The sequence below is a fragment of the Nomascus leucogenys genome, chromosome 6 (assembly GCF_006542625.1).
Source record: "Nomascus leucogenys isolate Asia chromosome 6, Asia_NLE_v1, whole genome shotgun sequence".
Classification (NCBI taxonomy): Eukaryota; Metazoa; Chordata; class Mammalia; order Primates; family Hylobatidae; genus Nomascus; species Nomascus leucogenys.
Genome location: NC_044386.1, coordinates 117,171 through 237,907, shown reverse-complemented (window position 1 = coordinate 237,907; position 120,737 = coordinate 117,171). Strand labels below are relative to the sequence as shown.

Below are 120,737 nucleotides of genomic sequence, written 5' to 3'. Positions count from 1 at the left end.
AAGATCCAGATGCAGCTGACACCCCCACTCACAGTCTCCTTTCTGCCTCTGTGCTGGGGACCCTGTTCAGGAGGTCTCCTCCCTCCAGTCGGGACTTGCCGTCCCCACTGTCATTGAACCCTCTGGCTCCCACTCACACTCCCAGCAGCTGGAGACACACCCCTTTCTCCTGGGCCACTGGTCTTCCCGGGACTCTGAACCAGAGGGGGCTAACACCTGGCAGGGATGGCAGCTGGGGCAGGACTGGAAGCCTCCGAGGACCCACCGCCAGCTCTGGGTACACCCACACTGGAGTCTGGTGCGGTGGGTCCCCAGAGCCCTACGAGCTGGACTCGGCCCCCAGTGGACGGCCACATGGCAGGTGCCCACGGCCGGCTGCAGCGCCAGGTCCCTCCCAAACAGGCCCAAGTTGGCTTCCCAGAAGTGTGGGGGCAAAGCTGCTCTTCATGGGCCTCCAGGAGTGGTGACCGTGACTGCCCCCTCCTGTCCTCTCCTGGCCACACCTTTGCCTCCCACAGGCAGGTCAGGCCAGGAGCCCCCAGGGCCCTGACCTCAGAGGCAGACAGGGGTGTGCTGACCCCTCGGGGCCAGGCCAGGACCTGGCACAGGCGCCTGCGGCTCTCTGATGGTGGCGTGGTTTCCCGGGTTCCCCATGACAGCTGTGGCTCCCAGGGAGCCACTTGGGCAGCCCTGGTCATGCCTGGCTTCCCTCTCCCACACCAGTTCCTCCTGGAGGACAGAGAAGGACCTGGGGAATTCTGTCTTTTGTTAAAAACCACCAGGGAGCTCCCTGCTGGGCACAGTCACGGTGGCGCCCGTCAGAGCTCCTGCTTCCAGGGTGCATTCCATTATTCCAAGTTCACTGTGCTGCAGTCAGCTCTCTGCCTGCCGCAGGGTGAGGGGGGAAGGTGGAGGGTGACAGGGGGAGGTGGAGGGTGATGGGGGGAGGTGGAGGTGGGGGCGGGAGGTGGACAGTGAGGGGCAAGTGCAAGGTGAGAGGGGAGTTGCAGGGTTGTGGGGGGAGGTGCAGGGTGGCTGTGGAGGGAGGTGCAGGGTTGTGGGGGAAAGTGTAGGGTTGTGGGGGGAGATGCAGGGTAGGGAGGGTGGGGAGGCACAGGCCAGCGGCCCCAGGTGAGGGTGGACGGGGTGCACCTGCGCCTCCACATCTGCACTGATGACTGAGGACCCAGAGCAGGGGGAGGGAAGGGCCCCCAGAGATGGCTGTGCCCCCATGTCCTGCTGTCCTGGGGAGAGCAGGGGGAGGGAAGGGCCCCCAGAGATGGCTGTGCCCCCATGTCCTGCTGTCCTGGGGAGAGCAGGGGGAGGGAGGGGCCCCCAGAGATGGCTGTGCCCCATGTCCTGCTGTCCTGGGGAGAGCAGGGGGAGGGAGGGCCCCAGAGATGGCTGTGCCCCAGTCCTGCTGTCTGGGGGGGGGGGGGGGGGGGGGGGGGGGGGGGGGGGGGGGGGGGGGGGGGGGGGGGGGGGGGGGGGGGGGGGGGGGGGGGGGGGGGGGGGAGGGCCCCAGAGATGGCTGTGCCCCCACATCCTGCTGTCTTGGGTCGTCGGACCAGGGGTCAAGTGATGCTGAGGGTCCCAGGTGGGTGGTCGTGGCTGCTGGCCTGGCCTGGCCTCCCTGACCCAGCCTCACCACACTGGGCCTGCGCCAGGCACCTGGTCAGCTGTCCACCCCCTCCACCCCCAAACCCAGGCTCTGAAGGGTCACAGGGCACAGCCTGCCTGACAAGGGAGAGCTGAAAGGGCGAAGGCCCATCTCTGTGGTCTTCTCTCTGCGGCTATAAATCCCATGGCTGTGTCTGGCAGGTCCTCCCGGTCAGTCAGCAGCTCCCAAGAGCTCCGTGGTGCAGCTGCACTGCCCCCACGTGGCCCAGGCTGTGTGCAGCTGCCTGGCCCTTGGGGCCTCACAGAGTGCAGTGAGGTTTGGCTCAGGGGCTTCCCTCACACAGGAAGGCATGGGCGGCCTCCCTGTAGGCGCCTCAGGATGGGGTCTGTGCTGGCAGTGTGGCTGGGCAGGGTGCACGGCAGCCCTGCTTCCCTGCGGGTTGGCACCCCCTCCACAGAGAATCCTCCACAACTCGTGAGCTTACTGCCCTCCAGGGACTCCCAGTTTTGTATCAGTGACTCCCACCAGGAGAGCAGGGGAGTCCCCCCTCCACACCTCCAGCTGCAAGAGGCTCCCCACTGCCTCCCCTTGACTCCTGGTGGCTGGGAGCTCCCTGGGACATGTCCCTCCCAACAGCCACAGCCCACCAGCCCGACAGGCTCTCTGCATCCAGGGGTTCCTTTGCCAGCAGGCCAGTCTGACACGCGTTTGTCCAGCGCGGTCTGACACGTGTTTGTCCAGCGCGCTACCCCTGCTGGTCCTCCGAGCGTGCGGTGCAGTGGCCCCACCGCCCTCCTCACTTTCTGCTAAAGAACTTCTGCTCTGGAATTTTCAGCAGCTTTTGTTCTCGTGAGTCTTCACGGTGGCCCCTCTCCAAGGCAGCCTCCCCGAGTCTGCCTGCGAACAGGAGCCCCCATGGCAGCCGTGTGCAGAGTACCTGAGTGTACCTCACACCTGTGAATCTGCCACACACCTGAGCATACTACAGACCTGTGCATCTGTCCCACACACAAGTGAGGTGCTGAGAAACACACACTTTATCTCCATCAGAGAAACATCCCATTGCTGTGAAAAGGAAACTTCATCCACAATCTGACGTTTTCTCTGTGAAAGTCTGTCTCACCTGGCCTTCGCCTGCTTTCTAGGAGTATGGAGCTAACCGCACACACACACCATTCCTTCCCCGGCAGCTGATACACAGGATGAGCACATCGGCCTCGGCATCACCTGTTGGCCCGTATCATCCATGGAGGACAAACCTTGATCATGCGTCTGGGGGCAGGTATCTCACCAGGGCTGACAGCTCCTCCAGAGTAGCAGGCTTCCCTGACCTAGGTAGGAATCCAGAGGCCAGAGAAGCTGCAGGTGTGGGGTGAGGGTTGCCCACTGCACAGGAGACAGCACGGGCAAGGGCCTGGAGATGTGGCTGGGGGGCTGCAGGGTGGCCACAGCAGCTGCCCTCAACCCAAGCACGGAGACCTCACAGGCCTAAGGCTGAAGGAGGAGTGAGGGCAGCTCCCAGGGTGGGGTGGGTGCAGCTACTGGACACTGAGTCCAGGTGCCCATGAGGCGAGGGAGAAGTCGCTGGGTGCCTGGCCGTGGAGGCCTGGGTGAGGAAGGCCTCATGAATTGGGAGCTTGGGGCCTGGACAAGGAAGTTGACCTCATGGAGTAGAGCTTGGGGTCATCTGCTGCAGAATCATGGGGGTGCCAGGGTCTAGGGAGGCACCCAGCGTGGATGGCTGAGGATCCTCACAGACTGCCCTGGGATCCCCATGACTGAGGTCATGAGGTCAGTCCCAGCCCCACACACCTTGGGTCTGACCCTGCCACACCCAGGCCTCACGTCCAGTGATGTTCTAATCCACTAACTACGGGCACCACAGATGGGAAACCCACGGTGCCAGGCCCCACCTGTGGCTAGCACAGGCCAACAGACCCCCAATTTCACCCACCAGAACCCAAATCTGAAATATGAATACCCCACCCACTTCTTCCACACAAGCTCTGGCTTCAGCAGGTTCTAGGGGAGGCCACGTGCCAGCGCGAGGGGTGGCGGTTGCAAGAGGATGTGGTGAGCGAGGCTGCAGGTGCTGCCAGGGGACACACACACCAGCCAGGACCGCGGGACAGACCCACATGGCCACAGGCCGCACAGACGGCTGTGGGCAAGGACCCCCCCCCCCGCAGCCTGGCAGGTGGTGCGACCAGCGGAGTAGCCAACTAGGAGCAGATGAGGACAGCACAGTGCAGGCCCCACGCCAACCCGGGGGCCACACGGGGCCTGGGCACCTGAGAAGGGGCCAGCACAGATCGGCGGTGTAGCCAGAGGGAGCAGCCAGACCCCCAAGCCCACATCCCTCCCCCTCCCAGCCCCAGGGAGCCTGGAGTGCCTGCTCCAGAGGGATAAGTATCCAGAGGGCCCCAGGCCAAGTGCAGGTGGGCAGTGTGGGGGGTCATCTGGAGCACAGATGCAGCCCCAGCCCCCACCCCCCACAGCACACCTGCCCAGCTTAAGAGACTGGGGGCTTTTTCCAGGAAACCCTCACCCTCAACACACCGAGCAGGGGTTTGAACAGGTCGAAGATCCCAAGAGACCAAAACGAACAGAGAAAAGTTGTGCACAACTGTGTGGAAGGAGCAGGCGTTCTGAGACCAGAGGCTGCAGCCCCAAAACCAGACGCGTCACCGTGGAAGGGAAGCTCCGGAGAATGAGGCTGGGGCTCGGGAGTGTCGACCCAGGAGAGCCCGGCACTGCACAGCGAGGCACGGAGGCGGACCGGGCAGCACTGGCAGTGCACCGAGGCGAGCAGAATGCGCCGGGTGGCCACATGCTGCAGGCCACGTGCAGAGACGGCAGGGCACAGCGTGGCTAAATCATTAGTGATGGAAATGCACAACCTGCTATACCAGATTGGATTCCTTCATCCAAATGGAGCGGTTTTATGAAATTTAACCTCCTGAACAGAGGGTGAGACAGCCCCTCTGGATTTTCACAAGCAGAGCTGTGCACACTGGGCTGGACAATGTTCCAGAAGGTGCCCAGGACCCTGGGAGGTCCCAGGCGAGCCAGTGCATCTGACACAGTGACTGTCTGAGGACCAGGGCATGGGGCCTGGTTCCTGGACCTATTTGATTTGAAAAGCTGAAGGCAGACCACACGTCTAACATTCCCTTTATTGCTTACGTCACATATTCCAATGAATACAATAAACTCCTTTTTAAAAAAGTAAGGCACATGAAAAGCCTTTTGTGTAAGTTCCATATTATTTTAAAATTCCTCTTGGCTAATAAAAGCATTTCCACTATAGAATCAGAGACATCTAGAAAAGCACATGATAGATTTTTTTGCAAGCAGAATGCCTGAAACATTACATTTACCTCATGGCACAATGAGACAGTCACCAAATCCAATGTCTGCATTAGAACGATACAGCTACTGTTACAGTTGCAAAACCATTAATCAGCTTATCCACATATGTACAGCTGGGTCCCCACGTGGCAAAATCTAAAGGAAGAGCAGCGTCTAACTGCACCTGTGCTCCATTCCCTCACAGACAGGAACTCTGGCATTTTGGCTCTTTCCATGTCGTGCTGCTCTCCACGAGAGGCCAGGGTCATACGATACTGAAGACCATGGACAGGTACTGTTCGTACGACACCTGAATCCAGCCGTCCTGATCCGTGTCGTAACGTCTGAATATATCCGTCAACCTCTGGGGAGAAAACAGGCGTTTAAATCTCGATAGTAAACGGAAGGAGCAAGGTGCACTGGGACAAAGGCATGTAGGGACCCAATTTCAGAAGCACATGTCACCTCCTGAAGGAGCCCAGCACAGGGAGGCACAGGTGGGGCTGGAGCTGTTCACACAGACAGTGGGAGTGCGAAGAACACAGGGCTGCAGGGCTGGCTCCGCTACATCCAGCCCTGACTGAGCCCGACCCCAGGCCCTGGGCCCTTCCTTCTCCCCCTGCAGACCGTCCCGTGGAAGCCCCCCACGCTCCGGTGGCTCGCCTCTGCTGCGGGGACCACCTGGGCCATGTGGAGCTCAGGACACAGCAGGGGGATGCCCAGCCAGATGGGCTTGTGACATCACGGGGGCTTCAGGTTCCTCCAGCCCAGCCCACCCCTCCCTCCAACAGCCGAGGGTCCAGGCCAGGTCAGCGGCAGAGACAGGGTGGCCACCTACACTCTCGTAACAGGGATGGTTAAGTGACACTTCTAGATGATGGACTTGGGGCAACCATAAAATACCCTGAAGATTCAGGCCAGCCTGGTGACTCTCGCCTGTGATCCCAGCACTTTGGGAGTCCAAGGCGGGAGGATCGCTTGAGCCTGAGGGTGGAGGCTGCAGTGAGCCGTGTTTGCACCACCACACTCCGGCCTGGGTGATAGAGCAAGGGTCTCTCAAAAAAGAAGAAGAAAATGTGACAAGGGAAGACACAGCAGTCCTCGCATATCAAGACCTGCAGGAATGTGGACAGGGTGTGGTGACTCTCGCCTGGGATCCCAGCTACTCAGGAGGCCAAGGCAGAAGGATCGCTTGAGCCTCGGGGTCGAGGCTGCAGTGAGCTGTTTACACCACCACATTCCAGCTGGGGTGACAGAGCGAGACTCCATCTCAAAAAAAAAAAAACCCTGGAGGAACACGCCACAGCCACCACCAGGCTCCTTGACTTGGCAGAGGCCACGGCCTCACCAAACTCCAGAGCACCGCGATGGATAATGCTATAATGCTGGCTTAGAGAGTAACGGTAATTTTCCTTTCTTTCTATTTTGGATACTTTGTGTTTTTCTAGGGTTTCTAAAAGTGTTCATGTTATTTGTTAGAAAATAATTTTCAAAAAGCCTTTATCCCTTCGGAAAAAGCAGATATATAAAAACGTTTGTGAGGGAATTTTAACTTGCGGCCTGCAGCTTTCTTTTCTTTCCCATTCCCCATCTGCCTAGTGCTCAGGGTCACTCTCCAAGGGTGAGGACAGCCTGGGAATTGGCTGTCAGGCCCTCCCCACGTGGTCTGGAGCAGGGCCTTGAGGAGGCAGCATCTCCCAGGAGGAGCTACGCTTGCTGCAGATGTGCCTTGGAAGGCGCTGGAGAGGTTGCTGTGAGGCCGCCTGTGTTACTCCAGCTACCGAAAGCTCACACAAGATCAACGTTAACTTACAGAACACAATCTCAAAGGAAGATCTGAATCCTATGGCAATTCAGACGCAGTACAAAACAAGATTTTACACTGCATCTTTTTCGCTTTTTTGTTTTTTTTTTTTTTGAGACAGGGTCTGGCTCTGTCACCCGGGCTGGAGTGCAGTGGTGTGATCTTGGCTCACTGCAACCTCCACCTCCTGGGCTCAAGTGATTCTCCTGCCTCAGCCTCCTGAGTAGCTGGGACTACAGGCATGCGAAACCAGGCCCAGACTACACCTTTTTGAAAGTGTTCAGAGAACATTGTAAAAATGTCATCCAACCTGGCAGGAACCCCGAGAGGCAGGGGCAGGAAAGGTTCCCCAGCCGTAGAGTTTTGAAGCTTCCATGTTCACAGACCTGGTTCTCCAACAAATCCCTGAAGAACAGGGACTGATGAACCCATGCCAAACGGGAGGAAACTCACTTTTACAGATCTAGCATCTTAATTATTATACAGAATAAACAATTTGGGAACGTTTTCCAAATTTCCACATTATTTCTAAAACCCCTTGCTGTTCCTCTCTCTCACTGAATTCCAAGGCCAACAAGACAGGACCTCGAGGAATCTGGTAGAGACCTGGATCACCACCTGCAAACAGCAGTCGGGGTCTGTGTGGAGCTCCCAGGCGGGTCCCCAGCCCTGCTCTCCATCGCCCCTGGGTCTCAGAGAGCCCAGCAGGACAGACACCACCAAAGAGCTTGCCTTGCAGGTAAGGGTGCATTACGAGCTCCTGCAGACACTGGTGTGCACAGGAAGAGCTCAGAGACCCCACCGAGGGCAGCCTGAGTGCCCACGGGCTCCACAGCTGACCTCACACACAGACGGCAGGACACAGTGATGACACAACAGAAAACATGCCCATTTTCTCAGAATAAAAGTTTTTGTAAAAATACACCATAGTTGGCCAGGCATGGTGGCTCATGTCTGTAATCCCAGCACTTTGGGAGGCTAAGGCGGGCAGATTACTTGAGGTCAGGAGTTTGAGATCTGCCTGGCCAACATGCCAAAATTCCGTCTTTACTAAAAATACGAAAATTAGCTGGGTGTCACCTGTAATCCCAGCTACTGGGGAGGATGAGGCAGGAGAATCGCTTGAACCTGGGAGGCAGAGGTTGGAGTGAGCCAGGATCGTGCCACTGCACTCCAGTCTGGGTGACAGAGCGAGACTCGGTCTCAAAAAAAAAAAAACAAAAAAACCCACAACACCAGAACATACGTGTAAATAACCCACCGGATACTGAAAAACCGCGTCTTGCAGATGGGCTGCTCTGTGCCACTTCCAAGGGGAGGAAAACATGTTTGTCCACACTTCCACTAACCAGCTACTTCTCCAAAGATGACACTCACTTTTATAAGCTCCAAAAACTAACTCTACATACGCCCGACTCCTTAGATTGAAGGTCAGGTGCATCAAGCTGGCAAGCAAACCCCTCCCACCACCACAACAAACCCACGTGAAGCCACTCCGTCACCTGCAGGACGATGCAGCCCTGGATGAAGTCATCGAAGGCGATCTGCCCCCGTCCCTGCCTGTCGAACTTTCGAATGAGGATGTCGTGGAACTGGTCAGAGAGCCGGTAGCCTTGAAGGGGGAAAGTCGGAGTCAGAGAGGGCTGGGAGAGACAGGAGGTATGTGCCAACGCCCACCCCTCCCGCCAAGGCCCACAGCCTCTAACACACACGATGCAAGGCTGTGTGGGAACGGAAGTGCAAATTCCCTCAAAGGCACTCAGAACTGAGACATTTCCCGAATACATTATTCTGTAATGAGCTGACATCTCCAGTGCATGGAGTGACTCCTTGAGACCATGACCCCGGAAGGAGGAGTGAGTGGGACGCTGCCATTAGTCACTCCTGTGAATTAGGACTACTCACCTCCGGGAAGCACTCACCAAACATCACCCCACAGGGCGGCCACGCTCAGTTTCGTGAACCCAGTGGAGTTACTTTCAAAGTCCTTATTGATTTTATTATGTTTATTAGCCTAGATAAGAAAATTCTGAATGATTCACTGCCCTGGGTTGTCCATCACCAGATAATGCTTTGAAAACTAAAATTTCACAGAAGGCTTCCAGTTATACAAAGTGTCAATGTCAGGAAATGGGAGTGGCTGGGGGATGTACCCCCACCTGCCATGAGGGACTGAAGGGCACACAGTGGCAAGGCGACCTCGCAAAGGTCCAAGTCACTGCAGGGCCACCAAGGGCTAGGATTCTGTTTCCAGTTCACCGAGGCTGTCCTGAAAAAGGCCTCCCACAGGGAGAGGGCTCCGAAGACGTGTGGATGCAGCAGGTGTGTTCGGGGACCCCGGAGGGCACACCCCGCCTGCCGCCTTCCCTTCCCTCCCTTGAAATCCCGCTGCCTTCGTGACTGTGGCATATCCTTACTGACTCAGGAGGCAAGATCCAGATGCTGACATATTTCTACTGGTTTTCAGTCCTGCTGGAATCTCTGCAGGGACGTGTGCACCTACTGTCTGAATCTCACAGTTAATCACCTACGCAAACAGCCATTTTATGGATCAAGAGTCAAGCACACAAACATGAACACAGTGCCTTCCAGAGTAGTCAGGGCATTCTGTCATTTAAGTTCAGGGGTCCCTAAATGTGCAACAGCAGAGTTGCCTCAGACCCTCCTTCCCTGCAAGCTGAGAAGACAGGACCTCCCATTACATTCAGAAAGAGATGGCAGAGTTGTGAACGGCTGCCACTTTTTCTGGTCCCTACTACTCCCACCTCCTCACTCCCTGCACCGGGGCTGAGCCCAGCCTGCTGAGAACAGAGCCTGGGACACGGCCACAGGGACATTGCCTGTCTGAGAGTGCACAGGGGACGGCGGCCATCACTGGTGTACACGGGGATGGTGGCCATCACTGGTGTACACGGGGGACGGCGGCCATCACTGGTGTACAGGGGGACGGCGGCCATCACTGGTGTACAGGGGGACGGCGGCCATCACTGGTGTACAGGGGGACGGCGGCCATCACTGGTGTACAGGGGGGACAGAGGTCATTACTGGTCTCCTGCCAAGGCTGAGGAAGGACAGAGGAGATGCTGACAGAGGCACAAGAACTCCAGTCTGCACAGACAACAGGAGCAACCCCACTGCCTCTGGAATTAACTTCCAGTTTCCTTGGTCATCAGTAATAGTGAAGGGAAAACAAAGGCAAAGTCAGACAGTAAAATGAGGGATGAACAAACGAACTACAAAAAGAATGTTTATCCGAGAAGGCAAAACCCAACAGCAACTGTTTGAGTTTCTGTTCATGAAAGTCAGTCCACGTGAGGCCACCAGCGTCCTCGGGCCCACCCCCGACACACCCCTTCCTTGCCAAGGTCTTTCTCCTCTTTCGGACTCTCTGAAATGCTGTGAACGAGCCAAGCAAAGCCGTGACCTCCTCAGAAATCATCTCTTCACCTCTGAGGACAAACAAGCTGCCCTCCTCAACAGGCTGAGGCTCCCTGGGGCTCCCCCAGCTCTTGGTGGCCTGGTACAGTGGCAGAGGACCACGGCGGAGGAACTGTTCTCCGCCCGACTGCCTTTGTCAGACACGCACTGCCCACCGGAGGGGAGAATCTCACTGGCTGTTTACGGCAACCTAAACCGCACGTGCTGAGTCACCTGGCCTGGTGCCGGGTGATGAGTGCTGGAATGTGAGGACGCCTTCTTCACCTTTTCACTTCAGGTCTCTGAGTGTGGCACACAGTTGATGTTAACAATAAAGGCTTAAAAAAAACGAATGGGTGGATTATGAAATCCACCACGTGGCCCCATCAGAGACATCCGGGAAGAAATCTCGCAGGCTCCACCACCCTGGTGATTCCCTCGTGCCGGCCACTGAGCCCAACTGCAGCCTCCCTGCTTCATCTGAGAGCAGAACACTTGTTCATAGGGGCCAAGACAAAAGAAGAATTTTTGCTTCTGAGGCCGACTTCCTAACAGTTATTATGGGAAATCTCTCAAAGTAATCAAAATACAAAAAGGATGACAATGCCCCTTTCCACGGAAGACATGGGAGATGGCCCTGGAGAGTAAGAACCAAACGCAGGAGGAAACTCGTTAGGGTAACCAGAGAAAACGCTGCAACGGGATACTGCACGCCAGGAAAAGCCTGGAGGTCGGGAAGGGTTCTGCTGCTGCACAACACAAGCAGGCCTGCCCACTCCGGGGCACGAGGAAGGCTGCGTGACCGGCCGTGCCTCCCGCCATAGCTAAGCACAGTTTTCTGGGAAGTCTTTGGCCAGACCAGGACGAAGAGGGCCTCAGAGACCAGGGAGCACTGTCCGCAGCAACTTCCGCTGCGCATTCTGAGGACCGATGGTCACCGCCACAGGCAAAGGAGCTCCAGGGCCTGACAAGGTTAGGAAAAGAAGATGTCCATGACACCAGAGGTCGCTTGTCTAAAAATAACTTCAGGCTGGTCCTGAAGTCCATGTGGCCCTGGCCGCACTCGGCAGCACTGGCCTCCCTGGCCCCCAGGACCGCTCTCTGTGGAGGGTGGCATCCTTCCCTCCCAGCCCTTCTGTACCTGCCCCAGGGAAGAGGAGCCGGCCAGGGTTCCCTCCAGTTTCCCCACCCAAGGGCACAGCAAGGTCAGCTGCATTCCAAGTGCCAGTTCAGAGCCATCCAGCCCAAATCCTGGCTCGCAGCTGGTCAGCTCAGAACTGCTTCTTGAGGAGACCCAGTGTCCACAGCCGGCTCTGTGGACAAGCTAGTAAGGTGATAAAGAAAAGAGAAAGAAAGGCATGCTGGAAGGAAACACGAGAGGCGACGTGCTTAGATAAGTGAGACTCCAGGTGTCTCGGAGGTACTCAGGTAGAATCGAATTTTCCTCACTGTTTCTAAGGAGCCTTTTAAGTAAATCACGGAAGCGGCTTCATAACGGGCCAGATGAGATCTGCCTAGATTAGAATCTCGGTGCAGCCACCAAGAGCCTCAGGCTGGCCCCAAACATGCCCGCTGTTCCTCTGTAAATAAAACCCGCTTCCTCTCAGATCTGAGACCAGCACGGGAAGCCCCGTGGACAGGCCCTATGGACACGCTCTGGACAGGTACTGTGAACACTCCACCCAAGGCACACCGTCACACGTGTGTGTGCACACGCGTCGAGCACACACATGCACAGAGTACGCACATGCGGAACACACTTGAGAATGAGCACGTGCTCCGCCTCTGATGCTGTTCTGAGGTGCACGGCACACGTGTGCACACACACGCCGAGCACACACACGCCAAGCACACCTGAGAATGGGCACGTGTTCTGCCTAACGCCCCTTCTGAGGCGCACAGTTTGGACCTGGTGACTGACAGCTGTTTCTCAGGTGACTGTCGCGTTTTCAACACGCTTTGATCTATCATGAAATATAAGTTGCCCTGCCCCACGGTATTTTCACAGATCCACTTTTAAATGATTTCAAAAGCCACATTCTCAGTTTTGCTCGCGACATCATTCCACTTCACAAAAGATGAACGGCTTGCATAGCCCTTATCTCATTTTGGATAAAAAACTGCATAAACGCATCCATGTCAAGGATCACCTTCCGACATGAGCAATATCAAGTATGAACCTGCATGATGTCAACAAAAACTGTACATAGCCTGGTTAGACAATCAGTTACGTTCAACAAGGTTTAAAAAACTTCAGCGGCTCCAAGGTTCCAAAATGAAACACGCTACACAAGCCAGAGTGAGTGAGTTACCAAAACCTGAGAGGGCCTGCTTCAGCTCGTTCTTATCAATCATCCCAGAGTTGTCCCGGTCGTACGTGCGGAAGACGTTCTGCCAATCCGTGATGTACTTCCACACACCCATGAACTCGGTGAAGTTCACGCCGGCCTTGTTCTCACGGTCAAACATGGCTGAGACAGAGAGGAACAAAGAGTCAAGCAGCAAAAGATCAGTCGCAGCAAACTCACTTGAGGCTTCCCACCAGACCTCAGCCCTCAGAGCCTGGCGGGGCCCCACTGCTGACCACTAACCAGGGGCTGGGCAGTGCATGCCTGTCTGTGAATGGGGTGAAATCCCTCAAAGTCTTGTCACCTTTGCCCTGGGTGGGGGTGTGGGGGATTGTCCCCGAGCCCTGGCCCCCTAAGTTCCATGAGAAGGTGCACTTGCAGCTGTGAGGCAGGCCGTGCAATGGGATGTGTGAGGAAATCCGGCCGCAGCCACGACGGAAAGAAGAGCAGAGCTTCACACTCAGCTTCCGAGGCACAGGGAAGGTAAGTGGCCCCAGCTCCCCTGGCTCCTGGGTCTCGGCCTAGAACACGAATCTAATTCCCAGAGCTGACCCTCCGACTCTCCAGGGCCCACAGCACTGGTGGAGGCTAGGAACAGCCCTGTCAGGAAAACCTGCTTTAATTAGAAACAGACCCTCGCCTATGTCCTATTTGCTTTCAGTCTAACTCCAGGTCCAGATACAAAAGAATCTACAACTACCTTTATGTGTAGTTGCAGTATGGCTAAAAAACAGAGAAAAATTCAGTGTGAATTACTGCTGCAGAGAAAACGATAAACCACGTGGTCTCTTTTCAAGAACAGAGGTTCATATAGGACTGCAATAAGACTACTCCTGGTTTGATCAGAAATGTTACAATTAAATGAAAATCCACAGGATGAAAAATCATGTGAGAAACAGCATCGATGTTTCTTCCCAACAGTCCACAACCCTGTGTGCAACCAGGAGCTGTTTTTCACATGACTGTTCCACGACGTGCACCGTTCCACGACGTGCACCGTTCCATGACGCATGCGGCGTGTGGACCAGGGGCTGTTTTTCACATGACTATTCCACGCTGTGTGCAGTGTGTGTGCACAATGCTGGCGCGTGCAGGACCCACTGCGCACCACACCCCAGCACAGAAGGACGCTGGGTGAGCTGCACCCCAGGGTAAGGGCTCCGCAGAGGAGTGGCTCCCAGGCCATTCCTCTCTGGTGGGGAGGTAGCTCCCCATGTATCAACACCTTTTCTAGCACTATAGGCTGAGCCCTGCCACTACTACGCTTCCAAGTTTTCTCTCCCTCCATCAGTGTGACGTGGTGACATATGCAGGACCAGCAGGGCGCAATCATCTGGAAAAGCCCCCAGCTACACCCGCACTAGGACTCAGACGCCTCACCACACACGGGCTCTGCAAGGAATTCAGGGAATCCTCACAAGACTAAAACACGTGCATGGACGGGAGGTGAGGGAACGAGCCCCAGGCTGCTCTGGGAAACCTCGAGACACAATGTTGTGATCCCTGTGAGGCAGAACTGAACCTGGGATTCCATATTAAAGAGGCCTGAAGGGGGCCACACCTCCCAGCAAAGGGAACCTTCCAGAAATCAAGTGGGGTGGGGATGGAAACACGACTCTCCCGAACACCTGCCTGCACCTGGAGCTGCAGCTCACACCCCAGCTACCGTCTGGGCATGGGGGTGCACGCCTGCAATCCCCACTCTTTAGGCTGAGGCAGGAGGATTGCGTGAGCCCAGGAATTCCAGACCAGGCCTGGGCAACACAGGGACACCCTGTCTCTTAAAAGAAACAAACAAAAACCCGGCTGCCTATACAGCTGGGGAGACCCTGGACCCAAAGAAATGATGCAGACCCTCACATTAAGGCTACACATGAACCCACAAAACAAACAAAAATTACAGAAACATCAAGGAAGTTGGTCACTCTGTGTGGGCTTGAGCAGGAAAAATAACTGGCCGTAGACCACCCTCCCAAGGACTCCAACGCACTGTCAAGGGCTCCACGTCACAAATGCCTAGCGCTTTTCAAAGACATGTTCTTAAAACCGAAGACAATCACGTGAAATATTTGAATAAAGGATGGAATCACAAAAATAAATAAGCAATGTCTATCAAAAACACCCTGATAAGATGTGAAAGTAACCAATAATTTAGAAATTTTAAATAGATGTCATTGTTAGAATTAGAAACTGAAAGGACAGGTTACACAGTACATTAAAAATAAACAGAATAAAGAATAGAGCAAACATGCACAGAGAGACGTGAAAAGGTACAGAGACAGGGGGAAAGGGACGAAAGGGCCCACGCTCATCTAAGTGGAATTCCAGAAGGGAGCAAAGTGATACGGACCCACAGACAAAGGAAACACAAGCGGGTACCCAAGCAGGTGGGATACAAAGCAGCCCAGGCTGGTCCGTCTGCCGATACTTACATATGATCGACCTGACAGTCACTGGATTAAAGGGAGTCCACGTGCCTGAAAACAAACAACAACAGGAGTTAAAGTAAAAGGAAAATCTTTCTGGGACACTGAGTTTCTGATCTATACCTGGAGGCCCCAGGAAAAGCAGTGGGGGCTCTAAGGTAGTGGTTTTCTGGACACTCCAGGTGACATGTCGGCTGCCACGACTCCTGGGAGGGGGCCAAAGCACTGCCTGGTGGGGTCGCACCCTGCTGTATGTGGGAGTCCTTCGTGGCCTCCCAGACCTCCAAGGCCGTCCACAGTCATCGCGGCTGGACACGCACTCTTATTTAACAGATAACCAAGAAATGGTTCTGTATCATTTTACACACGGAATTTTTCAAGGATGCAGCCACCAGCTAAGCTGAGAAGTTCTCACTTAGTTCTGTTAGAGAACTTCACGAATTCCCATTTCAGAAAATCCATCATCAAGGCCACCACTGCCTGCAGACACCTGAGTGTAGCTCAGTCGCTGTGGCATTCACACTAATTCTACCGAAAGGTGCAAGTCCCAGACCCCTTCCTTCCGTTCTCCCTCAGTAATCATCCTAAGCACGGTGAAGACATCCATCACACCACACTTCAAAAATTCCCGACAAATTACAGTCTGGGCTTTATGTGATTTTCCTTGAAACGGAACAGGAAAGCTGTACTATCCTCAGACTCATTGTTGAATCTGATACCCTTGAGTGCTCACAACCATTTATCAACTATGAGGATGAAGACTCACTGATAACCTTCACACACAAGAACCTATCTTCAGAGTGATTTGTACCTTCAGTAATTTCCATACTCACTAAAAATGAACTAAAAAAATATTTTTAATGTCAAGAGAGACCAGTGGCTCTCCTCATACCCCATCTGTATTAGACACACAGTTTTTTTTTTTTTTTTAATACACAAAAATGCCACAGTCCTGGGCAGCACACAGACAGCCCCCTGATCTCCGAGAACAATGTCAGGCTCCCGGTGTAGCACGGGCGGTGGGGTCTGCTGGCACGGTCCCTTAGGCCTCTACGTGCCATCACTCTGGGCTCATGGGGCTCCTCCTAGTGCCATGCCCACTCTCACCTGAAGTGCGTCCCCTCCTAAGACACACACACCCTCCCTCCAGCTCCTTCCTTTCCTTCTTCAGGGAGCCTTCCACAGGGGTACCACGTTCTCCCAGCCCAGAAGTTAAATCCATTTGCTCTGCCTGAGCACCTCCCAACTTCCCCTTGGGAAGATCCCACCCTCCAGCAGTTATGCAGGGAAGCTGTGCTCTTCCCACAACGGCAGGTGCACCTGAACCCACGGCACATACACACAGCAGCAGTCGACGACCCGCCCTCCAGCAGTTATGTGGGGAAGCTGTGCTCTTCCCACAAAGACAGGTGCACCTGAACCTGAGGCACACACACAGCAGCACTTGACCAGCATCTGTTAAGCTGAATAGAGTGATAATCTGCAGGAATACCTTTCTGTAGGCTTTACAGGTATCTGGAGGGAGAGTAGGCAGGCATATGTATATAGAGGTATTCAGAAAGGTCAGAATTACTAAAAACTAGTGTTACAAAAGCAAAGACAGGCTACAGAGAACCCACAAGGCAAAGAAAGAGGACAACTCTAAACACCAAAGAGCATCCCTGCCTCACCCAATTCCATCTGGTCTCCCCCATTCTTCACCGCTGTGTGCAGCAACCTAGTGTCGGCACACAAGGGTGACCTGCTCTGACCCAGTGCTGACGAGAAGCCCCAGGAGCCAAAGCCCTTGGAAGCCTCCTGGGCAATCAATCCTCTGTCTTCACGCCATGAGCTTCTTCTCCTCTGTCTTCTGCATCCGTGGCCCTGGACTGACTGTGTGGAGCTGGATGAGAGCTAAGTCCTCAAGTGAAGGCTGCACTGTAAGGTGTCCTGATCATAAGTAGAAGCTTCTCTGGGCCACCTCAGCAAATAACACGGCCAAACAAGTTTTAAACCAAAGCAACACAGGTTAAAACACAAGCAAGATGATAATGCTGCAGTACAGGCACAGAGAAGCTCAGGTGCCATCCAGACAGGTGCGCGTGGAGTGTGCCGAGATGGTGCATTCCTGAGAGCTGGGGCCCAGGAGGAACCGGACGGCCATACTGGGGTCTTCTGGAGTATTCTAAGGATTGCCCAGGAGAGCAGAGGTTGTCCCAGGATTAATCAAGGATCAGAGGGAGGCAGCCACCCCACTAGAAAGGGCCGCTGAGGGATGGACACTCCTGCTGTCTCCACTCGCCTTCCTTGCCAACCACAGCAGGGTCTGGCTTCTCCATAGAAACCGAGAGAACCATCACAAGGCCTAACGGCCGCAACAAGCTGAAACACCGTGGTGCACAGGCATTTCACGCCTCGGTTACATTAGGTGCTAGACATACCTGGGCAACCGCCTGAAAACCTAAGTAGATGTTGTGCTTGGCCCAAGGCCATGGAGTCACTTGTCACCAAATCCCAAGCCTTCCCCTGAAGCCCTGCCAAGGTGAGTTTCTGGTGAAAGCATGAAAGACTGCATGGGGGTCCCTGAGACCACCCTCCAACTTGAAAGGGTACAGAGTAAACCAGCCAAGGGAAAGGGCTGCTGGGGAAGCCAGGCACTTCCAGAGCCCCTCCCAGCGGAGCCACACAGGGTGCGCCGGATTCCTCCAGCAAGAAGCTGGGACAGCTAGTGCCGTTGTGCGGACCAGGGAGGCTCTCCTGAACCTGGGGGTCAGGGAAGTTCCAGCCATCCACAGGGAAAGCAAGTGTCTGCCATCCGTCACCTTGTTGGTCAACTACGCAGGCAGAGTAGTGCAACATGGCTCAAGTCTCTCTCATCAGTCAGAACACTGCAAGAGCTCAGTTCCCAGGAGCCAGCCAAGGGTGCCTCCTGGGAACGTGCAGGGTTTGCGCAATCCAGGCCCACTGAGTTAACTCCTTCCCACATAGGCAGATCAAATCTGCTCCATCACCAGGGGCAACAAATATCATCACCCACATCCCTGGGCCCATGTGAGAGAAGGACAGTGATGGGACACTGGACATGTACTTCACAGGGCACCGTCCTGCTTCCGAGGTCTGATTTTTCTCAGTTCTCTTTAATGTGGGATCTCCAAGAAAGCCTCAACTGTATTTGATTAAAAAAAAAAAATACCGGCCGGGTGCAGTGGCCCACGCCTGTAATCCCAGCACTTTGGGAGACCAAGGCGGGTGGATCATGAGGTCAGGAGTTCGAGACTAGCCTGACCAACATGGTGAAACCCCGTCTCTACTAAAAACACAAAAATTCCTGTAATCCCAGCACTTTGGGAGGCCAAGGCAGGTGGATCACCAGGTCAGGAGATCGAGACCATCCTAGCTAACACGGTGAAACCCTGTCTCTACTAAAAATACAAAAAATTAGCCGGGCATGGCGGTGTGCGCCTGTAGTCCCAGCTACTCAGGGGGCTGAGGCAGGAGAATGGCGTGAACCCAGGACGCAGAGCTTGCAGTGAGCCGAGATCGCGCCACTGCACTCCAGCCTGGGCAACAGAGTGAGACTCCGTCTTACAGAAAGAAAAAAAAAAAGCCTTCAAAAGAACATAAGAATTATTTCTTAAAGTCAGCTTTAAAAACGCCCCTTAAAAATACAACGTTATATTAAGGCAAACCTACTTCAGAAGCACAGAGACCTTGAAAAAAGTTAATTTCTTGTAATTCCAAGATGTTCTGGGAACGAGAAATAAGCACAGAAAATGGGCCAGGAGGATAATGGATGAAACTGATGGGCTGATCACGGTTCCAGGATGGTCTCACCATGGAGGTGACGGGGTGAGCACTGCAGTGCAGGACTGGGGGTGCCACAGGAACGGGTGCCCCAGGTAGGGCGTTGTCCAGGAAGGATGAGAAACCTGAGAACCGCTGGGGGGGAGCAGCTTGGGGGGAGCAGCTGGACAGAGCAGCTGGGGGGAACAGCTGGGTGGGAGCAGCTGGGGGGAACAGCTGGAGAGAGCAGCTGGGGGAACAGCTGGAGAGAGCAGCTGGGTGAGAACAGCTGGGTGGGAGCAGCTGGGGGGAACAGCTGGGGGGAGCAGCTGGGTGGGAGCAGCGGGGGGGGAGCAGCTGGGTGGGAGCAGCGGGGGGGGAAAAAGCTGGGTGGGAGCAGCTGGGGGGGAGCAGGGTCCACCGGCTGCAGGGGGGTGGGGAGAGGAGCCCATGAGGGCCTGAGAGCAGCGAGGCCGGGGAGGAACCCTAATCCCTCATCTGCACATGACATGGGGCCGGCCAGAGTCCCATAGAGCTTGGAACGGAGCTGGGGAGGAGCGTTTGCCAGGCCTCCCGTCCCCTCCTTCTTCCCAATGGGATTGCTCCTGAAGGAAGAAGAACCCATCGAGTCCTTGTAAATGTGCTGAGGAGAGAACCTGACACTGCCTGGTGCTCACTCCTGGGGAGCCACTATCTCAGGTGGTCCTGGTACCGTGAAGCTTCTGGGCTCAGGTCCGTGGCACCTGGAAAATGTCGTGTTTAAGTGAAATGATCTTTAAAGCCCAAGAGGAAATGTTCCAGGCATCCCTCAGAGGCCCCATGAGGCAGGAAGGACAGTGGGGCTACGAGGGCCCCCAGCTTCTCCAGCTCGACCTGTGCCTGGAAATTACTCCCTGATATCAACAGCAGAGCTGGACGCTGTGATCTGTGGGACTCTACCCTTAATGGCTTCATTTATTTACTTGGATCTAACCTTATATTTATCTATGTAAAGAAATAAATTTGTCATTTGCTAGATTCACCTGCGCTTGAGACATCTTTTTAAGAATATTTTCCTAGCCGTTAAAGAACATAAGTTAATTTTCTTTTTTCATTTCCCTATTGCTATGTGACAAAAGGTAGTATTCTATACTTTTTGTATTAAAGGACTTCAAATTACTGATGCTTTAGATGACTTCTGAAGTCTTTGCCATATTCTGAATGAAGAATGCAAGCCCCAGGTTAAAAAGATCAACAATTAAATCGCAGGTGTGTGTTCACCAGGAGGCCTGGTGTCATTTTCTTGTTGGCCGTTTGCGATTTGCTGAGAGGGAAGATCTCGTGGGGTGTTCTCACCACAGCCACAGGCCCAAGGAAGCCCCCAGGAGGTGCAGAATTCCTCAATTGCTTTGATTTGGTGATGGTTTCATGGGTGTTTGCTCAGGTTAAGTCTCACCAAAGTGCACACATTAAATGTGTGCAGCTCTTTGTGTAGCAATTATACCTCAAAAAAGCTGAAACACTTTTACACTTGAAATAATCGAAGTGACATTTTAATCTAAAGGTATACAAATCTACAGCCTACATGGCTTTTTCCATGAGAGTCTCATTTACAAGAGAAACACGATTATGAAATCGGTACCCTTTACTTTTAAAGGGTAACGGAAGAAGAATAAGGTTCTGTTAGGGCAGCACTTATACTCTCCCCCATGTTTATTCTGTGGTTAACCACATGGTAGATCTGCAGTGATTCAGGAAGATGAATTATCTTCCACACACAAAAGTTCAGTCCTCTGGCATGTACGAACCCTGGTGTGGTTTTTGCACAACGTTCTGCCTGGGATGCATGGGGGGAAGCTGTGATAACAGGATCGGGATTCATTCATGCTTCACTCATCCAGGAGGCCTGCGACTGCCCGGCACAGTGCGGGCTGAGCCTCCAGCGCCGAGCACCAGACACTCCACCCTCCTGAGGCACTTGTGCGGATGCAGGTGAGACGCCCAGACCAGGAGTGTGTGCGTGGGGGGTCGGGCACCAGAGAACTTGAGATGAGATTCAACTGTGTGGACGGGCTGTTGGCTCCCGGGCTGGGGAGGCATAAAGACGAATCCCAGGGACCCTTGCCCCGAAAAGCTGCCATGTACATTTAGTAGAAGACTGTCCATGAAAACAGACTCTCAGAAGCAAGGAGGGGCCTCGACGGGCCCCCCCGCCCATGTGCAATGCCAGGTCTTACTCTCTCTGCCCCCGAAGGGAGCGTCCTCCTCACCTTTCTGGTCCACCTTCCCTTGCCTTGTCTGCAATCGTCCACTGAATTCCTGAAGCCCCAGTCTTTTTGATGTGGACTACTTTGAGCTCAACATAAATCAATTAATGAGCAGCGTGTTTTTGCTGCTTCATCCACTCACACACTGAGACCCATTCATGTCTCCGGGGTTCCCTCACTCGCCTTGCGCTGGCTGACTCCACTGAGGGACTTCTGGGATGTCCTCATCCATCTGCAGTGAACGAGCATTTGGATCTTTTCCCACTTGGGTTTGTGCAAACAGTGACACCAGGTGCATCTGAAATACGCCACGTGCCCAGGTGCACGCGGGGCGTGTGCAGCTCCCTGACCCCTCTGTGGCGAGACAGCACTGAGGCCCAGGGTGAAGTGGGGAGGTGCGGGTGTGGGGCCAGGCTGGGGTAGGGGAGAGGACACTGGATTCTGGGCCTCGTCTGAGGGCTGAGAGGCAGGCGTCGTGGCAGATCAGATCTGGTGTTGAACTGGCCTGATTGTCCCAGAGAATTGATGTTCATGGTTTCCCTGAATAACATAGAAATGGATCCTTGTGGTCTTAAAACTTGAGAAAGTGACATTTGTCTTATTTGAGTTCCTTTCTTAGGAAACTAACCATCAGGCCTCCCGGGTAGTGTGAAGAAAGAGAGACTCACCAGATCACGGCATCTGGACAGTGAGATGCCAAACCCCTCACCCATCACGAGTGCCTGACCAGCCACCTGCCTCCTCCTGACAAACTCCTCTTCCTCACTCTCCCTAATTCCTGTTTTCCTTACACACAGTCACATTTCTTCCCTGCTATATAGTCAGGAAGATGGATTTGAAGCTGATCTCCCATCTCCTGGCCTGTAGCTTCTGATGCACGCCTTCTTCATTGGCAGTAACCATCGTCTTAGTGATTGGCTTTCTGTGTGGTGAGCAGTGGGATCTGGAACAAACCCCTGCATTCCGGGAACAGGGAGAGCAGCCTCAGCAGGCCCCCAGCCATAAGTGCAGTCATGACGACCAAGGACCCACACCAGCCCCCAAAGGTGAATGTGGACAAGAAAAAAAGGCTCCTGAGGACCCAGCCAGAATTCCTGCAACGTCACGGAGAATCATGGCCACCCGGCCCATGCCCCCTTGAAGGGCACCTGCAAGACTCATCTCATTTGTCTTTCTTTCCTGGCCGTCTTCAAATCTCCTTCACCACAACCTTGTGATCCTGAGATTCCATGAAGATGTGCATTGTTTTACTATATTGCTTTAATTTACTCTGCCGGCTATCTGGAGAAATGCAACCTCATCAGCAGAAATTATTTCCTCCCTGCCGCTTTTTAAATCTATTATTTCCTACAGCCAGGTACTGAGCCCTTCAATTGAGGTCTAAACCCTCCACTCTCTCCCTCTGGGATTACCAAGCCTGTGGTTTCAGTTCCATGCTCCCAGGTAGATTATGTCAACTCAAAGTCCAACAGGCTTATGAAATACTATTTGTGGTTTTTTTTTCCTTAATTTTAAGAGTTTTTTTAAATATGTTTTTGTTTCATGGAGGTGACACCCTTTGTCTTTGACTTGTGGGAGCCTTCCTCTTTCAGTCTGCGTGTACTGAAGCCAGTGTTTGCTGTTCAGCCTCTCAGCCACAGCAGCCCACAGTGAGGTGCAGGTGCTCACGCCATCGCCCCAGAGAGCTCCTCCATTCACCCCTCCACCCACAGCCCCTCGAAACCACCGTCCTGCTCCCCGACACGGTAGCACTGTCTTCTCCAAGATGTCATGTGGCGGCATCCTTCGGCCTGTGCCCACCGAAACTAGCTTCCTTCACCGGGCATGTGGCCTGGGAGACCTGGGGCATTTGGGTGCATCTTTCCACTGCTGGTCGGTGCCCCCTATGTGGAAGCATCTGCGTTGGTTCACGCCTTCTCCTGCCGATGGACATTTTGTTTTCTTCCAGTTATTGGCAATGAGGAATGAGGCCTAAACACTTGTGTGCAGGTGTGTGTGTGCACGTTTTTTTCTCTTGGGGGACATTTCAGGACGGGGTTGCTGGATGACGTGGTAAGGATGTGCTTAACTTCATAAGAAACTCCCGGACCACTTTCCAGCATGGTGGGACCCCTCCCATTCCCACTGTAGCTTATGAGGGTCCCAATTCCTCTGCATCATCACTAGAACCTGGGTTGGCCCATGGTTCTTGTCTGTTTTTAGCCATTTTAATAGATTTGCAGAGGTACTGTTGACTGTCATTTCTCCAGCATCTCTATGATGTTGAGCCTCTTTCTCGGACAATACGCCCTCCTTATACCTTCTTTGATGAGGCCTCCATTCAAATATTTGCCCTCTCTTTAATACTGGGGTTTTTACTTTCTTATCGTTAAGTTTTGATGGTTCTTCATATATTCTGCGTGCCAGTACGTTGTGAGATGTGTGATTCACAAATATTTTTTCTATACCATAGTTTGTATTTCATTCTCTTTAGATTTTTATATTGTTTTATAGAATTATAATTTTAAATTTATGACTAAATTTAATTTGTCCATCTTTCATGAATCATGCTTTTGGTGTCATGTCTAAGAACTTTTCGCCTAACCCCAGGCCATACAAATTTTCCCCTGTGTTTTTACCTAAGGGTTTGATAGCGTTATGTTCTCCATTTAGGCCTTTAATAAATGTTGAGTAACATTTTGTGTCAGCCATAGCCATACCTTTCTCCACCTCTCACAGTATCGTGGGCATTTGCAGCTCCCAGTGCCCTGTGCTGTTCCTGTCTTCTTGGTCTGCTCTTCCTGTGAGTTTCAGGGTATGTCTTAGTGCTGGCGCTGTCCTGGTCCATCAGGGGGTCCGGGGTCCCGTGGGCTTGTCCGTGTGGGAAGGTCGGGACTGTGATGTTGATGGGATGCCCTGTGAGTCAGGAGGAGGTGCTGATGGGGGTTTCCATGGAGGAGAGGTGTTTGGTTTTCCGGATGGGGCAGACTTGAGAGGGGACAAACTTGAGAAATGTCACCAATGAGAAGCCCAGGCAGAGCAGGTCTCGGGGCCGCCCAGCCGTGTGGGAGCCAAACGTGGATGTGTCAGTGGCCATGCCAGGAGGTAAACCCTCAACCAAGGGCCTCTGGGTGTCCAAGGCCAAGTCTTGTTCAAGAGGTGCGTTCAGCTGAGCCAACCATGGCAGAAATGCATAAGGGAGATCCCATGGTTCCTCTGTTTAAATCCCCTGCTAATCCCACCCGACTCAGAGAAGGAGCCAAGTCCTCACAGCAGCCTGCAACCCCCGCCTGACTCGGCCTCCTCTTGGCTCTGATTCTCTGTACCCTTCTATCCCTCTCTGTCTCTTCTCCCATCAGAGAGGAGATCTGGCACGTTTATCCTGGTGGATTCAAAGCCATCTTTGCCACACAGATAGTCACCGGAATGAATAGGTATAATCTACAAAGAGTCCTTTTGAAAAAGAAAAAGGCAGGCCGGGCATGGTGGCTCATGCCTGTAATCCCAGCACTTTGGGAGGCTGAGGTGGGAGAATCACCTGAGGTCAGGAGTTTCAGACCAGCCTGGACAACATGGTGAAACCCCATCTCTAGTAAAAATATAAAAATTAGCTGGGCATGGTGGCACGTGCCTGTAATCCCAGCCACTCGGGAAGCTGAGGCAGGAGAATCATTTGAACCCAGAAGGTGGAGGTTGCAGTGAGCTGAGATCGCGCCACCGCACTCCAGCCTGGGTGACAGAGTGAGACTCTGTCTCAAAAACATAATAATAGGAATAATAAAGGAAAAGTGCAAAAACTCAAACAACTTCACAGAAACTGGGCAAAAGAGCTGAACCGGCCCTCCACAGAAGAGGAAATGTGGAGGAATGGCTAATGAAAACATGAAGAGGGGCTCAGCCTAACGGGGAGATATCACGTGACACCCACCAGACGGGCAAAAATCCCACCACCCAATCCATGCCGGTGTTGGGGAGAATGGAGAGAAGCAGGAACACCAGGCACTGCTAAGAACGGTTGTGAAGTATATTTCTGTTATGCTTGTATATGAAAGAGTGTGAGTTGTGGGTTATGAGGAAAATTACAGTTCTTACCTGGGATGAAATTTTAAAACTTGAAAGCTACTGACCAGAAGAAACTTGCACTTGTGTACAAAAGAAACGCCCAAGAACGTTCCCAACAAAACACAGTCCTAAGGACCCCAACCTGGCCAAACACTCATCCACAGGAAGATGAAGACATTTCCCATGTTCCCCTCAGACGATGGGAGATCACGCAGCAATGAAATGAACCATGTCAGTGTGGGTGGGTCTCAGGGAGAGAATGGAGGAAAAAACAGACACAGAGCAGATGCTCAGAGCCACGCAGGAGAATTTCCTCACATCAAAGTTCAAAACTACAGCCGAGGCAACAGAGCAACACCCTGCCTCAAAAAGAAAACAAAGTTCAAAAACTAAATGGCACATTTTTTAGGGATGTACACACATGGTGAAAGAAACGTACTATGAAGGAAAGTGTGGGAATAATAAAGACTAAAGCAGGAAGTGATTCCCTCCGTAGGAGAAGGGAAGGGACCGGGACTCCGGCAGGGCTTCCAGGGAGCATCCAAAGTGATGTCTCTTGAGATTCTACTCCCTAAACTTGGTGGCGGTCCTCTGTGTCCAACGTGTCAATATTCTGTATACCTTACCCATACTGTACAAATGCTTTATTTCTACTCAATATTTAGAAGACAGTTATAAACAAGATGCACTAAATAGCAAGGTGGCAGATGAACATCAGGAAGGAACATCCAGGAGGTTCCATCCACGGAACCTCACCATGGATACGCTTGTGATCAAGGGCCTGGTCTCCCCTCAAGACACGGTCACAGATCTGTGACAGAGGCTACATCATCATAGAAGTGGAGGCCACACCATCATAGAAGGATCACAGAGGCCATCACAGAGGCCACACCATCATAGAAGGGGAGGCCACACCATCATAGAAGTGATCACAGAGGCCATCACAGAGGCCACACCATCATAGAAGTGGAGCAGGCCAGCCGGGACAGGGTCCTTCTGTGGCACCTGCTGCATCACCAGGCTGTGTGAACGGACTCAATTGCCAGAACTCACAGAACAGCAGTATGAGCACCAAAACCTCACAGGAAAAATGGTAAGTTCTAAGTTTCTCCATTAACAGTAACTCTCAGATTAATCTCTGTCATCCATCACTTCTCCAAGAAATAACTTTTTAGGTTGACGTGCCAGGCGCCATGTTGGAGGGTTGGTGGTAGCGGCTTGGGGAGGTGCTCCCTCTGTCGGTCTCACTCTCTCACACGCCTCCCCTGGCTCCCTTCGTTCCCCCCCCACCCCACTTGCCCTGCGTGCTGGAGTGTGTGCGAGGGAGTGGGAGGACGTCGGGGGTGGGGGGAGGCGTTCCGGTCCCCAACAGACCCGCGGAGGGAGGCGGAGGCCGTGAGGGACTCCGGGAAGCCATGGACGTCGAGGGGCTCCAGGAGGTGCTGAAAGATTTTGAGAAGAGGGGGAAAAAGAAAGCTTGTCCTGTCCTGGATCAGTTTCTTTGTCATGTAGCCAAGACTGGAGAAACAGATTCAGTGGTCCCAATTTAAAGACTATTTTATTTTCAAACAGGAGAAAGTGATGGATGATTTCAGAACTTCAGCTCCTGAGGCAAGAGGTCCTCCCAACCCTAATGTCGAATATATTCCCTTTGATGAAATGAAGGAAAGAATACTGAAAATTGTCACTGGATTTAAGGTATCCCTTTTACTATTCAGCGACTGTGTGAATTGTTAACAGGTCCAAGGAGAAACTATACAGGAACAGACAAACTTCTCAGAGGAGTCGAAAAGAATGTGATGGTTGTTAGCTGTGATTATCCTTCTTCAGAGAAAAACAATTCCAATAGTTTAAATTGAATGAATGGTGTTATGTTTCCTGGAAATACACCAAGCTATACTGAGAGGTCTAATATAAATGGGGCCTGGGACACCCAGGCCACTTAATCAACGAAAGGTTTGTCAGCCCCCAGCAGCTGGAGACCTGGCGGGGAGCTGATGTTCCAGTTTGAGGGCCATGCAGCTGGATACCCGGTGGGAAGCTGAAGTTCCAGTTTCAGGGCCGTGAAGCTGGAGACCCGGTGGGGAGCTAATATTCCAGTTTGAGGGCCATGCAGCTGGAGACCTAGAAAGGAGCTGATGCTCCAGTTTGAGGGCCGTGAAGCTGCAGACCCGGTGGGGAGCTCATGTTCAATTCTGAGGGCGTTGCAACTGGAGACTTGAGGGTAGACAATATTGCAGTTTGAGGGCCGTGCAGCTGGAGACCCGGGTGGGAACAGATGTTCCGGTTTGGGAGCGATGCAGCTGGAGGCACTGCGGGGAGCAAATGTTCCAGTTAGATGTTCCTCTCTGGGTCTCCAGGTGCACGGCCATCAAACTGGAACATCAGCTCCCCGGCCCTCAAACTGCAACTGGAATATCAGCTCAACATCAGCTCCTCTCCAGGTCTACGGCTGCAAGACCCTCAAACCGGAACATCAGTTCCTCCCCAGGTCTGCCGCTGCAAGACCCTCAAAGAGGAAAATCAGTTCCTCGCCTGGTCTGTGGCTGCAAGTCCCTCAAACCAGAACATCAGCTCCTCCCCGGGTCCACGGCTGCAAGACCCTCAAACCAGAACATCAGCTCTTCCCCGGGTCCGCGGCTGCAAGAGCCTCAAACCGGAACATCAGCTCCTCCCCAGGTCCGCGGCTGTGAGAACCTCAAACCAGAACATCAGCGCCTCCCTGGGTCCGCGGCTGCGAGACCCTCAAACCAGAACATCAGCTCCTCCCCGGGTCCGCGGCGGCAAGACACCCAAACCGGAACATCAGCTCCTCCCCAGGTCCGCGGCTGAAAGACCCCAAAAGCGGAACATCAGCTCCTCCCGGGTTTGCGGCTGGAAGACCCCGAAACCGGAACATCAGCTCCTCCCCGGGTCTGGCTGCAAGACCCAAGGAACATCAGCTCCTCCCAGGTCTGCGGCTGCAAGACCCCTATAACCGGAACAGCTCATCTCCTGGTCTGCCACTGCAAGACTCTCAAACCGAAACATCAGCTCCTCCCTGGGTCTGCGGCTGCAAGACCCCCAAACCAGAACATCAGCTCCTCCGGGGTCCGCGGCTCCAAGATCCCCAAACTGGAATATCAGCTGCTCCCCGGGTCCACGGCGGCAAGGTCCCCAAACTGGAACCTTAGCTCCTCCCTGAGTCCACAGCTGCAAGACCCCCAAATCGGAACATCACCTCCTCCCCGGGGCGCGGCTGCAAGACCCTCAAACCGGATAATCAGCTCTTCCCCTGGTCCGTGGATGCAAGACCCTCAAAACGAAACATCAGCTCCTCCCCGGGTCTGCAGCTGCAAGACCCTCAAACAGGAACATCTTCTCTTCCCCAGGTCTGCGGCTGCATGAAAACCAAACCGAAACATCAGCTCTTCCCTGGGTCTGCGGCTGCACGACCTCCAAACCGGAACATCAGCTCCTCCCCAGGTCTGCGGCTGCACGATCCCAAACTGAAACATCAGCTCCTCCGGTCTGAGCTGCAAGACCTAACGGAACATCAGCTCCCCCCGTCGCGGCTCCAACCCCAATCCGAAATCAGCTCCCCCGATCTCGCTGCCACCCCACCCACAGCCCTCCCCGGGCTGCAGCTGCACGACCCTCAAACCGGAATATGAGCTCCTCCCTGGGTCTCTGCCTGCAGGACCCTCGAACCGGAACATCATCCCCTCCCCGGGTCAGCGGCTGCACGACCCTCAAACCGGAACATCAGCTCCTTCCCGGGACTGCGGCTGCACGACTCTCAAACCGGAACATCAGCTCCTCCCCAGGTCTGCGGCTGCAAGACCCCCAAACCGGAACATCAGCTCCTCCCTGAGTCTGGGCTGCAAGACCCCCAAACAGCTCCTCCCCGGGTCTGCAGCTGCACGACCCTCAAACCGGAACATAAGCTCCTCCCCGGGTGTGTGCCTGCAAGACCCTCAAACTGGAACATCAGCCCTGCCCGGTCAGCGCTGCATGACCCTCAAACGGAACATCAGCTCCTCCCCGGGTCTGCGGCTGCAAGAACCCCAAAGCGGAACATCAGCTGCTGCCCAGATCTGTGGCTGCAAGACCCCCACACCGGAACATCAGCTCCTCCCGGGTCTGCGGCTGCAAGACCCCCAAACCGGAACATCAGCTCCCCGCCGGGTCTCCAGCTGAACGGCCCTCAAACTGGAACATCGGCTTACCACCAGATCTCCAGCTGCATGGCCCTCAAACAGGAACATCAGCTCCCCACAGGGTCTCCAGCTGCACGGCCCTCAAATTGCAACATCAGTTCCCCCCCTGGGCCTCCAGGTGCACCGCCTCAAACTGCAACATCAGCTCCCCGCTGGGTCTCCAGCAACACAGCCCTCAACCTGGAACATCAGCTCCCCCCGGGGTCTCCAGTTCCACGGCCCTCAACCTGCAACACTGGCTCCCCACCGGGTCTCCAGCTGCACGGCACTCAAACTGGAACATCAGCTCCCCACCGGGTATCCAGCTGCACGGCCCTCAAACTGGAACATCAACTCCCCGCTGAGTCTCCAGGTGCACGGTCCTCAAACTGGAATATCAGCTCAACGCCAGGTCTCCAGCTGCACAGCCCTCAAAGAGGAACATCAGCTCCCCCCCGGGTCTCCAGCTGCACGGCCCTCAAACTGCAACATCAGCTCCCCCGCGGGACTCCAGCTGCACAGCCCTCAAATTGGAACATCAGCTCCCTGCCGGGTCTCCAGCTGCAAGACCCTCAAACCGGAACATCAGCTCCCCCCCGGGTCTCCAGCTGCACAGCCCTACAACTGGAACATCGGCGCTCCTCACTTCCCAGATGGGGCGGCCGGGCAGAGGCGCTCCTCACTTCCCACACGATGGGTGGCCGGGCAGAGGCGCTCCTCACTTCCCATATGGGGCGGCGGGGCAGAGGTGCTCCTCACTTCCCAGACGATGGGTGGCCGGGCAGAGGCGCTCCTCACTTCTTCCCAGGCGGGGCGGCCGGGCAGAGGCGCTCCTCACTTCCCCCCGGGTCACCAGCTGCACAGACCTCAAACTTGAACATCAGCTCCCCGCCAGGTCATCCTGCACGGCCCTCAAACTGGAACATCAGCTCCACCCCTAGGTCTCCAGCTGCACGGCCCTCAAACTGGAAAATCAGCTACCCGGCCCTCAAACTGCAACTGGAATATCAGCTCAACATCAGGTCCTCTCCAGGTCTGCAGCTGCAAGACCCTCAAGCCAGAACATCAGCTCCTCGCCGGGTCTCCGGCTGCACGACCCTCAAAGCAGAACATCGGCTACACTCCGGGCCTGCGCTGCAACACCCTCAAACCAGAACATCAGCTCCTCGCCGGGTCTGCGGCTGCACGACCATCAAACCGGAACATCAGCTCCTCCCCGGGTCTGCAGCTGCACGACCCTCAAAGCAGAACATCAGCTACTCGCGGGTCTGCGGCTGCACCACCCTCAAACCAGAACATCAGCTCCTCCCGGGTATGCGGCTGCAGGACCCTCAAACCAGAACATCAGCCCCTCCCCGGGTCAGGGTTGCACGACACTCAAACAGAACGTCAGCTCCTTCCCGGGTCTGCAGGTGCACGACTCTCAAACTGGAACATCAGCTCCTCCCCGGGTCTGCAGCTGCAAGACCCTCAAACCAGAACATCAACTCTTCCCCGGGTCCGCGGCTGCAAACCCTCAAACAGCTCCTCACTTCCCAGATGGGGCGGCCGGGCAGAGGCGCTCCTCACTTCCCAGAAGGGGCGGCCGGGCAGAGGCGCTCCTCACTTCCCAGATGGGGCGGCCGGGCAGAGGCGCTCCTCACTTCCCAGAAGGGGCAGCCGGGCAGAGGCGCTCCTCACTTCCCAGACGATGGGTGGCCAGGCAGAGGCGCTCCTCAATTCCCAGATGGGGCGGCCGGGCAGAGGCGCTCCTCACTTCCCAGATGGGGCGGCCGGGCAGAGGCGCTCCTCACTTCCCAGACGATGGGTGCCCAGGCAGAGGCGCTCCTCACTTCCCAGACGGGGCGGCCGGGCAGAGGCGCTCCTCACTTCCCAGACGGGGCGGCCGGGCAGAGGCGCTCCTCACTTCCCAGACGATGGGTGTCCGGGCACAGGCGCTCCTCACTTCCCAGATGGGGCGGCCAGGCAGACGCGCTCCTCACTTCCCAGAAGGGGCGGCCGGGCAGAGGCGCTCCTCACTTCCCAGACGATGGGTGGCCGGGCAGAGGCGCTCCCCACTTCCCAGACGATGGGTGGCCAGGCAGAGGTGCTCCTCACTTCCCAGATGGGGCGGCCGGGCAGAGGTGCTCCTCACTTCTCAGACGATGGGTGGCCGGGCACAGGTGCTCCTCACTTCTCAGACGATGGGTGGCCAGGCAGAGGCGCTCCTCACTTCCCAGACGATAGGTGGCCGGGCAGAGGCGCTCCTCACTTCCCAGACGGGGCGGCCGGGCAGAAGCGCTACTCACTTCCCAGACGGGGCGGCCAGGCAGAGGCGCTCCTCACTTCCCAGACAGGGCGGCCGGGCAGAGGCGCTCCTCACTTCCCAGACAATGGGTGGCCGGGCAGAGACGCTCCTCACTTCTTCCCAGGCGGGGTGGCCGGGCAGAGGCGCTCCCACTTCCCAGACGATGGGTGGCCAGGCAGAGGCGCTCCTCACTTCCCAGATGGGGCGGCCGGGCAGAGGCGCTCCTCACTTCCCAGACGATGGGTGGCCGGGCAGAGGCGCTCCTCACTTCCCAGATGGGGCCGGCCGGGCAGATGCGCTCCTCACTTCCCAGACGGGGCGGCTAGGCAGAGGCGCTCCTCACTTCCCAGACGATGGGTGGCCGGGCAGAGGCGCTCACTTCCAGACGGGGCGGCTGGGCAGAGGCGCTCCTCACTTCCCAGAGGATGGGTGGCCGGGCAGAGGCGCTCCTCACTTCCCAGACGGGGTGGCCGGGCGGAGGCACTCCTCACTTCCCAGACGGGGCGGCCGGGCAGAGGCGCTTCTCAACCATCGTCTGGGAAGTGAGGAGCGCCTCCGTCCGGCCGCCGCCCTGTCTGGGAAGTGAGGGGCCCCTCGGCCCGGCCGCCCCGTCTGGGAAGTGAGGGCCCCCCCCCCCCCGTCTGGGAAGTGAGGGGCCCCTCGGCCCGGCCGCCCCGTCTGGGAAGTGAGGGGCCCCTCGGCCCGGCCGCCCCGTCTGGGAAGTGAGGGGCCCCTCGGCCCGGCCGCCCCGTCTGGGAAGTGAGGGGCCCCTCGGCCCGGCCGCCCCGTCTGGGAAGTGAGGGGCCCCTCGGCCCGGCCGCCCCGTCTGGGAAGTGAGGGGCCCCTCGGCCCGGCCGCCCCGTCTGGGAAGTGAGGGGCCCTCGGCCCGGCCGCCCCGTCTGGGAAGTGAGGGGCCCCTCGGCCCGGCCGCCCCGTCTGGGAAGTGAGGGGCGCCTCGGCCCGGCCGCCCCGTCTGGGAAGTGAGGGGCGCCTCGGCCCGGCCGCCCGTCTGGGAAGTGAGGGGCGCCTCGGCCCGGCCGCCCCGTCTGGGAAGTGAGGGGCGCCTCGGCCCGGCCGCCCCGTCTGGGAAGTGAGGGGCGCCTCCGCCGGCCGCCCCGTCTGGGAAGTGAGGGGCGCCTCGCCCGGCCGCCCCGTCTGGGAAGTGAGGGGCGCCTCCGCCCGGCCGCCCGTCTGGGAAGTGAGGGGCGCTCGCCCGGCCGCCCCGTCTGGGAAGTGAGGGGCGCCTCGGCCCGGCCGCCCCGTCTGGGAAGTGAGGGGCGCCTCGGCCCGGCCGCCCCGTCTGGGAAGTGAGGGGCGCCTCGGCCCGGCCGCCCCGTCTGGGAAGTGAGGGGCGCCTCGCCCGGCCGCCCCGTCTGGGAAGTGAGGGGCGCCTCCGCCCGCCGCCCCGTCTGGGAAGTGAGGGGCGCCTCCGCCCGGCCGCCCCGTCTGGGAAGTGAGGGGCGCCTCCGCCCGGCCGCCCCGTCTGGGAAGTGAGGGGCGCCTCGGCCCGGCCGCCCCGTCTGGGAAGTGAGGGGCGCCTCCGCCCGGCCGCCCCGTCTGGGAAGTGAGGGGCGCCTCCGCCCGGCCGCCCCGTCTGGGAAGTGAGGGGCGCCTCGCCGGCCGCCCCGTCTGGGAAGTGAGGGGCGCCTCGCCGGCCGCCCCGTCTGGGAAGTGAGGGGCGCCTCCGCCCGGCCGCCCCGTCTGGGAAGTGAGGGGCGCCTCTGCCCGGCCACCCATCGTCTGGGAAAAGTGAGGAGCGCTCTGCCCGGCCGCCCAGTCTCGGAATGAAGAGCGCCTCTGCCCGGCCCCCCGTCTGGGAAGTGAGGAGCGCCTCTGCCCGGCCGCCCCATCTGGGAAGTGAGGAGCGCCTCTGCCCGCGCCCCGTCTGGGAAGTGAGGAGCCCTCTGCCCGGCAGCCCCGTCTGGGAATTGAGGAGCGCCTCTGCCCGGCCGCCCATCGTCTGGGAAGTGAGGAGCGCCTCTGCCCGGCCGCCCATCGTCTGGGAAGTGAGGAGCGACTCTGCCCAGCCGCCCCATCTGGGAAGTGAGGAGCGCCTCTGCCCGGCCAACCATCGTCTGGGAAGAAGTGAGGAGTGCCTCTGCCCGACCGCCCCGTCTGGGAAGTGAGGAGCGCCTCTGCCCGGCCGCCCCGTCTGGGAAGTGAGGAGCGCCTCTGCCCGGCCACCCATCGTCTGGGAACTGAGAAGCGCCTCTGCCCGGCCACCCACCGTCTGGGAAGTGAGGAGCGCCTCTGCCCGGCCACCCATCTTCTGGGAAGTGAGGAGTGCCTCTGCCCGGCCACCACCCATCGTCTGGGAAGTGAGGAGCGCCTCTGCCCGGCCACCCATCGTCTGGGAAGTGAGGAGCGCCTCGGCCCAGCCGCCCTGTCTGGGAAGTGAGGAGCGCCTCTGCCCGGCCACCACCCCGTCTAAGAAGTGAGGAGCGTCTCTGCCCGGCCGCCCCGTCTGGGAAGGAGTGAGGAGCACCTCTGCCCGGCCGCCCCGTCTGGGAAGTGAGGAACGCCTCTGCCCGGCCGCCCCGTCTGGGAAGAAGTGAGGAGCGCCTCTGCCCGGCCGCCCCGTCTGGGAAGTGAGGAACGCCTCTGCCCGGCCGCCCCGTCTGGGAAGTGAGGAGCGCCTCTGCCCGGCTGCCCCGTCTGGGATGTGCGGAGTGCCTCTGCCCGACCCCCCCGTCTGGGAGGTCTACCACGGAGGCCAGAAGCGATGTGGGGGCTCGACGTGGTGGCTCAGGCCTGTAGTCCCGGCGCTCTGGGAGGCCGAGGCGGGTTGATCACTTCAGGCTAGGAGTTCGAGACCAGCCTGGCCAACATGGCGAAACATATGAAAACTACAACAGACCAACCAACCAACCCAGCGACAACAAAACAGAGTTAAAAGAGCTCTACTTGCCAGCTCCTGCATTATACATAAGTAGAATGGAAGAAAGATGAGCTAAAGATCCTGGAAAGCAGAAAATCCAATTGTTGTTCTGGATTCTAAACATTACCTGTGTGGCCTTGGATAAACTTCAATCTTTTCATATGTAAATCAAAGGAAGTTGAATTAAATTATTTCTAACCAAAAAAAAAAAAAAAAACCCTCAAACTGCAACATCAGCTCCTCCACGGGTCTGCGGCTGTAAGACCCTCCAACCGGAACATCAGCTCCTCCCTGGGTCCAAGGCTACAAGACGCCCAAACCGGAACATGAGCTCCTGCCCGCGTCCGGCTAGGACCGTCCAACCGCAACATCAGCTCCTCCACGGGTCTGCGGCTGCAAGACCCTCAAACCGGAACATCAGCTCCTCCTCGGGTCTGTAAGACCCTCAAACCCGAACATCAGCTCCTCCCTGGTCTCGGGCTGCGAGACCCTCAAAGCGGAACATCAGCTCCTCACCGGGTCTGCGGCTGCAAGGCGCCCAAAGCGGAACATCAGCTCCTCCCCGGGTCCGCGGCTGCAAGACCCCAAACACGAACATCACCTCGTCCCCGGTCCGCGGCTGCAAAACCCTCAAATCGGAACATCAGCTCCTTCCTGAGTCGCGGCTGCAAGACCCTCAAACCGGAACATCTGCTCCTCCACGGCTCCGCGGCTGCAAGACTCTGAAACCGGAACATCAGCTCCTCTCCGGGTCTGCGACTGCAAGACCCTCAAACAGGAACATCAGCTCCTCCCCGGGTCTGCGGCTGCACGACCCTCAAATTGGAACATCAGCGCCTCCCCGAGTCTGCCGCTGCACGACCCTCAGACTGGAACATCAGCTCCTCCCCTGGTCTGCGGCTGAACGACCCTGAAACTGGAACATCAGCTCTTCCCCAGGTCTGCAGCTACACGACCCTGAAACTGGAACATCAGCTCTTCCCCGGGTCTGCGTCTGCACGACCCTCAAAATGGAACATCGCTTCCACCCCGGGATTTCGGCTGCATGAACCTCAAACTGGAACACTGGCGCCTCTCAGGGTCTGCGGCTGCAAGATCCTCAAACTACAACATCGGCTCCTCCCCGGGTCCGCGGCTGCAAGACCCTCAAACCGGAACATCAGCTCCTCCCCGGGTCCGCGGCTGCACCACCCTCAAACCGGAACATCAACATCTCCCGGGTCCGCGACTGCAAGACCCCATGCCGGAATATCAGTTCTTACCCGGGTCCGCGGCTACAAGACCCTCAAACCGGAACATCAGCTCCTCCCCGGGTCTGCTGATGCACGACCCTCAAAGCAGAACATCAGCTCCTCGCCGGGTCTGTAGCTACACGACCCTCAAACTGGAATATCAGCTCCTCCCCTGGTCCGCTGCTGCAAGACCCCCAAACCGGAAAAGCAGCTCCTCCCCGGGTCTGCGGCTGCAGGACCCTCAAATTGGAAAACCAGTGCCTCCCCGGGTCTGCGGCTGCAAGACCCTCAAACCGGAACATCACCTCCTCCCCGGGTCTGCGGCCACAAGACCCTCAAACCGGAATATCAGCTCCTCCCCGTGTCTGCGCCTGCAAGACCCTGAAACCGGAACATCAGCTCCTGCCTGGGTCTGCAGCCGCAAGACCCTCAAACCGGAACATCAGCTCCTCCACAGGTCTGCGGCTGCACGACCCTCAAATTGGAACATCAGCGCCTCCCCGGGTCTCCGCTGCATGACCCTCAAACTGGAACATCAGCTCTTCCCCTGGTCTGCAGCGGAATGACCCTCAAATCGGAACATTAGCTCTTCCCCGGGTCTGCAGCTACACGACCCTCAAACTGGAACATCAGCTCCTCGCCGGGTCTGTGGTTGCAACAGCCTCAATCTGGAACATCAGCACTTCCCCAAGTCTGCGGCTACAAGACCCTCAATCCGGAACATCAGCTCCTTCCCGGGTCTGCAGCTGCAAGACCCTCAAACCGGAACATCAGCTCCTTCCCGGGTCTGCAGCTGCAAGACCCTCAAACCAGAACATCAGCTCCTCCCCAGGTCTGCGGCTGCAAGACCCTCAAACGGAACATCAGCTCCTCGCGGGTCCGCGGCGGCAAGACCCTCAAACCGGAACATCAGCTCCTCCCCGGTCGCGGCTGCACGACCCTCAAAGGAAATCAGCTCCTCCCCGGGTCTGCGGCTGCAAGACCCTCAAACCGGAACTTCAGCTCCTCCTCGGGTCCATGGCTGCACCACCCTCAAACCGGAACATCAGCTCTTACCCGGGTCTGCGGCTGCCAAGACCCCAAACCGGAACATCAGCTCCTCCCCGGGTCTGCGGCTGCAAGACCCCCAAACGGAACATCAGCTACTCCCCAGGTCTGCGGCTGCAACACCCCCAAACCGGAACATCAGCTCCTCCCCGGGTCTGCGGCTGCAATACTCCCAAATGAGAACATCAGCTCCTTCCCAGGTCTGCGGCTTCAAGACCCCCAAACGGGAACATTAGCTCCTCCCCGGGTCTGCGGCTGCACGACCCTCAAACCGGAACATCACTGCCTCCCCGGGTCTGCCACTGCACGACCCTCAAACCGGAACATCAGCTCCTCTCTGGGAATGTGGCTGCACGATCCTCAAACTGGAACATCAGCTCTTCCCCGTGTCTGCGGTTGCACGACCCTCAAACTGGATCATCAGCTCCTCTCTGGGAATGTGGCTGCACGACCCTCAAACTGGAACATCAGCTCTTCCCCGGGTCTGCGGCTACACGACCCTCAAACTGGAACATCAGCTCCTCCCCAGGTCTGCGGCTGCACGACCCTCAAACTGGAACATCAGCTCTTCCCGGGTCTGCGGCTACACGACCCTCAAACTGGAACATCAGCTCCTCCCTAGGTCTGTGGCTGCACGAACCTCAAACTGGAACATCGGCTCCTCCCGGGTTTTTGGCTGCACGAACCTCAAACTGGAACACCGGCTCCTCCCCGGGTCTGCGGCTGCAAGATCCTCAAACTACAACATCGGCTCCTCTCCGGGTCTGCGTCTGCACGACCCTCAGTCTAGAACATCGGCTCCTCCCCGGGTCTGCGGCTGCAAAACCCTCAAACAGGAACATCCGCGCCTCCACAGGTCTGCGGCTGCAAGACCCTAAAACCGGAACATCAGCTCCTCCCCGGGTCTGCGCCTGCAAGACCCTGAAACCGGAACATCAGCTCCTCCCCGGGTCTGCGCCTGCAAGACCCTGAAACCGGAACATCAGCTCCTCCACGGGTCTGCGCCTGCAAGACCCTGAAACCGGAACATCAGCTCCTCCCCGGGTCTGTGGCTGCAAGACCCTTAAACTGGAACATCAGCTCCTCCCAGGGTCTGCGGCTGCAAGACGCCCAAACCAGAACATCAGCTCCTTCCCGGGTCGCAGCTGCAAGACCCTCAAACTGGAACATCAGCTCCTCCACGGCTCCGCGGCTGCAATACTCTGAAACCGGAACATCAGCTTCTCCCCGGGTCCGCGGTTGCGGGACCCTCAAACCCGAACAACGGCTCCTCCCCGGTTCTACGGCTGCAAAGACCCTCAAACCGGAACATCAGCTCCTCCCCGGGTCTGCGGCTGCAAGATCCTCAAACCGGAACATCAGCTCCTCCCCAGGTCTTCGGCTGCAAGACCCCCAAACTAGAACATCGGCTCCTCTCCACGTCTGCAGCTGCAAGATCCTCAAACTGGAACATCAGCTCCTCACCGGGTCTCCAGCTACACGGCCCTCAATCTACAACATCAATGCCTCTCCGGGTCTGCAGCTGCAGGGACCTCACGGTAGAACATCAGCTACTCCCCGAGCTAGAACACCTCTCCCACCTGGATCTCCAGCTCCACGACCCTCACACAACAGCCACACTGGCTCCTTCATTGTCTTCAGCTCCTCAACCTAAGACATCAGCGGCAGCACCGGCTCCTCCCTGGACGTCCAGCTCAATGACTCTCAGACTTAAAAGGCAGCACCTGTTGCTCCCCAAGGCCCCATCTCCACCACCCTCAGATTTGAACAGCGGTAGCACCAGCTCCTCTCCAGGTCTTCAGCCCCACGACCCTCCCGGAACAATCCCTTCTCATGAAATTCAGCAGTCAACAAAACTGCAGCTGAAGTAAATGAATAAATGTTTTGTTTTCAAATCGGTATCTCTTTTATGTTCATGAGTTAACTTTTCTATTTTCCATTAGCCTTGCAATCTACTTACGTCCAATGTGAAACAGAAACGCACCATTTGAAATCACGTTTAAAAACTTAGTAGTATTTTTAAATAAAATCATCACACAGCTGTAGACGCGATCTTATTTCTCTCTCCCTGTGCAGAAGTCTTATGAAAATTCGAACTATGAATTTACTTTCTTGAGATTCCCAGAATACACATTAATCCCAACTGCTATTCCCCTCCTTAAAATCTTTTAACATATTCCCATCACCTGAGCATAAATGCCAGCTCCCATCCACAGCCCAAAGTGCCCGGCACGGCCCTGCCCTCTGCCCTGGTCTATGGTCTCCCCTCTGAAATGCCAGCACCATCCACAGCCCACAGTGCCCAGCACAGCCCTGCCCTCTGCTCTGGCCTAAGGTCTCTCCCCTGTGCCGTTCCCTTCCTGCCAGACAGGCCTCTGTCCGTTCCTCAAACCACACAGGCTCGGGCCCGACTCCAGGCCTTTGCCCTGCTGTGCCCTCTGCCTAGGGTGCCTTTCCCGGGCTCTGCATCCTCCTCTCAACCCGCTGAGCTCCAGCCTGCTGGTCGCCCCTCAGGTGGATGAACACACGGTGTCCTCTCGCCCCGCCGGCTTTTGCACAGGCTCTTCTCTGTGCCAGACACACACCCTCTCTATCGGGGTTTAATCTCTAAATACCATTCATCCTTGGAGTCTCCACTGAAATATCGCTCCCTGCCCACCCTCCTCACTTGGACTTAACCTTGGTTAGGTTGCCAACCCCCGTGTCCTGACGCCGGGAAGCTAGATGCTCTCCTAGCACTCGGAACTTCCCAATTGCCACATTTTGCACACCCGTGGTTACTGTGTTAGGTTGGGGCACAAGTCATCGCGCTTTTTGCCATTACTATTAATGAACTGCAGCAGCGGCTCCTCCCCATTTCTTCTTTTCTTTTTTTGCCATTCCTTTTAATGACTGCTGCACCAACCTATTAGAATCATTTATATTTATCCATCCATCGTCTGCCTGCCCCTCTAGAAAGGAAGCCCCATGAGAATAGAGCCAAATCTACTCAAATCACTCCACCTTCCCAGCACATTGTTTGTCAATAATCATTTACCAACTGACTGATAGGGAAATGCCTTCACTGTTGCTGGGATGAGGCACATGACACGCCCCTTTGAAAGTCAATTCCATGGACAGTTAGCATTTGCTCTTCACTCCTGCACCCGTGGCATGGCTGGGCTTAGGCTGATCTAGTCTGGGCTTGACTGCAGGCTAAGGATGGGAACCATGCCTGCTCCACACGCCTCTCATCCCGCAGCCAGAGCCGCCGTTCCCTGGGGCACGCGCATCTCGTGGGGAAAATCAAGAGCCTCAGAGGGCAGGCCTGGCAGTGCCCACACATTCCAGGCTTCTGCTTGTGCCGTGTCTGTGAAAATCTCACTGGCAGAAGCAAGTCACCCAGCCACGAGCAACACCTATGGGATGGATAAGTCCATCCACCCTCCCTCGGGCCCTGGCAAGGTTGTGGCTATGTCATACTCTTACGGGGGGAGTGAAAAATTGAGGCCCAACATTAAATCACCCATGGCAAGAAATGTCAGCCTCCGTCAGCACACTGGAATCATTCTTCATCAGCGGGTTTGCCTGACTTCTCTTTGCAATGCTGTCTGCAGGTTTAGGCCAATGCTATTCCTCATGGAGGACAGAGAAGCCTCAATGGGCCTCCGTCTGTTGGGAAGAGTAAGATATTAGCATGGCACAAAACCACCGCAAGCCCCAGGTGGCCCTTGCCCTGTGAGACAGGAGAGGGGCAGAGAACTGTGGGAACTCAGGAAAGCTTGCATCCCCAGCCCCTCCCGGGTCCCCAGACCCTCCCCTGCGTCCCCAGCAACCCCCCTGGTCCCCAGAACCCTCCCCTGTGTCCCCAGAACCCTCCCTGCGTTCCCAGAACCCTCCCCTGCGTCCCCAGCACCCTCCCCTGTGTCCCCAGCCCTCTCCCCTGCTTGCCCCATCTCTTTCTTCTTTTCATTTTCTTTCTTTCCTTTTGTTTTGAGACAGGGTCTGGCTCTGTCACTCAGGCTGGAGTGCAATGGCACGATCTCGGCTTACTGCAACCTTCACCTCCTGGGCTGAAGCAATTCTCCCTCCTCAGCCTCCCCAGTGGCTGGGACTACAGGTGCATGCCACCATACCCAGCTAAAATTATTTTTTTGTATTTTTTATTTTTGGTAGAGACAGGATCTGCCATGTTGCCCAGGCTGGTCTCAAATTCCTGAGCTCAAGTAATCCTCCCACCTCACCCTCCCAAAGTGCTGGGATTACAGGTGTGAGCCACCGAGTCCAACCTACTTTATTTTTCTCTACACTACTTGGAATCTTCTAATGTACTAAGGACACGTGTATTTTCTTTCTTTTTTGTCTTCCCTAGAACAGGAGATTAATGTGGGCAGGTATTTTTGTTGATCTCATTTATCACCCTAGCCCCAGTGCCTGGAACAGCGTCTGGCACATGAATGGTGTGTTCTAAATAAATATTTTTAATAGATAAATAAATGAAATATCCCACAAAAGAAAGCTACTATCTGGAACTCACCCATCAACAGAACCTAAAAGCCAAAGACCTTTAGCCTGTTTCCACCTCTGAACACACCCAACCCCGGAGGAGCCAGCAGAGGAAAAAGAGGAACAAAGGTGGGGAAGGGAGCAGGTGGTGCCCACCAAGTGAGGAACCCTGAGGCTTAGGCCGAACCTGAGCTGGAGAAGGGACTAATCTAGGAACTGGGTGTGAGATTAAAGTTTAGATTTGTCTGGCCTGGATTTTGTGACACCTAAACAAGGGTTATTCCATTCTTTTTTTTTTGAGATGGAGTCTCACTGTCCCCCAGGCTGGAGTGCAGTGGCGTGATCTCAGCTCACTGCAATCTCTGCCTCCCAGGTTCAAGTAATTCTCATGCCTCAGCCTCCCGAGTAGCTGGGATTACAGGCGCACACCACCATTCCCAGCTAATTTTGTATTTTTAGTAGAGACGGGGTTTCACCATGTTGGCCCCTTGGCTCATGCCTGTAATCCCAGCACTTTGGGAGGCTGAGGTGGACAGATCAAGAGGTCAGGAGATCGAGACCATCCTAGCTAACATGGTGAAACCCTGTCTCTACTAAAAATACAAAAAATTTCCGGGCACGGCGGCTCACGCCTGTAATCCCAGCACTTTGGGAGGCCGAGGCAGGCGGATCATGAGGTCAGGAGATCGAGACTATCCTGGCTAACACGGTGAAACCCTGTCTCTACTAAAAAGACAAAAAATTAGCCAGGCGTGGTGGCGGGCGCCTGTAGTCCCAGCTACTCGGGAGGCTGAGGCAGGAGAATGGCGTGAACCCGGGAGGCGGAGCTTGCAGTGAGCCGAGATAGCGCCACTGCACTCCAGCCTGGGCGACAGAGCAAGACTCCGTCTCAAAAAAAAAACAAAAAAACAACAACAAAAAAATTAGCTGGGCATGGTGGTGGGCGTCTGTAGTCCCAGCTACTCAGGAGGCTGAGGCAGGAGAATCGCTTGAACCCCAGATGCGGAGGTTGTAGTGAGCCAAGATCGCGCCACTGCACTCCAGCCTGGGCGATAGAGTGAGCCTCTGTCTCAAAAACAAACAAAAACCTTCAAACAAATGTAAGAATTATTATTTTTTAAAGTACAGCTTTAAAAATGCCCCTTACAAATACATCAGTGTTATATTAAGGCAAACCTACTTCAGAAGCACAAAGTTAATTTCTTATAATTCCAAGAAATATGTGAATGTTTAAAAAAAAAAAATACCCGAAAAGGGATCAAACTCAAGACAGTTTGGAACATTTTATTGCAAAAAGAAGGGCAGAGAACAGCCTTCTTCTTCATACCTGTTCACCACAGACCTCCCTGAGAGCTGTAATTTTTAGCAGCTCTCCTGTGCAAACAAGTCTCATGAAGGAATCAGTGTACGGGCCACAAATACCTTCTCAGTGCGGTTTCACCTAGAATACAAGCACTCAGAAGCACAAATTTAACTGAAGTGAGAAACCAGGCCATTTTGCAGCTTCAGTTTTTCTACCAGTAATATATTAATTTTTTGAAATAGCCTAATAATTTACTTCTACTATCAAAACAGAAGCCCAATCTGGGAGAACAATTATTATAGAAGTCAAACTAATTTCAATCACATTAGTATAGGAATTCATATTAGTATAGGCTAATAATTCATATTAGTAGAGGCAGGAGGATCACTTGAGCCTAGGAGTTTGAGACCAGCCTAGGCAAGACAGTGAGACTGCATCTCTAATTTTTTTTTTTTTTAATAAAGAAATTCAGAGAGGAGAAGGAAGCGGACTGATATGTGTCTATCCAAGGACAAATTTTGTGTGCCTGTACATACAACACAACTATGAACCTTCCTTCACGCAGCTCACAATCTAGTAGCGAGAGGGAACTACGAAAACGTGAGCCCCCACGGTGAGGAAAAAGGCGCACATCAGAGAAAAGAAAAATGCTGCGATGATCCAATGGCAGGAGCAGCGCGCATCCACTTTCTTTGTTTGAGATGGGGTTTTGCTCTGTCTCCCAGGCTGGAGTGCAGTGGCTTGATCTCAGCTCAATGCAGCCTCAACCTCCCAGGCTCAAGTGATCTTCCCATCTCAGCCTCCCAAGTAGCTGGGACTGCAGGCGTGCACCACTACACTTGTTTCGTTTTTGTAGAAACAGGCTCTCACAATGTTGCCAAGGCTGGCATCCTGAAGGGCAGGTGGGGCTTCATCCTACAGAGATGAAAGGCAGAAGACGCTCAGAGCCCAAAGCAAAGGGGTGGAGGACAAGGGCGTCTTCAGAACAGAGTGGCTCGGCTGAGACATCCAGTAGGATGCCACCAGGCAGAGGTGTGGTGGAGAAACAGGGCCACGGGGTGAATGCTCACACGTGAGGAGCAAACCACCACAGAACACGACAGAAACACGGTGTACTAAATCAGGCTTCAAATCGCAGCCCCGCAACTTGAGAGCTACCACAGGTAACCCAGAAAGGGAGCAGGGACAGCACCGCCCACTGCCTGAGGCTACGAGATGGACCAGAAACCTGTGCTTACTAACAACCTGCCTTATTCCAGAAGGAATTCAGGAAACACAAAGACACTCACAGTACAGCAAAATAAAGTAACTGTGAATCATGTTGGCTGAGGAGAAAGTGAAGAGTCTAAGACTATGTCATAAAGTTTACCTCTAAACTCTCATTACTGGCGAGCCACCAACCTGACTTTAAATTTTCTAGCAGCTAAATTGAAGAGGAAAATGTAATTGGGTAAACGGTTTATAAGATGCAAACAAAACAGAAGAGGCACCACAGTTGCTGAGAAGACGCGCAGCTCCAGCTCCAGGAGAAACAGAGTGGCCATCTCCTGGGCCTGCCCCGCAGCAGGCGTGTGAGCCCCAAAGCCAGCGTCTCTCAGGGTGAACCGTGACTATGGGCTTCATGGGGCCACATGCCTCCAGCACAAGCTGAGGAAATCTCCCAGGGCAATTCAAGAACAGGGTCTCATAGTGTCGCCCAGGCTGGTCTCAAACTCCTGGGCTCAAGCGATCCCCCTGCCTCGGCCTCCCAAAGTGTTGGGAGGTCAGGCGTGAGCCACTGCACCTGGCCCCCCACTCACATTAGAGAGGAGGACTTTGCATCCTGAAGGCGGGTGGGGCTTCATCCCACAGAGATGAAAGGCAGGGAAGCTCAGAGCCCAAGGTAAAGGGAGGTGCCTAAGAAAAGTGACTCCATTGGGGCCACGGTGAGAGGGTCCCAATACACAGCTTGGGTTAAGCCAGACACTGATTTCAAAGTATCTCAGGAATGGTGGACTCAGCACCTGTCAGGCAATTCTCTCTCTCAAGCAGGCTCCTGGTAGATATTTAGTACCAGCTGAAATCAAGATGATGTTCTGACTGACACTTGCTGATGGTTCAAGAGCTACATATGCTTTGAGGACCAGCTGAACTGGGGCAGGACTAACACCCTCTGGTGAAAATACGGGAACCCAAACACACAAGTCAGAGCAGGAGGTGTCTCCCTCCACCCCCCAAACAATAATGCTGACCTTGGATTTGGGTTAAGCGCCTAATCCCAGTGTGTGAGTGTTCAGTACGTGGAAACCATCAGCACCATCATCAGGTAATGGAAACCATCAAAGCTTTGAGCTGGCTTGTTAGCCAAGAATAGTGGTAGTGTATCAGCTACTACTAACACTCACGGCTGACAATTACTGAGCACTTGCTCTGTGCCAGGAATCACGGGAAGCACCTCGCATGCATTTCCTCAGTACTCCCTCCCAGTAACGGCGAGGACACAAAACCGGTACAGCCAGGACTGGAATCCAGGCAGGCCCCAAGCACTCCAGTGGAGCCTGCCAAGGTGGGCAGGCTATCATGCTAATGAGGTCCAGTATTTGACCACCACTCCTAGTTGAGCAAGTTTAACAGAAAACCTAAAATCTAAAAATTTGAGCAAATGCATAAAAAGCAGGCTGTTAAAATGGATCATAAATCTTGCATCACTCACTGGAAAACCACTCAAAATAAATGTCTCTAAGACATGGCCTCTGAGGAGGGCACTCTGTGTGGCTCCTATCACCCTGGTGACAAACCACTTGAACCTGGGTGGTCATCTGACCATATTTAACAGATGATGCACAGAGCCATTTGCATCCACTGTGGTCAACATTTAGGAAGTTTTAAGCTAAGATTTGCCAAATTGTAGCCTACTGGATTCCGGGTTCTCTTGACATCTCTTTCTAGTAGCCACGTCTTGCACTTCCCGAGTATAAACGAACTGAGATGCAAATAAAAAAAAGGAGGATTTAAGAATAATGAAAAGAGAAAAATCAAGAAAGCACAATCACTAGTGCAGAGATAACAAAATTTCTGAATTCCCTGAAAACAATCTATATAAATGCATGTGAAATAATACACCAGCATCCGTGGCCCACACGTCACATATTAGGAACTGATGTCAGAATATAAGGTAAACATGTTACTCTGAAAACACAAATCCTCACAAATCATTAGGCAGTAAGGCTGAATCCAGCACCCCCCACCCACAGTGCAGTGAGGCAGTGTCTAGCAGCCGTAGTGCTCCCCGCGCCCCAGTCCAGTCTCTGGCAACTTCAGATACTTCCCACTAATAAAGAGGAACCTTTCAACATTTTCACAACATCTCAAAACTGACCCCTTTTCTAGCTTAAATGGCACAGATCTGGAAAAGCAAACTATACACAGAATCAGAAAAGATGACTGCCCCTGAGGGATTACAGAAAAAGCAGCAGTCCCGTGTTCAATGAAGTAAAATGTGTCCAATGATAGTGCAGGGGAGGGGGATCAATTGAGCTGAAATTGGCAAGAACGTAACTCCAGGGAGCTCACAACACGCAAGGACCCGGATTTCCCGCTGCCTGAACGCCCAGTATTCGCACACTGATAAGAACACCTCCCCATAACTCCCCTGCCAGCACGCACCTCCAACACTCCCATCCTTTCCCCAGAAATCCAGTCCCAGTTTCTGCAGTTCCTTAACAGCCACATTCCCACACAAGTGCTGCCTGAGCTCCCCAAGCCCTCCAATCACCCCCCAGTGCCCTCGAAGGTCTATTCAGAGAAGTCACCAAGATGCAGTCACCAAGGAAATTCAAGGACCTCCAACTTACCAAAAGGCTTTCGGCTGAACAGAGCTAACCTTCCTATTCCCGTCCTAAACCTACAGCCTAGTTTTCATTTCTCAAGAAGCCTTTCCCTGTGCTCACGCACGCAGTTGTTAGCTGGCTGGGTGAGGCACTCCAAGCAGTAACAGCGGTAGCCACAAAATAAACCAGAAGCATCTCCACCATGAAGCAGTAATAATAATTTGTCCTAATGATTCCTTTGTCCTTGGAAAATCAACTTCAGAAAGAAAGTTACCCACTGTGAGCAGGGCAGGCTCGCGGCTTCTTGGTCTGGAGGCCCAGGTCCCACTGGCCCACTCACCGTTGGAGAGAGCTTGCTGAAGCTCGGTGTCCGATATCACTCCACTCCTGTCTTTATCAACCCTACAACATCAAGAAGACCAAATAAGCTGGTGATCGAAAGTTCAGGAAAAGCAAAACAAACGTCTCCTGTCAACCCTGCACCCGCTCTGGAAGGCTTCCTCCTGGAACCTCCGCCTCTCCCATCCCGCTGAGGAGTGCAGGGGAATCAAGGAAGTGCCCCAGGAGCCGACGTCCAAGTGTGGTCTTCCCCTAAGAGGTCAATCATCTTTTCTCTTTTCCCGCCTCAATCCTTCCCTTCCTTCCTCTCCTGGCTTGTCTGAATTCCCATTTGCACCAGTTTCCCTTTTCACAAACAAGAAAAGATTCCCTCAGATAACTAAGCCATTCCCTGGCCATGAGTTACTACAGTTTCGGACATTCACTCAGTGGAAAAGCGACCAGGGACAGAAGGCGCCGCCATAAAGGTCACCCGCCCCGAGCAGACGCCAGGTCGCTGCTTCTTCCCTGGCTGCTGACATTTTAACAGCGGCCCAGGCAGTCTGTTTCCGCTTTCCCCAAACAAGCACCCTGGAGACCCTCCCCCTGACGGCTCTTGAGGCGAGAAAAAGGGCCTAGCCCAGGAGCCGGTGGCCGCGACCTCGGGTCTGCAGTGGCTGCACTCTGCACCTTGGGAAGGGCCCGACGCACAGGACAGGGACCGGGCAGGAGGCAGGGGCGGCCACAGGAGACCGGGCAGGGGACGAGGGAGACCGCGGGGGACCCGGCAGGGGACGGGGGCGACCGTGTCCGTCGGTCGGGGCAGGGGTCGGGGGCGGCGGCAGGGGACGGGGGAGGCCGCGGGAGACCCGACAGGGGACGGAGGAGGCCGCGGGAGAACCGGCAGGGAACCGGGTTGGTTGGGGCAGGGGTCGGGGGCGGCCGCAGGAGTCGGGACAGGGGTCGGGGGCGGCCGCGGCGGAGGTGGGAGGTGCCCGGGCGGTGCCAGGCCGCACCTCTGGAAGACGTTCCACAGGAAGCTCTGGTCCGGCAGCGCCGCGCCCGCAGCAGGCCCAGGGCCGGCCCCGGGGCCGGGGCGGTAGGAGTAGGCGGCCATAGGCCAAGGCGCGCGGCTGGGCTGAGGCGCCTACAGCGACTGGAGACCTCTCAGGGCGACTCCGCTTCCGCCTCTGCCGTGGGCAGGGCTTGGCATTACCGCCACTTCCGGGGCCGCAGGAAATGCGTGTTCCCCGGGATGGTCACGGGGTCCCGCACGGCCAATCCCCTCGCAGCTAAGTTGCCAGGCAACGCCCCGGCGCCTGCGGGGCGGGCGGGGTCGCTGCGCCTGGAGGATGCGAGAGCTTCGGCCCAGGGCGCTTGCGCGCTGTGCCAGGAAGGCGCTTGGGGAAAATGTCCGGCGCGGCGACCTGGGACAGGAAGTGATGGAGCAGGGACTTAGTTTGCCTTTCAGTTCTTGCATAAAAAGTTTTGACGTGAATGTGATTCGCTAACAGTCGGAAACTCTGGGCGGGGCGCGGTAGCTCACACCTGTGATCCCTGCGCTTTGGGAGGCGGAGGCGGGCGGAGCTCTTGAGCCCAGCAGTTCGGACCAGCCTGGGCAGCATGGCTAGACCCCATCCCTACAAAAATTACAAAAAGTAGTCGGGCATGGTGGCGGGCTCCTGTGGTACCATCTACTCCGTGGACTGAGGCGGGAGGATCGCCTGAGCCCGGGAGGTCGAGGCCGCAGGGAGCCGAGCTCACTGCACTACAGGGGTGGACAGCGAGACTCTGCCAAAAGAAAAAAAAAAGAAAGCAAAACAGGCCGGGCGCGGTGGCTCACGCCTGTAATCCCAGCACTTTGGGAGGCCGAGGCCAGTGGATTACCTGAAGTCGGGAGTTCGAGACCAGCCTGGGCAATTTGGAGAAACCCCGTATCTACTACAAATACAAAATTAGCCGGGCGTGATGGTGCACGCCTGTAATCCCAGCTACTCGGGAGGCTGAGGCAGGAGAATTGCTTGAACCCGGGAGGCGGAGGTTGCAGTGAGCCGAGATCGGGCCATTGCACTCCAGGCCAGGGCAACAAGAGCGAAACTCCGTCTCAAAAAAAAAAAAAAAAGGCGAAACACAATTCGGGTGGGAGGGGCAGTGTTCAGCGTTCTCGGTTGTCTGTTCCGCCCCCAAAGGCTTCCCTCCTTAGGTTTAACCTGCGCCCCCGCGCTCTGCATCAGCCGCGCCCCCTACCCGTGCAGCTGGAAACACTGGGCGCCTCCCTGCCGGGCCCCTTCTCTCCCCGGTGGTGGTGCAACCCTGCCTCTCCCGAGACAGCACTGCCTTCGTGCTGGACACAGTTCTACGGTGGAGTCTGGAGTGCCTGTAGCACAAATCCCCGGAATTGGGAAGTGCCCAGCTTTGGGCCACTGTGATCCCTGGGTCTTTCCCGCGCTCGTAGTCTGGTGCCGCCTTCCACCCCAGTCCTGTGTCCTGTGCCCCGGTTCAGGATACTACAATTATTCTCATTATTTCACGGGGTTATTCCAGCTTTTCAGGTTCTTCAGTGCCTCGTTCCATGAATGCTAAATTTTGTCATCCTCATAGTTCCTAGGGTTGTCTCTGAATTTTCATCCAGTTGCCTACCAAGATGTTGAATGGACCCAGAGCCAAGGACGTGGTCTTTTATCAGTGGCACCTGAGACTTTCTTCCCTGTGGACGCAAATCCATTATTCAGCACCCTGGGCACAGCTACAGATCTGATCAGCTATCCATTCTCCAAACTATCTCATCCTCTGTCCCATTTTTCTGTCTCTGTTGCCCACAAGGCATATACCTGAGAGTTTTCAAATTCCTCAAAGAAATTTAGATATTCTGTAGCTTTGGCATTCACCTAATGTGTTAATCTACAAACCTTTTCTACAATGTGGATGTTTTTTTTCATGATGTAGTGGATTCAAGTGGTTTCTAGTGTTCTCTTCATAAAGTTGTAAACCAAAAATAAAATTCTAAGGCCCCACCCCATCTGAATGGACCCCTTCTCTGGGCCAGGGCACTCCAAATTAACCTGAAAACCATTCAGGCCACAACATGAAGTGGGGGCGGGTGGGACATGGCTGACTATGATCTCCTCCCTTTTGGAATTCAGGGAACGCCAACACAGACCTTAAGTCTAATGAGAAACACCATCTATTCTCTCTGAACCCTGCTACCCCAAGGCTTCATCTGCTGATAAAACTTTGGTCTCCACAGCCTCTTATAACTCAGACATTCCTTTCTATTGGTAATAAGTCTCAACTAATTGCCAATCAGAACATTTTTAAATCTACCTATAACCCAGAAGCCCCCACTTCGAGTTGTCCTGCCTTTCTGGACTGAACCAATATATATCTTAAATAGATTTGATTGATGCTCATGACCCTCTAAAATGCGTAAAACCAAGTTGCACCCCAGCCACCTCCTGAGGTCTGTGTCATGGGCGTGGCCACTCTATTTGGCTCAGAATAAATCTCTTCAAGTATTTCACAGAGTTTCAGTCTTTTCATTGACAAAGTATTCGTATCACTTGTTGAAGAATCCTTTCTAGAATCTTCCACAGCTCTTTGATCTGTAGTTTCTGAAGTCCATCTTTATTCTCCCTCCCATCACTGGCTCCTGTTTTGTTCTCCAGAGCTCTGAAAATACTAACAACGATGATTTTGTGACACAATTTGGAAGTCCTTCTTACAGGGAAACCTCAGCAAGAAACAGCTCAGTGCTGGACGCAGTGGCTCATGTCTATAATCCCAGTACTTTGGGAGGCTGAGGTGGGAGGATCGCTTGAGGCCAGAACTTCAAGACTAGCTTGGGCTATTTTAAAATTTTAAAAAAGGGGAAGCATCTCAGTGACTGCAGCAGGCCTCAGCCTCCACTCCCAACAGTTAGTTGGGCTCTACCAACTGTTGGCCGAGTCTCCAACCTGGACTACCACAGCCATCATCACCCATGGCACCCAGGAGTGCTCCGTGATGCTTTCCCTTTAGTTCTAGGGGTAGAAAATGCCTTCATTCAAGAGAGAACGCACTTAAGGAATGCAACCAGCTAGAATCCACCCTTTTAATATTTAAATATAATCCACCCTTATAATATTTAAATATGTGACTTTGTTTAATCCTCCCCATGCCAAGGCACCACATCCACATTTTACTGAAGAGAAAACTAGAGTTCAGAGAAGGTAACTTGCCTAAAGGCAAGCAGGCAGTAAGAGGAGATTCAAGCCCAGATCCTTTTGTGCTTTTTCTATGTCATCTCAGTGGCAGCAAGGCTGACTCTTGAAAGGGAGGTTAATTACTATGAAATTAAGGTTTAAAGAAAAAACACCCTGGCTGGGCGCGGTGGCTCACGCCTGTAATTCCAGCACTTTGGGAGGCCGAGGTGGGCGGATTGAGACCATCCTGGCTAACGTGGTGAAACCCTTTCTCTACTAAAAATCCAAAAAATTAGCTGGGCGTGGTGGCAGATGCCTGTAATCCCAGCTACTGGGGAGGCTGAGGCAGGAGAATGGCGTGAACCTGGAAGGCGGAGCTTGCAGTGAGCCGAGATCGCACCAGGCACTCCAGCCTGGGCAACAGAGCGAGACTCCATCTCAAAAAAAAAAAAAGAAAAGAAAAAGAAAAAACACCCTGCATACGTACTCATATGAATGTACAAATGGATGAGTCTGGAACAAGAGATACTGGCCTGTTACATACACAAACCATGCAGCTGCAGTCCCTGCTTCTTCTGCAACCCTGACCTCTAAGAAACCTCTGGGGCGAATCCTGTCAGCACCTGGGCCGTGCTGCTTGGGACAACACTGTCTTCACAAGTCCTCTCTACATTCTCAGAGGTGGGGGTATTGCCATTGATGGGGGGGTGCTGCCTGAGTCCCGTCACCAGGGGACAAAGCTACAGCTGAGACCACCATCTGCCAACAAAAAGAGAGATCATCTCCCACCCCTGGTTCTGCTGACCCAATCACTGGAAGCATCGAGGCACCACTATGTCCTCACCTACCTCGGATTCAATTTCCTCCTAGCCAGGTCTGTTCTAAGCTTTCCAGAAGTTGAGAAATTAACTGAAAGATAACACTTCCCTCCCTGTGTTAAGGTTAATCACATAAAGTATCCAAATACTGGGTCAGTCTTTCCTTTGGTCTCGTTTCTCTGAGCTAATTTGAAAATGCCTTTTCTGTTTTCCTTAGAATTTTTCTAAACATTTCTGGGCACTTGTGTTCCTGAGGCTTTCCACAGTGCACCCTCTTGTGCATCTGATGTCTTTGGCACATATAGGCCCTCGACAAGTATTTGTTAAATGAACAAGTATTTGTTAAATGAACGGATAACCATCCTGTCCTTTGTGTGAACAAGCATACGCAAGTGTACATTGTGTCTGTACATGTATCCAACAGCATCCGTCCGAAGCCACTTTGTTCACTTATTTTCTCAGGATGACTGATGGCTGCATCACGACATTTGCACACAGAATCTTTCCTTTTCCAGTCACTTTTCCTTTTTCCAGATTCCGGCCACAGAATTCCAGGGACAGAGCCAACCATGCCTGGCACCCCCTCCTGTCTTGGGACAACGATACTTTCTCTGGTGGCTCTGGTCTTCCTTCCAACATTCTTCTGCCAGAATTCAGTAAGGAAGACAATGACTTACCACTTTTAATTTTTTCCCCTTTTTTGCTTTTCTACCAAATACCACTTTTAACACAGGCTTTTCACTGAATAGTGGACAATCTATCAACTACGTGCTATTCAGTGTGAGGGGACATTTGCAAAGGTCTGCATCAGTGCTGGCTGATGGAACTTTCTAGTGATAGCATTGTTCCGTAGCTGCACTGTCCAGTGCGGAAGCTATTTGCCACTGTGTCTACTGCACGGGACGGCGCGGGCCTGAACGTCTTACTCACAGCGGCCACTGTCTACTGCAGGGGACGGCGCGGGCCTGAACGTCTTACTCACAGCGGCCACTGTCTACTGCAGGGGATGGCGCGGGCCTGAATATCTTACACACAGCGGCCAGTGTGTCTACCGCAGGGGATGGCACGGGCCTGAATGTCTTACACACAGCGGCCACTGTGTCTACTGCAGGGGATGGCACAGGCCTGAACGTCTTACTCACAGCGGCCACTGTCTACTGCAGGGGACGGCGCGGGCCTGAACGTCTTACTCACAGCGGCCACTGTGTCTACTGCACGGGACAGCACAGGCCTGAACGTCTTACTCACAGCGGCCACTGTCTACTGCAGGGGACGGCGCGGGCCTGAACGTCTTACTCACAGCGGCCACTGTGTCTACTGCACGGGACAGCACAGGCCTGAACGTCTTACTCACAGCGGCCACTGTCTACTGCAGGGGATGGCACGGGCCTGAATGTCTTACACACAGCGGCCACTGTGTCTACTGCAGGGGATGGCACGGGCCTGAACGTCTTACTCACAGCGGCCACTGTGTCTACTGCAGGGGATGGCACGGGCCTGAATATCTTACATACAGCGGCCACTGTCTACTGCAGGGGACGGCACGGGCCTGAACGTCTTACTCACAGCGGCCACTGTGTCTACTGCAGGGGATGGCACGGGCCTGAATATCTTACATACAGCGGCCACTGTCTACTGCAGGGGACGGCACGGGCCTGAATGTCTTACTCACAGCGGCCACTGTGTCTACTGCACGGGACAGCACAGGCCTGAACGTCTTACTCACAGCGGCCACTGTGTCTACTGCAGGGGATGGCACGGGCCTGAATATCTTACACACAGCGGCCACTGTGTCTACTGCACGGGACAGCACAGGCCTGAACGTCTTAGACACAGCGGCCACTGTCTACGCAGGGGATGGCACGGGCCTGAATATCTTACACACAGCGCCACTGTGTCTACTGCACGGGACGCCGGGCCTGAATGTCTTAGACACAGCGGCCACTGTCTACCGCAGGGGATGGCACGGGCCTGAATATCTTACACACAGCGGCCACTGTGTCTACTGCACGGGACAGCACAGGCCTGAACGTCTTACTCACAGCGGCCACTGTGTCTACTGCACGGGACAGCACAGGCCTGAACGTCTTACTCACAGCGGCCACTGTGTCTACTGCAGGGGACGGCATGGGCCTGAATATCTTACACACAGCGGCCACTGTGTCTACTGCACGGGACGGCGCGGGTCTAAATATCTTACTCACAGCTCACCTTTTTGGTGCCTTTCATCCGTGTTAGGAATTATTCACATCTTCTCTCTGGGCAATATTCTACTTTCTTTTTATATTGACCCAATTATTTTACTTGTTTGGTGTGTCCTTTCTCCTAAAACATATGGGTTCACTTTGAAACCTTGAAACCCACGTTTACAAAAACATTTGCAATATGAAACATCGGTCCATGACTCATTAGTGGAGTACCATCAACATTTACATTTCCAGACCACCCACTGCGCAGTGGTTTTCTTGGTCTCAGTACTCATGAAAATGGTCTGAAGGTTTGTTTTGGGTTCCTAAGCAGTAAACACACACACAACACTGCCTGTCAGTTATTTCTCGGAAACGAAATCAGCCCTTCTGTTGCCATCCTATCATGCTTCAGGGGTGCCTGTGCTAGTTTTTAATTCTTTGTCCTAACACTTAAATGTTTGCTCAAATGCCCATATTAATACTTCCTCTTAGTTTACAAAAGGATTTACTTTCTTACTGGTTGGGATGAAGCTGCCTGAGGTTGCCACCTGTCATTTTTCCTTCATTTATTGGACCATGTCATCCCATTACATGTCTGCCATGGAGGTTTTCAAACTGTGGTCCCTGGACATGTTAGAAATGCAAATTCTCAGGCCGAACCAGGACTGAATTGGAAGATCTGGGGTAGGGTCCCTCCAGGTGATCCTGTTACACAGGTTAGAGAACCATGGCATTAGGGGTGGCAATTTGACAATTTTTTTTTTTTTTTTTTTTTTGAGACAGAGTCTCACTCTTGTTGCCCAGGCTGGAGTGCAATGGCGCACTCTCGGCTCACTACAAACCTCTGCCTCCCGGGTTCAAGCGACTCTCCTGCCTCAGCCTCCCGAGTAACTGGGATTACAGGCACCCACCATCATGCCTGGCTGATTTTTTGTATTTTTAGAGATGGGGTTTCACTATGTTGGCCAGGCTGGGACAATTCTTAAACTGTCATTCTTTACTCACTTATTTGCAGGATTTCTTATGTAAAGAACTTTCCCTAATCAACAAGGTTTATCTGAATTGCAATTTGTAGAGAGAAGGCAAGATAGTCACTGATCGTCCTTCAAGTGTCCATTCCCAGTGTTAGGAGTTAGTGCCCTAGGTACCTCCAAGAGTGACCAATTACATGTGTTTGGTTGGTTGGTTTTGGCTTTGAAACCATCACTATGAATTCATGGTTTTCATGTATTAGAGACCAAGTCTAGGTGCTTGATGTGTCTACTGCTACTGGGACAGAGCTAGGAAATGTGTCTATGTGAAAAGAACAAGAGAGTTCACGCTTATATTTCTATTTCAAATTTAGTATATGGTTTTCCACCTTTTTCTCAGAAAAATCTTTTTTTATTTTTTGAGATGGAGTTTTGTTCCTGTTGCCCAGGCTGGAGTGCAGTGGCACAATCTCGGCTCACTGCAACTTCCGCCTCCTGATTCAAGCGATTCTCCTGCCTCAGCCTCCTGAATAGCTGGGATTACAGGCACCTGCCACCATGTCCAGCTAATTTTTGAATTTTAGTAGAGATGGGGTTTCACTATGTTGGCCAGGCTGGTCTCGAACTCCTGGCCTCAGGTGATCCGCCCGCCTCAGCCTCCCAAAGTGCTAGGATTACAGGCGTGAGCCACCACACCTGGCCAGAAAAATCTTATTTTTAGTATTAACATAATTAGTTATTAGCTTTAACTCCCACCCCACATAATTTCAAAGGATTAATTCCAATAAGACAAGTAACAAGGAGATGATGGATTGAAATTTAGGATTTAGTGGCTCTATTTGTCTTTAGACTATGGCTCACTAATTCTGCACACTTGAAGTGCTGTGTTCTAGCCATGCTCTGATGACACATGAAGTAATAGGTGGCGTGACTGTCACCAGCCTGATGTGTAGTTGGGCTGCAGAACCCCATGCTGCTGCCTAGCCCAGCCAGCCCCAGGTCACTCCTCAGACTCGAACTCGATGCTGACACCACCAGCACCTGGGACGCTGCCTAGGGGCTTTCTCTGGTGGCAGGAGCATGTCCTGGAGCAGGCCAGGGGTGCCCAGAATTGACCGTCCTGAGCCTGTGGAGCGTGGGCTGGTGAAGGAACACACCAGCTCCCTCAGTGAGCACGGGCCCAGCTGTCCACATGGGACCCGGCTCCCGGACGCCCCGTGCTGCCACCTCTTTCTTGTCTCACCTCCTGCTTCCCTTCAGCTGCTGCTCAGGGCCACCTTCCAAATTTTGGTCTCAGGGTTGGCGCCTGTAGAATGCAATCCAAGGAATTTAGATTCATTCATTTCAGATACTATTCTTTCAATTTTAGGGACTATCTTAATACAAAGATAAAAAACTAAAGTGGTTGCTGTGGAGGACAGGGGTCAGTGGTGGAAGTGAGACCGAAATAGACTTTGAAGTAATATCTAGACTTTGAAATTGTGTTTTACGTATTACCAAAGTTTTGTTTTAAGAAAAAGCAAATATATATTTGCATTATATTATATGTACTCTGCCCTTATCAATAGGCATTCCTCATTCCTCCTTCTGGTACTGAGTTCCCCACTGTACGAATTAATGTTCCTAATCCCCTACTGATGGACATTTCGATTGTTTCCAGTTTTACAAATGCCACAGTGAAGAACTTGGCTGCAAACACATTCAGGCTGTGAAAAGAACTCTGTGCCTAAAGTCCTTTCATTTTTTTGCTAGTTTTTTTGAGGCAGATTCTAGAATTGCTGAGTCAAGGGGCAAATGCCACATACTTTTGTTAGACGCTGCCAAATCCTCTTCCATGAGGCTGCAACGTTCTGCGTTCAACAGTGACATATGAGAGTCCTCGTACCCCACAGCTTCAAAAGCAAAGCACGATGGCAAACCTGCACATTTACAAATCACACAGGTGAGAAATCTTATCCTAGTTTCACCTTTGTTTTTGGTTCACATTTTTATGACCAGCTTTTTTGTGGTGCAGTGCGCAGAAGGTAACGAACTCACTCTACCCACAAGCTTCTTCCTGTGCCTTTGGAATCTGCTCCTGCCAGTCTGCAGGGAACCACGGATCTGCCTTCCGTCACGTAGGAGGCATTCTTGACACCCTCTGTACACAGCATGCGCTTTTTTATTTGGCTTCTCTTACGCAGCATAGTGACTTTCAGATTTATTCAAGCTGCTGCGTGTGCCAAGAGTCCACTCCTTCCTAGTGCTGAGGCCCCAGTCACACGAGCACAACTGTTTCCTGTGTGTGATGTGTTGTTCTCTGGCTGTGCACTGCCAAAAAAGACATCATTAAAAAAAAACTAAATATAATGTAAAACCTGCCTTGCCTTAGGAAAATTTTTCTGGCAGTGGCTCACACCTATAATCCCAATACTCTGGGAGGCTAAGGCAGGAGGACTGCTTGAGCCCAGGAGTTTGAGACCAGCCTGGGCAAGATGGTGAAACCCCATCTCTGTAAAAAATATAAAAATTAGCCAGGCATGGTGGCTCACGCCTGCAGTCTCAGCTCCTAGGGAGGCCGAGGTGGGAGGATTGCTGGAGCCCAGGAGGTGGAGGTTGCAGTGGGCCGAGATCACACCACCGCACTCCAGCCTGGGCAGCACGGCAAGACTCTGTCTCTACCAAGAAAAAAACAAAAAATTAATAGTAGGAAAAACAAAAGGTTTTTCTTACCAAAAATACACTTTAAGGAACAAATTTATCATATTAAGTTGGTGCAACAGTAATTGTGGCTTTTACCTTTGAAAGTAATGGCAAAAACCGCAATTACTTTTGCACCAACCTAATATTATTTTCTAATGACAAACTTGGAAATAATTGTCATTGTTCTCTGAAAAGAACAGCCTAAAAATAAAGCAGCAGCCGATTTACTTCTATGCCAGTTCTTTTAGTATTTGGTTAAACTGGCAGTCCCTAACCTTGTTGGCACCAGGGACTGGTTTCATGGAAGACACTTTTTCCACAGACAAGTGTGGGGATGGTTTGGAGATGAAATGGTTCCACTTCAGATCAGCAGCATTAGATTCTCATAAGCAGCGCATAACCTAGATCCTTCGCATGCGCAGTTCACAACAGGGTTCCACTCCTATGAGAATCTAATGCCACCACTGATCTGACAGGAGGCGGAGCTCACACAGTAATGATCTGACAGGGGCGGGGCTCACACAGTAATGATCTGACAGGGGGCGGAGCTCACAGTAATGATCTGACAGGGGCGGGGATCACACAGTAATGCTGACAGGGGGCGGAGCTCACACAGTAATGCTGACAGGGGGCGGAGCTCACACAGTAATGCTGACGGGGCGGAGCTCACAGTAATGCTCTGACAGGGGCGGAGCTCACACAGTAATACTCTGACAGGAGGCGGAGCTCACACAGTAATGATCTGACAGGGGGCGGAGCTCACAGTAATGCTGACAGGGGGGGAGCTCACAGTAATGCTCTGACAGGGGCGGAGCTCACACAGTAATGCTCTGACAGGGGGCGGAGCTCACACAGTAATGCTGACAGGGGGCAGAGCTCACACAGTAATGCTGACAGGGGGCGGAGCTCACACAGTAATGCTGACAGGGGGCGGAGCTCACAGTAATGCCGACAGGGGGCGGAGCTCACACAGTAATGCTGACAGGGGGCGGAGCTCACCAGTAATGCTGACAGGGGGCGGAGCTCACAGTAATGCTGACAGGGGGCGGAGCTCACACAGTAATGCTGACAGGGGGCGGAGCTCACACAGTAATGCTGACGGGGCGGAGCTCACACAGTAATGCTGACAGGGGGCGGAACTCACACAGTAATGCTGACAGGGGGCGGAGCTCACACAATGCTCTGACAGGCGGCGGAGCTCACACAGTGATGTTCTAATGGGGCGGAGCTCACACAGTAAGGCTCACTGGCCCGCAACAGGCCATGGACTGGTAACAATCTGTGGCCTGGGGAATTGGGGACCCCTGATTTGAATAATCGAGGACACACTCACCTAGTAAACCATCTGCCAAGAAAAAGGAGGAAATGTTAGTTTTCTCCATTCGCTCTCAGGCACCAACATTAATTCGAACTTAGAAATAAATTACAATAAGGCCAGGCATGGTGGTTCACACCTATAATTCCAGCACTTTGGGAGGCCAAGGAGGGAGGATCACTTGAGCCCAGGAGTTTGAGACCAGCTTAGGCAACACAGTGAGACCCTGTCCCTACAATTACAAAATAAATGAGCTGGGTGTGGTGGTGCACACCTGTAGCCCCAATTGCTCAGAAGGCTGAGTCGGGAAGATCACCTGAGCTGCCCAGGAGTTTGAGGCTGCACTGAGCTGAGACTGCACCACTGCACCGATCCTGTCTCAAAAAAAAAAAAGAAAAAGAAAAAAACTGCAACAAAATATCTGGATTTTGATGTAACAGAATACAAAGATTATTACATTCAATTTTTAGGTCAACAAACATGACTAAAGTCATAACAGTAAAATATTTTAAATGGATTTGGAAATAAAAGAAAGTTTGTTCATTTATGTTTTATTTAAGAGCTGTGCCCAGTTTTATCATCTCAGAAGAATGAGGCAAGGGACAAAGGTAAGTGCCACGCTCCCTGGCCACTGGGTTCCTGGCAAGCTCCCAGCCACTGGGTGCCAATCTCCCTTCAATGTACTCCTTCTTCCCCGGAGCGCAGAAGCGCATGAAGACAGTTATGACATGGACACATGCATGAGCTATTATACATAATTACAAAAGCTGATTCTGTCATCACCGCATCTTGTCTCATCAGTAGGAGCGAATGGCTGGGGGGACGGTGGCACAGTCAGCCTCGTTCAAAGTTTTGTCGATTACGGGTCTATATTCCAGAGTGACCTTGAAAAAGAGTCAGTGGTAAGTTAAGCACAAAAATGTACAGAAAACCATCTCTTGTGTTCCTTTTGAAACATTTTAACTATAAAAGTAGATTTACAGCATGGGAACTTAACAGTATTTGCTGCAGTATTTTCCAATAACAAATTTAAAAATGATCTACATGCACAACAGGGGACTGTAAATGACGGCAGATCTGCAGAGTGGAACAGAGCAACGAAAATGACACTGTACCAGATTCTCAGGGCTTTACAAAAATGCTCCCGTCATGAGAAGTGGGAGAACCCTTGTCTATACCAAGACACTTTAAACTATCTACTTCCAGTTTTTCTACTTCAAAGTAAATATTTATATAGGTTGAACATCCCTAATCCGAAAATCTGAAATTCTCCAAAATCTGGAACTTTCTGAGCACCAGCATGACATTCAAAAGAAATGTGCTATGGAGTCAGATCTTCTGATTAGGGATGCTCAGACAGTAAGTATAATGCAAATATTCCAAAGTCTGAACAAGCCTGAAATCCAAAACACTTCTGGTCCCAAGGATTTCAGAGAAGGAATACTCAAGCTGTGTATTAAATATGCACACACAGGAAAAGGTAGGCACATATACAAAGAATGGGTCGTCTCTGGTTAGTGAGCTTATTTCAATCTCTCTGTACTTTCTAAAAGAGTATGTATTTCTTGAAAAATCAGTAAAACTGGCTGGGCGTGTTGGTTCATGCCTGTTGGGGAGGTCAAGACAGGTGGATCACTTGAGCTCAGGAGTTCAAGACTAGCCTGGGCAACGTGGTGAAAAACTCCCCTCTACAAAACATACAAAAATTAGCCAGGCATGGTGGCATGTGCCCAGGAGGCTGAGATGGGAGGATCACCTGAGCCTGGGGGAGGTTGAGGCTGCAGTGAGATGAGATCAAGCCACCATGTTTCAGCCTGGACAACAGAGATGAGACTCTATCTCAGAGAAACAAAAACAAAACAAAAAACCCAAACCCGAAAACATTAAAAATAGACTTGTGCTAAGCGAGTGAAGTGTGATTTCTATACACTATCAGGAAATGGCCTTCATGATAAATCCTGAAAATGACCTACTGCCTGAATCACAGACACACTAGATGATAGTGAGAGTCCAATGGTAACTTCCACAGACACAGCTAAATGATTATACAACTCTCTCTTACAGCTATGAAAAGCTTAAGGTTAAAAGCTTTCTGTCTTCATTATTTCTGAATCTCAATGCCCAGCGGAAATGCCACACGGGTGAACCGTGCTTGTGTGGAACAAGGCTGTGACCCCCCTACCACACCCTCGGCTGGCTGTTCCCGACACTGTGCTTGTGTGGAACAAGGCTGTGACCCCCCACCACACCCTCGGCTGGCTGTTCCCGACACTGTGCTTGTGTGGAACAAGGCTGCGACCCCCCACCACACCCTCGGCTGGCTGTTCCCAGGATGCTATGCTTGTGTGGAACAAGGCTGCGACCCCCTACCACACCCTCGGCTGGCTGTTCCCAGGACGCAGCTCACCCCCAACCCCGCCTCAATTTCGGCCCTTCTCTGCTTGCTCAGTGCCCAGGGGATGCTAACGGCTGCACCACATCCCCTCAGCTCCCCTGCAGATGCTTCCAGTTGGCCCAGCCCATGGGAGGAGAGGGGAGGGGTCTCTTCTGGGCTCCCTTGGCGTGGGACTGGTTTCTGGTAGTGGCTGTGTGTCCACCCGACAGATGCTGACTTTCTTGCTAGGTCCACAATCATCTTCTCCCCTGCCACCAGGCCTTGGACGCTTGCTCCTGCCCAGTGACTTCCATCTGGCCCACACCACGGAGCAACCCTTCCTTAACGCTCCTCTGAACCACCTGCAGGTACTGGATTCTGTCTCCAGCCCGAAGCCTGACTGCTGTCAGAGTGCCTTTTTCAGTGGTGCCTCAAATCTGTCAGGAGTTGATTTAAATCTGGCCTGCTCCTCCCCGTTCACCATCAGCAAGGCCAGCCTGCAGACCTGGGCGGGGCCGTGTGGGTGCTGGGCTGTGGTGAGAACGAGCTCCACACTGACCTTCCCAGTGCTGACGTCCACATAGGACAGGGTGTGCTTCCTCCAGTGCTCCTCAAAGGGCTTCTTCTGTTGCCCCTGGATGGGCTTGGAGTAATCATACTCATCAATCCGCACCTGAGGCCAGAAACACTATCATATTTCTTATTACTCTAACAGAGCAATACAGAAAAAACACAGCAAACATTAAAATGATCTAAGAGACAGATGCCCTAGAACTCATTCCATTTCCACTTCAGCCCAGGAGGTTGGCACCATCAACACGTTCAGAACCCACAGAGGCCACATGGCTGGCCAGGGGGTGTGCGGCCAGCAGTGAGTCCAGAGTAATCCGTGTCCGCATGTTCCCTTAGACATCCTTTATGTACCTAAGAGTTTATCAAATACTTTGTCTTTTTGCTCCATGTGCTGGGAGACTACCTCAATCTTTTCTTTCAGCCTGTTTCTATTAAAAAAATATTTTTCTTTGAGACAGGGTCTCGCTATGTCACCTGGGCTGGAGTGCAGTGGTGTGATCACAGCTCGCTGGAGCCTTGACTTCCCAGGCTCAATCATCTCGCCTCAGCCTCCTGAGCAGCTGGTACTTCAGGCATGTACCACCACACCTGGCTCATTTTTTAATTTTTGTAGAGGCAGGTTTCACCATGCTGCCCAGGCTGGTCTAGAACTCTGGGCTCAAGTGATCTGCCTGCCTCAGCCTCCCAAATGCTGGGATTACAGGTGGGAGCCACTGCACCTGGCTTCTATTCTAATTAAAACTTGCTGTGACCAACTAAATTTATGCTACTGGCCGGGCACAGTGGCTCATGCCTGTAATCCTAGCACTTTGGGAGGCCGAGGTGGTTCACTTGAGGTCAGGAGTTCCAGACCAGCCCAGCCAACATGGTGAAACCCCGTCTCTACTGAAAATACAAAATTAGTCAGGCATGGTGGCATGTGTCTGCAATCCCAGCTGCTTGGGAGGCTGAGGCAGGAGAATCACTTGAACCCGGGAGGCAGAGGTTGCAGTGAGCTGAGATGGTGCCGCTGCACTCCAGCCTGGGGGACAGTGAGACTCCATCTCAAAAAAATAAAAATAATAAATTTATTATTATTCTGTATTCTGGCAAACACGGATTCATATACTTTGCAGGAAACTCTTAATATGTACAAGGAGACAAGAGCAAGTTCTGAGCAGTGATCACAGCCATCAGCATATTCTAGTGAAGGGTAAATCAGTAAAATTTCATGGTGAATAAAAATGATTTTCCCATTCACCATGTTCAGCTGACTGGAAAGGCTGCCAACAGCCGCCCACACACAGTCCTGAACCAGCCTGTGTGCCTGCCTTGTGGAGCCTTTGTCTTTTTGCTGATGTGGTTTATCCTGAACTTGCATTTGCACCCCAAGTCTCCCTTTCCGTCACTTTTTGCTATCATATGTGAAAAACTCTTACCAGGCAGAATCCAACACGTGTGCTCTGCACAAAAATCAGTTCATCTGAAGAACAAGTGACCACAGGGCAGGCTCTATAATACCTTTTCCAAACCACAGGGCAGGTCTGAAACAATGGCTTACTCATTATTTAATAAACTGGCATTTATTTCCTGGTCATGTCACTCTGGCTGCACTTCTAACCTTGGCCTTCTAACAGCAAAGCACATTGGCTTGGAGATGCCACTGCTGGCATCAGTGGACGCTGACCCAAAGCAAGGAAAAGGTCACAGTGATCCAGAAGATGGCGAGAACCCAGGGATCAAAGTTACTGGGGGGAAAAAGGCATTTTTTGGATTTACTTTTGGGGAAACGAAATAAAATGTAGAGAAAATGTAGGGGTGGGGCTGAGTCCCACCAGGTGGGAGGAAAAGGCAGGTGCAGGTGGGCGTGGCGAGAAGGCGCACCTTGTGGTCTTCCCTGGCGTGCGCGCCCCGTGACTCCTTCCGCGCCTCTGCTCCGTAGATGGTCTGCAGCGCACACAGCATCAGGTTCTGCAGCTCCAGGGTCTCCACCAGGTCTGTGTTCCAGACCATTCCTGGGGACACAAAAAGTTCCATCAGGGGCAGGCGGGACCCAGTCACATGGGCCCTCCGAGCTGTCAGCCTGGGCCTGCTAGTCCATGGAGTCACTGGTTGCAGCTTTATAGCTGAGGACCAGGACCCATCCAGACAGCAAGCACGGAACTAAGTCAGCACTGACGGGACAGACACCAGCCCACCCTGCAGAAGGCAGGGCCCAACAGTGTGCACAGAGCTCGCTGTCTGCTCACCCCGGTCGAACGTCTTCAGGTGCTTCAGGTCTCTGTAGAGCTTGCTGATTTTCCCACAACCTTCTTGCAACACGCTTCCCACACGGAACACGGCAGCATGATTTTGCATTGACTGTGGCACAAAATATTATTTGTAAACTTTTAATCCATAGAAGCAGCCATACCAAGAACTGCTTAACTTTTAGACCTGTTGTTTTGCATTTCGTTTATGTAAATTAAACAGAAAAATTAGGAAATTCAGACTATGAGTTTATTACTCTGAACTTAAAAATGAAGTTTTGACTAAAGCTTCTGAATAAATAAATGTAATGCTTCTATTACATACACATCTTAGACCCACACACATCCTTTCCAGCGGGATACAGCCAGGGTCCAGGACTCCAAGCAGACTATGGCACCATGTTCCATACGGCTCCGTGGCCAACCAGGCAGCGCTGCCTCCCTACACCCCTGGTGGGACTCCTGACGTGGGGTCTGGTGGTCAACGTGACATGAGCCAGCAGCCCTGTGGTGATACACACTAGGAGGAGCTGAGCAGAGCCCTGGTGATGGTCAGGTTGGAGCCAAAGGTCTTCAAGGAGAGGGAGGGGCGTGGGTGGCTGGGGCCCTTGGCCTGTCTGGCTACTGTCTTTTGCCTATTTTGTAGAAGTTCCTTGTACACTGAGTTCCTTCATAGTTTTACTGTGGTGAGAAACATGCTATGCAGTGGACCTGAAGTTTACTGTAGGTATGCTGGGAACTGGGCGTCAGCTTTTGCTTCCTGTGGGACAGACAGGCACCACCTCCGTGATCCCTCCTCCTCCTTGCTTCTCCCTCTAACTCTGCTTTGCTCCACTGACCCTAACTGTCTCTTCCTCTACCAACGCACCTTCATGGTTTAATTTGGACATTTCATCTGATTTTCCTTAGACTCATACATAATTGTAACACTGTAATGCACATCAACCTAATGGTTTTTCAGGAAGAACAAATGAAAAACATTGCATCTCAGAATCTAGTATTACGTTCTTTCATGTACTTCAGCAGCCACGTTTTCATGTCCTTTTTTTGTATCTCTGGTTACATTATTTCAGGGTATTTTCAGGTTTTTTTGAAATGTGAATGAGATATTTACTGATGTCTGAGCAGATTACTGCTGGCACATTGCAAAGCTACTGATTTTTAGATACAAATCTCTTACCCAGACACCTTACTATATTCTTGTTTTGTTAGTTTTTCAGTTTATTCCCTGGGAATTTTTTGGAAATTCTATCTGTAAATAATAGCAATTGTATCTATTCCTTTTCAATATTTACTGCTGAGACCAGCTCAGTTGTGAAGATCCTAACCCAGTGGCGCTAGAGGAATTAAAGACACACACACAGAAATAGAGCGTGTGGAGTGGGAAATCAGGGTCTCACAGCCTTCAGAGCTGAGAGCCTCAAACAGAGATTTACCCACATATTTATTGACAGCAAGCCAGTCATAAGATTTACTAAAAGTATTCCTTACGGGAAACAAAGGGATGGGTTCTGGCTAGTTATCTGCAGAAGGAACACGTCCTTAAGGCACAAATTGCTCATGCTATTGTTTGTGGTTTAAGAACGCCTTAAGCGGTTTTCCCGCCCTGGGTGGGCCAGGTGTTCCTTGCCCTCATTCCAGTAAACCCACAACCTTCCAGCATGGGCGTCATGGCCATCACGAGCATGTCACATGCTTCAGAGATTTTGTTTCTGGCCAGTTCTGGGCCAGATTTGGGGGCCTGTTCCCAACAATTTACCTCATTTCTTTTTTTGCTTCTTACTATTAATAGCCGGAGTCAACAGAAAAATCCCTTCCCCAACAAAACGCATTTCCACAAGCACAGGAAGCTCTGTTCAGTGCCAACTCCAGCATCTCATGGAGCCTGGGATACAGCAGGCACCAAGACACACCTTGTTTGGTGGGAATGCTTCTAGTATTCTCACTTCAAACCATCTCATGGATTCGCCATTTCTGTATCTGAAGGCATGTTCCCATTCTCTAATGCAATGGTTCCTTCTTTCCCAGCTGGCCTCCAACCCTACAAAAGTACTGCAGGGCATCACTCAGCCTTCTGTGCCTTAGTCACGCTGTTCTTCTCACCGTTCCACAAAGCCCCCCTCAAGCCCAGCCTCACTTGAAGACTGAAGGGCAAAGGCCTCTGAAAATGTCAGCAGGGAACCTGTTCTCATGTCTAACACCAAATGCCTTTCAGAATAGGACTAAAGCAATGGACTTCTTTTTAGAAAATATGCAGAAATTCTTGCAAATCATAGGCAAGAGATGTCATTCATGGACAAGAACCCTTCTTATTAAAGGAATTCAGTTTCTTAGACTGACTATATATCAGGTTCTCCATAGCCCCATGGCTAATGGCTGCCATACTGGACGGCAAACATTCAGAACATTTCCATCATCATGGACGGTCCTACTGGACCGACTCCCAGCAGCACAGGCCACACAGATCAGTTTCCCCCTGCCGCCCACTCTCCCTCTCTTCCAGGTATATTTAGGGGCAGCAACAGGCCCAGCTTAAAGACATTTCCGAGCTGCTGGAAGCCAGGCGTGATGACATGATCAATATCTGGGCCTGAGATGTAAGCACCAGGGTTGTGTTGAACTCCAGGAAACCTCTAAGAGAAAGCTACCCTCCTGGAGACTGAGCTCCTCTGGCGGTCCTGCAGTTCCTTCTCCTCCACGCTGTGATTCATCCATGACAGCCAGCGATGGTCAGGGCACGGAGGTCACGCCCAAGCACACACGAGTGAACCACAGGAGGCTGTCCTGGATGCTAAGCGGTCACTAATTCTGCCCTAGCCTGCTGACCTTCTATGTGGAAAAGAAGTGCACTTCTAGTCTCTTTCGTATTCTTGATATAGTGAGGAGTACGTCCTACTGCTGTTTACCTCCAGATACTGGTGCAGCCTCGTATGTTTATCGCAGCACTAGTCACAACAGCAAAGTCATGGAATCAACCTAAGTGCCCATCAACGGATGACCAGATGAAGAAAATGTGGCACATATATACCATGAAATACTACTCAGCCATAAAAAAAGAATGCAATCATGTCTTCTGCAGCCACATGGATGGAACGGGAGGTCACTATCCTAAGCGAAGTGACTCAGAAGGTCAAGTGTCACACATTCTCACTTGGAAGTGGGAGCTGAACGGTGAGTACACATAGACACACACAGTGGACTAACAGACTGGGGGCTCCAAAACGCGGGAGGGGTGGGGATGAGCAATTACCTGCTGGGTACAACATACACGACTTGGGTGATGGGTACATGAAAAGCCCAGACTCCACCACCTCACAGTACATCCACACAAAACTGCACCTGCATCCCCTTAAATCTATTTTTAAAAAAAACAAAACCAGTGCAGGGCCAGGTATGCAGCCAGCCTGCTCACTCCAGAGCGAGTCCAGGCTCTTACCTTCTGCATGCTGAGTCGCAGTTCTGATGTTCTTATGCTTCCATCAGCAAATCTCAATTTGTCAAGATTCATGACAGATTCTTCCCCAGCGTTTGGTTTAATTGGAGGGACTTTATCTCCTAAAACAAACAAAAAGCTATAATTTAACTTTTGAAAACCGTTTTAAAAAACCAAATGGATTTAGAATGACACACAAATATGTAGCACAGCCGCTCAAGGAGCCTGCAAACTGTGTAAGTCTCCTGAGCTAACACACTGCCAGCCCACCCTACATCTGAGGCCATCTGTTGAGTTGGGGCCAATTTTAAAGAACAGACATGAAACGCAAAACTGTCGGCACACAGTAGATATCCATTAAGTGATCTTAGAGTGAATAAACTAGAAATCATCTCTAAAATTAAAAAATTAAGTGTAGGCCGGGTGCAGTGGCTCACGCCTGTAATCCCAGCACTTTAGGAGACCGAGGTAGGTGGATCACTTGAGGTCGGGAATTCAAGAGCAGCCTGGCCAACGTGGCAAAACCTCATTTCTACTAAAAACACAAAAATTATCTGGGTATGGTGGCACGCGCCTATAATCCCAGCTACTTGGGAGGCTGAGGCACGAGAACTGCTTCAACCCGAAAGGTGGAGGTTACAGTGAGCCGAGATTGTGCCACTGCACTCCAGCCTGGGCAACAGAGCGAGACCCTGTCTTAAAAAAAAAAAAAAAATTAAATGTATACAAATTTATATACATTAAGTGTCTATAAATGTCACTCCACTAAGGGAAAAAAGATACCTTCCAGATGGTGGTCCCAAGGGGCCAGCCACCCCACTGTCCTTCGCATTAGGGGGAGGAAGGTGGCTGCTGTGTGCTTGAAAGTCACCTGCTGATTTGGACTCCTGTGTGCTCTCACCTACACTTCAAGATTTGCAATTTTTTTTTTTTTTTTTTTGAGATGGAATTTTGCTCTGTAGCCCAGGCTGGAGTGCAGTGGCACCATCTCGGCTCACTGCAACCTCCACCTCCTGGTTCAAGCAATCCTCCCGCCTCAGCCTCCAGAGTAGCTGGGACTACAGGAGTATGCCACCATACCTGGCTAATTTTTGTATTTTCAGTAGAGATGGGGTTTCACCATGTTGGCCAGGCTGGTCTCGAACTCCTGACCTCAGGTGAGCCACCTGCCTCGGCCTCCCAACGTGCTGGGATCACATGTGTGAGTCACTGCGCACGGCCAAGATTTGCAACTCTTGTGTTTCCACGATGTCTTGAAAAAAGTTTGTTTTTTTTTTTGAGATGGAGTCTCGCTCTGTTGCCCAGGCTGGAGTGCAGTGGCGCAATCTCGGCTCACTGCAAGCTCCGCCTCTCAGGTTCACGCCATTCTCCTGCCTCAGCCTCTCCGAGTAGCTGGGACTATAGGCGCCTGCCACCATGCCCGGCTAATTTTTTGTATTTTTTTTAGTAGAGACGGGGTTTCACCGTGGCCTCGATCTCCTGACCTCGTGATCCGCCCACCTCAGCCTCCCAAAGTGCTGGGATTACAAGCGTGAGCCACCACACCCGGCCTTGAAAAAAGTTTTAAAGTTTTTTTTTTTATAACATCATATATATTTTCTTCAACATGCAGGAGGTAGGAGGTATGACATGCAGGAGTCAGACAGGCCCCGCCCACGCCCATGCCTCTCCCCAGGACCCGCCTCTCCCCGGGCCCAGGCTGTGGGTCTCTTGAGGGTCTGCTCAAATGCTTCCAGGCTCGCTGGTGTTTCTCTTCCTTTTGATAATAACACTTTAAAAACTGATCATTCAGTAAAATTGACTTTTGTCTTTTGGTGGACAATTCTACAATTTATTTTTTCTTTTTTTGAGACGGTGTCTCCTCCCTCTCTTGCCCAGGCTTGAGTGCAGTGGTGTGATCTCGGCTCACTGCAACCTCCACCTTCCAGGCTCTAGCAATCCTCCCACCTCAGCCTCCCAAGTAGCTGGGACTACACAGGTGTGAGCCACCATGCCCAGATAATTTTTGTATTTTTGGTAGAGACGGGGTTTCACCACCTTGCCCAAGCTGGTCTCGAACTCCTGAGCTCAAGCAATCTGTCTGCCTTGGCCTCCCAAATTGGTGGGATTATGGGTGTGGGCCACTGCACCCAGCCTCAGTTCTACCAATTTTAACACATGTATAGATGCATATAACCACTTTGGGAGGCTGAGACAGGAGGATCACTTGAGACCAGGAGTTCAAGACCATCCTGGGCAACACAGGGAGACCCTGTCCCTACAAAATATTTTTAAAAATTAGCCAAGTGTGGTGGCATGCATCTGATCGTACCACTGCACTCCAGCCTGGGCAACAGAGGGAGACTAGCTCTAAAAAAAAAAAATATATATATATATATATATATATATATATATATATGTATGTATTCTTTTTTGGAGGGGGGTGGGGGAGAAGTGGTGATGCTACACGCATTTTTTCTTTCCTTTTCATTTTTAAAAATTAAAGCACAAAGATACAGTAAAATAAACTCATCATTTTTAGTGTAGGGTTTTTCAAATTTTGACACACAGAGCTGTGTCTGTAAGTATCAGCACAATCAGGAAACAGCCTCTGGCAACCACCAATACCTTTTCTTCCCTAGATGTGCCTTTTCCAGAATGTCATATCAACAGAACCACAGGTGTGCAGCCTTTTGAGTCTGACTCCACAGCATTCTGCATGAGATGCTGCATGTATGAGGTTTCTCAGATGTAAAGTATAGGGTATTCTTACAAAATGCTCTTTTTTGCATTTTCAAAGAAAGAGAAGCTCAAAATTTCTACATGGCTCTGAGAGAAGTCGTATCAGTCCTCACTGCTACAAAGTGCAGGGCTATGGAGTGAGACAAGCACAACCTGTGGCGTGAGGAACGATGGACCTGAACTCCGCCTTCGCCGATGATCAGCAACGGCCTGGGATAAGACGCCAGCTCTGCGTGTGCTGGCCTCCTGGGCTGTGGTCAGATCCACAGAGACAGAGTGTCTGAAGTAAGCCACCCTTTTAATACTATCTGTACCTTTCTAACTACAGATATAAAAGAGGGCATGTTTATAAGTTATGGCAGTGCTAGTTTTTATTTCACTTGAATCCATACAAAAAGCACCTGTTGTATAAAAACAGCAGAAATGATGCTAACAGTTAACACCAGAGAAAGGTAACGGGAAGAACGTGGGCCTGGGGTCCCACCATCCTTGCCACACAAACGTCCACCAGTGCCTCATCCACCTCACGCTGTTCTGAGCACACGAGGCTGGATAACCACCGTGAACATCTCTGAGGTGGGAGCGATGCTAACTGTCCTGTTCTTAGTGCACGTAAGACTCACACTCCCACACACGGTATTTCTTCTCCTGCACATTATTTGATGCTATCATGAAAAGAAAACCAGCAAGTGAAATCCAATCTGTCCGTAGAGGGTGGGAATCCTGTTCACTGTAAGTCATCCCTTCTCCTCTAATAGAGGTTAGCTGTACTTTGTTTTTAGAATGGCCTAAATTATTTTTCTAAGTATCAAGAAGTTACATATTCATTCATGCCAACTATTTAAAATATTTCATTGTAAATAAGTTATTTTTAATCAGGCAAGTAATATGTAATGAACTTCCCCTAAAAATAACAACTTCCTAATAGTGCTTTTTCTAAGCAGAACATAATGACTGCAAAATAATTTTTTTAAAAAAATGTAACCCCAAAAATGTCACCTTAACTGTTAAGATCCCCAACCAGCCTCTATGTAGTCTCAACATTTACCACCATATAATCTCTGGATTTCTCAGTTTAATCACTTCTAGGGAAAAAAAACCCGGACTACCTCTGTATGATCACTAAGCAAATTTCCAGTAACAAATCAAGGCTTTGTAACCGGCTGGGTGCAGTGGCTCATGCCTATAATCCCGATACTTTGGGAAGCTGAGGCAGAAGGACTGTTTGAGTCTAGGAGTTCAAGACCAGCCTGGGCAACATTGTGAGACCCTGTCTCTACAAAAAACATTTTTAAAAAAATTAGCCAGGTGTGATGGTGCATATCTGCAGTCCCTGCTACTTGGGACTCTGAAGGTTGAGGTGTTGAGGACTGCTTGAGCCCAGGAGGTTGAGGCTGCTTTGACTGTGCCACTGCCCTCCAGCCTGGGCTGACCCTGTCTCAAAAAAAAAGAAAAAAGACTTTGTAACTTCCAGCGCCTTCTCAAATAGTCTGGCTCCTGAAGAAAACACTTACCAGGCCTGCATGACTCTTCGATGCTCAGGGCACATGCCCGACCAAAGACAACCAGGTCCAAGAGAGAGTTTGCCCCGAGCCGGTTGGCACCATGTACCGAGGCACAGGCGGCCTCCCCACAGGCGTACAGGCCAGGCACAATCTGATCCTGGCCATTTACGTGCCTCAGGACCTGTGAAAAGGAAGATTCCAGGTGAAATGTCAAGGTGCCCATACCTCCACCAGCCCACCTCCCCCAACAGGGTGTCTGTGCTGCAGGTCAGAGAAAGAGAGGGAAGTAGGCCAGGCATGCAGTGGCTCACACCTGTAATCCCAGCACTCTGGGAGGCTGAGGTAGGTGGATCACCTGAGGTCAGGGGTTCAAGACCTGTCTGGCTAACATGGTGAAACCCCATCTCTATTAAAAATACAGCTGGGCACGGTGGCTCAAGCCTGTAATCCCAGCACTTTGGGAGGCCGAGGCGGGCGGATCACGAGGTCAGGAGATCGAGACCATCCTGGCTAACACGGTGAAACCCCGTCTGTACTAAAAATACAAAAAATTAGCTGGGCGTGGTGGTGGGCTCCTGTAGTCCCAGCTACTCGGGAGGCTGAGGCAGGAGAATGGCGTGAACCCAGGAGGTGGAGGTTGTGGTGAGCCGAGATCGCGCCACTGCACTCCAGCCTGGGGGACAGAGAAAGACTCCGTCTCAAAAAAAAAAAATAATAATAAAAATAAAAATACAAAAATTAGTGGGGCATGATGGCGGGTGCCTGTAATCCTAGCTACTAGGGAGGCTGAGGTGGAAAAATCACTTGAACCTGGGAGGCGGAGGTTGCAGTGAGCCGAGATCATGCTACTGCTCTCCAGCCGAAGCAACAGAGTGAGACCCCATCTCCAAGAAAAAAAAGAGAGGGAAGACCGTATCTAAGAGGGAAGTAAGGACCACAGCTACTCTTCTTCAGAGGGAAGCTTCCGAATGTATCCCTCAGTTTCCCCTCTGCCCCTGAGCACCTGCTGTTACAAGCAGGTCAGAGGACCTCCAGGGTCAGCATCTGCGACTGTGCCCCGTGTCCCATGTTCCCGAGGCCCTCACCACCTGTGCTCCAGCTCAGACCCGGGAGCATGGCAGGTGGAGGAACATCAGCAGGGGAGACTGATGTTCCACACTCTTCTACCCCCTGTTCACCTCTTCATCTACGCAGGGAAACTAACAGCTTCCACCCACCTCGCCCAACAAGGAGCCTAAGTGACTGACAAGCTCTGTGTGAACCTCAAACCACTCAAAGGTACAAGATCATTAGAAATAGGAATTATAAAGATCCCTCGATGTAGAAGATCATTAGAAATAACACAAGATCATATAGGAAAGTAATTACAAAATGGAAAAAGCTGCAAATGATGTTATCTATGACAGTTTACTAAGGAGGAATAAATTACTAAGCCCCGCTCCATCCTCCAGTGATAGAAATTTAAAGTGCGACCTAGAAAACAATACAGTACTTTCTTGAAGGAAACATCTGTCTCTTCCTCTAAGATCTAGAGACAACCGCGAGGTGGGCCCCGATGTCCCAGCCTTCTTTCCAGCTGTGGAGGAGGAGCCAGCACCATCACCTGCCCCTTGTAGTTGGTGGGAATGCCGCCCATGTTATAATGCACAGTGGGGAGGACAGGGATCGGCTCCTTCGTGACGTCCACGCCAGCGAAGATCATGGCTGTCTCTGAAATGCCGGGCAGGCGCGTGGCCAGCTGCTCTGGAGGGAGGTGGTGCAGCTGCAGGTAGACGTGATCTTTCTCAGGGCCACAGCCTCTGGTAAGACAGAACACCATCACATAAGGCAGAGAACGGCAACGGCAGGAGACCTGAGAATACGTCATCTTGGAAGCCTGTGAGTTTCAACATGTTTTGATACTGAGGAAAATTTCCCCTCATGTATGGTCACCCTCTCATCGAATCTTTTCTAAGCATCTTCTGTGTGCCAAGGATAATCCTAGGTGCTGGGACACAGCTGAGAACCAGAACAAAAACTCTGCCCTCACTGAACTGACACTCGTCTCAGGGATCACAGCCTGCTGCGGCTGTCCTTGGTAAGAGCATTAGAAAGGCCTCTGCCAAATACAGTCGCCCCTGCGTATCCGTGGCAGGTTCGGTCCAGGACCCCCACGGATACCAAAATCCGTGGATGCTCAAGTCACTAATATAAAATGGGAGAGTATTTGCATATAACCTATGCACATCCTCCTCTATACTTTAAATCATCCTCATTTAAAGTTTTACATTTAAGTTTTACAACAACTCCAGGATTACTCATAGTACCCAGTACAATGTAAATGCTAGTAAATAGTTGTTACACTGTGTTGTTTAGGGAACAATGACAAGGAAAAACAGTGCATAGTTGTAAGGAAGCAAATTTATTTTCAATACATGGTTGAAACCACACATGTGGAACCAATGGGTACGGAGGGCCATCATATTCCAAAAGACCATTTGACTTCTCTGTTTTGTTTTTGTTTTTGAGACGGAGTCTTGCTCTGTCGCCCAGGCTGGAGTGCAGTGGTGTGATCTCAGCTCACTGCGAGCTCCGCCTCCCGGGTTCACGCTATTCTCCTGCCTCAGCCTCCCGAGTAGCTGAGACTACAGGCACCCACCACTATGCCCAGCTAATTTTTTGTATTTTTAGTAGAGACGGGGTTTCACCGTGTTAGTCAGGATGGTCTTGATCTCCTGACCTCCTGATCCGCCCGCCTCGGCCTCCCAAAGTGCTGAGATTACAGGCATGAGCCACCGTGCCTGGCCTGAGTTCTCTGTTTTTTTAAATATAAAAATGTAAAACCTCTAAAGGCCATACCCGCAGATATTTAGCAAGTGTCATTACGTTAAAGAACAGGGTCAGGCAATGAAAGAGCTGCAAATTGTTTTACTGAAAGCCAAATAACCCGCACACTTTGAAAGCTGCCAAAAACCTCTGTGGGTATCAGACATGACACCCAAGGCCCACATGCCGACTTCCGGTTGGGTGTGTCTCTCTCTCCCATACTCCGTCACATACTCACACACACTAAGAGAAACTCTGTTCCACAGATGTGAGAAAGAAACTGGCTAAAATTTTCAAAATGTAGGTCTTTAGGAAAATATCAGACTAATAGACGCCTGCCAGCAGCTGACAGAGGTGGCTGTGCACGTGTGCCTGCACCCGAAGGTGAGGGCGAGCGGTGCTGAAACTCACAGAAACAACCCCGGCCCGTGTGCCCGCTCAGACAGCGATGGTGGTAAATCACACGCACCTTCCTTCACGGATCTCCAAAGTCATCGACCGACACACCACATCTCTAGATGCCAGGTCCTTCGCGACAGGGGCGTATCGCTCCATAAACCTTTCGCCTTGACTGTTAATGAGAATCCCTCCCTCTCCACGACATCCTTCCGTAATGAGACAACCAGCACCGTATATGCCTGCAAAAAATCACACACATTTAAAACCTAACAATTGCTAGGTCTCTATTTCAAATGCATTATTTTTTTCAAGATATTTTTTGGGGGAGAGAGGAAAAAGATATGCAGAAGGCATTATATGCAAAACTGAATAGAAAGAACAGTTAAGATACAGTAGAAAGTCTGGATAACAAAAAGCACGGACAAGGCTGACAGCTGCAGCAGAGGCTGGGGCAGAGCGGCGTCCCCAGTGAGGAGAAAGGCCGGCCCACAGACCTCTGGCCAATACTCTGATTACAGCCCGGTGTACATCACATGCCTCAAATTTTGTTTTAATTTTTGAACATTCTTGCCGGGCGCGGTGGCTCACGCTTGTAATCCCAGCACTTTGGGAGGCCGAGGCGGGCGGATCACGAGGTCAGGAGATCGAGACCACGGTGAAACCCTGTCTCTACTAAAAATACAAAAAATTAGCCGGGCGTGGTGGCGGGCGCCTGTAGTCCCAGCTACTTGGAGAGGCTGAGGCAGGAGAATGGCGTGAACCCGGGAGGCGGAGCTTGCAGTGAGCCGAGATCGCGCCACTGCACTCCAGCCTGGGCGACAAAGCGAGACTCCGTCTCAAAAAAAAAAAAAATTTTTGAACATTCTTTTGCACTATGATACTGTGGTGACTAGTTAAGAATGCTAGCTTGGAGAATTCATATCTAAATTACTCAAACAGTGGCAAGGACAGTAATAATGATTATTTTAGGTAATATTTACACTGCACTTGCTATGGGCAGTTCTAGCTGCTTTCCCCATATTAACTCGTTTAAGTCTTACAACAACTCTGGGTGTACGACCCCCTTTCTCAGTGACAAGCAAATTAACGCTTGGTAACATCCAGTCATGCAGCTGAGGACAGAGCTCAAACCCAAACCTGGGCAGTCCGGCGGCCTGTGCTCCAAACAGCGGCTCTGTGACTCCTCGGTGCGATGAGAAACAGGGCGTGCCAAGCTCTCGAATTTTAACAAAGGACATAGAAAACCCTAAACTAAATGTATTTTAAAAGCTACAATTTTTATTAGTATACAAAAAGGGCAATCTTGCTTTTAAAACAAGAATGTGATTCTTGCATCTCACCTGCCTTTTGATTTTCTAAGTTTCAATGCTCTTTTTTCTGTGGATTACTTCTCACATATTGAAGACAAAGCATGAGAAGTGGAGCTCTAAGCAAATTACAGATGGAATTCAGGGCTCAGTGACATTTTATTGATTAAAAACAGCAATAAAAAATACAACAGGCTGGGTGCAGTGGCTCATGGCTATAATCCCAGCACTCTGAGGGGCTGAGGCAGGAGGATCGCCTAAGCCCTGGAGTTTGAGACCAGCCTGGGGAAAATGGTGACACCCTGTCTCTACCAAAAACAAAAAAACCCTCAAAACTTAGCTGGGCATGGTAACATGGCTGTAGTCCCAGCTGTTTGGGAGGCTGAGGTGGAAGGATCGTTTGAGCCTGGGAGACAAAGGCTGCAGTGAGCCAAGACTGCTCCACTGCACTCCAGCCTGGGCAACAGAGCAAGACCCCGTCTCTAAACAAATTAAAAAAAAAAAAACACCTACAACAAATTCATTTCTTGTTTTCTTCCCTTCCAGGGATCAGAAAGCTGACACTGACTAAGAGAAGACACAGGTCTGGTTCTTTAGCACCACTCCAGGGGTCTCCGTCGTCCACAGGTCAGAAAAGCAACCCAGAGAAGTCCAGGATGAGTCACCTCGAACAAGAGGCAGATGTGTGTGTGTCTCTCTCTGACTCATTCGAAGAACCTCCCCCAAACTCAAGACTTCAACTGTCATTTCTGTGTTAATGTCTCCGAATTGCACATTCGTAACCGCAACCGTCAGACGTCCCCAAGACGAGTTTACCTTCCCCACAACAAGCTCCCTCAGTGGTCATGTGGGCTGAGCCCAACGCCCAACGTCACATAGGGTTCTGTCACGGCTGTGTCCTAACTTCACATCCCGTTATCGCAGAAGCTCCATGTTCTCCTACAAAGCTGAATCTGCCTGTGCTGCTTCTCGCTTCCACGGCATTCTCCCAGCTCTCAGAATGCTCACTCAGTAAACCCCGATGGAGACCCTGCCATGTGCTGGGCATGGAGCACCCCAGTTAATGAGAAGACCTGCCTGCCCGAGGAGCTGACGACCTCGCTGCGAAGAGGGACACTGAACAATCCCTGCTTTACTTTTTTTTTATTTTGAGACGGAGTCTTACTCTGTGGCCCAGGCTGGAGTGCAGTGGCGTGATCTTGGCTCACTGCAACCTCTGCCTCCCAGGTTCAAGCATTCCTCCCACATCAGCCTCCCAAGTAGCTGGGATTACAGGTACATGCCACCACGCCCAGCTGATTTTTGTATTTTTAGTAGAGATGAGGTTTCATCATGTTAGTCAGGCTGGTCTGGAACTCCTGACCTCAGGTGATCTGCCCGCCTTGGCCTCCTAAAGTGCTGGGATTACAGGCGTGAGCCACCGCGCCCGGCCTCAATCCCTGCTTTACTGCTGGCTTTAAGTATCAACAAGGCAGGGTTTAGGACTCTTGAGAAATGCATAAGACCGGTGGCCCAAACTGCCTTAGGGGAAGGGAAGTGTGGGAAAAGTCTCCTTAAGGAAATGACATTGAAGTTAGGACCTGAGAGCTGAGGAAGCCGATCTTTGAAACCATGTTATTACATAAAACTATGGAAAAGCAATGAGTAGGCACCACACGCTTACGGGACACACACAAGCCGAACGCCTGCCAGGCAAGGCGTTCTGCCCTACCTGTGGGGTGGAACTGAACAAACTCTAGGTCCTGGCAAGGAAGTCCCGCCCTGGTGATCATGGCCGTGCCGTCGCCGGTGCTGGTGTGGGCAGACGTGCAGCTGAAGTAGGTGCGCCCGTAGCCTCTGGAAACAACAGACAGCAGTGACTGCACACAGCGGCCCACGTCCGGACCTCCTGTCTGGTGAGATCACAGAATGGACACGGCAGCCCCCGGCACCGTCTTCTCAGTGCTGTGTGCACACAACCCCCTACTCACGCACACCCCACACACATCACTGGGGGCCACGCCAGTGGTGCTGCTACCTGTGCAGGTAGGATAGAAGCCTAGGATCAGCGAAAGGACTTCCATTTGTATTTTATTTATTTATTTTGAGATAGGATCTAACTCTGTCGCCCAGGCTGGAGTATGGTGGCACGATCTCGGCTCACAGCAACCTCCGGCTCCCAGGTTCAAGTGATTCTTCCGCCTCGGCCTCCCGAGTGACTGGGATTACAGGTGTGCACCACCATGCCCAGTTAATTTTTGTATTTTTAGTAGAGATGGGGTTTCGCCATGTTGGCCAGGCTGGTCTCGAACTCCTGACCTCAAGTGATCCTCCCACTTTGGCCTCCCAAAGTGCTGGGATTACAGGCATGAGCCACCGTGCACCTGGCCCTATTTGTATTTTAGGTTTGTGCTGTTCAAAAGGTTTCCCCAATAAGCATATACTACTTTTATAATGAAAATTTTAAAATTTTTATGGATTTTTTTTTCCCCCAGATTTACTGAGGTATGATTGATGAATTAAAAAAAAAAAACTATATATTTAAGGTGTACAGTGTGATGATTGGGTATATTTTGTGAAATGATGACACAATCAAGTTAATACACATCTATCACCTCATACAATTATCCTTTTTTTGGAGATACAGACGCCTAAGGTCTACTCTCTTCACAAATTTCAAGTTATAATATTAACTCTAGCCACCATGCTGTATGATGTTAACTCTAGCCACCATGCTGTATGTTAACTCTAGCCACCATGCTGTATAATATTAACTCTAGCCACCATGCTGTATATTAACTCTAGCCACCATGCTGTATATTTAACTCTAGCCACCATGCTGTATATTAACTCTAGCCACCATGCTGTATAATATTAACTCTAGCCACCATGCTGTATATTAACTCTAGCCACCATGCTGTATATTTAACTCTAGCCACCATGCTGTATATTAACTCTAGCCACCATGCTGTATAATATTAACTCTAGCCACCATGCTGTATATTAACTCTAGCCACCATGCTGTATGATGTTAACTCTGCCACCATGCTGTATGATGTTAACTCTAGCCACCATGCTGTATGAGTTAACTCTAGCCACCATGTGATAATTTAACTCTAGCCACCATGCTGTATAATGTTAACTCTGGCCACCATGCTGTATAATATTAACTATAGTCACCGTGTTGTATATCAGACCTTCAGAACTTCACCTTGTAACGGGAAGTTACACTTTTAATCAGCATCGCCAAAGTCTGCATTCCCCCAGCCCCTGGCAACCACTGTCCTACTCTGTTTCTATGAGTTGTGACTGTTTTAGATCCACATGTGAGTGACAGGCAGTATCTGTCTTTCTGTGCCTGGCTTATTTCACTTAACATACTGACTTTGGGTTCATCCACGTTGTCTCACATGACAGGATTTGCTTCGTTTTCATAGCTGAATAGTATTCAGTTGTGTATACACACCAATTGTCATTAAACACCAACACATATTTAGGTTGTTTCCTTATCTCGGGTATTGTGAATAACGCTGCAATGAACATGGGCGTCCAGGTGTCTCTTTGAGCTTCTGATTTCATGCCCTTTGGATATACACCCAGAAATGGGGTTGCTGGAGCACATGGTAGTCCTGTGAATTTTGAGGAACCTCCAGATTTTTCCATAATAGTTGTATTAATTTACATTCCCACAGACAGTACACAGGGTTCCCTTTTCCCCACATCCTCACCAACACTTGCTCTCTTTTGTCCTCTTGGTAACAGCCATTCTAACTGGAGCGAGATGAGATGATACTCGCTGGGGTTTTAATTTGCATTTCTCTGGTGCTTAGTGATGTTGAGCATTTTTTCATACATCAGTTGGCCATTTGTACGTCTCCTCTGGAAAAATACCTATTCAAGTCCTTTGCCCACTTTTAGTAGGGTTGTTTTTTAGTAGGGCTTAGTAGGTTGCTTTTAGTAGGGTTTTTTTTTTTTGCTATTTTAGATAGTAAGATATTATTAGATATATGGTTTGGAAAATATTTTTTCCCAACCTGTAGTTTTGCTGATTTTTTCCTTGGCTGTACTGACACTTTTTAACATTTAAAATGGTTAAAGTAACTGACAGTGTATAAAATTAAAGTTACTTATTTTCATTATGTGAAGAAGGACTTATCCATCCCAGGAATCAGTATCAACACGGTACCCACTAAAGCAAGAAAGATTTTGCCAGAAAATCCCATGTGACTCTTCGGACCACAGTTTCCTCATCTAAAATCGGGAGAGGTAAGCTGTGAACCTGATGGCAGCCACTACCGTCTACTGAGGGCCATGCTTTCTCATCCCGAGGCAGGTGCTGCTGTCCTCACCCTTTACAGGTGAGGAACCACGGCTGGGAAAGGCCATCACCCTCACACAGTTATATCAAGGCCTGTGTCTGAACTGTTATTCTACAATGCCTCGATTTTCATTAAAATAAACTCTAAATGAAATTTATTCATTTTTGTAAATGAAATAAAGTAGAAATTAGATTCCTACCCTGTGGCAACAACAGTGTTCTTTGCTCTTATGCGATGGATGGACCCGTCCTCTATGCACAGTGCGATGACACCACGGCACTCCCCGTTCTCCATCAGGAGATCCAAGGCAAAATACTCCACAAAATAGCTGGTATCATATCGCAGAGACTAAAAGGAAAAAAAAGGGCAGGAAGTGTTAAGCCAACCTTTAAGGTTTTTTTTTGAGACGGGTCTCGCCTGCGCCAGGCTGGAGTGCGTGGCCAATCTCGCCACTGCAGCCCGCCCCCGGTCCCCATCTCCCCTCCCTCTCCGATACTGATACAGCCCTGCACCCGCCCCTATTTTTTTTTTATAGAGATGGGTTCACCGATCCGTCTCCTGACCTCGGTCCCCCCCTTGGCCTCCCAATGCTGGATCAGCGTGACCCCGCCCCAACCTTTAAGGTTTTAAGGTGATATCTGCTCATGTGAATAGGTGAAAGAACTTGATCCAAATGGACCAGGTAAGTCCAAGGAAATCAGCAACAATGTCAACGACACTGTCAGAGCCCGAGAGGGCATTCCACGCCGAGCAGCACAAACAGTGTGCTACAGAACGCAGCAGCAACAGCTCCTATTCTGGTGACACATTTCCTACTTCCACACAACCCGAAGGGGCACTCCACACTGTCCGGTGGCCGCATGCAGCTCTGCTCAGTCTGGTGTCAGAGTGAGGTCCACAGACCATGGGGTCACAGCCCAGATGGGAGCTGCTGGCAACACATAACCATTTAATTAATTAAAATAAATCAAAACGTTCAGCTCTTCAGCTACACCAGCCACATCAGCAACAGCCACATGTGGCTGGCAGCTACCAAAGCGGATGGTTGCAGACCAGCAGATTCCGGTGCCCCAGAAAGGTAGGCACTGGACAGCGCTGCCCACCTGGACCTGCTGTTCCCTCAGCCAGTGCAAGTTGCTCTCGTAAGCCTGGGCCAGCTCCCCACATGACAGCTCCTGCTCCGGACGGAGCCAGTGTCTCCTCCCACCACACACTTGTCGATCCACTCAGCCAAGAGAAGTCACTGGTGTCCTAACAACTTGCAAATTAATGATCCATCCCCATTCATCAGAAAACAACAAAGTTCAGAATATTGATTCCTCTGAATCAATACTGTTCAGAATATTATTTGGTCATGCCAAAGTTGACCCTGATTACCAGTAACTATTGTCACCTCAAGTCTTTGTCCAGTGATAACAGTTAATATTAAAACAATCCATGGCTGGGTATGGTGGCTCATGCCTGCAATCCCAGCACTTTGGGAGGCCGAGGCTGGTGGACTGCCGGAGCTCAGGAGTTCGGGACCAGCCTGGGCAACATGGGAAACCCTGTCTTTACTAAAACACAAAAAATTAGCCAGGCGTGGTGGTGTGCGCCTGTAGTCCTAGCTACTCGGGAGGCTGAGGCAGGAGAATTGCTTGAATCTGGGAGGTGGAGGTTGCAGTGAGCCGAGATCACGCTGCTGTACTCTAGCCTGGGTGACAGGGTGAGACTCCGTCTCAAAAACAAAACAAAACAAACAAGCAAAACCAATCCATTCAGGAACTCAGAGGTGGCAAAAGAGCCTTAAAATACTTGTTCTTTTTCTTTTTTGTTTTTATTTATTTATTTTTTTGAGATGGAGTCTCGCTCTGTCGCCCAGGCTGGAGTGCAGTGGCGCCATCTTGGCTCACTGCAAGCTCCACCTCCTGGGTTCATGCCATTCTCCTGCCTCAGCCTCCCAAGTAGCTGGGACTACAGGCGCCCACCACCATGCCCGGCTAATTTTTGTATATTTTTAGTAGAGACGGGATTTCACAGTGTTAGGCAAGATGGCCTCGAACTCCTGATCTTGTGATCTGCCCGCCTCGGCCTCCCAAAGTGCTGGGATTACAGGCGTGAGCCACCGCACCCGGCCTGTTCTTTTTCTTTTTTTGAGACAGGGTCTCCTGTTGCCCAAGCTTGAGTGCAGTGGTATGAACATGGCTCATTGTAGCCTCAACCTCCTGGTCTCAAGTGATCCAGGAGCCTCAGCCTCCTGAGTAATTGGGATTACAAGCATGTACCACCATGCCCAGCTAATTTTTAAACTCTTTGTAGAGACAGGGTCTCGCTATGTTGTCCAGGCTGTTCTCAAACTTCTGGTCACAAGTGATCCTCCTGCCTTGGCCTCCTAAAGTGCTGGGATTACAGACGTGGGCCACTGTGCCTGGCCTGCTTGCTCTGTTCTTGTATGTTGAGTGTCTCATATCCCAAGTTAAAACCTGGTATATAAGATTATCAATTCAACTTTCCAAAATAGATACAAGAAGTAACACATTGCCTTAGGGGCAGCTCCTCAAGGCACATGTCTGGTCCTGTCACATCAACAGTCGCTGCATGTGTCCCACACCGCTGTTCTCTGTTGCTTTTTACGTAATCTCTGGCTGACTCACTGGGCACGCTAACCCATTCCCTGCTGTTACCATAAGCCCCAGAACTACATGTCCTGTCTCAGGTGGACCGGGGGCAGCCTTACCCTTCCATATAAGGTATGCAATAGCGAGTGGCCGGTCCGATCAGCCACACAGCAGCACCGATGGGCCTGTCCGCCCTTTCCAAACTTGAGGCTCTGTCCACCAAATGCACGCTGATAAATCTTTCCATCTTCAGTTCTGCTAAATGGCATGCCGTAATTTTCTAGCTGGGAAAGACAAAAACAAACAAAAACCTTATTACCTTAAAGGAGTCAAGATATTCATAGCTAATCTACACTAAACAACTTTAACACAAATCTGCAAACCCAAAGTAACCTATTCTGTGAAAATGTCAACACTTCATCAAAGAGAAGTTTTCTTGTTACATGTAATGCATAGTTCATGACAGAAAAAGACTCCTCTTGTGAGCTTTGCTAATCACCATTCTTTCGGCTGCCACATCTGCCTCAATTGCTTACATTTTTTCCCGGACTCTTGTACTAGAAACAGACCACGAGAGCACCCAGAGCCTCCCGCCCATCACCTCGACCACAGCGGCAGGGGCCTGCTCTGTCATGTAGTGGATGGCATCCTGGTCCCCCAGCCAGTCGGAGCCCTTCACGGTGTCGTAGAAATGCCACCTCCAGTTGTCCTCCTCCATGTTCCCCAGAGCAGCATTGATTCCTCCCTGGAAACACCAACCACTCCTTACAAGCCACAAACAGGAGCCCCAGCTTTCTCTTCCAGGCCCAAATCCACCCACTGGGGGATTCAGAGAAAGCCAACTACTCACGCGGTGACTCCCAGCGAGGGCTGACCTCAGCAGAGGAGCAGGGAGGCCTGACAGATCCCAGATCACAACCCCTCCCCGACTCACCCAGTGATTCCATCCCTTAGCCTCAGTCTCCTCATCTGTGTGGTGGAGACAGAGGGAACTGCAAGAAGGGCTGACTGGAGCAGTGAGGGAAAGGCTACCTGTAATATGCTTATTACCTAACATATCTGGCACAGAAAAGGTACTCAACAAATCTTTCCAGATAATTTTATTAACAAATCTTCCCAAAGGCATTTACGGGCATGTGTTAAAGAGCAGAAGTGCTTCCTGACAAGTAATAAACTCCACGCTCAGAGTCGCACTCCCCTGTACCCCTGCTTCCTTTGGCTGTGTGTGCCCACCACCGTCTTACCCCTCAGAGAGTCCCAGAAGACAGCAGCACAGGGACAAATGAAACCCTTGCCCTTTTCTTCCCCAGATTCCTCCTCTTTAGATGATCTCCTTTTCTTAAGGTGTTGGGGTGGCGGGGGTGGGTGGGGAGGGTAGTAGGCGAGATGGTCACAGAAAACCCAAGTGTGACTGGAGTCCCAATTAAGAGTGACAACAAGGCTCCCGCCCTTCAAAGTCCCCAGGGAAGAGGCTCCAGGGAGAGACCCCTGAGAGGGTGAGCTCAGTGAGTAAGGCACAGCAAGAGGCCATGTGGCTGGCCCGGGGAGGAGGCAGGAGCCTCCCCAGGTAGAAAATGCGAAGCTGCGCAGGACCTGCACGGAGTGGGAGCACGGTGGGGCACCTTTCTCTCACCTGCGCCGCAACAGTGTGTGACCTGGTAGGAAACAGCTTTGTAACACACGCTGTATTAAACCCTGCCTCAGAAAGGCCAAATGCGGCTCGCAAGCCTGCCCCTCCAGCGCCTACCACCACTGCGTCGAATTCATGATCCACTACTGGATACTGGGCAGAAATCTGGAAAAGAAAAATCCACCTGTCAATCACATGTTCCACTATGCCAAACATGAAGACTCTTGTGACAGTGAAAGAGCCTGACAAACATAAAAGGAGCAACTGCTGGGCACACAGGGCCTCCATCCTGTCCTGGGGCTGAGCCCTGAACAGTGCGGGCAGAGGTGGGCACATTCGCACCTGGAGAAGGGACTGACAATCAGATTCTATGAATGGTAGAGGGTCTATCCCATGGGATCAGACTGAGGACCACAACTCTACTTCAGGGCCGTGCCTATGCTTATGCCTGAGAAGGTGCCAAGGAGTATTCAGTCGCTATTGTGAGCTTATGAGAAAAGAACTTCTCAGCAAGTTTCAGTTTTCCAACAGAGAGAGAACAGGCACACTCAACACCAAGGAACCCACACCGGAAGGGCCCCACGGTCCTATTTTCAGTAGGATTTTATCATCTATCACAGCAGATACTGTTCATTTTAATTTATTCCTTTACTTGACCTAAATTTAAATCTAGTTTATAGATACATAAGACATACAACTAAAAATGTAAACATTTATGTTTATATTTGTACTTGCAATTAAGTATTATTACACTGAAAATAATTTCAGCATGCACTGGATACCTATAAGAAATTTTTGTCTTATGTCTATGACTCATATGAAAACAAACTGGTATAGATCCTTACCTCCTAAGCCAAAAAAATCATTTATAATGGAACAAAAAGCATGAACTTACAGAATCTGAAACTTTAGCAGATGCCCTCTTGTTCCCATCAACAGTGAAGTGAAAACCTCGGGTTCCTGTTTGCAACACTGTTGGCCACTGGAGACACAGAAGACACAGATCCAGAGGGTTAGTGTCCTGAAGGAACAAATGCTGCGGGAGACAGTAATTCAGATTTCCCCTTGCAAATTGTTCACCTTCTTATGTACCCAGGTGCTCCTGTGCATCCAGAGAGCTCAGCTGGGACACTCTACTTAACCCTGAAGGCAGCCCAAGGGGCAATGAAGGACTGAGCCCCCAGGTCCTCCTTTCCACCCTGACTTGGCACTCTAGAAAACCAGGATGAAGCTTGTTTCCAAACAGGATACTCACTGACTCAGATACGAAATGAAAAAGGCACACTTCCTCTGTAAAGTCTTAATTTATGCTACTTATGGAGAAGGGGAAAGACATCTATATCGTATTACTGTATGTGGTATTTTGCAAATAATGAAGCATTTCAACTGGCTGCATCATAGCCCTTTCCACATTACAGTTCCAATCATCCGTGAGGGCTTGCGGTCAGTTCAAAAGGCACTGGACACTGAATCAGGAGATCTGTATCCTGGAACAGTAAAAGCTGACAGCCCAGAGGGACGAGGTGTCATCCCTTCATCACACAGGAGGATGTCGGATGCACACTCTCCCCTGCCTGGCTGCTCCTGGCTTTTTCCTGGCCAACGTCTACAACTTGACACATCTTGCTACTTAAGTTTTCCATCTTAGAAATCTTTACCCAAGAAAACTGGTTTTGGTGTTTAGTTTTTAGTGGCTCTGTGTGAGAGAGGTGACACTGTCCATATGCTAAGGTTGGCCAGCCATTTAGGGGATACGTTTTCCATTCTGCTGGCTACATTTTAGAAGACCACTGAATAGTCTCAGAAATATCATAAAGAATAGTTTTAGGAGCTGGGCATGGTGGCTCATGCCTGTAATCCCAGCATTTTGGGAGGCCAAAGTGGGTGGATCACCTGAAGTCAGGTGTTCAAGACCAGTCTGGCCAACATGGCAAAACCCCATCTCTACTAACAATTAGTCGGGCGTCGTGGCAGGCACCTGTAATCCCAGCTACTTGGAAAGCTGAGGCAGGAGAATCGCTCGAACCCAGGAGGCACAGGTTGCAGTGAGCCTAGACTGCGCCACTGCACTCCGGCCTGGGCGACAGAGCGAGACAACGTCTCCAAAAGAAAAAAAAAATAAGAAGAAAAGAAAAGAAAAAGAAGGCTTTAGGAAATAATACAATCAGAAGAGGGGATGTGAGGGATGTCTTCAAGTATTCAGAAATACTTGCAATTCAAAAATTACTTATTATGTGGGATAAAAAATTATTCTTCATTTCTCCAATTTCTAGTCTCTGTTTTTATTGACATAAGCTAATTTCATTTTTTCTTTTTTCAGAAAATGAATAAGAATGAATATTCTTCTACCTTAGTATAATCTTTTACATGCTAAAATCATATTTTAAGAAAGAAGTCTTTGAAATAATTTTAATACAAACGTTCTTGAAAATTTTGTAAAGTGCCCTATTAACATAGGTAATAGCACCAATAAGAACAGTACATTATACCAAACGTAAGTAGAAACAGGGAAATCACTCAATGTTTATTTGTTCTTTCTAGGATGTCGATGTGGAATACCCACTGCCCACCCCCCACCACACACACACAGAGCTAGCTTAAAAGGGGCAGCTAGTATAACACAATTTCGAACAAATTATCACGCCATCCCCCTGGGGAAAAGGACACTAACCCTCTGCTTCTAAATCTAATCTGGGGCAGATATTTGAATTTGGAAAGCCCAACTTTAAGCCAATATCAGTCTTTAGATAAAACTAGTTTTGACACAAGACTAGTCTTTTGTGCCAATTATTAATTTTTTTAGGAGAAACTATCAAACATTTCCTCTAAGAAAAAAAATGGGGAACATATAACTAAAAGGAATACTTAGACCTTGCTTAACAATAAAGAATTTCAGATGACTGAATTAGGAAGTGGAGGGGGAAAAGTAAGAAGTGCAGAGACTTTATTATCCGAAATGTAGCAAAGTAAGGGGTCCTCATCTAATAAAACGCACCTATAAATCATGAGCAAGAAACTAATCTGCATGTACAATCTACACAATTACAAAAGCAGCCAGTGAAGAACCTAAAAACGCACGACTGTATCAGGAAGAAGCGGAAAGCAGGGTAGTTTAAGTGAACTAAATCCCCTCTCCAGGCAAGAAGTCTAAAACTGATAAAAATGCACCTGCATATCCACTAAAGAAACAGAGGTATTACAAATACCAGGAGTCAATATCAGAAACAGGAATTGCTTTCATGGAAAATGAACTGGGCAGGGAGGGGGGAGGTATACTCATTGATTCTTTTACAACTGCGTGTAATTATTCTCACTAGAATTTTAGTGTTTATTATTTTAAAAACAGAGATACTTAAAATACAGTTCGGCCGGGCGTGGTGGCTCACGCCTGTAATCCCACCCCTTTGGGAGACCGAGGCGGGCAGATCACGATGTCAGGAGATGGAGACCATTCTGGCTAACACGGTGAAACCCCGTCTCTACTAAAAACACAAAAAAATTAGCCGGGCATGATGGCGGGTGCCTGTAGTTCCAGCTACTCGAGAGGCTGAGGCAGGAGAATGGCATGAACCCGGGAGGCAGAGCTTGCAGTGAGCCGAGATCGCGCCACTGGACTCCAGCCTGGGTGACAGAGTGAGACTCCGTCTCAAAAAAAAAAAAAAAAAAAAAAAAAAAAAATACAGTTCACACATGGTTACTGTGCATAGGCTGTGAGCCCTGGTTCACAAGAGCACCACCAAAGGTTTCAAACATTACCCACGGAATCCTCACTAACCCCATGGAAAGACGGAAGCTCAGAAAGGATTCAAGTCGGCCGGCTGGCTCTGGATACTGGACTTGCCCCCTATCTAAAGACCCTTGGGAAAAATCTCTGAGACTCCCAACTAATATTAATATCCAGGCTTCATATCAAAACTAAGTCACAATTTTTCAAATAAATCAGGAAAAACATCATGAAGAATGCAGAACGGAATCCATCGTTGTTACAATTATCCCAAGAAGCAAGGCAAAAGTTTACTACCACAATGGCCTAAATAATGTATTTCTAGAACACCATTAAACATATTCAGAACAATCTATTCAAAGAAAAAAAATCAATTTGTCCTAGAAAAATATATTGTATGTTCATGTTAAGGGATTTGAAAAACTTCACCGGAAGTAAGCAGTTAACCCAGTAACTATTTAAGTTTCTTGGTTTTACTTTTCCTCTGATTAAACTGCTTTTGAACAGTTTGCAAGCTGTGTCAGTGCAGTGGGCCATAAAAAGAAACCAAAAGCAAAATAAGTCTGATAAGTTCGTCACTTGAAAGCAGCTGTGGCCAGGCGCGGTGGCTCACGCTTGTAATCCCAGCTCTTTGGGAGGCCGAGGCGGGTGGATCACGAGGTCAGGAGATCGAGACCACGGTGAAACCCCGTCTCTACTAAAAATACAAAAAATGAGCCGGGCGTGGTGGCGGGCGCCTGTAGTCCCAGCTACTCGGAGAGGCTGAGGCAGGAGAATGGCGTGAACCCGGGAGGCGGAGCTTGCAGTGAGCCGAGATCGCGCCACTGCACTCCAGCCTGGGTGACAGAGCGAGACTCCGTCTCAAAAAAAAAAAAAAAAGAAAGCAGCTGTAAATACAGAATGATCAAAACACCACAGAACTGGCCAAAATGAGATTAAAAAATTCTCTCTGGTCTTTACTGAAATTATCCTCAGCATCTATTTTCCAAACACATTTCTCAGCTGGCTATCATGAATTTCTTTCTTTTTTCTGCTAATTTGATTATGCTGTTCCTTTGTAAACTCCAATTCTTCAGGAAAAAAAGCCTATCTGAAATGCCGATAAATATACTGCTTGCAGGCAGAATCTCTGTAGGGAAAGCTAACTTCATCAAGATAAAAACACTTTTACAAAACCCAAGACTAAATTTTGGTTCCATTTTGCTATCTTGCCATCTTGTCTGAGGTGCCTGGGGTCTTAGTCTGCAGAAAGAACACTGGGCACCATCTGGGTTGAGGACAAAGGCACTAGCTCTAGCTTTTCTCCAATCACAAGCTACCATTTCCCCTAAAAAGCCCCACTGACCATGGGCTTTACTTCCTGCTTGTGGACGCCTCCCTAGCAGCTCTTAAGAGCCCAAGAGGCAGCGGGGGTCTCTGCTCAGTCAGCACCAACCACAGCAACACACTAGAACGTTTAAATGCTTTCTGATGTTGACAGGATGGCTGTATGACTAATCCTCACATTTAATTCAACGAGATTTCTAATAACTATTTCAAAAAGGAGAAAATTGCACAATTACAGGCATAATTCAAATCAATATTGCTGAATGCCTTCGTTCCTATTGAGATTTTTACTCTGCAATTTAAAATTACTTTGTAATTAAGGAGGTGGGTGGGTAAGTTCATTTAAAAGAACCGAACAACTAAACCTATCCCATTTAGCTTGATTAAACAAAATCCTTTATGGCCGATTCTGAAGATGCAATCGTAGAGGGCACATTCAGACAAACTCAGAGCACAAGGCCTCAGGGAAGTGGAACCCTGACCATCATCCCGGACTAAGCCGAGCCCGGCCCTCGAGGCACTCAGCGCACAGGCAAGCACAGGTCCCGGCGTCCTCGCCCGGTCAGTGCGCTGAACTCTCCGTCTGATTTTTAAACACTGGCACAGCTGCTTTTAAACACTGGCACATTTTTGGTGGCACAAGGGCCACCAAACACGACCCAAAGTAGAGGCCCTTAACTTACAAGGTCTCGAAGTGGACATGCACAGATTTGCGCTTTCTGGAATGGGGAACTGCAAGCCCAAGCTCGGGCGCGCCGCGCTTCCCACCGGACGCCCACCCGGCCCAGCCCGGCCACGCCTCGCACCCACCCGGACGGTTTCACCCGCCCCGCCAGCCCCACCCACGGGCTGCGGGCGGCCCCCCGGGACAACCCGCACAGAGGGCGGCAGAGGCCCAGCCAGGGCGGCCACCGGCCGCTATCCGCCCGGGTGACCTTGGGCAGACACGACTCCTCCCCGAGTCCACCCGCCAGGCACTGAGGCGAGGAGCTACCTCAGCCCGCCGGGTCCCCGGACCTCAGGCCCGGACCAAGGCGGCGGAGGGGACGCCCAGCAAGCACGCAGGGTCGTGACCTTCACCGGGACGCAGACTACCTACTAAGGACCGAGCTCCCCGGGCCCCCGAGTCCGCCCCGCGGCTCCCCCTCGCAACGGCCCAGGGCTCTCCCAGCCCCTTCCCGATCCCGGGACAGGGGGCGCGGGGACCCGGCGCCCGCTCCGCTCGGACCCGCTGGGGACCGTCCCGCTCCTACCGCCGCCTCGGCCTCCGCCTGCCCCTCCCCGGTCCGCGGCACGGACTCACAGCCTTGGCCAGCGCCAGGCGCCGAGCCCTCAGCAGCCGTGACAGGCCCCGGACCCCCGACATGTTTGTTGCCGCCGCGCAGTCCCGCCAGTCCCCGCGCAGACTGCGTCTGCGCACCACGCCGGGGTCGAGCGGGGGGGAGGGGGATACCGCGCCTGCGCACCACGCTGGGGTCGAGCTGGGGGGGAAGGGGGATACCGCGCCTGCGCACCACGCCGGGGTCGAGCTGGGGGGAGGGGGGATACCGCGCCTGCGCACCACGCCGGGGTCGAGCTGGGGGGAGGGGGGATACCGCGCCTGCGCACCACGCCGGGGTCGAGCGGGGCGGCAGTGGGGGACATCGCGCCTGCGCGCCACGCCACGCCCGGGGCAGGGGCTGAGTGGGGGCGCCGCGCCTGCGCAAAGCGGACCCGCGGACGGTGGCGCTAGGTGGGTAACGGACATCCCGCGCTCCCCGACCGAGGTAGAACGGGCCCTGTTCCGGGGGAGTGTTGGGCACCAACATTTTTAAAGCCCCGTGGGTGGTTCTCCGGGATCGCCCAGGCCGAAGGGCCTGAACGTCCAGACCGCAGGGAATGGGGTCGGAGGGGCGGCGCTTGTCCGCCGAGGTGGGCGGGAGCGGCCCGGGGCCCCCGGCCTCTTGTTTATTATACGTCCCTTGATGAACTATTTTGTAATCGTGTGTGTTTGTGGAGGTCACATGTAAACAAACTTAAAATGACCCTACTTTGTGAAAACGTGCAACCTCGTGTAGGTACTCAGTAAATTAGTAAATTTTTATTAACGTTAGCCCCAGCCTAGCTATGGAGGGTGCGTGCTGAGCCCGAAGCAGAGAGCTCTGTAATCTCCGCATTCATCACCGCCACATGAGGAGGCCTGAGAAGCTTCTAGCACTGTTTGCACCTTCCCCACCACATCACCCCTCCCTGCCTTCCTCACAGTCTTCCTTCTGATCAGAAGACCTTTCCTTCTTTCTCTGCCTGTCAAAATGCTGCTCACTCTTCAAACCCTAGCTCATATGAAAGTGTCCAGTGAGCCCGCTTTTATCGAGCTGATTCTGTATCTTTGATACAACTGTGTGAGGGTTCTCCAGAGACACAACCAACAGAGGGGAGAGATGTAAGGAATTGGTTTAAAGGTTCAAATGCTAATCTCATCCAAAAACACCCTTACAGACACACCCAGAAATAATGCTTAACCATGTATCTGAGCACCTCATGGTACCGTCAAGTTGACATACAAAATTAACCATCGCAGCAGCCATACATTTAAACATATTTGTACCAGAGAACTTACCTGATTCTACCTGCACTTCAGATGCTTAAGACATGTCTGTTTTCTACACTTTCCCCAACCAGATTGTGAGTCGCTTTCATCTAAGGTCTTGTTTTGTTTTTTTTTTTGAGACAGAGTCTCGCTCTGTCACCCAGGCTGGAGTGCAGTGGCGCAATCTCGGCTCACTGCAAGCTCCGCCTCCCGGGTTCACGCCATTCTCCTGCCTCAGCTTCTCCGAGTAGCTGGAACTACAGACGCCCGCCACCACGCCCGGCTAATGTTTTGTATTTTTTTTAGTAGAGACGGGGTTTCACCGTGGTCTCGATCTCCTGACCTCGTGATCCGCCCGCCTCGGCCTCCCAAAGTGCTGGGATTACAAGCGTGAGCCACCGCGCCCGGCCAAGTTTTTTTTTTTTTTTTCTTTTTCTTTCTTTTTTTTTTTGAGACGGAGTCTCATTCTGTCGCCAGGCTGGAGTGCAGTGGCGCGACCTCGACTCACTGCAACCTCCACCTCCCGGGTTCCAGCGATTCTCCTGCCTCAGCCTCCCGAGTAGCTGGGACTACAGGCGCCCGCCACCACGACCGGCCCTGGTTTCATTTTTTTCTTTGAATCCCATAGGGCCTCAGTGCTGTGCAGCACATAGTTAAAACTGAAAAAAGTTTTCTTGAATAAAAGTAGTTAACGTTTTTATTCTTTACTTCAAGGTACATCTCCATGAATAACCTAAATGATCCCCCAAATTGGAATATCCGGCCTAATTCCAGGGCGGACGGTGGTGATGGAAGCAGGTGGAATTATGCCTTGTTGGTTCCAATGCTGGGATTGGCTGCTTTTCGTAAGTCATGGTTTTCTTAAAATTCGTGTTTTCCAGGCTGAGAGTGTGGAGCCCGGTGAGGGAGGCAGCATGGTGTGGGAGCCTGAAAGCCGTGACTTTGGGACCTGCCGGGGACAGCCGAGTTTTATCCCCTGCAGTGAACCGTGGGCAAACCACTTAACCTCTGAGCCTCAGTTTTCATGTTCACAGGAGATGGATAGTCATACTTAACCTCAGCACACTGCAAGGATTAAGTCAGCCAAGGCGTTTAGAAGCATTTTGTGTGGGGTAGGTTTTAATAACTTAGTTCCCTCTCAAGGCTTTGCTGCTCTCAAGTCGGGGAGGCGGTTCCTTGTTTCAGGTGCCCTCATAAGGACGGCTGGGGGAACAAAACGGGTGTAAAGGAAACCAGTGGGCTGGGCGTGGTGGCTCACACCTGTAATCCCAGCACTCTGCGAGGCCCAGGTGGGCAGATCGCGTGACCAGCCTGAGCAACACAGCAAAACCCCGTCTCTACAAAAAATACAAAAATTAGCCAGTCGTGGCGGTGCACACCTGTAGTCTCAGCTACTCAGGAGGCTGAGGTGGGAAGATCAGTGAAGCCTGGGAGGTCGAGGCTGCAGTGAGTGGAGATGGCACCACTTGCCCTGCAGCCTGAGCAACAGGATTTAAAAAAAAAAAAATTTAGGAAATCAATCTTTGGGAGACTTCATCCATGAAATCTCTGCTTGGCCCGGCCAGAAATTCTCTCTAGTCTAGATGGACTTGGCACCACTTTGGGGACCTGCCAGTCACATGCAGACTTAACATCCCCACCACACAATCAATTCACTGATGCAGAGGAGTGAGTTTTGTGTTTCTTCACATTCCATGGTTCTGGGCTGGCACTTAGGAACATGAGAAACTGAATAATTGAATGGAAGAAAGGCAAAACTGCCCTCTAGTTGTAGCGATACATTTTATGTAGTGGCTTTTTACCTGCTTCGATGTCTCAGTTCAGAAGTTTTGCTGTAGAGGAAGAGGAGGCTGGTAAGAGCAGGTGGTTTTTGTGATTCAGTGATCTGCACAGTGCTTGCTTCCTGGTGAAAGACAGGGCAGGTCCACATCCAATCCTAAGGGGCTGCCATGTAGAAAGCTCACCTGCCTGCAGGCTTGGAAAAAAAACACTTAACACTTGGAGAGGCTACTGTTGCCCGTGGCTAGGGTGAGTGGATTGGAAGGCTTAAAATTACTCTGACTAATGTAATAATTAATTGGCTTTGAGGCTGGGAGAGGCCCTGAAGTGACTCATTTTCCATTTGTTTTTCAGACTCATCTCCAGCTTTTATAGCCTTTCATGGTAACTTTCACGTTTGAAATTCTTACCTCCCCTTCTTGGACTTTTGAAATGATGCTTTCTGTCCCTGAAAAGGGTTGAAGAATATTTTATTTTTTCTTCCTGGCTTTTTGCTGAGGTAGTGTGGTCAGAGATAATTGTTAACTTGGCATTCTTGTAAGGATTCTCCAAAGGTGTGTTATGCTGTGTTTGAGGTTCTGTTGCACATAAGAGCGCTAACCAGCCCCTAGTGTAGTCTAGAAGAAGAGGCAGACATACGAATACTTGATAAGTGCTGTTGATTGATTTATTGATGAGAGGCTAGTTTTGTCCTGATCACTTGCTTCATTTACTAGATTTTTTTTTTTTTTTTGAGACGGAGTCTTGCTCTGTTGCCAGGCTGGAGTGCAGTGGCGCGATCTCGGCTCGCTGCAACCTCTGACTCCCTGGTTCAAGTGATTCTCCTGCCTCAGCCTCCCGAGTAGCTGGGATTACAGGCGCCCACCATCACGCCCAGCTAATTTTTGTATTTTTCGTAGAGACGGGGTTTCACCATATTGGCCAGGACAGTCTCGATCTCCTGACCTCGTGATCTGTCCGCCTCGGCCTCCCAAAGTGCCGGGATTACAGGTGTGAGCCACCGTGCCCAGCCCATTTACTAGATTTTTACTTAACATAACATAGAAATGTGTGTAACTGTGCTTGCCTGAAAGAGCAGTCCCTGGAGAAATTCTTACCCTGAGTAGCTCCCGGGGGAGAACATTCAGTATTTCAGCACTCCAGCGGGCTTCTCTCTCCTCACACCTCCTCTCATTCTGCTTCCCCCCTTTTCTCTCGGTCTTCCTGATTCCCCTTTCCCCATCTCTCTCTCCGTGCTTTTCCCATGGCTCCGTGCTTTCTCCCCTCTAGCGTTCCTGTACCTCCTGTTTCCTCCCCGACCTAGGAAACATAGTTTTAGAGCTGAAAGGGACTGGTTGAGTTCACTGGGCCCAACTCAGTTTCTTTTAATTAAACATTTTATTTTGGGGTCATGTAAGTCACATGCAGTTGTCATCAGTAATACAGAGAGCCCATGTACCCTCTACCCAGCTTTCCCCAGTGGAAGCATCTGCAAAACGATAGTGCAGTGTCACAGCCAAGACATCTGCCAGGATGCGGTCAAGATACCCCAATCCCCGGGGCCTCACGTGCTGCTCTGTGTACTGCCCCTCCCTCCACACCCCCGGCAGCTGCTGATCTGTTCTTCATCTCCAGAACTTTGTCATTTCAAGAATGTTATATAAATGGAATCAAACAGTATATAACCTTTTGGGTTGACTTTTTTCATTCAGCATAACCCCCTGAGGTCCATGCAGATTGTCGCTGTATCAGTAGTTCATAGATAGTTTCATTGTTGAGTCGTGTTTGATGACATGGACGTACCACAGTGTGTTTAACCACTGAAAGACGTCTGGGTCCTTTCTGGTTTTCAGCTGTTATGAATAAAGCTCTCATAAACATTCTTGTGTAGGTTTTTGTGTCGATGTAAGTTTTCATTTCTCTGGGATAAAGGGTCAGAAGTGAAATTACTGGGTTTTCTGGAGGTTGCACGTTTAGTTTTTTAAGAAAGGGCTGAAATGTTTCCTAAGTGGCTGCACCGTTTTAGGTTCTCACCAGCAATGCAGAGCCGATTGGTTTCTCCACCTGGTCAGCATTTGGTGTTTCACTGCAGTCCTGTCCAGCGCATCCTGACGGGTGTGCGGTGCTGTCTCGTCGTGGCTCTGCTGTGCAGTGTTGAGCATCTTTTCTCATCGTGGCTCCAGGGTGCGATGTCGAGCACCTCTTCATGTGCTCGTTGCCATCAGCGTATCCTCCTGATGAAATGAGTATTCTTGTCTTTCAGCCATTTCCTAATAGGACTGTTTGTTTCTTAATGTTGAGTTTTGAGAGCTGTTAATATGTCTTAGATTCTAGTCCTTAGTTGCATATGTGGCTTGCAAGTATCCTCTCCCAGTCTGTAGCCTGTCTTTTCATTCTCTTCATAGGGGCATTTGCAGTGTAAAAGTTGTAATTTTGATGAAGGGCAGCTTATCATCGTCTCCTGTTAGGAACCATGCTTTTTGTGGAAAGTTGAATTCTGCCTAGCCCTAGATCCTGAAGGTTTGTTCTCCCTAAAGTTTTAGTTTTACATTTTACATTTAAGCCCTTACCCATTTGAGTTAATTTTGTTAATAAGGGATAAGACTAGTTGTATTTCTTCTTTCCAGCCTGTTTGCCTTTGATTTCTTGTCTTGCCTTCCGGCACTAGCTGGAGCTTCTGGGACTCTGTTGGACGGTCCCTGACCTGAGAGAGAACACACTCAGCCTCTCCCAGCTAAGTGCAGTGTCAGCTGCAGGTTTTCCATAGACGCTGTTTATCAAGGCAAGGAAGCTCCCCTATATTCCTGTTTTTCATGAATAGGTGTTGAATTTGGTCCATTTTTTTGGTTTCAATTGATGTGATCTTGTGATTTGTCTTCATCAGCTTAGTAATGTGTTAGATTGCATTGATTTTTGAATATTGAACCAGCCTTTTGTCTCTGGAGCAATCCCCACGTGGCCGTGCTGTAGAATTAGTTTTATGTATTGTGGAATGATATTTGTGGCCAGGATGCCAAGGGTTGTTCCTGTGTCTGTGGGGGGGTCCTGAGCCTCCGACCGGGGCGTGCCGCTCTCGCTTCTCCGTGTCTATTCCATCATTCCAGTTTTTCTTCGAGTTGTTCTGTTTTTCAGTTCCAGAATTTTCATTTGGTTCTTCTTTATGTCTTCTGTTTATTTTCTTAGACTCTCTGTCATGGCAGCTGCTCTAAAGTCCTTGTCAGTTGATACTGCCATCTCTCATCCAGGTATTGGCATCTGTTGATCATCTTTGTTCATTTAGCGTGACCCGCCCTGGCCCTTGGTACTATGAGTGATTTTCTGTTGGAACCTGGGCATTTTGGGCATTACGTGATGAAACACTGGTTTTTATTTAAACCTTCGGTCTTAGCTGGCTTTCTTGAATGGTGCCCTGGCAGGGGAAGGGCCACTCAGCCTCCTTACTGCCAGGTCAGGATGGAAGTCCAGGCTCCCCAGTCAGCCTCTGGCCCCCGTGGGCCCCCGAGGAAAGGGTGGGAATTCCAGCTCCCTGGCCTCTACTGGTGCCCCCTGGCTGGGAAGGCCTCAGCGCTGCTCCCCACGTGACTCCCCCCGACCCCACCCTATGTTTGCCACTGGGTGGGAGTGGGAGCCTCAGCTCCATCCAGCCTTTGCCATGTGGGTGGAGGTGGGGCCGCAGTTTTTTCTGTGTTATTTGGCTGATGCAGAGTGATTACTGTCGGAACGTTTTCTCTTGCCAGGCTTCTGTTGTGGTCCTTTGGGCAGAGACAGCAGGCTTTGTTGGAGTTTCTTTTTTTGTCTGCACCCGTTGAGATTTCCAGTTGACTATGTCTTCAGCTCCAAGTCTGGGATCTATGAGGCAAAATGAAAATCTAGAGGACTTGCCCCCGTGTTGTTCCTGGGGTCCCAAGGACCCCAGCCAGTCTGCCGTCTCTCCACCTTTCAGAGTCATCTTGTTTTACAGATGATGTCCAGGATTTTTAGTTTACTTAGAAGAAGAATAGGGAGGACGTCTACTCTGTCTTCCCGGAAGCAGGAGTCCCACCGGAAACGGAGGCTTTGAAAAGTTGCGTGTGCCCGAAGTCATGAGGCGTCTGTCAGGCCAGACTTGGAATTCAGGTTTTCCTGACACCCAGCCTGTCCTGCTACACTTTCCTCTGCAAAGCTGCCTGTAGCCTCCCGTGCCTGGCTCCCCGTCCAGCCAAAAACTTCCCAGTAACCACAGCCTATATGGTGGGGTCTGAAGTGTAACCGTCTGCGTCATTGTCTGTGTTAGTTTTCCAGTGGTTTGATGTGTCAATGATGTGACTTGATTGAGATCGCCCCCAGATTGTATCAGAGAGCAGCTCCCTGTCTCCTCTTGATTCGGCCCCATCCCTCCCAGTCCCGCCTCCGGCCCTCCCTGCCTCCGGCCCTCCCCGCCTCCGGCCCTCCACACCTCCAGCCCTCCACAGCCCTCCACACCTCCGGCCCTCCCCGCCTCCGGCCCTCCACAGCCCTCCACGCCTCCGGCCCTCCCCGCCTCCAGCCCTCCACACCCCCGGCCCTCCACACCCCCGGCCCTCCACACCCCCGGCCCTCCACACCCCGGCCCTCCACACCCCCGGCCCTCCACACCCCCGGCCCTCCACACCCCCGGCCCTCCACACCCCCGGCCCTCCACACCCCCGGCCCTCCACACCTCCGGCCCTCCACACCCCCGGCCCTCCACACCTCCGGCCCTCCACACCTCCGGCCCTCCATGCCTCCAGCCCTCCACACCTCCTGGATGCTCTTAAGTCGTGTTAATTCCTTTGACTCTTCATAGCTGCAGAGCATATCCCGTGCTCCTTGTCCGGGTCCCCTGGGGGCCCCTCTCATTTGGCACCTGTGACTTTGCAGAGGCAGCTCCAGCTTGTCCTTGACATAAGCCCTGTCCCCAGGCACATCCGGCTCCTGGAAGCTCTCGCTCTCCGAGGCTCTCGCCTGCCCTGCTCGTTTGACTTCGGGTGACTTTTCCTTGCAGCTCCTGCTCAGCCTTCAGACTTTGTTCATTCACCTTTTTAGGAAGCCGTTCTTGACTTCACCAAAACCAGACGAGCCTTCCCTTCTCTCTCCTCATAGACCTTTGCAAACCCCTCAGTGCTTATCAAGTGACATTGTAACAGCTTCTTTCCTGGTCAGGCCCCTGCCTGGAGCTCTTGTCAAAGGGAGGAGATAAAGAGGACATGAGTTTGAGTTGTCATCTGAAGTAGGATTAGCAGCTATTTTTGGTTGAGGAAGGATGCGTTTGGTTTTGTGCTTACGCAGTGAAGTGTCAACAGCATATCCAAGGGAGACTGGCTTTCAGGCTAATGGAAATCTTGCTGTTATGGAATTGCTCCCACAAAGGTCATTCATGACCCAGGAGAAAAACAAAGGTGACCATTAATGACCTGGAAGAAAAAGGTGACCATTAATGACCCAGGAGAAAAGAATTGAATGTCAAGGACACCACCTGGGTTGGGGGAAGCAGCAGAAGGAGGAAGAGAACCATTAAAGTTGATAGAAACTCCAGTGGTTCTAGAAGAGGCTGCAGATGAGGGAGTTCCACAGAGTGGTTAGTGGGGGAAGGGTTGCAGGATAGAAGCGCACGAGGGAACCCAGACTGCTGCTCTCAGTGCCTTTTGGGGCCTTGGGCTTTGAAAATTTGCCAAACAATCCTGTTTTCCAGAAGACTCGACTCCGTGTTGCTTTTCGAATGTACAAGCAGAACACATCGTTATTTGGAACAACCAAGACTTAGCATGTAGTTGCTCCAACATGTATGAAATTACTGAGCAATAGCATCATTTGAAATGTGGATGGAACTGTTATCACACGGTCTTTTTTTTATTGTTGAAACACACCCAACTCTTACTTGTGGGGTGGGCAAAGAGTTGGTGACGCCATCCAGAGCCAGGTGCCTGCTGGCCAGCAGGCTCTGTGGGTCATCAGGTCTTAGAGACACTGGATTTCTCTGCAGCACAGGCCAGCCCCGCTGCTCCTTGGTGTGGGGGACAGAGCCGGCCAGTGCCCACTCCAGCCTCCCAGCAATCCCCGTCCCGTTTTCATGAGATTCCAGCAGTCTCCAGTTTGAGGAAAGAGGCCCACTGTGTCCTGAGGCCGAACTTCTTAACCCACTTTATTTTTATGTGTCCTTATCAGAACATAAGCAGTGTCTCAAACTCAGGCCGTTTACTAGTCACCACCAGGCAAAGCTAAATACAACTTTTATAAGAACCTGGCCAATGGTAGTTGAAGCCGACTCAAATATTTTAAACTTTGCCAATTGTACTGGAGCCAGAGCAGGCAAACGGTGGTGGGTTTGAGAGGAGAAAAAAAGCAGTGGTAGATCTTCTTAGCAACAAACAATTAGAAGATGGAAAGGGTTAGGGTTAGTGTCTTTTGGTCACCCAGCCCTTAACTGGTTTTAAGATAAGAACTTGGCCTGTTACACATTTTCACATAGAAGTGATCTTCTTGGTACGGCCGAGGTCTTAAGCTTTTATTGAAATGCTATCCTTAGCTGCCTTATGATTTAAGTGACGATGATAGAACTTTAGCGCTAACTTTTTCATTGTGTGTATTTTTCTCCATTCATGTCAGGTTGGATTTGGTCTAGGGAGTCCCAGAAAGAAATAGAAAAAGAGAGAGAAGCCTACCGTCAGAGGACTACTACTTTTCAACAGGATCTGGAAGCCAAGTACCACGCCATGATCTCAGAAAATCGGCGTGCTGTCGCTCAGTTGTCCCTGGAACTCGAAAAGGAACAAAACAGAACAGCTAGTTACAGAGAAGCCCTTATCTCTCAGGGACGCAAGTTGGTAGAAGAAAAGAAGCTTCTGGAACAGGAACGGGCCCAGGTGATGCAAGAAAAAAGACAGGTGCAGCCTTTGAGAAGTGCGTATTTGAGCTGCCTGCAAAAGGAGGAAAACTGGCAAAGGAGAGCCAGGCTTTTGCTGAAAGAATTTGAAGCTGTTCTCACAGAAAGACAGAATATCTACTGCAGCCTGTTTCTTCCTCGCAGCAAGCGGCTGGAGATAGAGAAGAGCTTACTGGTGCGAGCGTCCGTCGACCCCGTCGCCGCTGACCTAGAGATGGCAGCCGCTCTCACCGACATATTTCAGCATGATACATACTGTGGTGATGTCTGGAATACCAACAAACGCCAGAATGGCAGACTCATGTGGCTGTATCTCAAATACTGGGAACTAGTTGTCGAACTGAAGAAGTTTAAGAAAGTAGAAGAAGCCATACTAGAAAAGTAAGACACGAGTGAAATCAAACTGCTCTTAGTGATGCGAGGCCACGCAGTCACGCGCCTTCTGGGTCTCTGGCGTCTTCCGTTCCCGTGCTGCCCGTGTCATGGCCACACCGTCACCCTTCAGCAGCAACCTCCACTCCCGCCACCCTCTGAGCAGAAGTGCACCAAAGCCTCAGAGACAGAGGGTCTCCACCCGATGCTCTGCCGCTGTTGGGGATGTGGTTTCTTGAAGCATTTTTAAGCTGCTGCCATTGTATTAAGCAGAACCGTATCACCTCGTATTTTAGCTCCAGGGTAAAAATGGTTTTTTAAAAAGTCAAATACAATACTGGTCCTTACCAGAAGTAATTTTCTGTCTGTTTCATCACTCCCTAAATACTTTCTCCTGAAATTATTTTTCTCTGTCACCAGATTACATTAAGAATTTGTCAGATAATGTGTAGAACTGCATAACAGATAATAGAAAGTAGTAATATATTATCAAGGGTTTATATTTTAAAGATCTCTCTCACTCCATAAAGGGGAAAGAAACACCAAGTGTTTCTTTTATCCAGTTGTTACCTAATGTGTGTTTGGAATTTGGCTTGTGTCTGTATTCAGCAAGCAGATATTTATTAGCAATGATATATACTCAAAATACTTGCCATTTGGGAGTAATAATGCCACTTTTTATTTGTGTAATTCTTCACTCTTTACAAAATATTTTTATATGTATTATCTCATTGTTTACCGCAGCCGACAAGGTAGACAGGCACTTACCACCCCGTGTCACACGTAGCTCCTGGGAGCTGAGCCTGTACACCTGCTCACTCATGGAACCCTCAGTCGAATCCCGTGAAGTGAGTATTACTATTATTCTTTGTGGGGGTGCCCCAAGGCCAGCCCCCAGTTGCGTGGCCTGCTGGGAGATCTCACAAGACTCAGCACAGGGTTGTACTCAGCACAAAGCAGAATCAGCAAAGGGAGAGGGTGTGTGGGTGGCGCTCAGAGGAGCCACATGTGGACGCCCCAGGATCCACTCCCTGGAGTCATACAGGACACACTTAACTGTTAAGAATAAGCTCACTGGAGACGCAGCACCCGGGGCTTTTGCTAAGGGCTGGTCACGTGGTACCCCCTGCCTGGCCTGTGTGGAAATTCCAGGGTGGGTTTGGTGTGGTCTGTACCGTGTGCACGAGCACTGTGGTCACAGAGCCACTCGTAGGAGTTAATGGTGCTGGCAAGTCTCCCAGAATCCGAGTTCCCAGATGTCAGTCAAGGGCCAGCCTCTCGCACACAGGCCCTGGTAGGACACAGCCTTGGGCCTGCTGTGTGAATTCATCCCCACGCACCTCGCTTTGCGGAGGCGTGGAAGAGCTAACCTGCCTGAGGTCACGCAGGTAGTAGTGTTGGAGCCAGTCTGAGCCCAGACGCCTCTTCTCCAGAACCGCGAGTAACCTGTGTGCAGCGAGTTGATAGTGTGTGGCCAGGCAGGAGCTGGGGCAGGGTTGTCCATCTGCTTTCGAGGACCGTGTTCTCCCCTCCTGCCTGTCTGTACAGGAATAGGAGAAACTGTTAAAAACCCTAAGCTTATAGAGCCCACGTGGCAGTATGAGAGCCACTATTCACAGAGCACATGCTACACCCTGAGCTGTACGTGCTTTACACTCACGCGTTGTTTGAAATCCTTGGAACCCCTTGAGCGCGGTGGAGGTGGGCTCAGAGCCGACATGCGCTGCCTGCCACAGACACGGGCCTCCTGCCACACTCTGCTCTCGGCGCCCACGCCCTGCTAAGGGTGCGCAGATGCTTCTCTTCCTCAGTGGCTGCTAGCGTGCCTTTCTGCTCTACCACCATCGCTGTATCGGAAAAAAAGTCATTTTTATTTCATTTTTTATTTTTTTGAGAGGGAATCGTCACCCAGGCAGGAGTGCAGTGGTGTGATTTCAGCTCACTACAGCCTCCGCCTCCTGGGTTCAAGCGATTCTCCTGCCTCAGCCTCCTGAGGCTGGGATTACAGGAGTGTGCTACCACACCTAGCTAATTTTTGTATTGTTAGTAGAGACGGGGTTTCACCATGTTGGCCAGGCTGGTCTCGAACTCCTGATCTCAGGTGATCCATCACCCCCGCCTCGGCCTCCCACAGCGCTGGGATTACAGGCGTGGGCCACTGTACGCGGCCCCTAAAAAGTCATTTTTTCGGTAAATCTGGATGAAACTCTTCCTCTCGTTGTTTGTACTTCCTGATGTGTGAGACCCCTGCGTAAAGAGCGGTGCAGGCTCCACAACTGCGGTGATCCAGTCTGCTGGGTGTCCCTGTGTGAACCACTCTGTGTTTGTCTTTAAATGAAGAAAATACAGTCAGCTGCTTTGTAGGTGAATGATTTTCGAGGCAAATTGTTAACCCTCATCCTGTTTGTAACGTCCAGTGTGCTATCAGCCTAGCTTCCTTCTATAGTGAGGTAGATACATGTTCAGAGCCTTCAAGCTGGTGTAGACACTGACCCACTGACCCGTGGTCCTGCAGAGTTAGGAAGACGAGCATTTTTTTTTTTGAGACAGAGTCTCGTTCTGTTGCCAGGCGGGAGTGCAGTGGCACAATCTCGCCTCACTGCAAGCTCCGCCTCCTGGGTTCGAGTGATTCGCCTGCCTCAGCCTCCTGAGTAGCTGGGACTACAGGCACCCGCCACCATGCCTGGCTAATTTTTGTATGTTTAGTAGAGACAGGGTTTCACCATGTTGGCCAGGATGGCCTCAAACTTCTGACCTCAGGTGATCCACCTGCTTCAGCCTCCCAAAGTGCTGGGACTGCAGGCATGAGCCACCGCGCCCGGCCGGAAGATGCCCTTTCCATAGGGTTGATACTAGTTCGTGTTTGTGTGGCGTGGCTGCCTTCCATCAGCAAGTTTGAGTGTTGATGTGACGCCACCATCTTTGGAAATGGATTGTGTTAGGTTTGGAATAGTTACACAGTGCTGCGCCATCTGGTAACGCCACAGATGTACCGAAAGGTGAGCTCACAGTGGGATGCCCCTCAACCAAAGTGGTTTAAAGTTGCAAAAAAGGGAAATTGTGCTGGTTGGTGTGTGCTGAATTTGTAGCGACATCAGAGTAAAGCATTATTTGTCCTGCCGCTTCCTTGGAGGTCACAGTAACTATAAAACCGTGAGCCAGCAAGGCAGGGAAGACCCTTCGGGGTAAGGAGTGGGGCTCTGGGAGATCCTAGGTTTCGGAACCAGGTCCAGGTTCCTCGGGGAGAGGAGGGCTTGCTGCAGGGCGGAGGAGGGGTGGCCACTGTAATCCTTGTCTGTAGTGAACATTGTATATGAGGTTGCAGTGGCTTAAAAAGGAAGGACTTTTGGGGGGAGGTGTTGAGATTGCACTTTCTAATTTCACTTGCTTCAGACTTGACTTTGGAATGAAGTTCGAAGGCATCACAATCGACCTGGATGTTCCAAAAACAAAACTGAAGAGGCAGCATTTCTCTTCCATAGTCCAGTCAGCTCATTTGGTAGATGCGCTTTTTCCTCATCCATAAGGATATATAATTTGCGTATATATTCCACATGTGTGCATATGTGTGTGTGTGTGTGTGAACTGGCAGGTGTTGATTTCATAAGGACAAAATTGTTCTGCAAACTTGCACCAATTATGGGGTGTTTCAACGGAAAAACTTCACCAAATGATCTGTGTGTTCGTTAAAAGAGAAGTTATGTCTAATTAAAATGTGTAACGGACTATTTCTGTGTTGGATTGTTTAAAAAGTGATTGCTTCATAGTTACTAAGATCATCTCTTTAAGGAGAAGGGAGAAAACGGCTTTCTAGTTACTTTCACGTATTAGGTTCGCTACATGAAAGCAAGTCTGAAGACTACACCTGTGACGTTGCAGAGACCAAACTGCAGTGTGTGCAGCCATGAGTGGCAGCTGCTTCCTCCTCGAGGTGTCTTGTTCCAGCACGAGGACAGCCCGTGCGATGTTGGGAGGAGCCAGGGTGTTTGGGGAGGCAGCTGCCCTAGACACTGGCGGGCTGTGATGGGGGCAGCCTGCTGTGTAGACAGTGCTGGGCTTGCTCCGCCTGCCTTGACCTGTGTGAGTAACTGTGCTGGGTTTTATAGGTTGAGGCTGAAAAGGCTCCTCTCATTATGCTGGGTTTGACAAAACAGTTGCTGTATTTCTCTATTGATTTAGGATTCTGTTTGCAAGCAGCAGAGATGGATTGGCACTAGCCTAGAAAGTTAAAGGGATTTAAGGCTGTCTCATGAAACTTCAGGGCAAGAATGGAGAACGCAGGGTAGATGTCAGAGAAGAACCAGAAAGGCAAATAAGGGACTCTCAGAGGTCTCGGAGTACTTGCCACTCTGTGTCATATCTCTGCATAGCTGCGCCAATCCCCAAACCAGCTTCTCTGGCCACGTGCTGGGACAGGGCGGTTCCCACAGCTCCTGAGCCTGCCCCCTGCCTGTCCTGCTCCAGCGGGCGGCGCAGTTAGGGAAGCGCTGGGCTCATGCTGCGGTGTTCTAAAGGAGTGGAACAGTGAAGATCAGCGTTGCCGAGCCTGTGGCTTTTGCTAGCTTCATGGGAAATCTTGAAAAGAGAAAACAAAGGGCTTCAGTCAGCCAACCATCGACAGCAGCACGCGGTGGAAGCCGGAGGGCTTCTGTGGCAGCTTCGCAGGCCTCTCTGCTGCGGACCCCCGGACAGGCCAAGGGTCTTGCTGTCGGGTAGCGCAACCAGACGAGCCTGAATGCGGCTCACAGGACAAGTGCACCTTGAGAGCTGCTGCCGCCGCCTGGATGTTTTTTGCTGGGTGAGCTCCAGACTCACGGGAGCCCTGTGTGCCAGCACGGCCACCCCCACCCCATGGGGAAAGCAGATCTCCCTCACCTGGGAATCTGGCAGAGACCTCAGGCAGTGCCCCGTCTTTCATGACCTGCCAGGTCCAGGTGGAGGAGTCAAGTCCTGCTCCAGGAGCAGGTGCAGGGCCTGGCCTGGGTGCCGAGAGTGGGGTGAGGAGGGAGGAGTAACGAAGAAAGGCAGTTGGGCAGAGAGTGCCACATTGGGGCACTCAGATGGCTCTGTTTAATATTCCAGCAGGGACACTGGGACCGAGCCCATCCCTGCTGGGAGAGCTTCTCGAAGCTGGTTGGTGACTGACAGGTAGGGAGTGGGGTGCTGGGGCCTCCTCGGGAGGTGGGGGTGCTGGGGTCCTGCCATTGACAGCACCATGCCATAGCTCCAAGGTGGCTGCTTCCCACGGGCCAGGGCTGGTGGTGCCAGAGAATGGGATCTGGGCTGAGGGGCTCTGGGTTGGCAGAGGTCGGGGGGGGTGACTGGCAGGCATCAAGATGGGGGGGGTCAAGCACGGTGCCCCCACCCATGGGGCTGCGTGGGGCTTATGGGTAGTGGGACTCCAGGATGCAGCAGATGACAGCTGATGGGGTGTTTCATGAAACTTGCTCAACTCAGGAAGAGCAGGAGAGCGCTGGTGGATGAGCAGAAGCCCTGATGTTCCAGGGCCCGTGGCCACGTCCACCACACAGGGGCCACTGGGCCTGCATATATCTCCTTGGCCTGCGAGAGTATCGTCGTTTCCTGACCTGTGGGACAAGTCATTAAGCCAGGAAGGACTTGAGTCAGAGCCCCTGAAACGGCCCCCACTCCTTGCCAGGATGGTGGATAGGAAGCAGTGCCGTGTTCTGAAGGAGCTGCACCAGCCCATGCTGCTGTGGCAGACCCAAGGGAGGCAGAGACGGTGGCTCCATATGGCGGCCCCCATTGGGACCCTGCTCACTTCACCCACTGGCCCTGGAAAGCCGGGGTGGGCCTGGGCAGGTGAACCCTGAGGCTCTGCCAGGAGCAGCCCCAGCTGCAGCTGCCATGGATGTTTGCTGGGTTGGATCAGCACTCTCATCTGCTGAATGGTTTTGCCTGATGCCCACTAGCTTGCCTTGTGTGGGAGGCCGTGTTTTCTGCGGTAGAGAAGTGCTCTCCATAAAAACCCAGCAGGCGTGCTCCTGGGCCCGGCAGACGCCGGATGTGTGGTCACAGACGCCATGCGACCCAGGACTGGAGTCACAAGATTGGGCAAAGGACAAAGACCCAGTGAATGCCGAACGGCCACACAGGATGGGGCCGATCAGTTCAGTGGGAGCAAGTGTGAGACCTGCACAGGGCGGGTGAGGGAGGCGTTAATCCCACCCGCGCTGCTCCCCAGCCTCTGCTGGCCTTATCAGAATGGGCTGTTCCTTGGGAAGCCCCTGGGCGTCTGTGGAGCCGGAGATGTTGGGAGCTTGTGCCCTCAGCACCACCCACTGACACCAGTGGGCTCCTGTGTGCCCCGCCCAATCCCAGGCCTCAGGACACCCAGCACCCTGGGCCCTTCTCCACTGCCACAGGCCTTAAGGTTGATCACCATGCCGCCCAGCGGCTGAGTCTTACAATAAAAATCCAGACACGAAGCAGTGGCAGCCACTCTGCTTTAGAGTTAGAAGTAAGTCATTAAAAATGTTGGCCCAGCACCTTCCCTGCCTGTTTCCAAAAGCTGGCCGCAATGTCAAGTTCATGTCCCTGGACGAGGCTCCAGTAAGGCACTGCCTGCAGTGTGCAGAGAGCACTTAGGTGGTTGCAGAGCAGGCAGAGACGAATGTGGGGAGGTGGAAGTCACCATATCTGCCCACTCGGCAGGAGGCCGTCCATTCCTGAGACGCCCCCGGGAGGCAGGCCCCTCCCTGTATGGCACTCATGCTGGGTCCCCAACCCCTAGGCAAACCCCTATCCTGGGCAGAGAAGGGCCTGGACACACCTGGGGCAGAAGGAGAAAGGGGATGGAGACAAACCTGGGTGGGGGTGACCTGGGGGCAGCTGGGGTGAAGACACCTGGGGTGGGGTGACACGGGCCCATTGGGGTGGGGACACACCCGTGGTGGGCGCTGTCTTGGGGTGTGACTTTTGAGCGGAGCCATGGACACACAGTGACTCAGATCCCTGGTTTTGGGTCTGAGGATGACTTAACCACACCAAGCACTCACCTGTCTGAACTGCACTGAAAGACGCATTTTATTTGCATTTAGTTATTCTAGTGCTCAGCCATTTCTTTGCACAAAGTCATTCTTGGTGGACACCAAGTCCAAATGTGTCTTAGGTGGTTGTCACCTTCTCCAGGGGCTGGTCAAGTGCGAGGCCTTCAATTAAACACCTAGAATAGCTCCCGTCAGTCTGAGCCTCGAGCCCCGCGGGACACAGTGAATGTTGGTGAGAAACAGTGGCGCGGTCGGGCGAAGGCCTCCCCACAGCGCTGACCGCCCAGGTCCAGGCGGCTCCTCAGCCTCCCCACAGCGCTGACCGCCCAGGTCCAGGCGGCTCCTCAGCCTCCCCACAGCGCTGACCGCCCCCCCCCAGCCTCCCCAGCCTGCCCCAGGTCCAGGCGGCTCCTCAGCCTCCCCACAGCGCTGACCGCCCAGGCGGCTCTCAGCCTCCCACAGCGCTGACCGCCCAGGTCCAGGCGGCTCCTCAGCCTCCCCACAGCGCTGACCGCCCAGGTCCAGGCGGCTCTTCAGCGGACGCCTGTGCTCACCCACTAGGATGCCCCTCACGGTTCTGGGGGCTACACAAAGTGAGAAGAAAAGCCGCCACTAACAGCAGCCAAAAGCCCCGCGTCCCCTGCAGGCCCACCTCATCCCGTAAGCGGCAGGTGCAGACAGCGGGATGTGACCAGCAGCGTGTGGGAGCCTCCTGCTGGAGGAAGCAGGGTCCGGTTTGCTGTTCATTTTTCGCCTCTTTTCTTGGTTGTTTTTCATGGGCTGCTTATTTTGTGCAGTTTCTGTGATGCGTTCTTTCTCCCCACCCCCAGCTGTGGAGCCCAGTCACATCTGTCCCCTGAAGCTTCCTCTTGCACCCAGTGCCCGGATGCGTCGAGGCCAGGTCGGCCACTCCTCACACCTCCCGGGCTTCTCTGCCCTTTGCCATGTGGCGTCCCCCCCGCTGACCCTCAGTCACTGTCTCTTGGTGGCTTCCCCCGCCTCCAGGACCTTGCCGTGCTGCCGCTAAAGGGCACCGCATGGCACCTCTCCTGGAAGGCTCCCTCTTCTACAGCGCTTAACAGGCTCGCCTACAATTTTCACTAAGAACTGCTATTGGTGGTGGTGGTGGTGGGGATGAATGCCGGGCCCAAGCCTCAGATCCGGGACCGAAGCCCGGGGCAGCTGCAGGCTGAAATGCAAGACCTGTCGCTGGTGCGAGTGGAGGAGCTACTCTGTTTGTTTGAGTGCTCTGGAGAAGTTTTCTAGAGCAGTTTTGAAAGCTTGCAGCAAGAAAGCGCCAAGCTCATTGCTTGTTTCTTGAATGTCTGGGTCGAAACTTCCAAAGAGGGGTGTGGAGACCTGGATGTCCTCTCGGTCGGCCCGCAGCAGCACGGCACGCAGCTCCTCGGCGATCTCGTCGTATTTCTGCTGGTCGAACTTGGACATGGCCAGCTCGTCCTGGGGGTAGGCGGCACCCTCGGGGTAGCAGTCCTTGGGCACCGGGAACTCGATGCAGCGCAGCTCGGGGAGCTCAGAGAGTGCGGCGAAGAGGCGCCGGAGGGCGCGGGCCGACAGCGGGTTCCCGACGAACTTGAGCTGGCGCAGCCGGTGGCAGGGGCTCAGGCCCAGGATCAGCACGCCAACATGGCTGTCTACGATGCCACACTCCTCCAGTGTCAGGATCCTCAGCGTCCGGGAAGCCTGGCCAAGCAGCCTGAAGAAGGTCGAGGGGTACAGGCTGACCAGGTTGTGTCCACTGAGGTCCAGGACCTCCAGGTGGGCAGCGTGGGCACAGTCTGCCAAGAAGGCCATGTCCGTGTGGTTCAGGGCACAGTTGGCCAGGTCCAGCACTCGCAGCGGGGTCTGTAGGGGGCTGCAGGACATGGGGGAAGAGCACAGGTGAGAGGAGGGTCCCAGGAAGGAGCTGAGGGCTCAGGCGAATAGGAACAACCCATTTGTCCATCACAGGGTCAACACACTGCCACGTCCAACCACTGCCTAATTTCATAGAGCCTGTGAGCTAGGAGTGGTTGTTATATTTATGTAATAGTTTGTGAAACGTGAAAGTTACATGAAATTCAAACTCGGTGTCCATAAATAACATTTTACCAGAGCACAACCACGTGCATTCGCTTAGTGTTGGCCATGACTGCCGGCCGCCGCGTGGTGAAGTCAGCTGTACCCAGAGGTCTGGCTTTTGTCCTCAGCACCTAAATGGTAAGTTTGTTTTGTCAACAACTGCTTTTGTGTTGTCTGAGAAAAGTGATGCATGTGGCCATGAGAATGTCCGCTCAGAAAGGGGACGGCGGGGGGGAACAGACAGAATGTGCTCAGGGACGGGGGGCAGTGAGACCACAGAACAGAATGTCCGCTCAGAAAGGGGACGGCGGGGGCAGTGAGACCACAGAACAGAATGTCCGCTCAGAAAGGGGACGGCGGGGGCAGTGAGACCACAGAACAGAATGTCCGCTCAGAAAGGGGACGGCGGGGGCAGTGAGACCACAGGACAGAATGTCCGCTCAGAAAGGGGACGGCGGGGGCAGTGAGACCACAGGACAGAATGTCCGCTCAGAAAGGGGACGGCGGGGGCAGTGAGACCACAGGACAGAATGTCCGCTCAGAAAGGGGACGGCGGGGGCAGTGAGACCACAGGACAGAATGTCCGCTCAGAAAGTGGTGGGGGGCAGTGAGACCACAGAACAGTGCCGCTCCACTCTGACAAAGATGAAGCCCACACAGTTTCAGAGCTGGGAAGGGCCATGGAGGCTTCCAGTCCAGCCTTTGACTCACCTGGGAACCCTAAAGACCCCCCAACTTGCCCCACATCCCATATTCTGACTTGGTTGGTGTAGGGCAGCCCAGCTCTAATACAGGGGCAGTTGGAGTGAGACCTGCTCTGGTCCCGAGCTCTCTAAGGGAGATTTCCAGAGCAGAACTGCATCAGGACATGGCCTCACTGTCCTCGCTGAGCCGGGGGACACAGCTGGGGTCTGCCCCATCCCCACCCTCTCCTTAGGAGGCTGCCTCACTCTCCACCCACCTGCACCTGCACCCACCTGCATATCCTGCCCAGGACATGTCCCTCCCCGCCCAGGACTGGGACCCACTGCCAGGTGCCCCTGTCCCACCTGAGAAACCACCACCAGGCACGCCCCTTGCCCGAGGTCCCACCACAGGGCACCCCCATCCCTCAGGACCCACCGCCAGGCATCCCCCACCAGGATCTACCGCCTGGTGCCGCCCCAGGACCCACGGTCAGCCACTCCCCATCCCAGGACTCACCACCAGGTGCCCCCACTTCAGGACCCACCACCAGGCACCCCCACCACTGCCAGGCACTTCCCCCCAAAACCCACTGCCAAGCGCCCCACCAGAACCCACCGCCAGGCACCCCCCAGCACCTGAGGACCCACCACTAGGTGCTTCCCCAGTACCTACCAGGTGCCCCTTCCCCCCAGACCCACTGCCAGGTCCCACCCCCAGGATCCAAAACTGGGTGCCCCCCGGACCCACCGCTAGGTTGCCCCACCAGGACCTATCACCCAGTGACCCCCCAATACCCACCGCCAGCTGCCCCTCCAGGACCCACCACCAGGCTCTCTCCCAGGACCCACCACCAGGCACCCCTTTCCCCAGGACCCACCCCTGGGCACCCCCCTCCATGACCCACCACTGGGCACCCCCCTCCAGGACCCACGACTGGGCAGTTCCCCTCCATGACCCACCACCAGGCAACCCCTCCAGGACCCACCGCTGGGCACTCCCCCTCCAGGACCCACCACCAGGCAACCCCCCAGGACCCACTGCTGGGCACCCCCCTCCAGGACCCACCACTGGGCACCACCCTTGGACCCACTGCTAGGCACTCCCCCTCACCACTGCCTGAGGCTGCCTTGGCCTGGCCCCTTCCTCGCTGCTGCCCTCTCTGCCCCCTTCACTCAGAACTGCTGAGAAGATCCTGCATGAGCCTCCTGTCCCACCGTGGGGAGGTCCATGCAGCATGGAGCCCAGGCCTCGCTTGAGGGAGACTGGGAGGATCCCGCCCTGTCAGGCCTTCGGATGAGATGGCACCCTTGGCCAACAGCAGCCCTGAGCCAAAGGCACCGACAGGCTCAGATTTCTGAGCTGAAATCGTGTTTGCTGTTTGAAGCCCCCAAGTGTTGGGGTGACTCGTTCATCAACAATAGACGACTCCCCACACCATGTAGGGACTTCTGTTTTGTCTGTTTGGTAATTTCCGCATTCTCTTTTCTTAACTGGCGTTCTCTCCACATCCCTAAGTCACACGCGGCACCCCGGTTCTTTCCTGGTGGCTCTGACTTTCGGTGCCCTTGCCCCTTGGCGGGGCCGCTGTCCTGTTGCTCTGGCCACACCCGGAGTGAGAGGCTGGAGGCCCTGTAGCCTCATGGCTTTGGACGTGAGCAGGCCCCTGGACCATCCCTCGTTGCCTCTGCAGCCACCAGCCCGCCCTCAGTCCCGTCCCTGAGACTCACCCAAGCAGCGTCGGGATCTTCCCGGTCAGCGTGGAGAAGGCCACACTGAGTTCGGTGAGCTGCGTCATCTTGCTGAGCTCCCGGGCGATGGAGGCGAGGAGGGGGTCCTCGCCGTCGGGAGTGGAGACGCAGGTTGGGGGTGCATCAAAGGCCTTGGTGGGCAGGGTGAGCGAGGCCAGCCGGGGGAAGCCCACCTGGGCCAGCAGCTGCAGCACGTGGCCCGCATGCAGCCGCACGTTGTGCACCACCTCCAGCTTGCGCAGGGCACCAGGGCCAGCCAGGCGCAGCACGTGCAGGAGCTGGCTGGGGCTCAGGCTGTCCGCCCGGAACGAGGGGCAGTGCACCCGCAGAGGGGCCGGGCCCCCCGGCCTCAAGGCCTGCACCACCGCCTCGAAGTTGCCCTCAGTGACGAAGAGGTCGGCGAGGACCTCGACGGGGCGCCCGGCCGCAAGGGGCTCTGCCTGCAGCTCACAGCAGGTCCTGGCCAGCAGCTGGGTGCGGCCCCACCTGCCCAGCGCCCTCCCGCATGGGCACCGCTGCACCTGCACATCTCGGAGGCCCGTGAGGTCAGCCACCCGCAGCCGCCGGCGGCTCCGGTCCTGCAGCACGTGGTCCGCGAGGCCGCGCACCAGCGCCTCCAGGCAGGCCCTGCAGGTTCGGTCGCGCAGGTCCTGGGGGTGGTCGGCACCAGGACCCAGCAGCGCTCCCAGCCGGAACTCCTCCAGGGGCCAGCGCCCCAGCACAGCACGCGTCACCTCCGCCTGCTCCAGCAGGTAGCTGGCTTTGAACAGGAGTGGGTAGAGGTTGTGGGCCACACTGTCCAGGCTCTGCCGGGCCACCTGGGGGTGGGACACCAGGGCTTCTGCAGAAATGAAACGGAGTGACCTCATTGTGCCCATGGCCCGAGACAGGACGGTGCTCGCTCCCCACGACTTTCCCCAAGGCGTGTGCCCTTCACGCCTATCTTTAGCTGCAGCAGCTGTGAGCAGCCTGCCCTGGGGGCCCTGCCACGGGGCCTTGTGGTCATTGGACTATTTTGGTCCTGGGACGCCTGCGTCTGCCCGGCCTCGGGGCACCCAGCCGTTGGGAGTTTCTTGGCTCAGGCACCCAGCCGACACAGAAGGGCAGCCCGTGCCCATGGCAGGGCTGGGCAGAGAAGCCTGTGCTCGGTGCTGCAGAAAGCCAGTCTTGGCAGGCGTTCGTGCTGGCGGCCGGTGAGGCCAGCGGGCAGGTCCTGTTTACCACCCAAGCGGGGCTACTGCCCAGCCCTGGACACCCCCCAGTCAGCGGGGCAGAGAACAGGCCAGGCCCCTGCGCCTCACTCAGTAACCAGTTCCCTTTCCATAGTGGCCTCTGGGGCCACTCCCACACTTTGCCTCGCATCTGGGGTGAGACGAGTGGCCAGGAAAGGAGCTGTTTTGCCCCTTCCCTGTGCCTTTCCTTCTCCCCAAGGACCCGGCGGGGATGGCTTCCCTACTTTCCATGGGAGAGAGTGGCTGGGAGAGGTGGAGCCTCCCTGATGGCCTTGGATGAGCCCCCAGCTCTCTCTGGGCTGCAGTGTCCTGTCTACAACCCTGCTGCCTGCGCGGCAGGGAACGCTGCAGGGAATGGGATACACCTGTGTTGGGGCGCGATGCCTGATGGTTCACTCCCAGCACTGACCGTGTTGGACGGCTGTTGGGTGCTGCACTCACCTCTCCCCGTGACACTGCCACTCAGGGCAGGGTCAGCGCATATCGCTGCACACATCGCTACGGGGCACCACGTGTCCATGGGCTTTGGAGGGTCACGGCCATGAGAGACAGAGGCTGAGGGAGACTGAGAGAAGCGAGTGACAGAGGCTGAGACAGAGACAGAGGGACAGAAACTGAGAGGGAGACAGAGACTGAGAGGGAGAGAGAAAAGGAAACAGAAAGAGACAGACTGAGAGAGAGACAGAGAGGGAGAGACAGAGACAGAGAGAGAGAGACTGGTAGGCAGAGACAGACTGAGAAAGACAGACAGACAGACAGGGGGAGACAGAAATTCTGAGAAACAGCAGTGGGAGGGGGAAGGCTGCTGAGCAAGCCTGGAGGGTGCTGGTCATGGGCGCCCCACCAGCCTCCCTGTCCGACCCTCCCCAATTTGTTCCCTGAGCCTGAGCGATGCCTCTCCCTGGGTGGTGACCCATGCGGAAGGAACTGTGCTCCGTGGTGGGGCCCAGGCACTGTCCAGCAGGTGGACGCGTGTGTGAAGAGGTGGGTGGGTGGGCCCCGACCCCACCCTTCAGGGGTGGCCGCCCTCGGCCGGCCGATGTGGGCCCCCGGGCTCCCCTCATGAGGTGTGCAAGAGGTTTTCCCAGACACACGGCCCCTTTCCAGGACCAGATAAGAGAATCTCAAAGGACATAGTAGAAAAACATGTTCCATTGATTTTTTTTTTTTTTTTGAGACGGAGTCTTGCTTTGTCACCCAGGCTGGAGTGCAGTGGCGCAATCTCAGCTCACTGCAAGCTCCGCCTCCCGGGTTCACGCCATTCTCCTGCCTCAGCCTCTCCGAGTAGCTGGGACTACAGGCGCCCGCCACCACGCCCGGCTAATTTTTTTTTTTGTATTTTTAGTAAAGACGGAGTTTCACCGTGGTCTCGATCTCCTGACCTCATGATCCACCCACCTCGGCCTCCCAAAGTGCTGGGATTACAAGCATGAGCCACCGCGCCGGCCCCATTGATTTTTATGATTAAAATTGTTAACAATTCAGTATTGATACAAAGTAAACACTTTACAACAGTGGCAGGTAACACCATTTCCCAGACACCTTTTGGGTTCTGAAAGGTGGTTTCCAGAACCTTCCTTTACCTACTCAGGCTCTGTGTGGCCCAACACCGTGATGTCACTGCAGGGCCCCTGGGTCTTGGAGGATGGAGGCCATGGCTGGGAAGGTTGGCCAAGGTCTGGGCCCCTGCAGCCTCCCTCTCTCTTACTGTTTTCCCTTCTTTTGGAGAAGGGTGGTCCTCTTGGGGTTCCCATTCCAGCAGGACCACCCAGCACAGGTTGGGTCAGTCTCAGGCCCAGCTCTGGCGCCGCCGTCCCAACCTGGGGCCACGGCTCTCGGCTCCTTACAGGAAATGCCATATGGGCGTTCTTTCTCAGACCTAACTCAAGTGCTGTCCTGCTAACTACACGGGACCTGCTAAAACCGAAAGGAACTGAGATTCCAGTTCTGTGCAGAGATGGCTGGACCTGCGTGGGGGACCACCCCGCCCACTGGCCTTCACTGGTCTGAAAGGTCGTAGGGTACACTGGTCCTAGGATGGCTCATCCCGGCTCTGAGACACTGTGAGCCCGGCCATGGGCGGTGGACACGGGGTGAGGGGGTCTGGTGTTCCCACCCTGGGTCACCCCATGACCTTTGGAGGGCAGGAGAGTTCCAGGCTGCAGGAGCATGGGGGTCTGCAGCTGGCAGGCACTGCTGAGTCCCTGCTGGACGAGGGGTAGAGGGACCATCCAGGAGGGAAGCAAAAGAGGCCAGGCCTAGGGGGCAGGGCCCATTACGGGCAACTGCAGGCCCCGAGCGGCAGTGCTGACCATTGGTGCGCGAAGGCCCTGCCTGAGAGCTTCATTTCCAGGCCCGTGCTCAAGTCTGGCTCTTGAGGACCGGGGCCCTCCCTGGAGGACCCACCTCCATCCCAGCTGTCGGAAGAAAAACTGCTGTTACTCACGTCGCGCGGGCCTCTCCCTAGGACCCGCTGGCCCCTCAAAGCTGTGACAGCACAGACGTGGCCTGGCACCCAGCAAGGCCTCTGACACCTGATCCACTCGGCGGGGCCAGGCAGGACGGAGAGCATCGCTGCGCCCGCCTCCGGTTCCAAAGCTCCGAAGCTCGGGAGGCTCCTCTGCGAGGCCACCTTGTGGTGCACGGCGGATCTGCAGCTTGAGGGGAGCTCCAGGTCCCAGCCAGACGGGGCGTGGACGCGGCGGCAGCACCACCCAGCTGGTGTCATGCGCGTTCCGAGGGCAACAGAGTTTGGACCCTAAAACGTGCCAGTTCTGTCTGCTGCTCTGATCCGGAACAAGAGCGTCTGTCTTGTAGCAGCTACACTTGTGACACAAAAGCTCTCATTTCACACGCGGTGTGGAAAACATTCTCTATGTCACAGGCAGACAGAACCCACATTCACCCATCGTTTTGTAATTAAATCTTGGACCTACGCCCCAGGTGGTCAGTTCGGGCTCAGCCAAGGTGCTGATCCCCCAGGGATGGTGGGAGCAGCCTGGACCCTGGCTGTTTTCTTCTCCTGGGTCTCAGGGTGGGTCAGCATCTCCCTGCAGGGTCAGTCCTCTGTGAGCCCCTTCAGGACATCAGGCAGGTGTGAAAACTGACACAGCACACAGTCTGGGAAGCATGAGTAATAAAGCCCCCACGTGGGTGACCTTGGGAGAGGGGTGTCCCCAGGACGGAGGCTTGTCTGAACGAGAGGCTGGAGCCTTCTCCTTACAGGGGCTGCTGAAGGCCCTGGGTAGGCACACCAGCGCCGCCAGCCCCAGGACCTCTGGTTGGCAGCAGAATCTGTCCTCTGGCAGTGGCCCTGAGGGCTCCTGTTTCCTGTAGTCAGAGCACCTGGCAGGGGGCTCCTGAGAGCAGGGCGGGTGCAGGGGGTGCCAGGGATGCCTGGGTCCCGGGGGAGCTGCTCCTGACAGAGGAATGCTCGAGGGAACCCGGGGAGGTGGGGTGGCCTCCTGCTGCCTTCTGACCTGCCAGGCGGGCCTCCTGGGAAGACGACCACCCTGGGGCCAAGGGCCCCCTGCCGCCATGTGACCCTGCCAGCCCTCTGGGTGCACTTGGTTACCAGGGCCTTGAGGCTTGAGAACCCTTGGGAGCTACAGGCGGGCCGGGGAGTGAGGCTGCCCAGCAGACGTTTGATGGGGGTGGGGCCAGGCGAGCTGTCACTTCAGAAGCATCTGGAACAAGGCAGTGAGCTGGTCAGGCAGCCTGGTGGTGGCGGCAGGCCAGGCGATGTGAGGTCCCATTGGCTCCTTTAGGGTCAGCCAGGAAAGGTCTTTCCTTTTGTAAGGAGCATTTTGCCTGTTGGGAAAACCAGCCTGAGGCCTGAGGTGTGGGGGGTTTGTTCTGACCACAGGGAAGAAACTGCTGGCTGGAATGGTGTTGGCACGAGGGGTCTGGGGACGTGGACTCTCCAGGGCATGCCGTGCTCCATCTAAGGCTCTCAGGTTCTCAGGGCTCCCCCAGAAGCCAAACCTCCACTGCTGCTGCTGCCCAGGAGGGGCCCGGGTATCTCCCCAGAACTGGGGATGGATGCAGGCCCAGCTGGGCCCACAGCCCTCACGACACCTGACAAAAGAAGAGGTCTCTCTGGAAGGTGACGGGGATGTGGCTTCTGTCTGATCAGTCTCTCCTGAGTCACCTCCCTGCTGTCCTCAAGGGAATGACATCTGTACCTGCCCGGTTGTATCTGGGGCAGATGCTGGCGTCCCTTCCTCGCCTCTGAATGTAAAAACACTCTTGCTGGGCACTGGGGAGCCTTGTAGACTCACACACGAATGGGGCCAATCTGAAGGCCGGCACCCTGGGGCCATGGGAGGGTCCTGGGGAGGGCTAGAACTCACTGCGGGAGCCCCAACCTTGTCCACAGCAGAGTCCCAGGACGGCTCCTCCCAGGGCTTGGTTTAGAAACCACCTCGCTGACCACCAGCCCTGAGCACTCAGGATGGCCCCACACCCTTCCTGGGGGTCCCAGTACCGAGGTGGGGAGGAAATCACACACCTTCCCAGCTCCCAGTGCTGAGGCGTGGGCTGGGGGCGGGAATCCCCATACTGTCCCTAGAGGGGCGGGTCCCAGTGCGGAGGCGTGGGCGGGAGCCGTGGAGCTCACCGCCCAGGATTGCTCAAGCAGCTTGGAAGGAGGCACTGGTGGTCGAGGCAAGGGGGCCGCTGTGGGGCTGTGGCCGCAAGCCCTTCCTGGGCAGGGGTGGGGAGGCATCAGGAAGCGACTCTGGGAGAAGCTGGGCCAGGCCAGGGCTCCAGGGCTGTCCCTCCACGTGCTTGGTGATGATTCCGGGCTGGCGTCACTGTGGATGGGGACGCATCAGGGCTGCCTCCCACGTCCCCTGTGGGCCCCTCAGCTCCCAGCACCCCCAGTGCTGGGCGGAAGTGGCCTCACATGGTGGGGCGAGTGACCCTGAGGGACACAGTGGCCGCCTCTCCCACTTCTCAGCACCTGCTTCAGCTCATGGGCCCGGAACCCTGGAGAAATGAGAACGCGTGTTCTCCATCTAAATGAAAGCTTCGTGTCTGTTGGTGAAGCCCATGAGGCCTGATTCAGACAGAAGCATTACTCTGCCTGGAAACAAGTGTTTCCTAACCCTGCCTTCTGGAAATCAGAGCCAAATCCCAGTGTGGACAGAAGGCCAGAGAGAGGTGCCCAGGTCCAGCTGGTGTGGACGTAACTCGGCAGGCCTCTTCTGCCAGCAGGAAGCCTCTGTTTCACACCAGGGCTGGCTCCAGGACAGTTTGGACGTGCACGAGAAACTCAAAAAACAGAAAATGAGGCCAACGAGCCCCATGGGTTAAATAAAAGGCAGGAGCAAGATGGCCTCCCAGGACTGGGCACCTCCTTCCCCACAGGCACCTCAGCCCTGCAGGGTGGGCTTTGCATCTGCCCAGACCAAGCCGCAGGCTGAGGGGTCCCGGACATGGGGATGCATCCCACAGCCCGATGGGTCGTGAGGCTCCTGTGGGGCGGGTGTGGCTCCATTCCCACATCCTGGCTCCATGCTATCAGGAGAGAGAGACCCATCTTTTGACTGGAGACTTGTGCCAGCCCAGATGGGAGGCACCAAGGTCCTGGGAGGCCCAAGAACGTGTTCAGGATGGTGCAGTCACTCCTGCTGGCCCTGCTGGCCTGGGCACATCCCCCGCCTTGCTCCCCAGTGGGTTGGCCACGGGCATAAGCTGTGCCCCTGCACCTGGCCCTGCCCCCTGCACACCTGGGCCCCCAGCAGCCTCCTCTTCCACAGGCATAGATGCCTTCTGATTTGAAGCAACACTCTTGAAGTGGCTTTCACGGGGGCAGTGGCATTTGGGTTCCTGAGGGCACCTGTCCCAGGCAGTGCCAGAGTGCAGCTAGAGCCTGGGTGGCCTCTGGGGCTGTGTGATGGTGGCTGTCCACACTCAGGACGCAGAGGTAACCGACTTCTGTGGGCACAGCCCCTGCCTCCCGGGGGAGTGCTGTGCGCATGATTGTACTTAAAAAAAATACTGCTTTGTTGGGATTTAAGCGACATACGATCCACTGCACATCTCTAAAGCATGCAGTTTGACAACTCTGGACATAGAACAGACCTGTGAAGTTAGTCATGTGGTCACCAATCCAGAGAGCAGGCCTGTGGCTCGCCGGCGTCCTGCGCCCCGCTCGTGTTTGCTGCGATGGCTGGTGGCTGCTTCAGTCTCTCACCACTTGTCTTCTGTGTCGCCCCCAAGTCCATTCTTCCTGTTCCCTCTTTCTCTACATATTTTTGGACTGGACTCTTAAAAATTCATTTTATCTCCTCTGTTGGTCTATTAGCTGCAATTCTTTGTTAGTGGGTGTTTCAAGGGTTTTTAAGTACATCTTTAGCTACCACAATCTACCTTCAAGTGATACCACCTCACTTCACGTATCACATCCAGCGTCTCCCAGCCTTCATGCTGCTGTGTTCACACAGTTCACCTATGCGTACGGTACAAACCGCAGATACGTTAATATTTTTGTTTAAACAGTCAGTTAACTTTTATTTATTTTTAATAGAGATGCGGTCTTTCCACGTTTCCTAGGATGACCCCCAATTCCTGGGCTCAAGTGATCCTCTGGCCTCAGCCTCCCAAAGTGCTGGGATTAGAGACATGAGCCACCGCGCCCGGCCAAGCCACTCATCTTTTAACCCATTTCCCGTTTAGAAAAAAAAAAAGTGCAGCTCACTGCCAGCACTCATTTCTTGGGGCAAATGGGAGATGGGCTAAAGGGATTTAAATAACAAGAGGAAAATCTT

At 52.7% G+C, this 120,737-nt stretch overlaps 4 protein-coding genes and 1 long non-coding RNA gene across 14 annotated transcripts; 1 reads left to right on the top strand and 4 right to left on the bottom strand.

Annotated features, from left to right (window-relative positions):
* Nucleotides 1-4,778: 4,778 nt before the first annotated feature.
* On the bottom strand, nt 4,779-47,811 carry PDCD6 (programmed cell death 6). Of its 2 annotated transcripts, none has more exons than XM_003263162.3 (6): nt 47,570-47,811; nt 46,576-46,637; nt 14,974-15,018; nt 12,506-12,664; nt 8,279-8,388; nt 4,779-5,336 (listed from the first exon to the last, which is right to left on the bottom strand). In XM_003263162.3, exons 1-6 carry the CDS (start codon nt 47,668-47,670, stop codon nt 5,238-5,240), a joined length of 576 nt encoding a protein of 191 aa, XP_003263210.1. In that variant the 5' UTR covers nt 47,671-47,811; the 3' UTR covers nt 4,779-5,237. The 2 variants fall into 2 exon arrangements, with proteins under 2 accessions (XP_003263210.1, XP_012357110.1); XM_012501656.2 differs by having other exon boundaries at nt 12,512-12,664.
* Nucleotides 28,416-34,700, bottom strand: LOC115835425. Its single transcript, XR_004030384.1, has 4 exons — nt 34,606-34,700; nt 31,966-31,967; nt 28,652-28,865; nt 28,416-28,451 (listed from the first exon to the last, which is right to left on the bottom strand). It is a non-coding gene; the product is annotated as an uncharacterized LOC115835425 (long non-coding RNA).
* On the bottom strand, nt 43,366-91,058 carry SDHA (succinate dehydrogenase complex flavoprotein subunit A). Of its 9 annotated transcripts, none has more exons than XR_004030382.1 (17): nt 90,933-91,058; nt 85,475-85,561; nt 84,583-84,744; nt 83,551-83,694; nt 83,069-83,233; nt 80,552-80,700; nt 77,766-77,890; nt 74,818-74,986; nt 73,147-73,342; nt 71,553-71,724; nt 67,321-67,439; nt 63,885-63,996; nt 63,520-63,650; nt 61,643-61,756; nt 59,472-59,593; nt 56,750-57,022; nt 56,268-56,631 (listed from the first exon to the last, which is right to left on the bottom strand). XR_004030382.1 is itself a non-coding variant. In XM_030813864.1 (16 exons), exons 1-15 carry the CDS (start codon nt 90,993-90,995, stop codon nt 59,507-59,509), a joined length of 1,995 nt encoding a protein of 664 aa, XP_030669724.1. In that variant the 5' UTR covers nt 90,996-91,058; the 3' UTR covers nt 56,267-57,022; nt 59,472-59,506. The 9 variants fall into 9 exon arrangements, 7 of the variants coding, with proteins under 7 accessions (XP_030669722.1, XP_030669724.1, XP_030669725.1 ...); XR_004030383.1 differs by having other exon boundaries at nt 56,613-56,631; nt 56,755-57,022; XM_030813864.1 differs by having other exon boundaries at nt 56,267-57,022.
* Nucleotides 91,059-91,343: 285 nt separating this feature from the next.
* CCDC127 (coiled-coil domain containing 127) lies at nt 91,344-101,755 on the top strand. The gene is made up of 3 exons (XM_030813859.1): nt 91,344-91,395; nt 92,913-93,043; nt 100,560-101,755. The coding sequence occupies exons 2-3, from the start codon at nt 92,923-92,925 to the stop codon at nt 101,219-101,221; spliced, it is 783 nt and encodes a 260-aa protein (XP_030669719.1). The 5' UTR covers nt 91,344-91,395; nt 92,913-92,922; the 3' UTR covers nt 101,222-101,755.
* A 7,250-nt stretch (nt 101,756-109,005) lies between these two features.
* LRRC14B (leucine rich repeat containing 14B) lies at nt 109,006-113,624 on the bottom strand. The gene is made up of 2 exons (XM_030813858.1): nt 112,712-113,624; nt 109,006-110,091 (listed from the first exon to the last, which is right to left on the bottom strand). The coding sequence occupies exons 1-2, from the start codon at nt 113,608-113,610 to the stop codon at nt 109,446-109,448; spliced, it is 1,545 nt and encodes a 514-aa protein (XP_030669718.1). The 5' UTR covers nt 113,611-113,624; the 3' UTR covers nt 109,006-109,445.
* Nucleotides 113,625-120,737: the final 7,113 nt, after the last annotated feature.

Excerpts from the sequence above, each read along its gene's own strand:
- LRRC14B (XM_030813858.1), bottom strand. The coding sequence starts at position 113,610 with ATGGGCACAATGAGGTCACTCCGTTTCATTTCTGCAGAAGCCCTGGTG. Across the intron at positions 110,092-112,711 it reads AAGATCCCGACGCTGCTTGG|CCCCCTACAGACCCCGCTGC; the intron begins GTGAGTCTCAGG and ends CATGTCCTGCAG.
- PDCD6 (XM_003263162.3), bottom strand. The coding sequence starts at position 47,670 with ATGGCCGCCTACTCCTACCGCCCCGGCCCCGGGGCCGGCCCTGGGCCT. Across the intron at positions 46,638-47,569 it reads CTGTGGAACGTCTTCCAGAG|GGTTGATAAAGACAGGAGTG; the intron begins GTGCGGCCTGGC and ends TTGATGTTGTAG. Across the intron at positions 8,389-12,505 it reads GCAGGCCCTCTCAGGTTTTG|GCTACCGGCTCTCTGACCAG; the intron begins GTAACTCACTCA and ends TCCCCCTTCAAG.
- SDHA (XM_030813860.1), bottom strand. The coding sequence starts at position 90,995 with ATGTCGGGGGTCCGGGGCCTGTCACGGCTGCTGAGGGCTCGGCGCCTG. Across the intron at positions 63,997-67,320 it reads TGCGACTCAGCATGCAGAAG|TCAATGCAAAATCATGCTGC; the intron begins GTAAGAGCCTGG and ends TTTGTGCCACAG. Across the intron at positions 63,651-63,884 it reads CCTGAAGACGTTCGACCGGG|GAATGGTCTGGAACACAGAC; the intron begins GTGAGCAGACAG and ends TTGTGTCCCCAG.
- CCDC127 (XM_030813859.1), top strand. The coding sequence starts at position 92,923 with ATGAATAACCTAAATGATCCCCCAAATTGGAATATCCGGCCTAATTCC. Across the intron at positions 93,044-100,559 it reads GCTGGGATTGGCTGCTTTTC|GTTGGATTTGGTCTAGGGAG; the intron begins GTAAGTCATGGT and ends CATTCATGTCAG.